This window comes from Salvelinus alpinus, chromosome 19 (assembly GCF_045679555.1).
Source record: "Salvelinus alpinus chromosome 19, SLU_Salpinus.1, whole genome shotgun sequence".
NCBI lineage: Eukaryota > Metazoa > Chordata > Actinopteri > Salmoniformes > Salmonidae > Salvelinus > Salvelinus alpinus.
Window position 1 is genome coordinate 38589588 of NC_092104.1, and position 133971 is coordinate 38723558.

A 133971-nucleotide genomic window follows, 5' to 3' on the forward strand; every position below is an offset into this window, starting at 1 on the left:
ACATTTGCAGGCATTTAAAAATACAAACAGTAAATCAAATACTCAAATGTTCATCAAACGAACAAAGTACTTGCTAAAGGCATGTGTACTCACAAAGACCCTGTTAAAAACTCACATCATTAACAAAAAACAATTAGTGAAGATACATATAGAGAATGGAACAAGAGAGCTGTGAGAATAGAGGTTAAGGGACCCCTCACCTCACCTCCCCCACTCCATCCCTCCACAGATCAGGGAGGCCTGGGGTGTCATCCTGCTTAGCACAGGGCATAATTATTAGACCCTGCCCTGGCTACATGTGAGCTGTAACACAAAGGAGCCACTGGAGCCCACGTTCAGGGGATCAGGTTAGGGGCACTTTAATGGGACACAATTTGGTCCCATTTGGGGGGGGGGGGGCTAGATAGAAAGAATGAAAGGACGGTATCTACTAATGAAAAGTTCTCATTCAGAATTTTAGGGGTAAGTTAAATGTAGAATGACAGAGTGTGTCAGATTCAACAAGTCTTTCCTTGTCACATCGGATTTTAGTGACCACCTTAAAAACACAACCAACATCAGATATGACCATAAGCCGCGGATAGGTTTGAAGTGAAACATGATATAATTGGATGTACAGTGATCACTAGCTCGAGCAGTGTGCTATTGGTGATTGTACGAGCACATGCTGTCTAATGATAAAAACAGGCTGAGTTGAGACTGTGTGGCCTTGTGGAGGGACTGAAGTCTGCTTGTCTGTAAAGGGGAAACCCTATCTGGCTGGAGGATTAGGACTCACACAACAGTGTTAATAACTGAATGCGTCTGTGCATGGGCTCCACACCAGTCTAGACAATAGAGCTTCTGATCCATCAAAACACATGGGCCGAACATGACCAAGTCTGACCTCTGAGAACCCCAGAAAGTAGCAGGAACCCCTTTCCTGTCGGGGCAACCATAACATAGTGGACATAACATAGTAAACGTACATCCAGGACACTCCAATTAGAATGATATGTTATGTTTCATATGGTTTCATATGAATTCCAATTTCTTGTGGCTAACGTTAGCTAGGTGGCTAGCGCTTACATTAGCTAGGTGGCTAACATTAGCGAGGCTAGGGGTTAGGGTGTTAGGTTAAAGGGTTAAAGGGTTAAGGTAAAGGTTAGCTAACCTACTAAGTAGCTGCAAAGTAGCTAAAAGTAGTAAGTATTTGCAGAATTGATAATTAGCTAAAATTGTCTGTGATGAAATTTGAACATGCAACGTTTGGGTTGCTGGACATTCGCGTTATACTCATACCCTTCCATCCCAACCAACCACCCAACTTTCATTTTTTTTGCCTTAAGTAACCTATTGCCTTATGTAACCATACCAAACATAGCAAACATATCATACTAATTTGAGAGGTTTGGATTTAAATTTACTATGTTATGTCTAGTCTATGAGACCAGGCTGGTCGGGGTGGATGAAACTGATTCCTTCCCCAGAAGATGAAGGAGTTAGCTTTATCCTAGATAAGGACATAATGGTATTTCATTAAAAGTCCTTGTGTATATTTCAACTAAGTTATTTGCCGTTTACCAAACCTAAATACAACCAACAACCATCCAACAGCTCCAGAACTAACTCATTGGGATGCCCCCACACCAGGACCCAACTAGCAATTTAGGACTCTTAATATTGGGATGGTATTTTTCAATGGGTTCATCTCCCTGCCTGTCCTGTACGTTTGCAACACATCAGTTCCACACACCCTTCCACACTGTGGGTTTCTCTCTATTTGTCTTTCTCTCGCAGAGGAGCCCCCCAAAGTGAGTTCCTTTGATGTTTTAAATACCCCCCCACCCCCCACCTTGCTTCTCCACAGCACTGTAATGAGCAGTTTGAGAAGAAAATAGAGAAAGGTACATTAACTTGAGGTTAAACAACACTTTACAGGAGACTATTCAACCAATGTCAACAATCTCTGACTTCACCCCAGTTCAAAGGAACCATTTATCCTTCTGCAAAGGAGACGGGACAGTGCTACAGTGCGATAAATATTCAAAGAGCTTACAAAAATGAAGCATAGTGGCAGTCTATAAGTAAGTAAATCACTGAAACTGAGAACAGTTTATCTTTTGGTAACCTCAAAGTTCAATATCCTAATATCTCTTGTGAGATTTAAGCCTCCACTTTCATAATTTTCAAATGATTTCATGCCATGTACCTTCTGGAAAATGTATTTTGGCATTTTGCAAAGCAAGCCTCCATAGCAGGGCTTGAACAATTGTTCAGCTATGTCCGATGCACTTCAGCCTGACCAGCTGCCTTGTGTTGTGTGGAAACCTCAGTTTCTGTTCCATGCATTCCGATCTCTCTCCCCTGTTCTTAACGTGTGTGAAGCACTCATTCTGCACACATGCTCACACCATGGTATTTGTGAGCCCTGCCCTGACACACAACCAGCATTCCTGTGTGTGTGGCGTACCCCCAGAAATTGCAGGTTGTGAGTGAATTAAAGAGGAGAGACGTAGATGAGCAAAACCCGACTGAGAAAAATCGTATTTCCATAAGTATTTTTCAACCCTCAGTCAAAGGGCAGGCCGGTGGGGAGCCTGTTAATCCACCTGGCTGGTTCCAATCTGTTGGGGTCAAAGGGCAGACCCCCTATACACTCTGACAGTCCATGGGTCACTCTGTCAGGACCCCCTCATAATCCTCCTGTGACCGCAGGACAAACATTAACTCATTTCACAAGGTCTGATCCATCAACAGACGTCTCAGGGCAGACCTCATCCATTCTCTGTGTGGACTCAATTCTCTCCACTCTGAAAGGTCAGAAAGGACAAAGGGACCCCCAGGCAAAGATTATCATTGTTGATCAATGCCGCAAGCTTATCTCACCACTCTTGTCGCTTATTTGAAGATTAGGTTTTTCATATGTTTCATTTATATATGTCACTATAGTTATGAAATCGGTTTGCGGAACAAAACATTAATAAGAAGCTCCATTGATAGTGATTGATAGGAATGACTATAATTGCTGTCTTTACAGTAATGAGCTTGTTTTTCTCCAAAAATACTATGGTGTCTGCAGTCTGTCTTCTCTGTAAGACACTCATGTGCTTTGATGAATGGTGACTTAAATAACATCCATAATGGACGATGGACGTTGAAAAATCGAGATAGTGTAACTTGAGGATGGGGGAGTATTGTAAAAAAAAACGTTTCTATATGGCCAGCAAATTGTCAACAATCACTCAATGATTGGGATTTAAACCTAAACAAAGATAGCAATTGAAGATCTTGTAATCTGATCTAATGGGATAATACAGGTCTTTATGCATTACAATGAAAAGGAGGACAATTGGACAGCCAATACACAACCATGATGTTACAGTCTAGAATCATTATCTTTACTCCTCCTCCTCTCTCTCTCTCTCTCTCTCTCTCTCTCTCTCTCTCTCTCTCTCTCTCTCTCTCTCTCTCTCTCTGAGTCTCTCTCTATCTCTCTCTGAGTCTCTCTCTCTCTCTCTCTCTCCCCCTCTCTCTCTCTGAGTCTCTCTCTCTCTCTCTCTTTCTCTCTCTCTCTGTGTCTCTCTCAATGTGTCTCTCTCAATGTGTCTCTCTCTCTTTCTGTGTGTGTCTCTCTCTCTCTGTCTCTCTGTAACCAACTCTGTCTTTCTCTGTCCCTGTCTCTGTGTCTCTCTCGTTCTCTCAGTCTGTTTCTCTCTCTCTCTGTGTGTGTCTCTCTCTCTTTCTTTGTCTCTCTTTCTCTCTTTTTAGCTGTACTACACTGTATTGTGTCTCAGATAATCTGCCCCAAGGCTGTATGTTGAGTAGTGACCCATTACATCATCAGCTGTCCTGTTCGACCAGAAAGTGCCCTTCCCTCACTAACCTGTTACACCAACACATTGTACAGGTGAGATAGCCCAGACGTGTACTGTTTACAGTAAGGCAGTAGTATTGGGATGGTAACAGTTTGGCCTTTTGGGCCTTCACTGGGTGGGAGATCTGAGAACTTTTTAACAGGCATCTGATTAAAGCAGATTCTCTGAATGGACCAATGAATGGACCACACCTTGTTCCACCCACTGGTACCAGTGTCAGACAGGGCTGTTTGGGCGAGGAGGATTTCAGCCAGTTGGACGAGTGCATAAAAGGATATAAAGCATGAAGACTAAGACCCTTGTATTTTGTAATACAGTAAGTAAAGCATAAAATACTAGATGTAAATCAGGAGGGGTGGCACTTCTAGCAGAATTCTGATCATTGACATTCTACAGGAAATTAAAATACTCCACATTGTGAGTCGCATACTCTACATTTTAAGTAGTATCATAACCTGAGCAATAATACTACCTATTTCGGTCAAGCATGAGAAGTACCAGACACAGCAGAGGGTACAACATGTGTATTCCTGAGAGACAGCTGTGTTGTAGCAGAGACTGATGTAAAAACAGAGGGCGTGACACTGACTGACCTCAAAATGGGTTGACTTCCTTCCTTATTGCCCTGCTAATGGTTGAGATGTAAAAATTGGACCTGATCATCCATTTGTGGTGTGTGGGTGTGATCATTAGTAATGTCCAAATTAGATATGCATTGAATAAAGCTTGACTTATTGATGATCTGTGTCCTTTATTGATAATCTGATATATTTGGCACCTTTCAGACATCATCGAGAAGGTGAAAATCATGCCGCTTTAAACATTTTTTCAGGGGGACCTTATTGATGGGACAGCAACAATTTTATGAAAAAACAACATTCAGTTAAAATGAATCTTACAAATAGCAGTGTTGGGCGATCTGAAAAGCCATAGCCAATCAATAAATAATATAAGAATACTCGTAGGAAAGGTTTAGATCACAATCTGTGGATAACAAACGATTAGAAAGATTCAAACATTTTGTAAAACATCACAGCACAATTGAAAAATATATGGCACATGGAAACCAAACAAGGGCGGTCTATGGTGATAGGTGGGATGGGCTGAGAGTGGCTGAAGGGTGGGATTAAAAAGTCTGCTTGGTAATGTATTGTTGTTATATATAAAAGTACCATGTATGTAAAATGTATAGTTAAAATGTACGTATATGTAGGAAAAAAGCTGTAAAAAAATAACTACAATATTTGTCGTCCGAAGAGGGGGGTGGTGGAGGGGTAAAAAGTAAATAAATAAATATATATATTTTATGAACAAAGGGAGCAGTAAAATAACTGTGCTCCCATGTCAACACCAAGACAACAACGATAACTTTGTCATCGGTTTTAACTGTGCAATAAACATCAATAAGCAGCTAGGCAGGTTCAAAAAGGAGGAAGTGCATATGTGTTTTGAAGGAAATGAACAACGGCAATGTGGGGTAAGATGGATAGACAGACAGACAGCCACCTGGATCCCTCATCCTGTCCGCTACTGACTATGTGTCACAGAGCGTTGGGCCAGTAACCGACAGGTCGCTGGTTTGAATACCCAAGTCGACAAGGTAAAAAATGTGCCGATGTGCCCTTGAGCAAGGCACTTAGCCCTAATTTTCTCCAGTGGCGCTATACTACTATGGCTGGCCCTGTAAAACAACACATTTCACTGCACCTATCTGGTGTATGTGACAATAAAACAACCTGGTTTTCAGAATCATTGGGCAAGGATGGATGGGCATGTGAAAATAAACCTGGCCACAAAAATAATCTGAAAATGTTTTTGAAGCCCTGATGACTTCCATTATTACTAAACTAAACTGAACTGAATGATGACTAGATTCCTTATAATATTGAGGAATTTCAAAACAACCTATCACAGGAGAAACCAAGGCATATTAGCAGTGCTTTTGGGTGGACATCGTTATGTGATGCTTCCGATGACAGTGTGCCTTGGCCAGAGCTGAATGTGCTTCGTTCGTGGCCCTCCGGATTTGGGCGCTCAAGGCTCATCCTCCCTGGGGTACAAAGCTCCTCTTCACAACATCCTCTATCCCATCCATTGTGAGAGAGTGGTGCCTCTGGGCACACTGCCCCCATGCCCATTACAGACCTAAATGCATCTCCTGTCATTGCCCATACCCAGTGCCAGTTCAGCTGGATGCATATACAGGTGCTCAGATCCTGCAAAAAATAAAAAATAATAAAAACAATGACCAAAAGGGCACGTTGTATTGAACCAATTATCACCAAACTCAAATAATATGTTCTGACATGATAAGAATTTGACTCATTCAGGTGATCTGACATGACTTAGATAGTCCCAGCTCATTGATGTGAGAAGCCTGGGCTTCCAAGGCTATGACTTAGTGATGCTCACACAGGAACATTTGCATTATAATATATATCAGTGATGTTCTTCCATATTTCTCACCATGTCTCACCCTGTAGACCTCAGCGACGCCATCAAACATGACTGTCCCTAACCCTTGCCAGGTGCCATTGACAGCTTCCTCGATTTGAGCACACATATCAATAGGGGCCATTGCTGCACATATAACAGAACAAAGCTGCCTCAGTGATTACTTGGTGTGATGCTGTGCTCTGTCTGCACCTCCTTCCTGTCACATACCCCTCCCATTCTCCGGCATCGTGAATCCTAGGGCCTGTAGAGACCCCCCCCCCCGTTCTTCCTGACAGGTGCCCCCAGTGTTAGTTGGCTTGCCTTAGCTCTGCACTGGAATCTATCAAAGCCTGGCTGGGCTACGAGGGCAAGCAGGGATCTTGGAACAGATGCTGGTGACGATCAAGAGATGCCTGGTTGTTTTAAAAGTTGCAGTTGTGTATTCTATTGTTGTAATATAGAGAAAAATGGTTAAAGTTGCAAATACAAAGAACAAATTGCAAGTACCTACTCCAATTAAATTTCCAGCACAAACATTTGCTGTTGATGAGAAACCAAAAAGCCAAACCATGGTTGACCAACAACCTGACCAAAATGGTGACCTTTAACTCCGTCATAAGAAGGTTCATAACCATTCTTGTTCATGCCCATTCTAGGATCTCTATGGTTGTGCAGAAGGGTCTCTCTCGCTCTCTCTTCTACTTCTTTATGAAGCTGCCATCTGCTGACCAAAAAGAGGTAACATTCATCACTTTGCAATTCCTCAGTTTGGTCAGCAGATGGCAGCTTCATAAAGAAGTAAACATCTGGTGGGAAGTGATGTCATTGCCTGCTGTTGTGCCATTGAGCAAGGCACTTAACAGCTCTCTAGGTGCCCAGTGTGGCAACCCCCGCACCTCTCCAAAACCTGTATGTGTCTTTCAAGAGGTTTGGTTTAAAGTGGAACAAAAATGTTGGTTGGCAATTGACCAATAAATTGATCTTAATATTTGCAAGTTAAATTGTCATGGGCATTGGGATGCAAAGTGAAAGTTTGACATCTTTGGTGTAAGATCCTGCCATGTATCATGTTGTTTATTTTCTTTGCAGTGTCTTCCACTGACTTCTGTTATAGTGATAACTATCGAAGTAAGTACTATTTGTGATATTTATTTTTCAAGTTGTTTGTATGACATTTTATGGAATCTTTGACATTTAAATACCTCCATTATCTATTGCAGGTATATACTATACTACTTGCCCTCAGAGCCAACAACATGGCCAGACACATTTCTGACTTGTTTGCCGAAGGTTGGTGGGTTCCACTCTCCTATAAACTTGGATACAAAAATGAAAAGAGATGAGAATCTGGAAAATTTCACTTTTGAGGGCTATGACATTGCTCAAGCTGATCCAAGGACCATTGCAAACACTCGAGATAGCATTTTAAATTGGGGGAGAATAAGTCATTTGTTATGGAATTTGTGTAGCTTTTTATAGCAGTAAAATCATTAGGTAGATAATGTACTGTGGTTATCCCTTTGATTATGTGTTTGATATAATGTGACTTATGCTTATAAACTTACCTATAGACTTATAAAAACATACTGTACATACAGATGGTATTGCACGTAGCTAAGTAGATTATGTCCTGTAGAAATGTCCGGTAGACAGTTTCTGTTTGCCGGGTGACACTAGTGTTTGTAGGTTGTTGTCCTCAGATCCTCAAAAGGTTCTACAGCTGCACCATCGAGAGCATCCTGACTGGTTGCATCACTGCCTGGTATGGCAACTGCTCAGCCGACCGCAAGGCACTACAGAGGGTAGTGCGAACGGCCCAGTACATCACTGGGGCCAAGCTTCCTGCCACCCAGGACCTTTATACCAGGCGGTGTCAGAGGAAGGCCCTAAAAATTGTCAAAGACTCCAGCCACCCTAGTCATAGACTGTTCTCTCTGCTACCGCACGGCAAGCGGTACCGGAGCGCCACGTCTAGGTCCAAAGGCTTCTAAACAGCTTCTACCCCCAAGCCATAAGACTCCTGAACACCTAATCAAATGGCTACCTAGACTATTTGCATAGCCCACCCCCCCCCTCTCTTTTACACCGCTGCTACTCTCTGTCACTTTAATAGCTCTACCTACATGTACATATTACCTCAACTAACCGGTGCCACCACACATTGGCTCTGTACCGGAACCCCCCTGTATATAGTCTTGCTATTGTTATTTTACTGCTGCTCTTTAATTACTTGTTACTTTTATTTCTTATTCTTATCCATATTTTTTAAAACTGTATTTTGGTTAGGGGCTCGTAAGTAAGCATTTCACTGTAAGGTCTACACCTGTTGTTCTGCTACCCGACTCGAACCCGATTGTTCTCAACATTTTACATCAATAACTAGGGTATGGGTAGGGCTCGGGTATCACTAAATTGATCATTAACATTTTGAAGCTGAGCCATTTGTTTGTGCTCTGCTGTGCAATACATATCAAGGTGTCAGAAGTGCTTCGACCTAATCAAATATAAGACCAGAACCTTGTCCAAAATGCACATTGACAAGTTGCACAGTGAAAGAAGGCCGGCCCAGCGTTATCCAATGAGGTTGCAGGGCGGGCCCAACGGCTCAGTGACACAGCTGATAGGGAGCAAGAGAGCGAGAGAGAGAGATCAATGACATACTGCACATATATGACATAGTACATCATTTCAGGGACCCATTTCTCTCTTGAGCTCTACTTTCAGAACTACTGTCTAAAAAGTATGCAATCTTCCGAAAAGTCTCTTTAACTATCCACAAGTGACTGTTTGAGATGGATTAAAGCTGCTTAACGATCTATACATTTTTTTGTGGAGTACTGCACTTTAGAACAGAGACATTCAGAAAATGGAACAATGAGCTTCAGAACAGTGGATTGAAAGGTGACTGCACTCTTTACATGCAATACGCCACACAGCTTCCAGAAAACAATCACTTTCAAACTAGGGATTTCGTGTCCAATTGAGGTAAGACAGTAATTCTGCATGTATGAACTACACATTGATACCCGGTGTCACGTTCGTTGGAATAAATGGACCAAGGAGCAGCGTGCATAGAGTTCCACATGTTTTAATAAATGAAACTCACCAAAAACAATACAGAACAAACGAAACGTGAAGTAAATGTGGTGTTCACAGGCACTACACAAAAACAAGATCCCACAAACAACAGGTGGGAAAAGGCTGCCTAAATATGATCCCCAATCAGAGACAACGATAAACAGCTGCCTCTGATTGGGAACCATACCAGGCCAACATAGAAAAGGAAAAACAAGACTACCCACCCTAGTCACACCCTGACCTAACCAAAAGAGAAATAAAAGGTCTCTAAGGTCAAGGCGTGATAGTACCCCCCCCCCCCCCCCCCCAAAGGTGCAGACTCCGGCCGCAAAACCTGACTCTATGGGGAGGGTCCGGGTGGGCATCTAGCCTCGGTGGCGGCTCTGGTGCGGGATGTAGACCCCGCTCCACACGCGGATCCGCCAGCTTTGGTGGCGCCTCTGGTGCGGGTATCGGCGCCGGAAGCGCTGGACCGTGGATCGTCGCCGGGGACTCCGGACCGTGGATTGTCGCCGGGGACTCCGGACCGTGGATCGTCGCCGGAGGAACCGGACCGTGGATCGTCGCCGGAAGCTCCGGCCCGTAGATCGTCGCCGGAGGAACCGGACCGTGGATCGTCGCCGGAGGAACCAGACCATAGATCATCGCCGGGGACTCCGGACCGTAGATCGTCGCCGGGAACTCCGGACTGGGAACCCTCGCTGAAGGCTCCGGACTGGGAACCGTCGCTGGAGGCTCTGGACCGGGAACCGTCGCTGGAGGCTCCGGACCGTGGATTGTCCCTGGAGGCTCCGGGCCGTGGATTGTCACTGGAGGCTTCGGGCCAAGGATCTTCACTGGAGGCCTCAGCCCGCAGACCGTTGCTGGAGGCTCTGGACTGCAGACCGTCGCTGGAGGCCTGGTACGTGGAGCTGGCACAGGACGTACCGGGCTGGGGAGACGCACTGGGTCCAGATTGTCTAGTCCAGCTGATTTGTATTGATCCAGATTTTGCAGGTCTTTCAGAACATCAGCTATCTGGATTTGGCTGAAGGAGAAGAAGGGGGGGCTTGGGCAAGTTGCAGCGGGGGGTGCAGAGCTGTTGGCCGGAGTAGGGTGAGCCAGGTGGAAAGCATGGCCAGCCATAGAAAAATGCTTATTGAAATTCTCGATTATCGTAGATTTATCGGTGGTGACAGTGTTTCCTAGCCTCAGTGCAGTGAGCAGCTGGGAGGAGGTGCTCTTATTCTCCATGGACTTTACAGTGTCCCAAAACTTTTTGGAATTAGTGCTACAAGATGTCAACTTCTGTTTGATAAAGCTAGCCTTAGCTTTCCTAACTGACTGTGTATATTGGTTCCAGACTTCCCTGAAAAGTTGCATATCGCGGGGGCTATTCGATGCTAATGCAGTACACCACAGAATGTTTTTGTGCTGGTTAAGGGCAGTCAGGTCTGGAGTGAACCAAGGGCTATACCTGTTCTTAGTTCTACATTTTTTGAACGGGACATGCTTATTTAAGATGGTGGGGAAAGCACTTTTAAAGAACAAGCAGGCATCCAGGAGTTTCTGCCAGAATATTGATCTTGTTTTTTTGGAAGCAGGGTTATTATCTTCACATGTTTTTTTTTCAATGCTGCTCTTATTAATTTATTAATGTAAGCCCAATAAATCGTATTTTAAATTACATGTTATGTTTGTTTGGTGTTGTCTGGGTTTCTTTTGGAAAATCGTCCACCATCAGTCCTTTACCACTGATGAACCTTCTACCTAAAAACAACCTGACTCAATTGATCAATACCTCTGAGGTGTGACGCCCCCTTGTGCTACAGTTGTTGATTGGTCTATGTTTGAAGTAGCCATTGTCATCTCTCATGATCAGGTATTTGTATAAATATATATAAACAATGATCATACACAACATAATTTACAAAACCCCTGTAATTCACAGCACCTGTTAATCACTTATAGATTGCATCAGTCATTTCATGCTGTCATATGAACCTTTATTGATTTGTGTTCGTCTTTATTACATGTTTCTTGTTGTAGTACAATATGTTCACTACGGCCCTACGACCCGATCATCTAGTGCCATCCCCTCATTTGTACGTCTTCTTTTCCCTCTGACATCTGTTGCAGCCTAAAAACTCCATCAATCAAGTATGCTCAGTTGTTACTCAAAATTCTAAATGTGACGTGTAGCTGCACTTGAACACAAGGATGCAAAGCAGTGAGTGAGCAACGGGTATCCCTGTTTATTGTTCACCTTGTGAAGTCTATTGTTCTAATGATATTGAAGTGTTACAGTCTTATTTGACTCATTTTGAGGGCAACCCAGACCCCTGAGGAGTAGAGTTTGAGTTCACATCCAGTTTTCTAGTCTCACTCAATTATACAGATATTTAATTTTGTCATTTACATTTTAGTAATTTAGCAGACACTCTTATCCAAATCAAATCACATTTTATTGGTCACATACACGTGTTTTAGCAGATTTTATTGTGGTCTAGCGAAATGCTTGTGTTTCTAGCTCCGACAGTGCAGTAATAACAAGTCATATCTAACAATTTCACAACATTACCCAATACACAGAAATCTAAGTAAAGGAATGGAATTAAGAATATATAAATATATGGATGAGCAATGTCAGAGTGGCATAGACTAAGATACAGTAGAGTAGGATAGAATACAGTATAAACACATGAGTACAGTATAAACATATGAGATGAGTAATGCAAGACATGTAAACATTATTAAAGTGGCCAGTGATTTCAAGTCTATGTATATAGGCAGCAGCCTCTAATGTGCTAGTGATGGCTATTTAACAGTCTGATGGCCTTGAGATAGAAGCTGATTTTCAGTCTCTCGGTCCCAGCTTTGATGCACCTGTACTGACCTCGCCTTCTGGATGATAGCGAGGTGGACAGGCAGTGGCTCGGATGGTTGTTGTCCTTGATGATCTTTTTGGCCTTCCTGTGACATTGGGTGCCCTGGAGGGCAGGTAGTTTGCCGACCGCAACACCCTACAGGAGCAATTAGGGTTAAGTGCCTTGCTCAAGGGCACATCGACACATTTTTCACCTAACCTTGGGATTCAAACCAGTGACCTTTCGGTTACTGGCCCAATGTTCTTAACTGCTAGGCTACCTGCCGCCCATTATTTAACATTCTGTATCACTTTTTAAAGTTACATTTCACTGTATCCTTCGCAATAATACAATTGTTTACTGCAATCTTGAGCATGGTTCTTTGGAGGCTCTAGACTAGAGAGAAGTTTTCAGTGTAATTTGTGAAGCATATTGTAAATCTCAGCTGTGATCCTAGAGCAGAGTTGTTTTATTTATGTTATCTTTCCATACAATCATATACCATGTGAACTATTTATATGATTGAAACATGGGTTTTTAAAACAAAGTAATTAGAAATTCACCCCGTTTCTATTAGCTTATTTTATTGGCCAAACCAAGGGGGATTAAGTTGTTGCAGCCCTTTCAGGAGGTACCTCTTAAAACAAGTTAAGAATTAGAAATAAAATAGACTGAAAATATTAACAGATCTAACATAGCCATATAGTTAATATGGAACATAAGTAAAAGTAGTATTTCACTTAATGTGAAAATATAATGTAAACAACAGCATCCCACCTGATTTTGAGCCTCCAACTCAGCATGTCTGTGTGGCTGGCTGCACTGACTTCAGATAAGGCATCTTATGAGAAGGTAACATGTAGCCTATGACAACTCCCCAAATTCCTTTTGGGTCAATCTATTATCTCGGTGTCAGCAATTACATTTGATCCAATTCAATGCAATTAACTGTTTGAGTTTCCTGTCTGAGCTTTGGTGCGGAGAGGCTTTTTGCAATTGAGACGTGGGGGGCAGCTAGGTGGCAGAGGTCCACAGGACTGATGGTACTTGGGGCTCCGAAAAGAGAGAACATGGAAGTGTGGATCCTTGAAGTGAGGCAGAGAACTGTTATCCCTCGAGGAGCTCAAGGTCTCTGATTTAGAGCGAGGCCCGAGGACGATAGGGGGACATGTCTTCGGGGTGAGAGTTGTCATGGTTCGGCTCAGAACTCTGGTCTTACCAGAGCCCAGTAAGGGTGCTGCTGGAGACTTCTTCTTCTTCTCAAGACTCCAGGTCTCTGACTGCTCTGCTTGATACATCCGCTGGAGTATATTGTGGGAGTATGTTTGCCTGTTCAGTACCTTGGACTCAAGACTCTTCAGAGCCTGGTCTGTGTAGGCTTGCATTTCTATCTGCAGTTGGGTGATCTGCTCTTTAAACTCCTCCCTCAGTGCCTCATTATTGGCCTCCAGCTCATGTTGAAAAACTGCTATAAGCTCCTCCCTTTTGACATCCATCTCACCGGTAAGCTTGTCTTCCAAAATCTCTGCACCTGCTTTCTCTGTGTTTTTTGGGACGTTCACCTTTGCCATCTCCAGCTCTCTGCTTTTGACCATCTGAACTAGTTCCAGAATGCCGTTCCTTGGGACGTTCATGCCCACCTGTGATTTGACTTGCTTGCGCACCTGCTGGAAAACAGACTGCATCTTTGCTTGAGTTGTCCTCTCTGCAGGGATGCGGTCCTCCGCGCTTTCGTCACTGAGACTGACAGAATTAAACAGGAGAGAGATGGGTTGAGAAATGTCCACTGCTTTGTCAAGAGACTCTTCTCCATCCTGTTCTCCTGGTGTCCCTGCATCCAGTTGCTGTGGTGGTTTATATAAAGATAACTCACTCATTGTTATCCCTCAACCTTCTGCTTGGTCCGTGCTGCTGTATTGTTTTTCCACACTGAGTAGTGATCTGTAAACTCTGTGACTATACACTGTTCTGTAAGCCCTGCAACTAGGAGGGTCTTAATTGCCTGAGGTGTTGCTTTTTTCCGCTAAGGGTGCTATTTGTCATGGGAATACACTGCAATCTGCCTCATATTCAGTTATATGAATAGTTCTTACAAACCGTTTTCACAGGCCTTTGTGTTTAAAGTGTACAATCACTTTTGTATTTTCTAATAGCTTGTGTCTAGACCATGAATAATCATACTTTCTTTTAATATACAGAATGTAAAGATCAACCGTCTACCACTCCAACATCACACTGTTGTGTAAGCAGCACCATCTTCATTTATTGTCTCTAATTGCGTCTCTTGACAGCAAAAAGTCCCCTGGTAACAGCGAGATAAACAAACCTCATCAGGGACAGTTGCTGAAGGAGGGTGTCAAATGCTCATTACTGTGACATTGCACTTTCATTAGTCTGTGGTGCTAAAAGAGAATTGATAGAACAATATCTGTTCTACAAACAGTATCTGTGTTTTACAGAATATCTGGGTATATATTGTTACACCAGAGAGCGTTCATGTGATAGTCTTGCATGGTAAAGTGTCACTTATGAATACAGGGGGTCAGTCAGTGTAAAGACCCTGTGTTTGAGGGAAATTACAGGGTTATGAAATGCATTGCGTTCGTTGATTGATTTCATCTTATTCACTCCCATTGGAACATAAGGACACACACACACATATCTAATGACCACTATGACAAGGTTCAACCTATTGTTGTGTTGATGCTGTTGAGGCTGTCAAACTTAAGCCGCTCAAAATCTAAGAAGCAAAGAATAGCTCGAGAGGTGTTTCTTTCTGCAGTACAATCTGTCAAATATCTTCTTCTTTAGGAATAATTAGCTTTTCGGCAGCCTTTCTGTTCCATTTCCACACTAGGGATACATGCTTTCCTCATTTATGCAGGAATTTAACCAATTTGTTGACATCACTTTCATAAGACACAGACTACTAGTTCAATTGAGGAAAAGAGCTCTAGTGTAGTAGTGTATCATATTCACTACTATGTAAATCAGTTGGGAGGGCTGTCAATATTGTCACATTGGGCAAAAGTACATCAGGCAACATTGTCATTCACACACAACAATAGATCAATTAAAAACCTCTGGAATAACCATGCTCATACAAATGTTGATGATGAAGGATTTGTAAAGAATGATACAGAAGGTATAAAACATTGTCATACATAAACAGATGACTAATTATGAAGAGGGGGAGGGGAGACTATTGAAGCCTACCAATAGTTTGTTTCTACAATTTCAAAATTGTGGCGAATGCTCCATACATATGTCCAAATAAACAGCCAATAGGAAACCTGCACGAGCGAACCTCCTCTCGAGACTAAATACAAACACATGGCCTGACTAGAAAAGATTGTGAGTGCATTTTCTGTCTTTGCATAGTTTCATTTTAAAAATAAATAACAATTTAGTTTTTAATATAACTTTTCCGCTATTTGAGAAGAGATGTTAAGTGCATTTTTTTCGCATATCACTTTTTGTTATATGTGATGTATGCACCTAATTTATGTGATGCACCTTAGATAAACTTATAGTATGAAATGTATTCCAAACGTAGAGTCAAGCGTACCATTACTTGTATTTTTTAAACATATATATTTGGATGAGAAATTATTGTGTAACCTCTCTTTCTCTCTCTATATCTCCGTATACTTCAGTCTACTCTCCTCCTCGAACAGCGGCGGGGCGTGGAACTTCGAACTTCATTCTGAACGTTTAAATGCTTGCCTTTATTGTACTGAGTTTATTTTCAAGCAGTTGAAAGCCTAAGATGGTAAGAGAAAATATATATTCATTCGAAAATTGTTACATTTTTATTATTTAGATACATTTGTCAGTTGTGATTTGTCAGTTGTTATTCAATTTATAATTACAATTTCACATTCCAAGATTTATTAGCCATTGGAATGATGATCTTAAACGTTATGCTGATGTGTAGTTTTGTATCTATTTAGACTACCTACACAGACAGAGGTGAACATGTAAGTCCTTCAATTAATACTCTTTGTGAATAGATATTTTAATGAACACACAATTATTTTTTATGGATGTCTTTTAACTAGTTCAAAGTATGATTTAAAAAGTGTAACTAGACTACCAATATGTTTAAATATGCATAATCGTTCTCTTACATTTAATATTTTCTAATTGCTGTCATATGGACTGATGTATGCTAGATGTATCCCCCTCACATACCAGTATTAAATTGTTCTGGTTTTGTTCGAAGCATGACCATGGCAAGTTCATCTGTTTCGACCACATCACATTCTGGGTTGGAAATGCCAAACAGGTATGAAGCTCATATGCTGATTTTCAATTGTTTTGCATGTTGTTACATTTTTCCTGAACAATCTCAAAGTTAGAGGACTATTCACTGAGGGGGATGGCTATTGGCTCTTTTAAGGGGTGGAGGGGCAATAGGCATGAAACCTCAGAGTAGACCCCATCATCCTCTAATTTGATCCAGACGCTTTTCCACTCCATCACCAGGGGGTGGCGCTCCCAGCACACCAGTCCTTTACAGTACAACAACACACTGTATAGAAATTGTATTAAGGTTTTGTGCCTAAACAGTAAATGTACAAGTGTTTGGTTGTGAGTGCCAAAGGTGTTTTTTCTTCTGTTTCAACAGGCAGCATCTTACTATTGTAACAAGCTTGGATTTGAACCGTTGGCCTACCAGGGTTTAGAGACAGGCTGCCGTGATGTGGTGTCTCATGTGGTCAAACAAGGCAAGGTGAGCAGAGCATTGCAGCATTCCAAATTAATTATGGCACATGTTAATAATAGATCGTAACTTGTTACAAGTGATGGAAGTTCCGTGGTTGTCCATCATGTAACTTTTGGGCTTTTTGTCTTTCCCAGATTATGTATGTATTCGCGTCCGCCCTCAATCCTGGAAACAAAGGTACAGTATGACAAAAACATCACTGTTCATATGGTTAAATATGATGAGATTGGTTGTCACTGACTAGTGTGCTACTTCACTCACTTTGATTTTAATATACTGCACTTTTGTCCATCTCCCTTATTCAGAAATGGGGGAGCACTTGGTGAAGCATGGGGATGGAGCCAGGGACATTGCATTCACTGTGGAGAACTGTGATTACCTTGTGCAGGTACCAAAGCATGCTTGCTATTTAAACCAAAATATCAGCTTTTTCTGGAATGAGGAGAATGCTTCTTTCCTAATGAGATGGGTTGAACATATTATTAAGGATTGCAATATTTTTCTTGGATTTATTGAAAAGACACATAGCCATAGGATAATTATTTTAATCTTCCTGGAACTTTATCATATGTGCATATGTTTATCTGTCTATTATACTCTTTAGAAAGCCAGAGAGCGTGGTGCCATCATAGTGAAAGAGCCGTATGTATTGGAGGACAATTATGGCAGGGTAAAGCTAGCTGTTCTCCAGACGGTAAGTCAGTCAACATCTGCTGAAACTGAGCAGAGGAAAGTAGATTTACAGTATGCTCTAGATTTGGGATTTTCTCTTATATCACTATAGTATGGGGACACCACACACACATTTGTGGAGAGGACAGCCTACAAAGGGCTTTTCCTCCCAGGGTTCCATCCTCCTCTCCACCGGGACCCCTTGTTGGCCAAGCTGTGAGTACGAGCAATTTTACCTGGTGTTAGAGATGAGAGTAACTTTTATAGATTATTGTAAACGAGTTTGAATGACTGTTTCAGTTAAGCAGTTGGCGTCACTGTGAAGCCTTATCTAACATTACAGACCCAGTGGATTACTGAACTTCATTGACCATGTTGTGGGGAACCAGCCGGATGATGAGATGGTGCCTGTGGTGGAATGGTAAGGCATTGTCTAGGTCTAGATTAGAGGATTTACAACATTTACATTTGAGTCATTTAGCAGATGGTGTTATCCAGAGTGACTTACAGGAGCAATTAGGGTTAAGTGCCTTGCTCCAGGACACATCAACAGATTTTTCACCTAGTCATGGATTTGTACCAGTGACCTTTCGGTTACTTGCCCAACGCTGTTAACCGCTAGGCTACCTGCTGCCCTACTATTACACATCCTGGCCTGTACATTTTGTTCCAGACAAAAACAGCCATGGATATCAGTTTCCTCTTCGATTAAAAAAAACTCTACCACACACTAATTGCAATATAAAAAAACAGCAGCCTCTAGACAACATTTTAGGGATCACTTGACATTCTCTAGAATGTTTTCCATCCAATGCAAGTAAAGCCAAATTGACTGCTCTTCACGTTCCTCCATACAGCAGTGGTTAGGTTGGTGGTTAGATGGGTGGATGGGGATGTGTCAGTATTACGTAACCCAGGCTGTTTGGCATAGGTCAGGGACTAATATTACTTAGCAGTTTTTGAGCTGGGTCCCTGGGGCTCCCCACATCTGGAGTCAATTAGAGGTCCACCATGCAGCTCTGAGATGAAAAACAGGGATGGGTTTGATCTCTAAAGGGAAGGCCCAGGGATTAGGGCCGTGGGATAGATCAAGTGTAATCTCTCACCTATCCATTCAACACACAAAGATTCCTGAGTAGTAGGTTCTGTTTCCATAGGTACCAGAAGAACCTGCTCTTCCACCGGTTCTGGTCGGTGGATGACAAGCAGCTGCAGACAGATTTCAGTGCACTGCGCTCCATCGTTGTGGCCAATTATGAAGAGACAGTGAAAATGCCCATTAATGAGCCAGCCATGGGCAAACGCAAGTCCCAGATCCAGGCAAGTCATATGCCTTGTTATTCAATATATAATATATTAAGTATATCAAGAGGTATTTACTTATGTAACAAAGACATACCAATGTCCTCCATACACATATATTTAGTACTGTACCATTAAGAAACTTAGCATTACAAAAAAGTCAAGTGTAGAGCTTGTACCTTGCTAAACTCACTGGATTTAACAGGAGTATGTGGAATACTACGGTGGCCCAGGTGTCCAGCACATTGCCATGAACACATCAGACATCATCACTGCAGTAAGTCTTTTCACAAATAAAGGCTAAGCTCAACCTGGTCACTATTATATACACATCAATGGAAGATGAAAGCTTGGTGTGGTTAGTGTATTCTCCTTGTTGTAGATCCGTAACCTGAAGGAGCGTGGCATGGAGTTCATGTGTGTGCCAGACACCTACTACCAGCTGCTGAGAAAGAATCTCCAACACTCCCAAGTCAGGATCACTGAGGACCTGGACATTCTGGAGGTCAGAGACACAACTTTCCCTGCTGTTTGAATACATTTTCCAATTATTTATTATATTTAATTTATCCAAATACCTGATAGTTAAATGCATAATGATGGCAATTACAATCAGTTCATTTGAAGTTCCATGCTCGGTTCTTAGCTATTCGGCCTGATAAGCACTTTTATGTCCTGTTGCTTTGACAGGAGCTGAAGATCTTAGTGGATTTTGATGACAATGGCTACCTGCTCCAGATCTTCACCAAGCCTGTTCAGGACCGTCCCACGGTGTTCCTGGAGGTCATTCAGAGACACAACCATCAGGTGAGAGTAGCAAATCAAATCAAATCAAATTTTATTTGTCACATACACATGGTTAGCAGATGTTAATGCGAGTGTAGCGAAATGCTTGTGCTTCTAGTTCCGACAATGCAGTAATAACCAACAAGTAATCTAACCTAACAATTCCACAACTACTACCTTATACACACAAGTGTAAAGGGATAAAGAATATGTACATAAAGATATATGAATGAGTGATGGTACAGAACGGCATAGGCAAGATGCAGTAGATGGTATAGTGTACAGTCTATACATATGAGATGAGTAATGTAGGGTATGTAAACATAAAGTGGCATAGTTTAAAGTGGCTAGTGATACCATTAGCATGAGATATCATAGAGCATTACCAATGAAACGATATAAAACCATCATGATTTTAAGAATATGAGATTTCTTAGTTTATTGAAAAATCTATTTGCAGTATGTAGTGATGATAAAGGTGGATGTGCAGGTCTACATTTAGACTGAAAACGATGTAAAAACATGTCTTTGTACTCTTCCAAGGGCTTTGGTGCAGGAAACTTCAAGGCTCTTTTCGAAGCCATCGAGGCAGACCAGAATGCTAGAGGGAACTTGACTATCCTGACCCCTAATGGTGTGTCTAACCATATTTGAGCTTGCATATAATTTGTTCAATGATTTATTGGAGAGCTGTATCTACACACTATATATAAATGGAGTTATGATTGATATGGCTTGTGGAGTCAAACATAAGGAACGATTGTTCATTGTTAGAATAATATAGTGATGCTAAAAGAACATACTAAATATATTTGGCTTGAAACCACGTTGTTATATTTGTTTTTGTGACTGATCAGAATCAGATATGTTGATGTACAATACATAGCAACAGCAACAGAGCAGACATCATTATACAATTTTAGCCAGCTCTATAATCTAGCATTCTGGCTTTATTCTTTTTTTATGTGACCTCACTCTGTAGTCTTAGCTTTATATTGTCTTATTTGCTTTACTTCTGAAAAAATAATAACAAATGAACCACAACCTAACCAGGAGGGAGGTAATAAACCACAACTGAAAATAATGCATAATAAGAACACACAAATGTCAGTTTATTGTATCCTTTCACTTCAAACTGTTACTTTTAGCATGAATATTTAAGAGCATGTAATAAAACAATAGAACTGCATTGAGACTCATTCATCATTCACAGTGTTTGTTTGTGTGTGAGAGTGAACTTATCAAAAATATGTAATAAATCAATTATAAATATACAGTTCCACTCTGTCTTAAAAAAAACTACCTGAGAAAACAATTACCATAAGAACCCAGTAAAAGGCTTGACACAAACTGAATACATCGCCATTAGCTCTCATGTACACATAACTCATCATGTACATGTTTGCACAACAAACCATCTTTCCAGGTCAAGGTATTTTCATACCCCACCCGGTAATTTTAAATGCTAAAGGAGAGGAACACAGAGCCCACCCCTGGTGCAGGAAATGTGTGTGGTTATGTCAGGAACTGTTTCAAATTATTATTATTTTAAAGTTAGCATTTTGTATCGCTTGTTATAGCGCCACCATGTGGCCAATTGGCATGCCATTCCATGAGAGGGTGTGGCCTTTGGCCCTTTACCATCATGCAAGGTTGCAAACTCCTAGGCCTTACCATCTCATGGGAATTTGCTTTTTCTTTGCTGCTTGAACCCCTAATAACAGTCCCACCCCAGTGACAGTATGTTAATAACAGCTCTTTAGTAAAGGATATGCCAGGCGGTGTCAGAGGAGGGCCCAAAATGTTGTCAAGGACTCCGGCCACCATGGTCGTAGACTGTTGTCTCTGTTACCGCACGGCAAGCGATACCAGAGGGCCACGTCTAGGTCCAAGAGGCTTCTGAGTAGCTTCTACCCCCAAGCCATAAGACTACTGAACATCTAATAAAATGGCTACCCAGACTACTTGCACCCCCCCCCCCCCCCCGCCCCTCTCTCTTTTACGCTGCTGCTACTCTCTGTTTATTATCTATGCATAGTCACTTTAACTCTACCTACATGTACATATTACCTCGACTAACCGGTGCCCCCGCACATTGACTCTGTATCGGTACCCCCTGTATATAGCCTCACTATTGTTATTCTACTGCTGCTCTTTAATTATTTGTTACTTTATTTCTTTTTTTTTGTGGTATTTTTCTTAAAACTGCATTGTTGGTTAAGGGCTTGTGAGTAAGCATTTCACTGGAAGGTCTACACCTGTTGTATTCAGCGCATGTAACAAATAACATTTGATTTGATGTGTTATGAGGGGGAACCCAGAGAGTGTCACTGAGACAGCTGAAGCCATTGTCTTGCTGCAGCAGCCTGTCATAGGTGGCATGCAGCAGCTTGGCGTCCCCCTCACCCAGGCCCTCCCTCCAGACACTGTGGAGGACAGCCAACTCCTCATGTTGAGAACGATGACAGAGGCAGGGACCGAGGAGACAGGGGAGGGCGTGGCTCTCTGCAGTGACCTCATCCCTTGTAATCGCTTCACTTTTTATTCATTTTTTAATTTCACCTTTATTTAACCAGGTAGGCTATTTGAGAACAAGTTCTCATTTACAACTGTAACCTGGCCAAGACAAATCAAAGCAGTGCGACACAAACAACACAGAGTTACACATGGAATAACAAACATACAGTCAATGTGTGCAAATGAGGTAGGATAAGGTAGGTAAGGCAAGAAATAGGCCATAGTGGCTAAATAATTACAATATAGCAATTAAACACTGGAGTGATAAATGTGCAGAAGATGAGTGTGCAAGTAGAGATACTGGGGTGCAAAGGAGCAAAATAAATAAAATAACAGTATAGGGATGAGGTAGTTGGATGGGCTATTTACAGATGGGCTACGTACAGGTGCAGTGATCTGTGAGCTGCTCTGACAGCTGGTGCTTAAAGCTAGTGAGGGAGATATGAGTCTCCAGCTTCAGTGATTTTTGCAGTTCGTTCCTGTCATTGGCAGCAGAGAACTGGAAGGAAAGGCGGCCAAAGGAGCAATTGGCTTTGGGGGTGACCAGTGAAATATACCTGCTGGAGCGCGCGCTACAGGTGGGTGCTGCTATGGTGTCCAGTGAGCTGAGATAAGGCGGAGCTTTACTTAGCAAAGACTTATAGATGACCTGGAGCCAGGGGTTTGGCGACAAATATGTAACGAGGGCCAGCCAACGAGAGCATACAGGTCGCAGTGGTGGGTAGTATATGGGGCTTTGGTGACAAAACGGATTGCACTGTGATAGACTGCATCCAATTTGCTGAGTAGAGTGTTGGAGGCTATTTTGTAAATGACATCACCAAAGTCAAGAATTGGTAGGATAGTCAGTTTTACGAGGGTATGTTTGGCAGCATGAGGGAAGGAGGCTTTGTTGCGAAATATGAAGCCGATTCTAGATTTAATTTTGGATTGGAGATGCTTCATTTGAGTCAGGAAGGAGAGTTTACAGTCAAACCAGACACCTAGGTATTTGTAGTTGTCCACATATTCTAAGTCAGAACCGTCCAGAGTAGTGATGCTGGACGGGCAGGCAGGTGTGGGCAGCGATCGGTTGAAGAACATGCATTTAGTTTTACTTGCATTTAAGAGCAGTTGGAGGCCACTGAAGGAGAGTTGTATGGCATTGAAGCTCGTCTGGAGGTTAGTTAACACAGTGTCCAAAGAAGGGCCAGAAGTATACAGAATGTTGTCGTCTGCGTAGTGGTGGATCAGAGAATTACCAGCAGCAAGAGCGACATCGTTGATGTATACAGAAAAAAGAGTCGGCCCGAGGATTGAACCCTGTGGCACCACCATAGAGACTGCCAGAGGTCTGGACAACAGGCCCTCCGATTTGACACGCTGAACTCTATCTGAGAAGTAGTTGGTGAACCAGGCGAGGCAATCATTTGACAAACCATCTTCCGCCTCATTCTCCACCTCATTCTCCATTGTACCCTCCTCAGGAGCACTTCCCCATCTCTCTCTGGTTCTCCACATCTACCAGCCCTGGCTGGTTCTCCAGGCCATACAAGGACATCTTCCTGTGGGACCCAGGATTAGGATTAAGCCAAACATCCGCATGGTTAGGAGTCTCTGCTGATGACAGACAGGCTGCTAGGAGAGGAAGCTAGAATAGAGGAGCACCATTGTCCTCTGTGAAGAGGCCACACTAAGAAAAAATGGTTCCAAAAGGGTTCTTCGGCTGTCCTCATAGGAGAACCCCTTTGTGTTTCATATAGAACCCTTCTTAGCTCCAAGTAGAACCCCTTTGGGTTTCATGTATAACCCTCTGTGGAAAAGGTTCTACATGGAACCCCAAAGAATTCTTTTTGAAATTCTTTTTGATAATTTTACCCCTTTGTCTCCCCAATTTCGTGATATCCAATTGATTGTTACAGTCTTGTCCCATTGCTGAAACTCCCATACGGACTCGGGAGAGGCGAAGGTTGAGAGCCATGAGTCCTCAGAAAATGGCCCTGCCAAGCCTCACTGCTCGCTTAACCTGTAAGCCAGCCGCACCAATGGGTCGGGTGGAAACACTGTACAACTGACGAACGAAGTCATCTTGCAGGCTCCCGGCCCGCCTCAAGGTGTAACTAGAGCGCGATGGGACAAGAAAATCCTGACCGGCCAAACCCTCCCCTAACCCGAACAATTCTCCCGGCCGGCTGTGACACAGTCTGGGATCGAACCCAGGGTTGTAGTGACGCCTCAAGCACTGCGATGCAGTGCCGCAGACCGCTGTGCCACTCGGGAGGCCTAACCCCAAAGAGTTCTACCTCAAACCGAAAGGGTTCTCCCTGGAACCCAAAAGGGTTCTTCAAAGGGTTATCCTTTCGGGAAAGCCGAAGAACTCTTTTAGGTTCTAGATAGTACCTTTTTTTCTAAAGTGCTATCTAGGGGGAATTTCCTGTGTTCTCTTAGTCGGGATTAAGTCCCTCCCGGGTATCCGTGGGGTCCAGGGAGCGGGAAGGATATCAAAACATTTCTGCAGCATTGAAGGTCCCCAAGAACACAGAGGAACTCTGGAGCTTTGTAAGAGTGAGCATCGGGTTCTTTGTCATCTCCCTGACAAAGGCCCTTCTCCCCCGATTGCTCAGTTTGGCCGTTGGACCAGCTCTATGAAGAGGCTTGGTGGTTCCAAACTTCTTCCATTTAAGAGTGATGGAGGCTAATGTGTTCTTGGGAACCTTCAATGTTTTGGTACCCTTCCCCAGATCTGTCAACTGTGGGACCTTGGATAGACAGGTGAGTGCCTTTCCAAATCATGTCCAATCAATTGAATTTACCACAGGTGGACTCCAATCAAGTTGTAGAAAAATCTCAAGGCTGATCAATGGAAACAGGATGCACCTAAGCTCAATTTCGAGTCTCATAGCAAAGTGTCTGAATACTTATGGACCTAAGGTATTTCTGTTTAATTTTTTATAAATGTGCAACAAAAAAATATATGTTTTCACTTTGTCATTATGGAGTAGTGTGTGTAGATTGATGAGGAAAACATTTTATTTAATCAATATTTTAGAATAAGAGTTACGTAACAAAATGTGGAAAAAGGGAAGGGGTCGGGAATACTTTCCGAATGCACTGTACCTTGTCAATTATGAACTCCCATCAGTCAGTCTCTGCAGAGGATTGGTGTCCTGAATGTAGAGACACCATGTGTGTATTAATTCTTATGGCTGCAATCCCGTTAACGGGATCGATATGACAACAGCCAGTGAAAGTGAAGGGCGCCAAATTCAAACAACAGAAATCTCATAATTAAAATTCCTCAAACATACAAGTATCTTATACCATTTTAAAGGTAATCTTGTTGTCAATCCCACCACAGTGTCCGATTTCAAAAAGGCTTTACAGCGAAAGCACCACAAACGATTATGTTAGGTCACCGCCAAATCACAGAAAACACAGCCATTTTTCCAGCCAAAGACAGGAGTCACAAAAAGCAGAAATAGAGATAAAATGAATCACTAACCTTTGATGATCTTCATCAGATGACACTCATATGACGTCATGTTACACAATACATGTATGTTTTGTTCGGTAAAGTTCATATTTATATAAAAAAATCTCAGTATACATTGGCGCGTTATGTTCAGTAGTTCCAAAAACATCCGGTGATTTTGCAGAGAACCACATCAATTTCCAGAAATACTCATAATTAACGTTGATCAAAGATCAAGCGTTAAACATGGAATTTTAGATCCACTTCTCCTTAATGCAACCGCTGTGTCAGATTTTAAAAAAGCTTTACGGAAAAAGCAAACCATGCAATTATCTGAGGTCGGCGCTCAGAGCCCAATCAAGACAAAAATATATCCGCCATATTGTGCAGTCAACAGAAGTCAGAAATAACATTATAAATATTAACTTACCTTTGATGATCTTCATCAGAATGCACTCCCAGGAATCCCAGTTCCACAATAAATGTTTGCTTTGTTCAGTAATGTCCATCATTTATGTCCAAATAGTTACTTTTGTTAGCGCGTTTGGTAAACAAATCCAAAGTCACGAAGCGCGTTCACTAAAAGCAGACGAAATGTCAAAAAGTTCCGTTACAGTCAGTAGAAACATGTCAAACGATGTATTGAATCAATCTTTAGGATGTTTTTAACATAAATCTTCAATAAATTTCCAACCGGAGAATTCCTTTGTCTTCAGAAATGCGATAGAACAGAGCTGGCTCTCACATGAACGCGCATGGTCAGCGCATGTTCAGGTCATGGTAGACCTTACTCAATCCACTCTCATTCGGCCCCACTTCACAGTAGAAGCATCAGACAAGGTTCTGAAGACTGTTGACATCTAGTGGAAGCCTTAGGAAGTGCAGAATGACCCATATCCCACTGTGTATTCGATAGGCGATGAGTTGAAACACTACAAACCTCAGATTTCCCACTTCCTGGTTGGATTCTTTCTCAGGTTTTTGCCTGCCATATGAGTTCTGTTATACTCACAGACATCATTCAAACAGTTTTAGAAACTTCAGAGTGTTTTCTATCCAAATATACTAATAATATGCATATATTAGCAACTGGGACTGAGAAGCAGGCAGTTTACTCTGGGCACCTCTGGGCACCTTTTCATTCAAACTACTCAATACTGCCTCGCAGCCATTTAAACAATGTTTATTGTTTCATAAACACAAGATTGAATTCTCTGTTGGAAAAATACTAATGGAACATAGTAGTAGATATGTATCACTTGCAGACTCTCAGTTTTGGAGGGTGTGCTCATCACTGCCCACTGGCAATGTCCAAGGGCTGTAAAGTCCACTAACAAGGAGCCGGAAGTACAACATTTTGTTTTCTCCTAAGCATAAGAGTCAGATGGAGCAACCTCCTAGTGAATAAACACTCCAGGGTTCTCGTAATTTAGGAGACATAAAAAGTCAATTGAAAATCATAAATCATCATCTTTTATCACATTTATTGATAGTAGTTATCAATCAATCAATCAAATGTATTTATAAAGCCCTTTTTACATCAGCAGATGTCACAAAGTGTTAGGTATCCTCAGGCACCCCGTAGTGCCGGAAGACTTGCGTAAACAAGGCCTCCACAGTCTGTAGGGCCGTAGGGAGACCGGGCAGAGGAAGGAGACGGCAGGACTTAGAGAAACGATCCACAACGACCAGGATCGTGGTGTTTCCCTGTGATGGGGGGAGATCGGTCAGGAAATTGATCGACAGGTATGACCATGGCCGTTGTGGAACGGCTAAGGGGTGTAACTTACCTCTGGGCAGGTGCCTAGGAGCCTTTCACTGCGCGCACACCGAGCAAGAGGAAACATAAACCCTCACGTCCTTAGCCAAAGTGGGCGACCAGTACTTCCCACTCAGACAGCACACCGTCCGACCGATGCCTGGATGACCAGAGGAAGGTGACGTGCGGGCCCAATAAATCAGCCGGTCACGGACAGCAGACGGAGCGTACAGACGCCCAGCGAGACACTGGAGGGGAGCGGGCTCTGCACGTAATGCCTGCTCAATGTCCGCGTCCAGCTCCCACACTACCGGTGCCACCAGGCATGAGGCCGGGAGTATGGGGGTGGGATCCATGGGCCGCTCCTCTGTGTCATACAGCCGGGATAGTGCGTCTGCCTTCACGTTCTGGGAACCTGATCTGTGCAAAAGGGTGAAAACAAAACGGGTGAAAAACATGACCCACCTTGCCTGGCGAGGGTTCAGTCTCCTCGCTGCCCGGATGTACTCCAGATTGCGGTGGTCAGTTCAGATGAGAAAAGGGTGTTTACCCCCCTCAAGCCAATGTCTCCACGCCTTCAGAGCCTTGATGACAGCCAACAGCTCACGGGCCCCTACATCATAGTTTCGCTCCGCCGGGCTGAACTTCCTCGAGAAGAAGGCACAGGGGCGGAGCTTCGGTGGCGTACCCGAGCGCTGAGAGAGCACGGCTCCTATCCCAGCCTCGGACGCGTCCACCTCCACTATGAACGCCAAAGAGGGATCCGGATGGGCCAGCACGGGAGCCGAAGTAAACAGAGCCCTCAGGTGACCAAAAGCCCTGTCCGCCTCAGCCGACCACTGCAAACGTACCGGGCCCCCCTTCAGCAGTGAGGTAATGGGAGCCGCTACCTGACCAAAACCCCGGATAAACTTCCGGTAGTAATTAGCAAACCCTAGAAACCGCTGCACCTCCTATACCGTGGTGGGAGTCGGCCAATTACGCACGGCTGAAATGCGGTCACTCTCCATCTCCACCCCCGAGGTGGAAATGCGGTACCCTAGGAAGGAGACGAACTGTTGGAAGAACAGGCATTTCTCAGCCTTGACGTACAGGTCATGCTCCAACAGTCGACCAAGCACCCTGCGCACCAGGGACACATGCTCAGCGCGTGTAGCGGAGTATATCAGAATGTCATCAATATATACCACTACACCCTGCCCGTGCAGGTCCCTGAAAATCTCATCTACAAAGGCTTGGAAGACTGATGGAGCATTCATCAACCCGTACGGCATGACGAGGTACTCATAATGCCCTGAGGTCGTACTGAACACCGTCTTCCACTCGTCTCCCTCCCGGATACGCACCAGGTTGTAAGCGCTCCTGAGATCTAGTTTGGTGAAGAAGCGCGACCCGTGCATTGACTCAATCGCGGCGATAAGAGGTAGCGGGTAACTGTACCTCACAGTGATCTGATTTAGACCTCGGTAGTCAATACACAGGCGCAGACCTCCTTCCTTCTTCTTCACAAAAAAGAAACTCGAGGAGGCGGGTGAAGTGGAGGACCGAATGTACCCCTGATGCAAGGATTCGGAGACATATGTCTCCACCCCGTCTCCGCCTGTGACAGGGGATACACGTGACTCCTGGGAAGTGCGGCGTCTACCAGGAGAATTATCACACAATTCCCCCGTCGATGGGGTGGTAATTGAGTCGCCTTCTTTTTGGTGAATGCGAGAGCCAAATCGACATATTCGGTGGGAATGTGCATGGTGGGGACCTGGTCTGGACCTTCCACCGTAGTAGCACCAACGGAAACCCCTAAACACCTCCCTGAGAACTCTCGCCACCACCCCGTGAGAGCCCTCTGTTGCAATGAAATGGTGGGGTCATGACAAGCTAACCAGGGAAGGCCTAGTACCACGGGAAACACAGGAGAGTCAATGGGGAAGAGACTGATTCTCTCCTCGTGACACCCCTGCGTCACCATGCCCAGGTGAATGGTAGCCTCACTAATCAACCCAGACCCTAATGGTCGACTGTCCAGAGCGTGAACTGTGAAAGGCCTAACCACTGGAACAATAGGGATCCCTAATCTATGGGCGAATGCTCTGTCGGAAAAATTCCCAGCTGCGCCTGAATCGACGAGCGCCTTATGCTGGGAATGCGGGGAAAACTCAGGAAAGTAAACATGCACAAACAGGTGTACAACAGAGGGCTCTGGATGAGAGTGGTGCAGGCTCACCTGGGGCGATGCGAGAGTGCCCTGCCTGCTGCCTCGACTCCTAGAGGAACCAACCCGGCACCGACCAGCAGTGTGACCTCTGCGGCCACAGATGGTACACGTGAAAGCCCCTCCTCCGGCCTCCCAGCTCCATAGGCACCGGAGCGGTGGTGCTCGGAGGGGGAATTAATAGAGCCCTCTCTGGACGTCCGCGGGTGACCAGCAGATTATCCAACCGAATGGACAGGTCCACCAGCTGGTCGAAGGTGAGGGTGGTATCCCTGCAGGCCAACTCCCGACGGACATCCTCGCGCAGGGTGCAGCGGTAGTGGTCGATAAGGGCCCTGTCGTTCCATCCCGCTCCTGCGGCTAGGGTCCGAAATTCCAGGGCGAACTCCTGGGTGCTCCTCGTCCCCTGCCTCAGGTGGAAGAGACGTTCACCCGCCGCTCTACCCTCGGGAGGGTGGTCGAAGACTGCCCGGAAGCGGCGGGTGAACAACTCGAAGTGGTCCAACGCCGCATCTCCTTCTTTCCACACGGCGTTATCCCACTCCAGAGCTCTCCCCGAGAGGCACGAGGCGAGGGCGGACACCCTCTCCCTTCCCGAGGGAGCCGGGTAAACGGTGCCCAGGTATAAGTCCAGCTGTAGCAGGAAACCCTGGCAGCGTGCCGCCGTCCCATCATACTCCCCGGGAAGAGCGAGACGCATCCCATTGGGACCGGGTACAGGAGGGACGAGTAGTGGTAACCCCTGTTGTGCTGGTGGAGGCGCTGGAGGGACTCTCTGTCTCTCCCAGCGGTCCATGGTCTGAACGACGCGGTCCATCGCAACGGCGAGATGTTGTAACATCACCGCGTGTTCTCTGACGTGCTCCTCGACTCCTATAACCGGGGTACCTGCTCCTGCTGACTCCATGGTCGGGTGTGCAATTTTGTTAGGTATGCGTAACTGGCTGTAAGGGAGTCAGGCGCAGGAGAGCAGAAGTTGGGTAGCCAAAGGAGCCTTTTATTTCGGCGAACAAAACACACGGCACTAAGAACACTAAACACAATATGTGTTGACATAACCCAGCACAAACCAGTCTAGCGTGCACATACACGAAACAACAAACAATTCCACACACAGACATGGGGGGAACAGAGGGTTATATACACATCTAATACTGAGGGAATTGAAACCAGGTGTGTAGGAAAAATGAAAGGTGGATTGGCGATGGCTAGAAAGCCGAACGCCGCCCGAACAAGGAGAGGCACCGACTTCGGCGGAAGTCGTGACACAAAGTGCCATACTGAAACCCATCTTAAAATCCCAAACAGCAAGCAATGCAGATGTAGAAACATGGTGGCTAGGAAAAACTCCTTAGAAAGGCAGGAACTTAGGAAGAAACCCAGAGAGGAACCAGGCTCTGAGGGGTGGCCAGCCCTCTTCTGATTGTGCCCGGGTGGAGATTATAAGAGTACATGGCCAGATTGTTCTTCGAGATGTTCAAACGTTCATAGATGACCAGGTCAAATAATAATCTAAGTGGTTGTAGAGGGTGCAACAGGTGGGTGCAACCTCAGGAGTAAATGTAAGTTAGCTTTTCATAGCCGAGCATTCAGAGGTCGAGACAGAAGGTGCAGTAGAGAGAGTAAGAGAGAGCGTCGAAAACAGCAGGTCCGGGACAAGGTAGCACGTCCGGTAACAAGTCAGGGTTCCCTAGCCGCAGGCAGAACAGTTGAAACTGGAGCAGCAGTACAACCAGGTGGACTGGGGACAGCCAGGAGTCCTCAGGCCAGGTAGTCCTGAAGCATGATCCTGGGGCTCAAGTACTCCGGGAGGGGAGGAAGAGAGGGAGAGAGAATTAGAGGGAGCATACTTAAATTCACACAGAACACCAGATAAGACAGGAGAATTACACCAGATATCAGCCTCCCAGGTAGCTCCGGTTCTGACACCCGGACCCGACATCACATCCAACACGAAGAAAAACAAGTTCTTGCCTGGTTTAGACCTTATCTGTCGGAAAGATATCAATTAATCTCTGTGGATGATTTGTCCTCAAGGTTCCGTTTTAGGACCACTATTGTTTTCACTATATAGTCTACGTCTTGGTTATGTCATTCGGCAACACAATGTCAACTTTCACTGCTATGCAGATGACACACAGCTGTACATTTCGATAAAACATGGTGAAGCCCCAAAATTGCCTACCCTGGAAGCATGTGTTTCAGATATAAGAAAGTGGATGGCGGCACATTTTTTAGATGCTAGAGATGCTAGTTCTAGGTCCCAAGAAACAAAGAGATCTGCTGTTGGATCTGACAATTAATCTTGATGGTTGTGCAGTCGTCTCAAATAATACTGTGAAGGACATTGGCGTTACTCTGGACCCTGATCTCTGTTTTGACGAGAATCTGAAACTTTTTGTCCAAAAATTATGTAGAAAAGCGAATCCATGCTTTTGTCACTTCTCGATTAGACTACTGCAATGTTCTACTCTCAGGCTACCTGGATAAAGCACTAAATAAACTTCAGAGAATCCCCTCTCTCCACTGGGATTCTCTGCCTCTGACCCTATTACAGGGGCAGAGTCATTGGCTTACTAGTGCTCTTCAATGCCATCCCTAGGAGGAGAGCGTCACTTGAGTGGGTTGAGTCACAGACGTGATCTTCCTGTCCAGTTTTGCGCCTCTTCGGGCTCGTGCGGTAGAGAAGATCTTTGTGAGCTATACTCAGCCTAGTCTCAGGGTAGTAAGTTGGTGGTCTGTTGATATCCCTCTAGTGGTGTGGGGGCTGTGGTTTGTAATATGGCTTTTTTTCCTGACTTGGTTCCCCGGTGATCTACACGCACCGCTACTGTTGATGTGTCACTGTTGTGTCTGTGTGAGCTGCAGCCCGAAGTACAGCTCAGGCCTGTTTGATTTTGTCATCAAAAAGCATTGTTTCTAACCTGAAGGCCAAGGTCGAATAGTCACAGTTTTCCACTGCAGGTTAACATTCACAAGGCCGCTGCGCCAGACGGATTACCAGGACAAAATACTCGGAGCATGCACTGATCAGCTGGCAACTGTTCTCACTGACATTTTCAACCTCTCCCTGACCCAGTATGTAATACCTACATGTTTCAACCAGACCACCACAGTCCCTGTACCCAAGAACACCTAGGTAACCTGTCTAAATGAATATCCCCCCGTAGCACTCTGTACACATCTGTAGCCATGAAATGCTTTGAAAGGCTGTTCATGGCTCACATCAACACCATCATCCCAGACACCCTGGACCCACTCCAATTTGCATACCACCCCAACAGATCCACAGAAGACGCAATCTCTATTGTACTCCACACTGCAAACGTCCAACTGGACAAGAGGAACACCTACGTGAGAATACTGTTCATTGACTATAGCTCAGCATTCAACACCATAGTGCCCTCCAAGCTCATCACTAAGCTCAGGACCCTGGGACTGAACACCTCCCTCTGCAACTGGATCCTGGACTTCCTGACGGGCCGGCCCCAGGTGTTGAGGGTAGGCAACAACACATCCACCACACTGACCCTCAACACGGGGGCCCCTCCGAGTTGTGTACTTAGTCCCCTCCTGTACTCCCTCTTCACCCACGACTGCATGACTCCAACACCATCATTACGTTTGCTGACGACACGACGGTGGTTGGCCTGATCCCCGAAGATGATAACATAGCCTATAGGAAGGAAGTCAGTGACCTGGCAGTGTGGTGCCAGGACTACAACCTCTCCCTCAACTCAGCAAGACAAAGGAGCTAATTGTGGACTAATGGAAATGGAGGGCGGAGCACGCCCCCATCCACATCGACAGGGCTGTAGTGGTGCGGGTCGAGAGCTCTTTTGACTCATCACATACGCTGCTGCTACTGTTTATTATCTATCCTGTTGCCTAGTCACTTTAACCCTATCTATACAGTGCCCTCAGAAAGTATTTACACCCCTTTACTTTTTCCACATTTAGTTGTGTTACACCCTGAATTTAAAATGTATTAAATTGAGATGTTTTTTGTCACTGGCCTACACACAATACCCCATAATGTCAAAGTGGAATTATGTTTTTAGAAATGTTTGCTAATTAAATAAAAAGGAAACGCTGAAATGTCTTGAGTCAATAAGTACTCAACACCTTTGTAATGGCGAGCATAAAAAAGTTTGGGGGTAAAAATGTGCTTAACAAATCATATAAGTTGCATGGACTCTGTGTGCAATAATAGTATTGAACATGATTTTTGGAGGACTACCTCATCTCTGTATCCCAAACATACAATTATCTGTAAGTTTCCTTAATCGAGCATTGAATTTCAAACACAGAGACCAGGGAGGTTTTCCAACCAATGCCTTGCAAAGAAGGGCATCTATTGGTAGATGGGTAAAAATATGATACCATTCCACCTATACCAGTCCATCTATTACCACAAGCCTGTTCTCCCCAATTAAGGTGCCACCAGCCTCCTGTGGCAATACACCCAGTCACTACAAAGATACAGGCGTCCTTCCTAACTCAGTTGCCGGAGAGGAAAGAAACCGTTGAGGGATTTCACCATGAGGCCAATGGACTTTAAAACAGTTACAGAGTTTAATGGCTACTCGTAATTACAGGAGGCCTGTACAGAATAAAACATATTCCAAATCCAGCACAACACATCCATATTTTCAAGCATAGTGGTGGTTACATCATATTATGGGTATGCTTGTAATCGTTAAGGACTGGGGAGTTTTTCAGAATAAAGCTAAGCAGAGATAAAATCCTAGAGGAAAACCTGGTTCAGTCTGCTTTCCACCAGACACGGGGAGATTAATTCACCTTTCAGCAGAACAATAATCTAAAACACAAGGCCAAATCTACACTGGAGATGCTTACCAAGAAGACAGTGAATGTTCCTGAGTTGCCGAGTTACAGTTTTGATTTAAATCTACTTGTAAATCTATGGCAAGACCTGAAAACAGTTGTCTAGAAACGATCAACAATCAATTTGATTGGCAAGCGTTGCACAATCCAGGTGTGGAAAGCTTTTAGAGACTTACCCAGAAAGACTCACAGCTGTATTCGCTGCCAAAAAAGTGTTTCTACAAAGTATTGGGAGTGTGAATATTTATGTAAATGAGATCTTTCTGTATTTCATTTTCAATACATTTTCCAACATTTCTAACAACAAATGTTCACTTTGTCATTATGGGCTATGGAGTGTACATGGGTGAGAAAAATGTCTCCCATTTTAAATTCAGGCTGTAACACAACAAAATGTGGAGTAAGTCAAGCACAGGAGGTTGGTGGCACCTTAATTGGGGAGGATGGGCTCATGGTAGTGGCTGAAGCGGAATGGTATTGTAACAAGTGCGCTAAGAGTCTGGAAGATAGTTCAGGGAGTGAGTGTTTTAATAAATTAAATACAAAACAAGAAACACAAACAACGCACAGACATGACACTGGAACAGAAACAATGACACCTGGGGAAGGAACCAAAGGGAGTGATATATATAGGGAAGGTAATCAGGGAAGTGATGGAGTCCAGGTGAGTCTGATTTTTTTTTCTTTTTTCCCCCACCTTTATTTAACCAGGTAGGCCAGTTGAGAACAAGTTCTCATTTACAACTGCGACCTGGCCAAGATAAAGCAAAGCAGTGCGACACAAACAACAACACAGAGTTACACATGGAATAAAGACATGTACAGTCAATAACACAATAGAAAAGTCTATATACAGTGTGTGCAAATGAGGTAAGATTAGGGAGGTAAGGCAATAACGTAGTGGCGAAGTAATTACAATTTAGCAATTAAGCACTGGAGTGATAGATGGTGATGATGACGCGCAGGTGCGCGTAACGATGATGACAGGTGTGGGCCATAACGAGCAGCCTGGTGACATAGAGGCCGGAGAGGGAGCACATGTGACAGGTATCAAATACATTCCATTCGCTCCGTTCCAGCATTTTATTATGAGCCGTTCTCCCCTCAGCAGCCTCCACTGAAGTCAAGGGGTAAGAATACTTTCTGAAGGCACTGTATTTACCTCAATTACCTCGTACCCCTGCACATCGACTTGGTACTGCTAACCCGTGTATAAACAAGTTATCATTACTCATTGTGTATTTATTCCTTCAGTTATTATTTTTCTCTTAGTTCTCTTTTTTTCTCTCTCTCTGTAATGTTGGGTAGGGCCAAGTAAGGATTCCCCTGTTGTCTACACCTGTTTACGAAGCATGTGACAAATAACATTTGATTTAATTTTGGATTTGGTTGTCAACACTACCAAATATCAACATTGGTGGGCTATGTAATGTATCTTCTGCTTCCATCTGTGCCACTGACTTAGTCTGGCTTTAATTCCATTTTGTCTACGAAGGAATATTTAATAACCCCTTATACTCATGGGAATTAGCCTATATGGATAGGGCTAAATTGAAATGTTTCTTACAGAAATAAATATGAAACGCATAAGCATGGTAGCAATTGAAAAATAAGTTTGAAGATTATGGTAAACTTATTAGACAAGTTCAGTACACAACAGTTCACCTGAATCCAAACATTACACTGTTGATTTTATGTGCATTTGAAATGTACTGTACTTTTTGCCACATTTGTTGATTTACAAAGTCTTTAAATATTCTGGATATATTCTGTAACATGATAAGAATATTCTTGGAAAATAGGGGATAAGAATATTCTTGGAAAATAGGGAATAAGTGCAACATGAGACACAAAATGTTTCAGTGAGGTCCTCACCTCTTCAAAGTGTGCACAGTTCCTAAATAAGTTCAATGCACTTTTATGACTCAAAGAAGCGTCTTCAACTATTAGGTGGTTTTCTGAGCTCTCCTAGATGTGCCGTTGAGGAACTAAAGAAAACACTTTTCTTTAAACACAGCTCTGCATCCCCGCCTTTACACAATTATTGTTGAAAAAACAGGGCCATTTAGAAATGGCAATCTGGATCAGGTGGGCATAGTTTGAAAGCTGGTTCTATTGCCAACATCCCAGAAAACAGGGGATGTCCTGAGGACATTCGGTGATGTTCCCATTAGGTCCCTTAAAGGTTTTGACGCGAAGTTATCCCACTGACGTTCTGAGAACATTCTAAGAACGTTGCGTAATGATCCCAAGGGAATGTTTTCTGGGGCACCTTAGTGCAGTTCCCTGTAAATTACCAGGATGTCACTGAGGACCCTGTCATGACCTTTTTAAAGGATGTTCTCGGGACTTTCATTTTACTAGTCCTTAGGACGTCGCGTGATGGTCCCAAGGGAACGTTCACTGTAAGTTACCAGGACGTCACTGAGGACCATGTCAGGATGTTCTCAAGACTTTCATTTTACTAGTAGGAAGTCATGTGATGGTCCGAAGGGAACGTTCTCTGGGAGACCTTTTTATAGTACCCACTTTGTCCCCTGAACATTCTTGTGATGTTGTGTCATGGTCCCCTGGAGGTTTTGTCTCGTTCCTGGTTTGTCCCGGGGACGACTAGAGGACGTTTTTAGGATGTTGTTTAATGGTCCCTTGGAGGTCACCTAAACGGTCTTGGGACTTTGTCATGGTCACCTCGAGGTTTTGTGTAGTTCACGGTTTGTCACAGTGACGTCCCCAAGGATGTTTTTAGGACGTTCTTGGGACGTTGTGTAATGTTCCCCTGGAGGTTGTTGTCATGTGATGGTCCTAGGTGTCCCCTACCATTATAAGTAATGAAATGGTATGGGGGGTTTAACGTAAGTGGTACGCTGTTCAGCTAAAATAGTGTAGAAACCTTTCATCAATGACAGTATGAATACATGATCACTTAGTACTGATTTTTCAATATGACCACACCTGGGATTTGAACTCACAACCTGTGGATTTGGGTTATGCTTTTCGTAGTTCTGTGCCACAAAGTCTGTAGAATTTCAGAAGTCTCCTACACATTCATTACCTATAATACCTCTCTGCACTTAGCTTTGCAGCTTGCACTCTTTTGTTACACTACATGACCAAAGGTATGTGGAAACCTGCTTGTCGAACATCTCATTCCAAAATCATTGGCATATGGAGTTGGTCCCCCCCCTTTGCTGCTATAACATATAACACCCTCCACTCTTCTGGGAAGGCTTTCCACTACATGTTGGAACATTGCTGCGGGGACTCACTTCCATTCAGCCACAAGAGCATTAGTGAGGTCTGATGTTGGGTGATTAGGCCTGGCTCGCGTTCATATTTATCCCAAACTTGTTCGATGGAGTTGAGGTCAGGGCTCTGTGCATTGCAGTCAAGTTCTTCCACACCGATCTTGACAAACCATTTCTGTATTCCTCGCTTTGTTCATTGTCATGCTGAAATAGGAAAACGGCCTTCCCCAAACTGTTGCCACAAAGTTAGAAGCACAGAATTGTTAAGAATGTAACTGTATGCTGTAGCGTTAAGATTTGTCTTCACTGGAACTAAGGGGTCTAGCCCGAACCATGAAAAACAGCCCCAGACCATTATTCCTCCTCCACCAAACTTTACAGTAGGCACTATGCATTCGAGCAGGTAGCATTCTCTTGGCATCCGCCAAACCCAAATTCGTCCGTCGGACTGCCAGATGGTGAAGCGTGATTCATCACTCCAGAGAACGGGTTTCCACTGCTCCAGAGTCCAATGGTGGTGAGCTTTATACCACTCCAGTCAAAGCTTGGCATTGTGCATGGTGATCTTAGGCTGCTCGGCCATGGAAAACCATTTCATAAAGCTCCCGATGAACAGTTATTGTGCTGATGTTGCTTCTAGAGGCAGTTTGGAACTTGGTTGTGAGTGTTGTGTAGCCTACCACTTCGTGGCTGAGCCGTTGTTGCTTCTAGAAGTTTCCACTTCACAGGGCAGAAATTTAACGAACTGTTGGAAAGGTGGCATCCTATGACGGTGCCACGTTGAAAGTCACTAAGCTCTTCAGTAAGGCCATTCTACTGCCAATGTTTGTCTATGGAGATTCATGGCGGTGTGCTCGATTTTATACACCTGTAAGCAACGATGTTGCTGAAATAGCCAAATCCACAAATATAAGGGGTGTCCACATACGTGTGTATTTTAGTTATCTGTTAATCTGACACTTATCTCATTGATTTAATTTACTTATTTCAGCAGTGGTGTAAAGTACTTCAGGACAAATACTTTAAAGTACTACTTATGCAGTTTTTTGGGGTTCTGTACTTCACTACATTCTGAAAGAAAACAGTGTACTTTTTACTCCATACATTTTCCCTGACACCCAAAAGTACTCGTTACATTTTGAATGGCTAGCAGGACAGGAAAATGGTCAAATTCATGTACTTATCAAGAGAACATCCCTGGTCATCCCTATTGCCTCTGATCTGGTGGATTCACTAAACACATGCTTTGTTTGTAAATTATGTTGGAGTGTGCCCTTGGCTATCCATAAATAGAAAATGGTGCCATCTGGTTTGCTTAATATAGAGAATTTTAAATTATTTTTACTTTTACTTGAAATACTTAAGTATATTTTAGCTATTACATTTACTTTTGATACTTAAGTATATTTAAAACCAAATACTTAGACTTTTACTCAAGTAGTATATTACTGGGTGACTTTCACTTTTACTTGAGTAATTTTCTTTTACTCAAATATGACAATTGGGTACTTTTTCCACCACTGCATTTCAGTTAGAGTTTTCAGCATAGTTGTTTAATGTTGGTGGGGCATATTATTCTCTTTTAATGTTACTCCTGAATCCCTATGTCTGATAGATATATTCGTTTTTATTCAGTGTATTTTAAGAGCTGAGATGTACTTTGAAGTGCAAAGTATAGGAAAATGCCTACAGATGAAATCAGTCAATGATACAGACATGGTGGTGTAGCAGGAAGATTGACATGCTGTGAACCAAGAGGTTGTGAGGTTGAATCCCAGGCAAGGACATGTAAACATACACAATGTGTGTGTCAAATATGTAAGCTGAAAACACTATGTTAAAAGCTGGATCAGTGGTTCACCAATCAGGGCCTTGATAGACTTGGTGACAGTAACGAGGGGTGATGTCTAATGAAACTAGGATGTGCGTGCCCTGGGCAAAACTTTTTTTTTGTTGGGGGGAGAACGTTTCTTTGCAACCATCAGGGGACGTCCCTGGGACAAACCGGGAACTAGGACAAAAACCTCCAGGGGGTTATGACACAACATCCCAAGAATGTTCTAAAAACCTCCCCAAGACAAACCGGGAACTAGACAAAAACTCCAGGGGACACAACATCCTGATGACTTTGGGTGACCATTTAGTGACGTCCCGGGGACATCTTAATGATTCATTATTGTTTGCAGGGAGGACGAGCTAAATAGGGGGGTCAATTTGATTAATTGTTCAGCAGTCTTAAGGCTTGGGGGTAGAAGCTGTTAAGAACCCTTTTGGTCCTAGAATTGGCGCTCCGTGTGGTCATTCATCAGGTGGCAAAATGAAAACAAACATCTTACAGTGAGGTGGGATCACTGGTTTTTTTTTATTCAATTTTATATAAGATAGAAATTATTGGATTCTACAAACAAGTACACTATGCATTAGACATTAGCACATAAAGGATCTACTATCTGAATAATGTACATCATCCCTTAACATTTGATCCACTAGGTGACATATGATTTCAATCTGTTTTGAAAGGGAGGAACAGTGCCAATTCTACCATATAGCCATAATGCTACTTGGCTGGTTTCCAGGACATAGATTAAGTGTTTCCATTTGTTCACTCTCCTGCTAACAGTTGATTTAGTTCTGCAGCTAATGAACAAGAGATTGTCAGGTAGATAGGTTAATCTTCCTTTTGATTAAATCTTTTCTGGCTTTTGTGTTCCTTGATGAGGCGTTGGTAATGTGTCCATTCAGGAATGGAAAGAAGGGGGGTTTCTTTCATAGGAGGGGTAGGTACTCAATCAAGAGGAGCCTCCTTAAAACCACTGGTAGAAGGTGACAATGGACCGGTAGTCCAGTGCTATTAACTCACTAGGTTAAGCTAGTTTTCTTACTCAGGTTTTTCTGCCATTTATTGTTCTCAAGTGTCTGCCTCCATTATCTCCTTCAACAAGTGGAGGCTTTTTTGCCACATTTTCATCTAGCTTCTCAGAGAAGATGTCCGGGGGGAGCAGTGGGCATACCAGGACGCGAGAGGAATTTAAGGTTGTGATAGTAGGTGATGGTGGATGTGGGAAAACCTCTCTACTCCAGGTTTGCACTAAAGGAGACTTTCCAGAGGTAAGACAACTGACAAAGCTGGCTGCTTCTCTTCTCTTATTACACTTTTCAGGGAAAAGGGTATCTATTTACATTATTTATTCAGGTACTATTATTACTCTGCATGTAGACAAATTACTGTGAGGAATGTAAGTGACAACACAATTTTATATATGCACATGAGATGACAAAAAGAGCAAAGTTAACTTCAACCTTTTTAGCTACCATCTCTGAAATAACTGGCCTTAACTCAATTTGTCTATATCTTTCAGAAATATGTTCCATCTGTGTTCGAAAAATGTGTCGCCAACGTGAGGTACAGAGGCGCTGAGTTTCGTCTGAACATCTACGATACTGCAGGTTAGGTCTTACATATCCATGCTTTTGAGAGCACCAGTGCACTAACACTTGGCTGAACAGGTATCCTGAGTTTTTAGTGGGCGTGTTGTGCTCATAAGTAGTCAGATCTACAGTATCTTAGAAATGCAATAACAGACACCCTCTGGTTGTTAAAGAATCATAATAATGTACTGTACTTTAAGTGAGGGTGACTGAGTCATAGTAGATTTTAAATAAAGATAAAGGAATAACAGATAAGGCTGGCATTGATTTAAGTAGCCAACTAGTCTTGAGTTTTTATTTTTTTTGCTATGCGATTTTCATGACATTAATAATACACATCTATTTCTGTGTATTCCAGGTCAAGAGGACTACGACCGATTACGCCCTCTGTCCTATCAGAGTGCCAACCTGATATTGATCTGCTATGATGTCACTTGCCCCTCAAGTTATGACAATTTGCTAATCAAGGTACTGCACTCACTTCTCTTCATACTTTACTACTCATCTGTCTGTTTCAGTCCACAGGAGGAAGAAACATGAACATACAGTGCCATAAATTTCATGACATCTACAACATAATTAATGTACCTGAAGATAGGTGACAATGTCAGCTGACAATCAGACATGTATTTGAAGTAGATACAGTCACCCTCACAGGGATTATTCTATGGACTGTACAAAGATCCCACTGACTATACATGTATTTGAAGTAGATGCAGTCACCCTCACAGGGATTATTCTATGGACTGTACAAAGATCCCACTGACTATACATGTATTTGAAGTAGATGCAGTCACCCTCACAGGGATTATTCTATGGACTGTACAAAGATCCCACTGACTATACATGTATTTTCACTGCATGACATAGAATGTTTTGAATATCTAACTCTGTTTAGCATATCTTTCAGTGGTTCCCCGAGGTGCATCACTTCTGCCGTGGCGTGCCCATTATCCTGGTAGGATGCAAAACAGACCTGCGGAAAGACAAGGTCTTGGAAAATAAACTGTGGTCTTCAGGCGAGAACCCCATCACATACATCCAGGTAGATCTCCTACATAGCCTTATGTATAATTTATACAGTATATTCAATGTCTATATCTGCCGTACAATTTACATATGTCATTAGTATTGGGTTTATTGAAAATGCAATACAAGTGGTTTGTTGGGAAAGGTAGACTTTGAGCAGAAGGGTTGAATCAAAAACACCTTCAAAAGATCAATAGCAGTAATGGGATGATGTTAATGACAATGCAAATCCCCACTCACCCCAAATCTGTGAGTGATAATCAAAATTCTGAATCACCCTTTCTCCTGGACTAAATATATTTATCTGACATTTTATTTTTGGCTAGTTCGTGTCAGGCAGGGAACCTTTATGTCATGCAATATTTTCCATTTGAAATCAGATGAAAAACTCAACAGGAAGAGTTAGCTCAGAATAGTCATGTAATGTTTTGTTGGCCTCTCTCAATTAAAAATATCACTTATTTTTCTTCCCTCCATCTGAGCAGGGTGAAGAGACCAAAAGGAAGATCAATGCTGACCTCTACTTGGAGTGTTCAGCCAAATACAAGGAGAATGTGGAGGACATATTCAGAGAGGCTATCAAACGAGCCATTGCAGTAACAAGGAAGACAAAATGGAAAAGATTCTGTGCCTTTCTGTGATCCAAGAGATAATGCTATCCACCACCGTGAGCTCCTGATAGACAGTGCTCTAGCCCTATACTCTCAGGGAAAACACAGATGACTCCTCCCTACGACAAGTCCTCTTACACTTTTGATGCTGCCTGTCCACTGCATTTTCCCCTCTGCTAACCCACTTCCTTTGTGTGGTTTTCCTTCCTGCTATTTCTTGACATATCTTCAAAATGTATTTCTTTAAAAGAAACGGACAATGCCCTCAAAGTTATAGACCCACAAATGAGGAAATTGGGTCAATTTGAGCATACATGAGCAGGACATTGCAAATAATTGAAGGTTCCATTGTTTTCCATATTGATGCATCCAATATTTTTCATTCAAAAGAAGGTTGACTCAAACAGTAATTCAAAGTACATCTCATAAGTATTTTTAAAAACTTTAATATGAATAAATGAAGCAACATAAGATGGATTTTCAGTAGGCATAGGGTTGTTATGCATAACGTAATCAAATATACAAAATGTATAATGATTGTCTAATAAAGAGGTCATTCCAATCCTCTGCCCTTTGGAGTCTCACCACAATGTAACAGATTTACAGTATAAGACAATGATTTGGCACCAGACAATGCAGTGTATTCATATGGTAAACATAACTGTGTGGGGTTTCATAAGCCCCAGGCACTCAAAGACCTCTTACAAATCTTGACCTCAAATGGCATTTAAGGGGGATGTTACAATCATCATACAGTATACACTGAGTACAAAATATTAAGGACACCTTCCTAATATTGAATAGCACCCCCCCGTTTGCCCTCAGAACAGCCTCAATTTGTCGGGGCATGGACTCTACAAGGTGTTGAAAGCGTTCCGGGTTGACTCCAATATTTCCCACAGTTGTGTCAAGTTGGCTGGATGTCCTTTGGTTGGTGAACCATATGAAATAGAGAACACTTATTCACAATTGACTCATAAATAATAAAAACAAGATCACGTGCCGTTATTTGATGAAAGTAAATATGTGCACTTGGATCACATTAAAAGGTCGAAGACAAAGATCTGAATATTTTGCCTCCATAAAAATGCATTTATTAATTTGACCTCTAGTTTGAAGTATTTTCTCTAGAAGCTACTTGTGATTTGTCATAAATGCAAAACAAACAGAGCTTTACAATATCTTTAAGAAAAGTACTTCACATTGAAGATGGTATTTCAACCTGACATGAGGAATTGGGAACCATATCCCAACCAGTCTAATAATTACATAATGTCGAGGAAAAGGATAAACAAATACACTACCGTTCAAAAGTTTAAGGTTACTTAGAAATGTCCTTGTTTTTGAAAGAAAAGCAAATTTTTGGTCTGTTAAAATAACATTAAAAAGATCAGAAATACAGTGTAGTGTAGGCCAGCATCCCGGAGTCGCCTCTTCACAGTTGACGCTGAGACTGGTGTTTTGCGGGTACTATTTAATGAAGCTGCCAGTTGAGGACTTGAGGCATCTGTTTCTCAAACTAGACACTCTAATGTACTTGTCCTCTTGCTCAGTTGTGCACCGGGGCCTCCTCTTCTTTCTATTCTGGTTAGAGACAGTTTGCGCTGTTCTGTGAAGGGAGTAGTAAACAGCATTGTACAAGATCTTCAGTTCCTTGGCAATTTCTCACATGGAATAGCCTTACGAGTTTCAGAAGAAAGTTCTTTGTTTCTAGCCATCTTGAGCCTGTAATCGAACCCACAAATGCTGATGCTCCAGATACTCAACTAGTCTAAAGGGCAGTTTTATTGCTTCTTTAATTAGCACAACAGTTTTCAGCTGTGCTAACATAATTGCAAAAGGGTTTTCTAATGATCAATTAGCCTTTTAAAATGATAAACTTGGATTAGCTAACACAACGTGCCATTGGAGCACAGGAGTGATGGTTGCTGATAATGGGCAGATATTCCATAAAAAATCTGACGTTTCCAAGTCATTTCTGATCAATTTGATGTTATTTTAAATGGACAAAAAATTAGCTTTTCTTTCAAAAATAAGGACATTTCTAAATGACCCCAAACTTTTGAACGGTAGTGTACATTTCAAATTCCACACTTGTATTTGTCTATCATGTAACAGTAGCGTGCTTAAAATACATTAACTCATCAAATGACCATCAGAGCAAATCTGATCAATTGTACTGACTTTAAAATATTAAAATATATATTCCAGACTGACTAAAAATCTAAATTCTGCTCTTCCCTTGCACCAGCACTATTACAGCAGTTATTACATATTATGCTCTCCTGACCAGTTTTCCTTTCATGGAAATTGGCCGGTTATCATTTTGTTAAATTAAAATCGAACTACTTCACAAAATGTTATCTTACAGTATGTTCATCCCACACTTTGTGTTCCACAGCCACCATAGACAGAACTTAGTGTAGTTGTGTATGTGACATAACTACAAATATCATCTATGTAATGAAGATGTACAAAACATTTAAAAACCAATTTCACACAGATGCTCACTCACATTCAGCTATTCAGATCTGTTTCTGAAGCAATAAGGAAGACAATAGACATGCAGCAAAATAATAAAAAAAGTGGCTTGAGTCCAAACTAGTGAACAATACAAAGCAAATTCTTCTGACCTCTCCCCAACTATTTACACAAGTAGAAAAAAGCCTAGAGCAGAGTCCAAATCCCAATACAAAACATCTGAAGAAATATGATATTACTATATAAAGTATCCTTTCATGGTGCTCATGCAAAGATACAAAAAAAACGAGTCAATAATACATTTCTTACAGCTGTGTACTGCTCCAACTCCCTACTTGTGTGTGCTCCCGTTAGGGGAAGTCGGCGGAGGAGGGCTGCAGACTGGTTGTCTCTGCCCTGTAGTCCAGCTGGTTCTGCAGCCGGGTGATATTGGACAGCTCCTCCAGCTCCTGAAACTGACGGTCAGTTTTGTGACTGACCAGAGAGCGGTAGAAGTGCACAGCGAACACAATAAAAACCAGTCCAAACGGCACCATAATGGAGGTGGAGACAATGGCTGCCTCCCTTCCATAATTGTCGGTGCTATTTTTAACGGTTGAGGGACTGAGGGGCAGGAACTTGACCCAGCACAGCAGAACCACCTCAGCCAGGAAGAGAAGGGTGCCGATGACAGTGGAGAAGGCCCAGGCCAGCTCAATGTAGCAGTGCATGCGCTCATGGGGCGACTCGTTGATCGAGTTCAAGTTGTGAACGTTGCTGACGGCCTCCAGGTTTGGCAGGATGCAGGTGCTGATCATCAGGGCGAAAAGGTGCACTGCCACAAGGACAGTGGTGCAGGCGCTGAAGGCTATCAGCAGCCCTTTGGGATACACATGATCTTCTTCCAGCTGCACCTCCACCATAGCCACCTGAAAGACACACGATTTCACACAGTTACAGCTTGACTGAAAGAGCAACGTGCAAACAGGATGAGGAATCAGAACAATCTGAACAAAGACAATGATGTAATTTAAATCTCAACAACTGCATGTGACAATTCCATGTTTTTTCTCTATATGAGGGGTTGCAGTTGTGTTACAAATCACCTAGCAACCACACCGGGCGCCATGTTGGAAGACCAGTCAGTCTGGTGGAACTTTTGCCCTGTGTCCCCCAATTGTCCACATGGCTGGCTGTGTTTCGCTACCACTGAAAAACAACTCAGGAAGATTTCCCATTATTTCGTTTTTTTTCTAAGCACCCAGAATACAGAGGCAGTGGAAGAACCTATTCAAGTTAGTAAATATATTTCGAAAATTATAAAAATGATGTACTGTATTATTAGCTAGTTAACTTATCATACTGAATAGCTAGCTAGCTAAGTGAATTAAATATCACCACTCAGCTAGCTAATTTCGTATTAGCTAGCTAGCTGTCTTGTAGCCAACCTTTGCCTTGATGACAGCTTTGCACACTCTTGGCATTCTCTCAACCAGCTCAACCAATGCTTTTTCAACAGTCTTGAAGGAGTTCCCACATATGCTGAGGACTTGTTGGCTGCTTTTCCTTCACCCCGCGGTCCAACTCATCCCAAACCCACTCAATTGGGTTGAGGTCGGGTGATTGTGGAGGCCAGGTCATCTGATGCAGCACTCAATCACTCTCCTTCTAGGTCAAATAGAACCTGGGTCATTGTCCTGTTGAAAAACAAATTATTGTCCCACTAAACGCAAACCAGATGGGATGGCATATCGCTGCAGAATGTTGTGGTAGCCATGGTGGTTAAGTGTGCCTTGAATTCTAAATAAATCACAGGCAGTGTCACCAGCAAAGCTTCAAGTGGGAACCACACGTGGAGATCATCAACTCACCTACTCTGCGTCTCACAAAGACACGGCGGTTGGAATCAAAAATCTAAAATTTGGACTCATCAGACCAAAGGACAGATTTTCACCATTCTAAATGTCCATTGCTTGTGTTCTTGGCCCAAGCAAGTCTCTTCTTATTATTGATGTCCTTTAGTAGTAGCAATTCGACCATTAAGGCCTGCTTCACGCAGTCTCCTCTGAACAGTTGATGTTGAGATGTGTCTGTTATTTAACTCTGAAGCATTTATTTGGGCTGCAGCAGAGGTAACTGGGTCTTCCTTTCCTGTCGAGGTCCTCATGAGAGCCAGTTTCATCATAGCGCTTGACTGGTTTTGCGACTGCACTTGAAGAAACTTTCAAAGTTTTTGAAATTTTCCGGATTGACTGACCTTCATGTCTTAAAGTAATGGACTGTTGTCTCTTTGCTTATTTGAGCTGTTCTTGCCATAATATGGACTTGGTCTTTTACCAAATAGGGCTATCTTCTGTATACCTCCCCTACACAACCGATTGACTGAAATGCATTAAGGAAAGAAATTCCACAAATGTGACTCACCACCTGGTTTCGGTCTTACGTAGCAAAATTTGATGTTTGGATAAAAGTAGACTCAGAGCTACAAAATGGTATATTATACACAGCATGCATTTTGGAACAATGGGAAAGTAATTTTGCTTTTAAAGTTGATACATTTGTAAACTCACTTTTGAGAAAAGGGCCCTTGAATGTTTTGGTACCTACTGGAGAGCTCTCCTTTGTCTACGCCCATTCAGCATTGTTCACACCCTCTTAAGCAAGCCCCACCCATCTCTTTAAGGATTCACATGAGGTCATGCACTAAACAGTGAGTAGTGTAGTAAAGATTAAGACTAAAAATGGTGGTAGCCTACAAGAAAAAATTCCAGGTAAACAGAAAGTGTCCAGATAAAAATAGTTTATAAATACATTTACATTTACATTTAAGTCATTTAGCAGACGCTCTTATCCAGAGCGACCCACAAATTGGTGCATTCACCTTATGATATCCAGTGGAACAACCACTTTACAATAGTGCATCTAACTCTTTTAAGGGGGGAGGGGGTTAGAAGGATTACTTTATCCTATCCTAGGTATTCCTTAAAGAGGTGGGGTTTCAGGTGTCTCCGGAAGGTGGTGATTGACTCCGCTGACCTGGCGTCGTGAGGGAGTTTGTTCCACCATTGGGGTGCCAGAGCAGCGAACAGTTTTGACTGGGCTGAGCGGGAACTGTACTTCCTCAGAGGTAGGGAGGCTTTTAAATATTAGACCCTTTTAAATATTAGATGACGCTTACCCAGACACACTTGTCTGAATTGATGGGTCATGTGAAATAATTGCTATAACCCCCAGCCACATCATGTTGTGGAAAAGTACAAAATTGTCATACTTGAGTATGGCACAATTTATTTCGTTTTTTTAAATTGAAGGATAGCCAGGGGCACACTCCAAAATTTACAAACAAAGCATGTGTTTAGTGAGTCTGCCAGATCAGATGCAGTAGGGATGTTCTCTAAGTGTGTGAGAATTGGACAATTTTCCTGTCAAAATGTAACAAGTACTTTTGGGTGTCAGAGAAAATGTATGGAGTAAAAAGTACATTTTCTTTCTGAATGTAGTGAAGTAAAATTTTCCAAAAATATAAATAATGTACAGATAACCTCAAAAAATACTTTAAAGTATGCCCAAATGCCTTCACACCAGTACATTAGCATACTTTATACTGTTGCACATATCACATAGTATTCCATACATAAGTTAAGGCCATGCAAACTGAGTTGAAACCAGAGTGAGGTGCACATGTACAGTACATAAACAGATGCATGCGCCATATGTTTGTGTGGTGGACACTTGATACCGCAACGATATCATGTGACCGTATGTCACAAAATGTTACGACCACATATCAATATTCATTTTTATATATACAGTTGAAGTCGGAAGTTTACATACACTTAAGTTGGAGTCATTAAAACTAGTTTTTCAACCGAACCACCAATTTCTTGTTAACAAACTATAGTTTTGGCAAGTCGGTTAAGACATCTACTTTGTGCATGACAAGACATTTTTCCAACAATTGTTTACAGACAGATTATGTCACGTATAATTCACTGTATCACAATTCCAGTGAGTCAGAAGTTTACATGTACTAAGTTGACTGTGCCTTTAAACCTGCTTGGAAAATTTCAGAAAATTATGTCATGGCTTTAGGAGCTTCTATTAGGCTAATTGACATCATTTGAGTCGATTGGCGGTGTACCTGTGGATGTATTTCAAGGCCTACCTTCAAACCAAGTGCCTCTTTGCTTGACATCATGGGAAAATCAAAAGAAAATCAGCCAAGACCTCAGAATTATTTTTATGTAGACCTCCACAAGTCTGCTTCATCCTTGGGAGAAATTTCCAAACTCCTGAAGGTACCACGTTCATCTGTACAAACAATAGTACGCAAGTATAAACACCATGGGACCACGCAGCCGCCATACCGCTCAGGAAGGAGACGCGTTCTGTCTCTTAGAGATGAATGTACTTTTGTGCGAAAAGTGAAAATCAATCCCAGAACAACAGCAAAGGACCCTGTGAAGATGCTGGAGGAAACAGGTACAAAAGTATCTATATCCACAGTAAAACGAGTCCTATATCAACATAACCTGAAAGGCCGCTCAGCAAGGAAGAAGCCACTGCTCCAAAACCGCCATAAAAAAAGCCAGACTACGGTTTGCAACTGCACATGGAGACAAACATCGTACTTTTTGGAGAAATGTCCTCCGGTCTGATGAAACAAAAAAAGAACTGTTTGCCCATAATGACCATCATTATGTTTGGAGGAAAAAGGGGGAGGCTTGCAAGCTGAAGAACACCATCCCGACCGTGAAGCACAGGGGTGGTAGAATCATGTTGTGGGGGTCTTTTGCTGCAGGAGGGACTGATACGCTTCACAACATAGATGGCATCATGAGGAAAGGAAAATTATGTGGATATATTGAAGCAACATCTCAAGACATCAGTCAGGAAGTTAAAGCTTGGTCACAAATGGGTCTTCCAAATGGACAATGACCCCAAGCATACTTCCAAAGTTTTTGCAAAATGGCTTAAGGACAACAAAGTCAAGGTATTGAGTGGCCATCACAAAGCTCTTACCTCAATCATATGGAAAAGTTGTGGGCAGAACTGAAAAAGTGTGTGCGAGCAAGGAGGCCTACAAAGCTGACTCAGTTACACCACCTCTGTCAGGAGGAATGGGCCAAAATTCACCCAACTTATTGTGGGAAGCTTGTGGAAGGCTACCCGAAACGTTTGACCCAAGTTAAATAATTTAAAGGCAATGCTACCAAATACTAAGTGAGTGTATGTAAACTTCTGACCCACTGGGAATGTGATGAAAGAAATAAAAGCTGAAATAAAGCATTCTCTCCAATTATTCTGAAATTTCACATTCTTAAAATAAAGTGGTGATCCTTAAGACAGGGAATTTTTACTAGGATTAAATGTCAGGAATTGTGAAAAACTGAGTTTAAACGTATTTGGCTGAGGTGTATGTAAACTTCCGACTTCAACTGTATATCAATATCAAAGTCTTGCTAAGTGGATGGGTCTCAACAGAAGGTGTAAACGGTACAGCCAAATGGTTACTTGCATAGTAGCAATATCAGAAATAGATATTGTCAAAATAAAATATACAGTATGTACAAGAACAATATCAATAACGATATCAGTGAAAGACGAGGTAGTTACACGCATACAATCAGGGGTAAAGTGGTGGAGCAGCAGGATAAAAAAAATAGCAGCAACGTATGCGTGTGTGTTAGGAGAGTGTCATGTGAGCCTGTTTCTGTTCTGCCCTTGACTTTGGTGAAGGTCATGTGATGTCCATAGCCTCTTCGTCACAAAACTCCCTGATCTTCTCAAAAAGATAAGTTTGTCTAGCTGTGTCCAGTCCAGGTGGTGCTTGTACAGGCAGACCTATGGGAGGAAGGATGTCAGCGTTGCGCAGCAGTTGAAACGTGGTCGTGACAGTCTGAATGCTCCTTGGCGACAACACCAGGCTCCAGAGCATCGAAGCTGTAAAACGGGGAATACAAAAAAAAAAATCAGAAGACATTACAACCCTTTACAACATCAATTCACCTCCCAAGAAGAACAACCTCATGCAATACAATGAAAATGACATTCACCTGAAGTGCTGGTACTGCTTGATCTGTGGCAGCGGCCTGAAGTACGGAGTCAGGTGTTGTTGCCAGACATAGCTTTCCACCAACACCGTACCGTCCTCCAGTCCAACCAGCTGTTGGATGTTGACCCCTGTCACAGTGCTGTCCTTCACAACACCAGCAATCTCAGACAAAGTGTTCACTCTAGTCTTTCTGAAGCCCTGCTTGATGAGGCCGAAGCACCAGTCGGGGGCAAACTAGGTGTGGCCCGTGATCAGGAAGTGAAGGTCCAGACTGTGATGGAGTTCGTGCATGGTCTGCTAGGCACAATACCAGAGCACAAATGTGTTCATGTTTTGGCCACTGCAGTTATCACAATTCAGGTCCACCCGTGTTTCCCCAACTCTGTAGTTGGTGAAGAAATGGTGCATGTAGTTGATGACTGCGCTGCTGCCTTTGCTTGCTTGGGCCAGCTCTCTTTTTGATGGGAGGCATTAGACCATTCTCCTTGTATGACTGGTGGAGGAGAGGCAGTCGTGTTCTACTTATGCTGAAAGAGAAATTCCAGCAAAATATATTTGAGCATTATTATACAATAGATGCGAAATGGCATTCTGAGATATCACTACACACAGTTCATACACGTAATGTTAGCTAGATAGCCAGCCATCTAACATTAGCTAACTAGCTAACAGCAAGCTTTAACTAGCAATACAAACAGATTGTCATAGCTACCTAATGTTAACCAAATAGGTTCAATGTTAGCTAGCTAACATTAGGCTATAACTAGCAATGCGAAATGGCATTCTGAGAAAACACACACAATTCATACACATAAATTAATATTAGCTAGCAAGCCAGCCAGTTAATGTTAGCTAGCTAAAAATGTAACTATAATCCCAATCCATAGAGTAACATTACTAGCAATACAAACCGATTGTCATAGCTAAAGTTACCCGAATAAACTAGGTTCAACGTTAACATCAGCCATCAAAGCCAGCTGGCTAGCTAACAGCAAGCCTTAACTTGCAATAAAAACAACTTTCTGACAAAATTAGAAATGTATAATAGCTGAAACTGTAGCTAGATTCTTACCCATATACATGGATGAAAGCTTCATGGCAGACTGCAACCCCTTTCATTAAATAAGACATCCTGTGTCGTTTCTGTTTAGTTTGCACAGCTTGTTTGGCCCGTTGTGTTCCACGGATTTCAAAACTTGGTCAACTTCTTCCGTGACAAAAACACTGTTGATCGCCGTTTCTTCCCCATCACCGTCATCAGAAGATTCTACAATGTCTTCTTCAAATAAATGTTTTTACCTAAAATCAGGGATTTCCTCGTCGTCTGATTCATTTTCAGAGTCATCATGGCACGATCGTCCTCCAGAAAGTAGTCCATCACAACTTTTTCCCACTGACCTTTGTCGATAGCGCCTGATAAATTCAGGGCAGCAATGTTATTGAGAGCAGTAGCAACATAAACCAACTAGGATCGTAATTTAACTTCTTTATTTGTATTTACAGATGGCATAAAAATTGTTAAGGCACCTGAATGTTCACATGTTCGATAAGGCATTTCTGCCAAAAAACACATTTTGATAAGAAAATATTATTTACGTTCAAACAGCTCTCCTGTGAAGTCGTGACTTGCGACATACACCTAGTTTCCTGAAATCGGGTCACAAATTAACTTAAGGCACACCTGTTGATTGAAATGCATTCCGGGTGACTACCTCATGAAGCTGGTTGAGAGAATGCCAAGAGTGTGCAAAGCTGTCATCAAGACAAAGTGTGCCTACTTTGAAGAATCACTGATATATTTTGATTTGTTTAACCCTTTTTTGGTTACTACATGATTCCATGTGTTAATTCATAGTTATGTCTTCACTATTATTCTCCAATGTAGAAAATAGTAGGTGTGTCCAAACTTTTGACTGGTACTGTAAGTATTCAGACCCTTTGCTTATGAGACTTGAAATTGAGCTCCGGTGCATCCTGTTTCAATTGATCATCCTTGAGATGTTTCTACAACTTGACTGGAGTCCACCTGCGGTAAAGTCAATTGATTGGCCATGATTTGGAAAGGAACACAAAATTAAATAAAAGCACATTTTATTTGTCACATACACAAATTTAGCAGATGTTATTGCGGGTGTAACAAAATACTTGTGTTCCTAGCTCCAACAGAGTGGCATTGACTAAAATACAGTAGAATACAGTATATTTAGTTGTGAGATGTGTAAAGCAGTATGTAAACATTATTAAAGTGACTAGTGTTCCATTATTAAAGTAGCAGTGATTCCAAGTCTATGTATATAGGGCAGCAGCCTCTAAGGTCCAGGGTTGCGTAACCGGGTGGTAGCCGGCTAGTGATGGCCATTTAACAGTCACCTTGAGATTAGAAAAAAAGCTTATGTCTCTCAGTCCCGGGTTTGATGCACCTGTACTGACCTTGCCTTCTGGAAGATAGCGGTGTAAACAGGCCGTGGCTCAGGTTGTTGATGTCGTTTTTGACCTTCCTGTGACATCGGGTGCAGTAGGTGTCATACAGGGCAGGTAGTTTGCCCTGTCTATACAAGGTCCCACAGTTGACAGTGCATGTCAGAGCAAAAACCAAGCCATGAGGTCGAAGGAATTGTCCGTAGAGCTCCGAGACAGGATTGTGTTGAGGCACAGATCTGGGGAAAGGTACCAAAACATTTCTGCAGCATTGAAGGTCCCCAAGGACACAGTGGCCTCCATTCTTAAAATGGAAGAAGTTTGGAACCACCAAGACTCTTACTAGAGTTGGCCGCCTGGCCAGACCGAGCAATCGGGGGAGAAGGGCCTTGGTCAGGGAGGTGACCAAGAACCCGATGGTCGCTGACAGAGCTCCAGAGTTCCTCTGTGGAGATGGTAGAATCTTCCAGAAGGACAACCATCCCTGCAGCACTCCACCAATCAGACCTTTATGGTAGTGGCTAGACAGAAGCCACTCCTCAGTAAAAGGCACATTACAGACCACTTGGAGTTTGCCAAAAAGCACCTAAAAAGACTCTCAGACCATGAGAAACAAGATTCTCTGGTCTGATGAAACCAAGATTGAACTCTTTGGCCTGGATGCCAAGCGTTCACATCTGGAGGACACCTGGCACCATCCCTACGGTGAAGCATGGTGGTGGCAGCATCATGCTGTGGGGATGCTGTGGGGATGATTTTCAGAGGCAGGGACTGGGAGATTAGTCAGAATTGAGGGAAAGATGAACGGACCAAAGTACAGAGAAATTCTTGATGAAAACCTGCTCCAGAACGCTCAGGACTTCAGACTGGGGTGAAGGTTCACCTTCCAACAGAACAGCGACCCTAAGCACACAGCCAAGACAACGCAGAAGTGGCTTCGGGACAAGTCTCTGAATGTCCTTCAGTGGCCCAGCCAGAGCCCGGACTTGAACATGATCAAACAGCTCTGGAGAGACCTGAAAATAGATGTGCAGCGATGCTCCCCATCCAACATGAGGGAGCTTGAGGGGATCTGCAGAGAAGAATGGGAGAAACTCCCCAAATACAGGTGTGCCAAGGTAATCGCTTCCAAAGGTGCTTCAACAAAACACTGACTAAAAAAGGGGTGGGCAATTCCAGTCCTCGGGGGGCCTGATTGGTGTCACAGTTTTGCTCCAGCCCCAGCTAACACACCTGACTCAAATAATCACCTAATCATGCTCTTCACTTTAGAATACAATTTGATTAATCAGCTGCGTTTGCTAGAGATGGAGAAAAAGTGTGACACCAATCAGGCCCTCGAGGACTGACGTTGCCCACCCCTGGACTAAAGGGTCTGAATACTTATGTAAATTAGATTTCCGTTTTTTTTTCTTCATAAATTTGCAAAAATTTCTAAAAACCAGTTTTTGCTTTGTCATTATGGGGTATTGTGTGTAGATTGTTGAGGGGGGAAAAAAACAATTGAATCAATTTTAGAATAAGGATGTATCGTAATAAAATGTGGAAAAAGTCAAGGGGTCTGAATACTTTCCGAACACACTGTATTTATCATCATCATCATCATCATCGTTGTAAATTAAAAACAAACTCGAAAGCCATTTGTAGCTAGCTAGCTAACAGCCATGGCATGGAAGAGGATGAAAGGATTAACAGCACCAGTTGTCAAAGGGATAGAATAGGCTACTCTGGATAGGGTATGTACTGTTGTAGGAGGACATTATGAAAAGATTCTCCAGCTCCAGTCCCTAGCGAGAGAAACTATGAGGAAAGAGAGATATAGAAACATAATATTCAGTACCGTCTTATTTGAGTATGATTAAGCCTGTTTCTTTGTGATGTTTTCTGTCGTCAGATAAAGTAAGCTGCGAAACCCTGTATGCAGATGAAGAGGTCCCAATGAATGTCCCAAGAGAATAAGGGTACATCCTTGTATACCATGTGTTGTGTGTAAATGTTGTAAATAAAAATAGTTTCAAAAAAGTCAAACACGAATAAACCTATTACAATTGGAGCAGCCAACCCTTCTATTCCAGCCCAGCACTAATACACCTGATTCAACTTCTCAAAACAAATTAGTTGATAATCAAGTGCGCTATTGCTGGGCTGGAATAGAAGTCTGCTCACCAAGTAGATTGGGGATCAGTGGTGTGAGGTTGGCTACCTCTGGTATTGACTTTTTTGTAAAGATGAAATTATGCTTTCATAATAATAGCCTAGGTACTTGTTACTAAAATGTCTAAACCTTTACATACGAGTTAGCTTACCTGTACACTTTTTATTTCATATAGTCAAAGTATTGATTCTTCGAAGTGAAGTGTTTAAATTTAACTTAAAACTATTATACAAGATGAACTAGTGTCAGTGTTGATTAATCACAGATCACAATCCTGCAATAAAGAGGGGAAGGGAATCTGTCTCTGATTTGTCTGTTGCTGTGTTGTATTCTCAAATGAACATGACCTTTTTGATCAGTTGTAAGTGCCCCAAATAGTTTTATTTGATTGATATCCAGAGAGAGTGACAGCCATGTGAACCCATTTTGCAGCTGATGATAATGGCTATGTCATTGCAGCCATAGGCCTACAGCAGTGTTTCCCAACTCCAGTCCTCGAGTGCAACCCAACAGCACACATACCTGATTCGGACAAACATACTTGATTCAACTCATTGAGGGCCTGACGATTAGTTGACAAGTTGAATCCGGTGTGCTTGTTCAGGACATCAATAAAAAGGTGTACTTTTGGGGTTACTTGAGGACTGGAGTTGGGAACCACTGGACCATCAGTATGATGACATTAGCCTTATGGGCATTTACGAAGGCCCCTTGGCATTGTGGAACTGAAGCAGAGATTAGCTTCTTCCAATGATGAAATGATCAGAGCAGCTCCTGTACTAACAGCTGTCTGAGTTCAGGTCTTGACGGGAAAAAGGGGTCTTTGCTTTTTGACAGTTCTTGAGTCTTATCTCCTTGGTGTTTCATGATCTGTAAAAATATTTTTTCACGTCGTCTTTCCAGCCTTGTTAGAGCAGCCAAATACTGCACAAAAATGTACCATGGTGATGAATGAAGTAGTTTTAGGCACTGTTATCATGCAGCTTGGGGTAACCACTCAGCTGTTATTGTCAGAAGAACTGATGCGGTGGTCTTCCAAACATGGCCGCCAGGAGGCGTCGTACATCACCTAGCAACCCTCTATTGGGTGCAGGACTGTACAGGAAGATGTAGCCTAGCGTTTGTGACCAGCTGACAACTGTACTGGGTCCAACTTTCTGGTGGGTGAGTGACTGTCAGATTTGCTGCAGTTTATTTGTGGTAGGTTAAGTTTTAGATATGACTCACTAATGCCATCCTTAATTTGCATCTGGCCTTGCATAGTGGTTTAACTTGCAGAGACATTTAAATGCACTCAACTATGCATATGCAAATCTATGCATCAAAATTGCAATGTAACCAGTTTCATACAGAAATACATTTAATTGTAGGCCTAATGCATATCGTTAAATATGTTTGCCAGTTATTTTCAATCAAAACAGTCTTGGTTTATCCAGCATTGTAGTCAAATACTGGTAGGATGCTGCAACCTGGACTCAGGGGTAGACATAACATAGTAAACGTAAATCGAGGACGCTCCAATTAGTATGGTATGTATTCATTTGTGGCTGTCCATCATACGATATGATACAAATTACAATTGCAAACTTATGATATGTTAAGAATTCAAATTTGTTATGCTAACGTTAGCCACCTGCCTAACGTTAGCCACAACAAATTGGAATAGGTGCTAATGTTAGTTAGGTGGCTAATGTTTGCTAAGTTAGGGGTTAGGGTTAAGTTTAGGCGTTAGGTTAAAGGGTTAGGGTTAGCTAAAAGGGTAAGGTTAGGGGACGGGTTAGTTAACTTCTCTAGGATAGGGGGCAGCATTTTCACGTTTGGATGAAAAGCATACCCAAATTCAACTGCCAGCTACTCATCCCCAGAAGATAAGATATGCATATTGTTAGTATATTTGGATAGTTTTAGAAACTTCAGAGTGTTTTCTGTTTGAATAATGTCTGTGAGTATAACAGAACTTATTTAGCAGACGAAACCCCGAGGACAAACCATTCAGATTTTTTTTTTTGGGGTCACTCTCTTTTCAATGGATTTTCATTGGGAATACAGATTTCTAATTGACCTTCTTGCAGTTCCTACCGCTTCCACTGGATGTCAACAGTCTTTAGAAATTGGTTGAGGGTTTTTCCTTTGTGTAATGAAAAAGTACAGCCATTTTGAATCAGGGTCACTTGTTGTGTCCTGTTTGTTAGAGGCGCATGACCAGAAGGCTAGCTACAGTTTGTTTTAATCCTGTAATGAACACAGATCATCCCGTCTTCAATTTTATCGATTATTTACGTTAAAAAATACCTAAAGTTGTATTACAAAAGTAGTTTGAAATGTTTTGGCAAAGTTTACAGGTAACTTTTGAGATATTTTGTAGTCAAGTTTCACAAGTTGGAACCGGTGTTTTTCTGGATCAAACGCGACAAATAAATGGACATTTTGGATATATATCGACATAATTAATCGAACAAAAGGACCATTTGTGATGTTTATGGGACATATTGGAGTGCCAACAACAGAAGCTCATCAAAGGTAAAGCATGGATTATATTTTTATTTCTGCGTTTTGTGCAGGGTTGCTATCCTCAGATAATAGCATCGTTTGCTTTCGCCGAAAAGCCTATTTGAATTCTGACATGTTGGCTGGATTCACAACCAGTGTAGCTTTAATTTGGTGTCTTTCATGTGTGATTTCATGAAGGTTTGATTTTTATAGTAGTTTATTTGAATTTGGCGCTCTGCATTTTTACTGGCTTTTGGCCAAGTGGGACGTTAGCGTCCCACATATCCCAGAGAAGTTAACATGCTAAGTAGTTGCAAAGTAGTAAGTAGTTCAAAAGTTCCTAATTGACTAAAATGCTAAAGTTGTCCGTAATAAGATTTAAACTTGCGTTATACACCCACCCATCCAACAACCCTACTTTCATTTTTGCCTTAGGTAACCAGCTGTCTTAAAACTATACCAAACGTAACATATCATACTATTTTGAATGTCTCTGATTTATTTGACTATATTACATCTAATCTGAGACCAGGCTGCAAATCATACTAATTTCAGTTTCTAGAATTTACTTTACTACGTTACGTCGTCTATGAGACCGGGATGGTAGGATAGTCTACCGGTAGGTGTAGTTTTAAGAAATAGTGCGTCATAACTACATTTTGTCAAAGTTGTCATCCGCTCCAACCCATATGACTGGGTCCTGGTACTCACCATTGCGAAACCCGACAGGAGAGCTGAAGTTCTGCTCGTAGCCTTCAGCTTTGCTCGACTCAAGTAAAGTTTTCTCCAAGACAGAGCTTGCAAAGAATGCTCGTTCAAACTCATTGCTGGCTACTGGTAATAACTTTTCAAGCAGTCAACCTGTAGTTCTTCCAAGTGGAAGAGTCGACTAAAAATACACGAGCTGCGGACTCATGCGACTTGACATACAATTGTACTTCTAAACTAATTCAGGAAATGACACGATACTACCCACAATCCAATGCTGTTTCTGTTTGCCTTCTTGCGGAAGTTGTAGTGCGCCTATGAACATTTCTTTGTGGGTTGTGTGTCTAGTCTAGATCTGTATGGGTGAATGTTTGAATAGCCCACGTCAACTTCGTCTAAATAATGCATACAATGTGTTAAATACCATGGGATGATTATATTTGTTTGTCCATCCATAGTCTATAGAATTGCACAAATGTATAACATACTTTTTCACTTCTTGCATTTCAGCCATAGAAGATTGACAAGATTCTAGTACCAGAATTCCATCTGCAACAGTTCGATGCATCTGTGACTTTGGACGTGTTGTAAACTGTCTCAATGTGCTATTGGCTTGGTCGTGTTCATTAGTGCACATTTTATTAATGTTTTATCCAATTACTGGATTTGATAGGAAACATGCTATTTGACTCCCACCTAGTGGAGGCCATATCCTATATTATGACAAATCAATGAAGCCTGAGAATGAAGGCTTAGAAATAATTCTGTAAGGACTGCTTTTTTATCAAATAGTTTAATGTGTTTAACTTATCTTTATTGGTCTCCCTTTTTAAGCTATTTGGTGTGCACATTTATACTAGTGCAATGTGTTCTTCCCTTTTATATTGCTTTGATTGTATGTGCGCTCTCACACTCATCTCTCACCTCACACAAGTGCTGCTGCTGGCTTTGAGCATATCTGCCAGTTAAAATTATTCTAATTGGTTTTGGTGACAGGTTTATGCACTGACCAAGTACTCAAGACAAGGTGGGTGAGGACACACTCATGTACTATGTCCCTGATGTCAGAGAAGACAAGGCTCAATTAGGCATGCAGAACAATCTTATTGTATCTGTTAATGCCAGTTGTTGGGGGCAGTCTGCAGCCAGTCAAACTCGGTGTTGAACTAAATGTCCTGGCAAAGCTCCTAGAAACAGAAAGTAGATGAAGTCCCTTGTGACCAGAAAAGGACAACAGCATATACTGCCTCATTTTCAAGAGTTTCATATGGACGTATTTAAAGAGTGTGACTGATGGCTATGGCACTAAATGTGTCATTTCAGTCTCCTATGACAATAAATGTTTCTGAACAAGCAGATGAGAAAATCAAAGGCTCGTGAGTCTTTCTCACCTAAACGAACTCTTCAGAGGTTTGTAGAATCGTTTTCCAGTATAATGCGCATTGCGCAGTAGTTTCTATTTTGTGGGGTACTCGGTGGGATGAGGGGGGGCGTGTGCAGCTGTCTCTTTTAATCTAACAATTGTATTGTAATATTCCATTTCATTTGTTCATATGCACAGATGCAAGAAATGAATTGAACAACAACAAAATAAGATTATGGACATTATTAGAACAGACATACAGTATAACGTTGATGATGACACACTTTTGTGAAATTGGTAATACTTTTGCAGCAATTCATTTAATTATTCCAAAGAAAGTACTCAATGTCCTACATGAGTACTTACTGGAACGCCAAGAAATCACGAGATAGTCAGAGGACCAAATGGCCTATCCGTAGACATTAAGAAAGAGCAATCAAACCCAGAGCAGCTGATGGCTTCCTGTATCTGTCACCAAGTAAAATACATCCTCAATCATTATGAAAAATATTGTCTTAGAACATGCAACCGCCCTCATCATTCCCAACGACCAGGATGTCGTACCCTTGCCCCTGTCTTCTCTAATGACCATCGGTCTGTGCTATTCCTGACCATTCCCTCCCTACCCCCTCCAGTTCCACCACCATTTCTGACTCTGGTCGCCCTTTCTAACCAACCCTTATAACCGAATGCCATCTGTCTCTCCATTGGCTTGGCCTGTTCCCCCTGACCTTCCCAACGCATATTCATGAGGCTTCCTGCCGCCTTGTGTATGCCTATGCAGCTGCCTGTTCCTGTGTGTGAAGAGAGGGAGAGGGGGGCGACAGAGAGAGAGCGGTGAACAGAGAACAGAACAGCAGCCGGGCTGGAGGATTCAGCCATGTCAGTTTTCTCTACAACGCTGGACAGACGATGAGAAGAGAGGAACCATGGCCTTGTCACTGAGTGCAGATGAAGAGGATTATGAATCAGAATCTGAACAGGTTAGACAACAGAACATTAACACATTGGGTTTCTAATCGGCATGCTGTTGTTTTTCTTCAAGAGGGGCTTTACTTTAGAGCTGTAATCGTGAGTCGAACGTATTTTCTCTCCCCCCACCGTCCTTTTTTCTCTCTCGATCTCTGCTCACTTGGCCATCATGAGCAGGAATAGGGTAGTAATTTGATTAGGGGAATGGAGGGAAAAGGGAAACATATTTTGTTTCGGTAACTAATCCACTGGGCAAGAGCTAGCTTAGCTATTTCACAGGTTTTAGACATAGGCCTTCTCCTGTCCCTGGCTATTGTATCCAGACGACTTGTGTCAGACAGACCCAAGAAAGAAAGGAATGAGCTACCCACCAAAGTAGTTCTTTGATCTCCATACTTGATTTTCTTATGTGATCCAGTATCCTAAGAGCTCAGTTTTTGTGTTTTAAATAAAACCTGAAGAGGACACAGTGAATATATACATGGTCTCTCTGACTACTAGATGTTTTTGTCACACACTGATCTGTCAGATTGTGTTCTTGGTCAAGCGACTGTGATTATGGAAAATGATGGGCCATTGTGACTGGTATTTTTGTGTGAACAGTGAGGGTGTGGGAGAGTAGTGTAGGAGGCAGCATGACTACATTTGGGGCCTTTCACTCCACTTAACCTCAGGCTTGGTTTGTTACTTAAACTAAAGTAAATTTATTACATTTCCTCAGACCATGCCTACCGACCATGCCATTATGTCACATTCAGGTTTAGCTTGCTTTACACACATACATATTTCTTCCATGTCTCAACTATTTGGATCACTAAGAAAATACTTTATATCCTGTGAATTGTTCTCACATAAGATGATTTTCTTGACCCTCATTGCTCAGGCCTCACCATGTTCTGTGCCTTTTAAAAGGGGGTTTGGGAGAGGGAACAATGAGGAGTCAGTGTTTACCCTGTATTCATTTAGCAGAGGCGCACCGCACATAAACAAAATATACATTTTCGGGACAGAAAAATGCTTTCAGTGTAAACTTGAACGACTCAAACCACACAAAGTATGTAGAAAATATCATTCTCAAAGTGTATTCACACCCCTTCACCTTTTCAGCATTTTGTTATGTTACAGCCTTATTCTAAAATGTATTAAATTGTTTTTTTCCTCAACAATCTACACACAATACCCTATAATTACATAGCAAAAACAGATTTTTAGAAATGTTAGCAAATTTATAAAATCAAAAAAATGGAAATATCACATTTACATAAGTAATCATATCCTTTACTTAGTACTTTGTTGAAGCACTTTTGGAGCGATTACAGCCTAGTCTTCTTCGGTATGACGCTACAAGCTTGGCACGCCTGTATTTGTGGAGTTTCTCCCATTCTTCTCTACAGATCCTCTCAAGCTCTTGTCAGGTTGGATGGGAGGTGTTGCTGCACAGCTAATTTCAGGTCTCTCCTGAGATGTTAGATTGGGTTCAAGTCCGGGCTCTGGCTGGGCTACTCAAGGACATTCAGAGACTTGTCCCGAAGCCACTCATGTATTGACTTGGCTGTGTGCTTAGGGTTGTTGTCCTGTTGGAAGGTTAACCTTTGCCCCAGTCTGAGGTCCTGAGCGCTCTGGAGCAGGTTTTCATCAAGGATCTCTGTACTTTGGTCCGTTCATCTTTCCCTCGATCCTGACTAGTCTCACAGTCCCTGCTGCTGAAAATCATCCCCACAGCATGATGCTGCCACCACCATGCTTCACCGTAGGGATGGTATTGGCCAGGTGATGAGGGGTGCCTGGTTTCCTCCAGACGTGACGCTTAGCATTCAGGCCAAATAGTTCAATCTTGGTTTCATCAGACCAGAGAATCTTGTTTCTCATGGTCTGAGAGTTCTTTAGGTGCCTTTTGGCAAACTCCAAGCAGGCTGTCATGTGCCTTTTTACTTTGTAGTGGCTTCCATCTGGCCACTCTACCATAAATGCCTGATTGATGGAGTACTGCAGAGATGGTTATCCTTCTGGAAGGTTCTCCCATCTCCACAGAGGAACTCTGGAGCTCTGTCAGAGTGACCATCGGGTTCTTGGTCACCTCCCAGACCAAGGCCTGCCCTTCTCCCCTGATTGCTCAGTTTGGCTGGGTGGCCAGCTCTAGGAAGAGTCTTGGTGGTTCCAAACTTCATCCATTTAAGAACGATGGAGGCCACCGTGTACTTGGGGACCTTCAATGCTGCAGAAATATTTTTGTACCTTTCCCCAGATCTGTGCCTCGACACAATCCTGTCTCGGAGCTCTACGGACAATTATTTCGACCTCATGGCTTGTTTCTTTTGCTCTGACATGCACTAACAATCGTGGGACCTTTTATATAGACCGGTGTGGGTCTTTCCAAATCATGTCCAATCAATTGAATTTACCACCGGTGGACTCCAATCAAGTTGTAGAAACATGTCAAGGATGATCAATGGCAACAGGATACACCTGAGCTCAATTTCTAGTCTCATAGCAAAGGGTCTGAATACTTGTGTAAATAAGGTGTTTGCATTTATTTATTTATACATTTGCTAAAATGTCTAAACCTGTTTTCACTTTGTTATTATGGGGTAGTGTGTGTAGATTGAGGAAAACAACATGTATTTTAGAATAAGGCTGTAACGTAACAAATTGTGGAAAAAGTGAAGGTCTGAATACTTTACAAATGCATGTACAATCTTTGAGAATTAGAAATCACGAAAATAAAAGCTTAACAGTCAGGGAGAATAGACATTTTTAAAAACAAATGTAGGAGTATTTCTGGCATGACTGGATTACTGACAGGGCAAGCAGGGTACATGCCCAGGGGCCCCGATTGGGTTCCCCATTGGTTTTGTTATGTTTGAGCATGAGAACACAGAATTAGCCATGCTCAAATATGTAGAATTGCAGGAATTAGATTTCAAACTGCAAAATTCTTTAACTCCAAGGGAAAATGTTTGGAGAAAAAAACATCATTTACTTTTCTCTCTGTCGCCAATTCCGTAACCGATTTAAGCCCCCCCCCCCCCTTTTTTTTTTACAGAAAAACGGTTAGCTCTTACAACACTACTTGACCGCTCTTGCCTGTTTGGCTACTTTTAGTTGTAGGTTACCCCGCAAGCAGAAAATACCCGCTAGACCAGTGGGATCCAGGACCTTATGGAGGAAGATGGAGGATTGTTTCATTGACTACTGATTCAAACACAACCCAGCTTCTAACTCCTTGCTCTCTCAGCTTGAATTGAAAGACAAATGCTGTTTTCCTGGGGGGATATGAGCTAGGAAGCACAATACATTAAAGGGAAATGTAAATAACATGTAACTTCATATTCATCATCTCCAGCACAACGCCAACATTAACATATGCGATGTAGTAAAAAAGATAAGAGTGACATCCAATTCCAATGACATCAACCAATTAGTAGGCCATGCCTACTTATAATTGGTTAAAATCACATGATGCCCACCGACATCATTGGAAACATTTCTCTTCCTCCATCTTTTTTAAAACACACAGAAACGCACCATTTTCACATTGGTGATTTTGGGGTGGTGCTGAAGATGATGATGAATATGAAGTAGAACAATTTTGACATTTTCCCTTTAAACACCCACTCACACAGTCATTGTTCATGAAGGAGATGATTTCAATCTTATTCTTTTGGCACAGTTGTAGAGATGTCATAGACGTTCCTCCCCTTTGTGGCGTCCTGGGGTCCACTGGAGCTAGGCAGATGGTGAACCATGGGACTTCCTACCATAGCACTGATATCCACAGTGAAACTGTGAGTCAGAGGGCCTTACTCAGATCAGGCCCCCATCTAGGCCTAGTGTTTGAGGGCCTCAAAACAAACCTACCTAACATTCCTAGCACATTAGTCAGCCAAGTTACAGTAAGTGCTGGTCAGTTGTTTTGTTTCTGTTCCTTGTCTGGAACTATTAAAGGTCAAGACTCTGTAGACAAACACATTAGTCTTCGTACTTTTGACTAGATTCTGTAATATTTCATACCAGCGAGACCACTTTGGTTAAAAAGAAAAAATACTATAAAAATGTCTTAAAGGCCAAATGCAATAAAATAATTATGTTATTTTGTTTCTTGAATTAGTGGTCAAAAGGAAACAAAAATAGCTTCTTAGCCAAGAGCAATTTCTCAAGCAAGAATTTTGCTAGGACTGTCTAGCAGTGGTCTGAGTGAGGGGCCTAATTGGATGAGCCTAACAAGAGGGATCTGTAACCTGAAAACTAGCTATTATTGGCAGAGAGGAATGAAACTCTTTAATTAAACCTTCAGTCTAAGCCGGTGGGAGGGGGGGTCAACTAAGCTTTATGGAATTGTTGTAAGAAGGTTATACCAATGATAATTTAGCTATTTGATTTATAATTTTAATTCTCCATGATGAAAAATATATAGAATTATTTGATGAATATTATTTTGGAAAGTATTCAGACTCGTTGACTTTTTCCACATTTTGTTACATTAGACTTATTCTAAAATTGATTTAACAAAAATCCCTCAATCTACACACAATACCCCATAAAGCGAGAACAGGTTTTCAGACATTTTTGCAAATGTATAAAAAATTTACAGAAATGCCTTATCTGCATAAGTATTCAGACTCTTTGCTATGAGACTCAAAATTGAGCTCAGGTGCATCCTGTTTCCATTGATTATCCTTCAGATCTTTCTACAACTTGATTGGAGTCCACCTGATTTGGAAAGGCACACACCTGTGTAGTTGGTACCACAGTTGTTAGTGCATGTCAGAGCAAAAACCAAGCCATGAGGTCGAAGGAATTGTCCGTAGAGCTCAGAGACAGGATTGTGTCGAGGCACAGATCTGAGGAAGGGTACCAAAACATTTCTGTAGCATTGAAGGTCCCCAAGAACACCGTGACCGCCATCATTCTTAAATGGAAGAAGTTTGGAACCACCAAGACTCTTACTAGAGCTGGCCACCCGGCAAAACTGAGAAATCAGGGGAGAAGGGCAACACCCACCCGTAGCACGCGCTCCAGCAGGTATAGCCACCTTTCCTTCCAGTTCTCTGCTGCCAACGACTGGAACGAATTGCAAAAATCACTGAAGCTGGAGACTTATATCTCCCGTTCTAACTTTAAGCATCAGCTGTCAGAGCAGCTTACCGATCATTGCACCTGTACACAGCCAATCTGTAAATAGCACACCCAACTACCTCATCCCCATATTATTACTTACTGGGGTGCAAAAGAGCAAGAGGGTATCTCTACTTGCACATCATCATTTGCACATCTATCACTCCAGTATTAATGCTAAATTGTAATTATTTCGCCTCTATGGCCTATTTATTGCCTACCTTCCTACTCTTCTACATTTGCACACAATGTACAATGAAAAAAAATCTATTTTTCTTTTCTATTGTGTTATTGACTGTACGTTTTGTTTACGTGTAACTCGGTGTTGTTTTTGTCGCACTGCTTTGCTTTATCTTGGCCATGTCGCAATTGTAAATGAGAACTTGTTCTCAACTGGCCTACCTGGTGAAATAAAAAAAGGGCCTTGGTCTGGGTGGTGACCAAGAACCCGATGGTCACTCTGACAGAGCTCTAGAGTTCCTCTGTGGAGATGGGAGAACCTTCCAGAAGGACAACAATCTCTGCAGCACTCCACCAATCAGGACATTATGGTAGAGTGGCCAGACGGAAGCCACTCATCATTAAAAGGCACGTGACAGCCCGCTTGGTGTTTGCCAAAAGGCACCTAAAGGACTCTCAGACCATGAGAAACAAGATTCTCTGGTCTGATGAAACCAAGATTGAACTATTTGGCCTGAATTCCAAGTGTCACGTCTAGAGGAAACCAGGCACCGCTCATCACCTGGCCAATACCATCCCTACGGTGAAGCATGGTGGTGGCAGCATCAAGCTGTGGGGATATTTTTCAGCTGCAGGGACTGGGAGACTAATCAGGACCGAGGGAAAGATGAACGGACCAAAGTACAGAGAGATCCTCGATGAAAACCTGCTCCAGAGCGCTCAGGACTTCAGACTGGGGTGAAGGTTCAGCTTGCAACAGGACAACAACCCTAAGCACACAGCCAAGACAACGCAGAAGTGGCTTCGGGACAAGTCTCTGAATGTCCTTCAGTGGCCCAGCCACAGCCCGGACTTGAACCCAATCGAACATCTCAGGAGAGACCTGAAAATAGCTCTGCAGCGACGCTCCCCATCCAACCTGACAGACCTTGAGAGGATCTGCAGAGAAGAATAGGAGAAACTCTCTAAATACAGGTGTGCCAAGCTTGTAGTGTCATACCCAAGAAGACTCAAGGCTGTAATTGCTGCCAAAGGTGCTTCAACTGAGTAAAGGGTCTGAATACTTATGTAAATGTGAGATTTCAGTTTTCAATTTTTAATACATTTGCAAACATTTCTAAAATCCTGTTTTTGCTTTGTCATTATGGGGTATTGTGTGTAGATTTTGATGATGGGGGGGACAGTTTAATCAATTTTAGAATACAATGTGTAAAAAGTCAAGGGGTCTGAATATTTGTCGAATGCACTGTATTAGCCTATATAAACACATTGAAGAACAGATTCACTACATGGAACAGATAGTCTCAAAAGGAAGTTTGTTCTGAAGTGTCTCTCCTATATCAGAGAGATATATGAAAGACCAGAAAGAATTTGTTGCAAAACAACCGACATGTTCATGAGCGTCTCATCTTTCCATAATACTTTGTGCGCCAAACCGTTCGGGCTCTACAAATCAAATCAAAGTTTATTTGTCACGTGCGCCGAATACAACAGGTGTAGATTTTACAGTGGAATGCTTACTTATAGGCTCTAACCAATAGTGCAAAAAAGGTATTAGGTGAACAATAGGTAAGTAAAGTTATAAAAACAACAGTGAAAAACAGTAGCGAGGCTATAAAAGTAGCGAGGCTACATACAGACACCGGTTAGTCCGGCTGATTGAGGTAGTATGTACAGTCGTGGCCAAAAGTTTTGAGAATGACACAAATATTCATTTTCACAAAGTCTGCTGCCTCAGTTTGTATGATGGCAATTTGCATATACTCCAGAATGTTATGAAGAGTGATCAGATGAATTGCAATTAACTGCAAAGTCCCTCTTTACCATGCAAATGAACTGAATCCCCCAAAAACATTCTCACTGCATTTCAGCCCTGCCACAAAAGGACCAGTTGACATCATGTCAGTGATTCTCTCGTTAACACAGGTGTGAGTGTTGATGAGGACAAGGCTGGAGATCACTCTGTCATGCTGATTGAGTTCGAATAACAGACTGGAAGCTTCAAAAGGAGGGTGGTGCTTGGAATCATTGTTCTTCCTCTGTCAACCATGGTTACCTGCAAGGAAACACGTGCCGTCATCATTGCTTTGCACAAAAAGGGGCTTCACAGGCAAGGATATTGCTGCCAGTAAGATTGCACCTAAATCAACCATTTATCGGATCATTAAAAACTTCAAGGAGAGCGGTCCCATTGTTGTGAAGAGGGCTTCAGGGCGCCCAAGAAAGTCCAGCAAGCGCCAGGACCCTCTCCTAAAGTTAATTCAGCTGCGGGATCGGGGCACCACCAGTACAGAGCTTGCTCAGGAATGGCAGCAGGCAGGTGTGAGTGCATCTGCACGCACAGTGAGGCAAAGACTTTTGGAGGATGGCCTGTTGTCAAGAAGGGCAGCAAAGAAGACACTTCCCTCCAGGAAAAGCATCAGGGACAGACTGATATTCTGCAAAAGGTACAGGGATTGGACTGCTGAGGACTGGGGTAAAGTCATTTTCTCTGATGAATCCCGTTTCCAATTGTTTGGGGCATCCGAAAAAAAGCTTGTCCGGAGAAGACGAGGTGAGCGCTACCATCAGTCCTGTGTCATGCCAACAGTAAAGCATCCTGAGACCATTCATGTGTGGGGTTGCTTCTCAGCCAAGGGAGTGGGCTCACTCACAATCTTGCCTACGAACACAGCCATGAATAAAGAATGGTACCAACACATCCTCCAAGAGCAACTTCTCCCAACCATCCAGGAACAGTTTGGTGACGAACAATGCCGTTTTCAGCATGATGGAGCACCTTGCCATAAGGCAAAAGTGATAACTAAGTGGCTCGGGGAACAAAACATCGATATTTTGGGTCCATGGCCAGGAAACTCCCCCGACCTTAATCCCATTGAGAACTTGTGGTCAATCCTCAAGAGGTGGATGGACAAACAAAAACCCACAAATTCTGACATACTCCAAGCATTGATTATGCAAGAATGGCCTGCCATCAGTCAGGATGTGGCCCAGATGTTAATTGACAGCATGTCAGGGTGGATTGCAGAGGTCTTGAAAAAGAAGGGTCAACACTGCAAATATTGACTCTTTGCATCAACTTCATGTAATTGTCAATAAAAGCCTTTGACACTTATGAAATGCTTCTAATTATACTTCAGTATTCCATAGTAACATCTGAAAAAAATAACTAAAGACACTGAAGCAGCAAACTTTGTGGAAATTAATATTTGTGTCATTCTCAAAACTTTTGGCCATGACTGTACATGTAGATATGGTTAAAGTGACTATGCATATATGATGAACAGAGAGTAGCAGTAGCGTAAAATAGGGGGTAGTGGGTGGCGGGACACAATGCAGATAGCCCGGTTAGCCAATGTGCGGGAGCACTGGTTGGTCGGGCCAATTGAGGTAGTATATACATATGTACATGAATGTATAGTTAAAGTGCCTATGCATATATGATAAACAGAGAGTAGCAGCAGCAGCGTAAAATACGGATTTGGGGGAGGTGGGCACACAATGCTAATAGTCCGGGTAGCCATTTGATTACCTGTTCAGGACTCTTATGGCTTGGGGGTAAAAACTGTTGAAGCCTTTTTGTCCTATACTTGGCACTCCGGTACCGCTTGCCATGCGGTAGTAGAGAGAACAGTCTATGACCGGGGTGGCTGGGGTCTTTGACAATTTTTAGGGCCTTCCTCTGACACCGCCTGGTGTAGAGGTCCTGGATGGCAGGCAGCTTAGCTCCAGTGATGTACTGGGCCGTACGCACTACCCTCTGTAGTGCCTTGCGGTCGGAGGCCGAGCAATTGCCGTACCAGGCAGTGATGCAACCAGTCAGGGTGCTCTCGATGTTGCAGCTTTATAACCTTTTGAGGATCTCCGGCCCCATGTCAAATCTTTTTAGTTTCCTGAGGGGGAATAGGCTTTGTCGTGCCCTCTTCACGACCGTCTTGGTGTGTTTGGACCATTCTAGTTTGTTGTTGATGTGGACACCAAGGAACTTGAAGCTCTCAACCTGCTCCAATACAGCCCCGTTGAAGAGAATGGGGGCTCGGTCCTCCTTTTCCTGTAGTCCACAATCATCTCCTTAGTCTTGGTTACGTTGAGGGATAGGTTGTTATTCTGGAACCACCCGGCCAGGTCCTCCCTATAGTCTGTTTTGTCATTGTCGGTGATCAGGCCTACTACTGTTGTGTCATCTGCAAACTTAATGATGGTGTTGGAGTCGTGCCTGGCCATGCAGTCGTGGGTGAACAGGGAGTACAGGACCCCGGGGACTGAGCACGCACCCCTGGGTGGCTCCAGTGTTGAGGATCAGCGTGGCAGATGTGTTGCTACCTACCCTCATCACCTGGGGGCAGCCCGTCAGGAAGTCCAGGATCCAGTTGCAGAGGGAGGTGTTTAGTCCCAGGATCCTTAGTGATGGATCCTTAGCTTAGTGATGAGCTTTGAGGGTACTATGGTGTTGAACGCTGAGCTGTAGTCAATGAATAGCATTCTCACGTAGTTGTTCCTTTGTCCTGGTTTGGAAAGGGTGTGGAGTGGAGTGCAATAGAGATTGTATCATCTGTGGATCTCTTTGGGCGGTATGCAAATTGGAGTGGGTCTAGGGTTTCTGGGATAATGGTGTTGATGTGAGCCATTACCAGCTTTTCAAAGCACTTCATGGCTACGGATGTGAATGCTACAGGTCTGTAGTCATTTAGCCAGGTTGCCTGTGTGTTCTTGGGCACAGGGACTATGGTGGTCTGCTTGAAACATGTTGGTATTACAGACTCAATCAGGGACATGTTGAACATTTCAGTGAAGACACCTGCCAGTTGGTCAGCACATGCCCGGAGCACAAGTCCTGGTAATCCGTCTAGCCCTGCAGCCTTGTGTATGTTAACCTGTTTAAAGGTCTTACTCACGTCGGCTACGGAGAGTGTGATCACACAGTCGTCCGGAACAGCCGATGCTCTCCTGCATGTCTCCGTGTTGCTTGCCTCGAAGCGAGCATAGATCACTGAACAAAAATATAAACACAACATGTAAAGTGTTGGTCCCATGTTTTCATGAGCTGACATAAAAGTTCCCAGAACTTTTCCAGATGCACAAAAAGCTTGTTTGTCTCAAATGTTGTGCACAAATTTGTTTACATCCCTGTTAGTGAGCATTTCTCCTTTGCCAAAATAATCCATCCATCTAACAGGTGTGGCATCTCAAGAAGCTAATTAAACAACATTATCATTACACAGGTGCACCTTATGCAGGGGACAATTATAGGCCACTCTAAAATGTGCGTTGTCTGAAGTTTGAGGGAGTGTGCGACCGTCCTTGCATCCACAGACCACACGTATGGCGTTGTGTGGGCGAGCAGTTTGCTGATGTCAACGTTGTCAACAGTGCCCCATGGTGGGGTTATGGTATGTGCAGGCATAAGCTACGGACAATGAACACAATTGCATCTTATCAATGGCAATTTGAATGCACAGAGATACTGTGATGAGGTCCTGAGGCCCATCTGTGACCAACTGATGCATATCTGTATTCCCAGTCATGTGAAATGCATAAATTAGGGCCTAATGAATTTATTTCAATTATTTGTTTTCTTTATATGAACTGTAACTCAGTAAAATCGTTGAAATTGTTGCATGTTGCGTTTTTATTTGGTGTGTGTGTGTGTACAGTTGAAGTCGGAAGTTTACATACACCTTAGCCAAATACATTTAAACTCTGTTTTTCACAATTCCTGACATTTAATCCTAGTAAAAATTCCCTCTCTCAGGTCAGTTAGGATCACCACTTTATTTTAAGAATGTGAAATGTCAGAATAATAGTAGAGAGAATGATTTATTTCAGCTTTTATTTCTTTCATCACATTCCCAGTGGTTCAGAAGTTTACATGCACTCAATTAGTATTTGGTAGCTTTGCCTTTAAATTGTTTATCTTGGGTCAAACGTTTCGGTTAGCCTTCCACAAGCTTCCCACAATAAGTTGGGTGAATTTTGGCCCATTCCTCATGACAGAGCTGGTGTAACTGAGTCAGGTTTGTAGGCCTCCTTGCTCGCACATGCTTTTTCAGTTCTGCCAACACGTTTTCTATAGGATTGAGGTCAGGGCTTTGAGATGGCCACTCCAATAAGGACTTTGTTGTCCTTAAGCCATTTTGCCACAACTTTGGAAGTATGCTTGGGGTCAGTGTCCATTTGGAAGACCCTTTGCGACCAAGATTTAACTTCCTGACTGATGTCTTGATGTTGCTTCAATATATCCACATCATTTTGCTTTCCTCATGATGTCATCTATTGTGAAGTGCACCAGTCCCTCCGAATCTGGGTTTAGCGGATGCCAGGAGAACGCTACCGGCCCGACTGCATAATGTCAACTGTAAAGTTTGGTGGAGGAATAATGGTCTGGGGCTGTTTTTTCATGGTTCCTGCTAGACCCCTTATTTCCAGTGAAGGGAAATCTTAACGCTACAGCATACAATGACATTCTAAACAATTTTGTGCTTCCAACATCTAGTGGAAAGCCTTCCCAGAAGAGTGGAGGCTGTTCTAGCAGCAATGGGTGGCCCAACTTCATATTAACGCCCATGATTTTGGAATGAGATGTTCGACAAGCAGGTGTCCACATACCTTTGGCAATTGTGTGTGTGTCATAAACACAGCAAAATCACGTTGGATTGCATTATGTCGTTAAAGATTAAAGATTACACTTGTGTTTCTTGGAAGAGGGTCAAATGAGAAGGAGAATAACTTGGCTCAGTGAATACCAGTTCCCCTGACTCATGGATGTGTCATCCAGAGAGGATCACTCGTCATCTAGCCACACTGTGTGCTGCTTTCTCTTGTAATTTAGATGTTTTACATAACATGGCTTATATAGACTATACTCACCCACTTGTTAGGTAAGTACTCATTTTATTTGTTTTAACCAACACAAACTCATGCCCCCTTGGTCGAACAGAATTGTGAAGAACGTTGTTTATTTACATCAAACACAGAAGACTTTGTCAAGCATTTTGTCATGCTGACGCTGTTGCACACATTGCTTGAATATTTGGAGTAAGAGAGTATCAGATACTTTACTCAAGGACTCTGTCAGGGTGAAGATGAGGGTGTCCCGGGGGAAAAGAGGTCATGCAGCACACATGGGATTCTAGTGGGCCTACACGTTGATCCTGTGGGTCTATTAGTGCCGTTTGATGTTAAGGATCTGTTGTGTTGGATACCATTTTGTAGAGTTCTGCTCAAAGGTCTCAAATGATCTGTTCTAGGAAGTTCAACAGTTCAAGACAATGCCAGGAAAATGTTGCAATCACACTTGAATGTTGTGCAATTCTGATAGTCACAGCGTTTTTCTCATATCTTCACATACACTTATTGGTCAATCCTATTTATTCTGAAAAGCATTGTAGTCTGTGTTTCCCAATCCCTGTTAGATGTTGTGTCGTCAACAACGGTATACGTTTGAGAATCTGTTTGGATCTGGAAATATGCTTGAGGATGGCCAAAGATGAAATGTCATCAAAACAACTCTCTCTCCAAACCTGAAGAAAAGCTTCCTGATAAAGAATGTTCTTGTGGTATGTCTCCCGTCCCCGGTGAAATGTTATTTTGGTATTCATGAAGGAACACTTTGTTCTCAATGACCCCGTTGTAGTGTTTTTGTTTTTTATTTCTCTCTCTCTTTAAGCCCTCAGCAAGAATTCCATCTGCTTTTATAAAACGGAGGTTTTTGTCCTTATTAGCCAGGATAGTCCAGGAGGATGATTATGTAAGGGCTGTGACGTGTTTAGTTCGGGGGTGGAAGGTTTTCACTGTTGTGGATTCATCCTTAATTGAGGAGCATTGCTAGGTGGTAAGATGTTTTCGGTGAACCTGTGTGTGTTGCTGTCTTGTGATTCATGTTTATTTTCATTGATGGACTTACTGACTAATACAGTGGCAGATATTCTTGGGCCATAAATACACATGCATGCAGTGTTGACATGCGTGCTTAAGCCTAACAGGAGTGTGATAGCCTTCTGATTTTGCAGTGCTTGATAATAGATTGTGGTTGTTTTGGATTTCTGCAGTCAACTGTCCTCCCACCCCTCCCTGTGCCTTGAAGTTCTTGTTACTGAGCTTGTGCTATTTCATTATTTGTGTTCTCTAATTGAAAAGCATTGATTATGTCATCAAGAGTCATGTTCTGTATGTTCAACAGAATATATTTCCTCCAAACCTCTAGATAAAAACTGATTTGGTGTCTATTGATTTTAAAGCTGTCGTATTTGACACCATGCAATTGGTAGGTTGTTTTAAACGTTGTATAGGCCTTATAGATGAGCTGTGCTGGTCACTGATGTCCTTTGCAGGAGATGGTAGGCAGGACACCATGCTCGACTGGGACTGCGGGCTCTTTGTGACAACCAGCAGATTCTACTTGAGGTGTATTTTTATTCGGTTTAGTTTCCCTTCAGGGATCACTATAGGTCCATATCCACCACTCCCGATGCTATAGCCTGCCAGGGAAGGAGAATGCTCCTTTCTTAGGATCTACCTGCTCTTTCACTCATCGATCCCACAACAAAGTGTTTTTAGTGCCAGTAAGAACAGCCACCAGGGGAATGAATAACCCAATCTACAACACATTCATCTCTAACTTTTTCCCCAGCATATCTCCCACGGCCTCCAGATGTGTACTTTACTGCTGCAAGAGGAGTCATGAAAATGATCGATTTCAAAATAATCCTAACCCCCCCCCCCCCCTCCCGTTAAAGTACAGTATGTCTCTGCTAGTTTCCACCTTCTCTCATTATTCTATTCAAATGGTTAGGAAAAGCAGGGGGACTGTGTTTCCAAGGAAACACTAGCCTCTGCAGCACAAAAATTATTCTCAGTAATTGCATAGGGAATCTCTCATTTGGATGGTTTTATTGTTCTGGTGGCTCTAGGCTTGGGTGAAGAGCATTGGGAGAATCTTTTTTGTTGGGGGGGACAAACGCTGATTCACAGATTTGGCATTGTCATTTAGAAATGTTTGTGGCTCACAGCCGGTGGCCTCTGCACTACTGTCTCACTAGCTTTATGAATGTCAGAATTAGACCATACAGTACTTAATGTTTTGTGTTCAGTAATGAAGTCGAAGGTAGTTTACTGTCTTAGGCAACAGTGTCCATTAAATTTCCCACCTCAACTTGAATTGTATAATTTCTCTCTCTGCAGCAGCATGCAGCCAACCGGCCAAAGCCCAAGATGGGGACGTCAGCAGCGGTCAAGCTGCCGTCCAATCGCAGTGCGTCTGGCGCCAGACGCAGGAGAACACGCTGCCGAAAGTGTGAGGCGTGCCTCCGAACCGAGTGTGGAGACTGTCACTTCTGTAAAGACATGAAGAAGTTTGGAGGACCAGGGCGCATGAAGCAGTCCTGTATCATGAGGCAGTGCATTGCAGTGAGTAAAGCCAAAGAAACCACACAGGCTTTTCATTATCCATACTATTTAGCAGAGAGTTCAGTTAGCCAATATTGTCTTATTCAATGATGCAGTGCTGTGCCACATGCAAGACTGTGCATTTGACATACAAACCATAATGATAGGTTCAGGGTTTAAAACAAGGGTCAGCGTAAGAGAACCAACCAGAAGTACAATGATACAGAGCGAGACAACAGGAAGTGAGTGCTAACATTTTTATTTGGCACAGTATGACTCATTCATGTGTCTATGGTCTCTAGATTCTGTTGAGTCCAATCAGTGGATATTTGTCTACAGCTTGGCGTCGTCGCCAATGTCTGTTAATGATTCTCCTAAAACAGGAAACATAGAATGACCAGTTGCAACTTATGGACACCATTTCTGAATTCTATTGCACACTGGCATAGTAGACCCAATGTGTCTGACTCAATGAGTTTCACTGAATGTGTGTTTGTCCCTTGCAGCCTGTCCTGCCCCACACGGCTGTGTGTGTTGTGTGTGGAGAAGCAGGTAAGGAGGACTCCCTGGAGGAAGAGGAGGACAAGTTCAACATCATGCTCATGGAGTGCTCCATCTGCAGTGAGATTGTTCACCCCAACTGCTTAAAGGTGAGCTAGGATGAGCATGTCAAGTCATGACTGAACACGAGGCCAAGCCTCCACTTTATGAGTTTGATGACTCATCATTTGTGTGAGTGAGATTCACCTGAATGTTTTATATGCTTTGTGACTGAAATGAGGGCAATACTATATCCTGGAATGTTTGCTGCTGTACCAGTGGTAGGTGATTCACTGTGTTTGACTTTCAGACAGTTTTACAAGGCAGCTTGAGGCGTTGGTGTGGTGGGGACTTCCTGTTGTTGTTTGACACTGACTGAACCAGCTCATCAATTTCCTTCCTCCAGATTGACTTACATAAGGCTAATATAGTCTCTGGGAAGGAGAAGTGTCCAGCTGAAATCACATGGCATAAGAATACAACTTTGCAGTGTTGTTGACATTGCCAGGTCGAGCCGGATGCAAATAAAATGCAAAGTGACTCATGCACTCTTAGGAACCATTCTGCCAAACCATAGCATGATCTTGCTCAAACCTGTTCTAATGAAGGGAAGTTGTGACTGCCTTTGGTATTCCATGCACATAATACTCTAAAGTGATAGGTAAAGTATTCCTGAAGAATATACATTTTTCATTTTGATAATAGGAATTTCTGTGAAGGTCTTTATATCAGATGTTGGAGGTTGTCGGTTGTCCAGAGATTCTCACTTTAATTGTCTGAGGAAAAAATGACTTGTTTTTCACCGCCTCACGTTAAGTGGACACGGTCATGCTTTCAGTTCCCGCTTTCTCTCTGTGGTGAAAACATTGTACTTTAGTCTTGACTCCCTGTCTGCCCTTCTTGTCAACTAACTCTTTTACTTCATGGTTTTCAGGTTAAAGATGCGTCTGGCGTGGTGAATGATGAACTTCCCAACTGTTGGGAATGTCCCAAATGCAACTCAGCTGGGAAAACAGGAAAAGTGAGTACCTATATGAATTCATAATTTATCCTCAAGTATATGCAGAAATATAAAATGTACATGTTACTGCGTATATTACTAATTTCAGTTGCCACAACATATTTTGTAGTCTGGTGTTGGATTTGCATTGACTTAATAAACAGGGCTGTGAACTTTGGAAAACATTCCCCAAAGAGTTAAATTCTTTCAAGTCTGAGGCATTTCATAATGCATTTACTTTGTGGTTTTTACTTCCTGTTCATTTACTTACTGTGCTACTTACCAATTCCCTTTCTGTTACAGGGGAAACCAACACCTAATTCTCTAGAAGTGGTAGTCACAGTCTATCTAGTTTAACTCTTGTGAAACAGTAGCTCAGTTTGTTGACAACGTTGTGATAAGCAAAAGGTATAAAGTTCTCTCCTGTTTTTTCCTCCTTTTGGTCTGCAAGCAAAAAAGGGGACCAGGGTTCAAGTACGCGTCCAACCTCCCTGGCTCTCTGCTGAGGGAGCAGAAGGCGGTCAAGGAGGAGGGCGAGTCCACCTCTACGTCTACAGTCAAGAGGAAGCCTGAGAGGGATGAGACTCCCAGACACAGACCTGAGGAATGGGAGCCCCTTCACAGACAACCCCCTGTCCTGTCCCCCAGCACCCTGCCTCGGCCCAGACCTGAGGACAAACTGAGGAAGAAGAGAAAGCTCTTCGACGATGACTACGAAGAGGACTTTGATGTGAGGAAGAAGGTAGAGATACTCCGATTTCATCATGTGGTTTGTGTTTGTTAGTACACTGCTCAAAAAAATAAAGGGAACACTTAAACAACACAATGTAACTCCAAGTGGCCTGCTGGAGGTCATTTTGCAGGGCTCTGGCAGTGCTCCTCCTTGCACAAAGGCGGAGGTAGCGGTCCTGCTGCTGGGTTGTTGGCCTCCTCCACGTCTCCTGATGTACTGGCCTGTCTCCTGCTAGCGCCTCCATGCTCTGGACACTACGCTGACAGACACAGCAAACCTTCTTGCCACAGCTCGCATTGATGTGCCATCCTGGATGAGCTGCACTACCTGAGCCACTTGTGTGGGTTGTAGACTCCGTCTCATGCTACCACTAGAGTGAAAGCACCGCCAGCATTCAAAAGTGACCAAAACATCAGCCAGGAAGCATAGGAACTGAGAAGTGGTCTGTGGTCACCACCTGCAGAACCACTCCTTTATTGGGGGTGTCTTGCTAATTGCCTATAATTTCCACCTTTTGTCTATTCCATTTGCACAACAGCATGTGAAATGTATTGTCAATCAGTGTTGCTTCCTAAGTGGACAGTTTGATTTCACAGAAGTGTGATTGACTTGGAGTTACATTGTGTTGTTTAAGTGTTCCCTTTATTTTTTTGAGCAGTGTATAACGTTACACTCTCACTATGGGTGGCAATTTTCATGCTATGCCAAGCAACTCCTTTTGTTAAATGTCTGGATGCTATGTGCTCTGGTATACATAGTTGAACATACTCTCTAACTAAACCTTCCTATCTCCCACAGGGAAAGTCAGATGGACATCTGTTCATTAATCAGATCAAGACTGAAGAGGAGGAGGAGGTAGATGAAGAGGAGAAGGCCTCTCTGTACCGGCGAGGCCTGGAGAGGAGAGGGCGTTTAAGAGATACCGAGGAGGAGGCAGAGGACGGGGATGACGAGGACACAAAGACAAGCCTGCCCAGGCCTCCTCTCAAAACTTCTGTTCTAGACAGTGACCAGTCTCACTGCAGCTCTCCATGGGCTGGCCCCAGTAGCGAGGGGGGCAGTGAACCCCAGGAGAAGGGCCCACGTCCCAAAGCGTGCCGCAAACGCCGATTACCAAACAAAGAGCTGAGCAAAGAGCTGAGCAAAGCACTGAACCAGGAGATCCAGAAGACCGAGGACTGCCTTGCCAATGAGAACCGCCAGCCCCTGAAGGTGGAGCCAGAGAGTGAGAATGAAGAGCCAAAGAGGAGCTTCCGCAATGGCAGTGACCTAGGAGGGGAGCGGCCACACCTCTGGACCAAGGAAATTAACGGCACTCCCTGGGAGCTGCGCCACTTCTACCCCAGCCAAATCACCCCTCTGGGCTTCAACAGGAGCTCCCCTGGCACCCGGCCCCTGCCCCCACGCTCCCCACCCAAGTGTGTCCAAATGGAGCGCCACGTCATCCGGCCGCCCCCCATCAGCCCCCCACCGGATAGACTGCCCCTGGTGGACGGGAAAACCCACGCGGTGCAGCGAGAGGTCTGGGTGAAGATCTTCGGACACGTCACACACAAGGAGCTGTGTGTCTGCATGCGTGTCTGCAAGACATGGAACCGATGGTAAGAGCTCCATTCTACTCAAACTGTGTTACTTCACATCGCAGGCCTTTTAAAAACATAAACACTTGGTATATTTGAATCTAGGTATCTAAAACCTTCATCTGTCCATTACAAATAGTGAGTGTGTGTCTCCATTGTCTCTATCTCTGACAGGTGCTGTGATAAAAGACTGTGGACCATAATTGATCTGAACCGCTGTAAATCTATTACTCCCCTTATGCTGAGTGGCATCATCCGCAGACAGCCCCTCTCACTGGACCTCAGCTGGACCAACATCTCCAAGAAGCAACTAAGCTGGCTTATAAACCGCTTACCGGGTATGTACCATGGCCATGTCACACTGATCTATGGGAGCGAAATATGGTTTGGGTCGAGATTAGAGACTGTCCACCCCTCTCTGTCTCGGCGTTGAAACTCTTCTGACGTTACTCCACTCTGTCCTGCAGGTCTGCGGGTGTTGCTGCTCTCAGGTTGCTCATGGGTGGCTGTGTCTGCCCTCTGCACCTCTAGCTGCCCTCTGCTGCGCACCCTTGATGTGCAGTGGGTGGAGGGGCTCAAAGATGCCCAGATGAGGGACCTGCTCTCGCCTCCGACCGACAACAGACCAGGTAACCACCGGCAACAGGAGGGGGAGTTATATGAAATTGACGCGGCTACCTTATAACCACCCCCTGGTGGTTATCCTGGGTGTGACAGGACTGTGTGGCTCCTCTTTTTAAAACCCATTAGGAAGAAAATGTGAGGGGATCTTTAGATAGTTCACATGTGTTTATTAAAAGGACCAAAATGAAGGCCATTACTTGCCATGTTTGACTGCGAGACAGGAAATCACTCCTATTTTATTCCTCCTCTCCACCCTCAGGCCAGTTGGACAACCGTTTTAAGCTGAGGAACGTTGTGGACTTGCGTCTGGCCGGACTGGACATCACAGACGCCTCTCTGCGTCTGATTATCAGACATATGCCGGTACTTTCACAACTGGACCTGAGCTACTGCAACCACGTCAACGACCAGTCGGTCAACCTGCTGACGGCCGCAGGGACCACAACCAGAGACTCCCTCACAGAGATCAACCTGTCAGGTAGGAACCCTCAGCCAGTCACTATGAGCAATGGGGGCGAAGACAACAGCACAGAGGATGTTTTTAGTTACTCTGCTATTTCCCTTTTTATAATGTCTGTTAATATTAGAGGGTATAGAAAAGGTATTTATTCTTAAACTGTTATCTCGATTTTATATTAAGAGTTTAACTGTAGTCTTTGTTGCATTTTAGCGTACATAATATTCAATCCGGCTCTGTACACGTTTCCTCATGCCTGGCTCTGTTTTTGTCTCCGCCTCCAGTTTGTAATAGGGTGACAGACCATTCCCTTACCTTCTTCAAGCGCTGTGGGAGCATCTGTCACATTGACCTACGCTACTGCAAACAGGTGACCAAGACGGCCTGTGAACAGTTCATAGCAGAGATGTCCGTGAGTGTACAGTTTGGCCTCAAAGAGGACAAATTACTGCAGAAACTCGGCTAGTTCATTGAGGGACACTTACACGGGCCAAAATGTAAACAACATAAGAACTACCTTTTGCACTAAATGGAGCAAGACAAGGTTTCCCCATCAAGCCTGGACTGGTTGGTTTTGTATGTTTATTTCCTCTTCATGGAGAATATACCGTGTTAGATTTCTGAACGAACAATGTCACATGAGTTGATGAGAGAAGCAGAGGTGTGTAAATGGACTGGGCAGATTTTTGCATCGATCTTTCTGGATGTTGTAGAATCCTTGTACTGAAAGGGGAAGATGTAAAGCTACTGGACAGAAGGAGATGGTGAAGGAAAACATCCTGCGTGAGTGTTTCTTTTTGTGTTTGTAAAAAATATATATTTTAAAGGTTTGTTATATTGAATTTGTTGGGGAATTTTTCTATTATTTAGGTTTGTTTTATACAACAATTCATGCATTGGGCAAAACATTTTTAAGTTAGTGAAAGTTTATGTATGCAGTACCAGATACACTCCAGATTTCAACCTAATGAACAGACCCCAGATGACATGTCATAGAACTGAATATTGACCTACAGATCCTTTATATCAGTTTGCCTTGACACCGATGGTAATATATATTTTTGGATGCTGTGTTTTACCTGATATGTGCCAATTTCTGAAGTTGACATTACAGTTTAACGGTAGTTACTGACTTGGACTGGATTTACTTTACATAAAACATGCAAATAAGACCATGATAAAATACATGTTATAAAAGTCTAAAGCTGCAAAATGTAACTTTTGGGGTGACCTGACCAATTTCACATAGAAATGTGAGTTATAGACCTGTCATTGAAAGCAAGTCTAAGAAGCGGTAGAGTTCAGTTCTTTCTATGCTTCCCGTTCTTAAGTTTTGTTTTTGTCTTTTGCTTTCGGTTTCGGTTTTGTGCACCAGCCTTAAACAGCTGAAAATACAATATTTTTGGTTATGGAAAATATATTTCACAGTGGTTTAGATGGTATTCTAGACTATACTTGCTTATTTTGTCACAAACTAAAATTTGTGTGAACTATTAGAATTTTTGCAACCAGGAAATGGCGGGGCGATTTCTGCATCTTTAAATAAATGTTGCACAAGTGATTAAATTAATACAGCTTGAAATTAATCAGTCAATCAATATTGACATAAGGAAAGTTAGTCAAATGTATTTTTAAATCTCTGTGATACATTTTGAAATTTGTTTGAAACAGGAAAATGCAATCTCGTGTTTAACATGTTTTAGCAAGAGCCCATAATGTGAGTGTGTAAAGTAATTGAATCATTTTTCACCCATGCATACAATAAGTGGCCTCCAGACTTGGTGTGCAGTAAGTTTCTTTTGAAAGAGCATTTGCTCATCCAATCATTAATTCCAAGATTGACAGATCTACTCATTGTTTTAAATTTTCTTTATTTATATTTGAGTAATCATCCATAATCATATCTGTGGTTTTGTGCAAATAATATAATTGTCATTATTTATGTGTTGTGATTGTGGCATACAATGTCAAGTGAATGCTATTGGCCACACAGATGCACATGATGTAGTTTTATATTTGTAATGATTGTCATTAAAAGTATATTTCTCTGTATAAAATCTGACTTTTCATACTATGACATTTTTGACCCTCAGTTGTGACCTTTTTGATAGGGCACAGCAGAGTATTTACTAAATGCCAGGGTCACTGGTGACCTCGGGTGGCTTCGCTTTCAATGAGCAGGAAATAACATTGGCATGTGAACATATTTTTGGAACCCCCTCACCCAACTCTGAGATCATGTATCAACCATGCTTGTATTTTTCCATTCAGCATTTGTCACATGGAAGCTGCTCTCTGCAGCTGTCTTCTCCTAGGCAACGGAATAATCTAGCACTCAACACTAGTTCATCCTACAGGATTGCATTAATTTTCCCATTTATCAAATTGTTAATTGCATTTTTCAAAGGCCTGCCAAGAACAAGTTGGTCTGGGCATCACAACATACCAGACAAGTAGATGAAGTCAAACTAATATAATTCATCTTTAATTACCAAAATAAAAGGTTAAACATTCCCAAATACAAAGACCAGACCTTGCACAATTTATTTAGCATACCTTTCCAAAGGGTAGTTGACTGTGTGATACAGGAAACCTCTCCACCCAATCTCAGTGTCTATGTCCAAAATGGAACCCTATATAGTGCACTACTGTTCAAAGACCCATAGGGCATGGGGTGCCATTTTGGACGCACCCATAGACCGTCATCATGCTCTGCTTCTCATTTGAGGACAGACCACTCAAGCAAACCAATGTAGTAACACATTTCAATCCACCTGACAGTGAAACCTTACTCTTTAATAAACTAATCTGAGGGAAATCTTCAATTCAATTACACATTCAAATCAAATGGGAAAAAATAGATATGTACATCTCATACTGATATGAAACATTATATGCAACTGTACAGCAAGTCACTTTTCCTCAATATACTTTATATTCCACAAGTGGCAGTTAACTTGCAGCTATATATTTGATTAGTTGTGTTAACTACAACAATGTATTAATTAAAAAGACAATATTCCCTCCACTTCCAAGAAAAGATAACAGAAAATATTCTAAGCATATTTTTGCTGTCTGATGGAATTACATGCTCATAATGCATAAAAAAATAAAGTGTTATGTTTTTCATCTATTGAAAGCAGTAACTCCCCTCAATGTTGTACTCTGAACATTTGACTCTAGGAACAAGAAAATGTATTCGAAATAGCTTCTGAAGTTTCATAATTGTATGTTCGTTAATGGGAAAATAAGGTAATTTCCTGAAGTTTGTTTTGGAGGTAAGGTTTTCAGACAGTGACGACATCCACAATTTAAGTTGGTATACTAACAAACGGAAAACATTTGAACGTATTTAGCACCCGTTTTCTTATCTTAACATTCAGTGCTAAGACGTTATGACAGAATTAAAACAAATGTGAGACTTCCTTCCAAATCAAAACAGACCTCTATATGGGCAGACTTTACATGATACGGTTTGTTCATTGGGACAGGGAGTTAGTTACCAGTCACAATTAGTGGTTCACTCTGTAGGTACCTGGGAACGATGGTACGCACACACAGCTCACATTCTTGTTTAAAAGTCAACATAAGTAAGCAAACGCATAACATAAAATACGGTAGATGAGAAAACGTCAAGGATGTGTTTAGAAATGGAATGGGTTAATATAAAGGGTAGACTGCTGCCCTTCTTTTCATTGGTCAAACAGTGATTAGTCCCAAGAAAAAAATGAAGTGGGAAAAAATGAACACACTGCATTTCTCAAATTCATTATCAAGTTTACAAATAATGTAAGCGTTTCAGGGGATGACAACAGAACACCCACAACTAGGACAGAACAACACAGATCTGTTTCTCTGGAGGTGAATGTTTTGAAGATGGGACATGGTGGAAGTGGTGGGTTGAGACATTAAGACTTGAAGACGTGCACGGCTCTCACGACGTACTGCCTGCAGATGGGACACTCGCTCATCCGCTTGCCGCACTTGGTGCAGGTGACCATGTGACCACACTCCAGGAGGACGCAGTCGATCACGGAGTCCATGCAGATCCTGCACAGGTTGTCATCCACGTTGGTCAGCTGGGCCTTCTCCCCATCTGGAGGAAGACAGAGGGGAGGAATCAGAGAAGAAAGCAAAAGAACAGGACATTCCATACAGATCAGAGTGGAGGAGAGCAATGATGATGTCAAGCCCTGAAGAGGTAGAAGAGACTGGCACTGTCAGTGAGAGAGCTCACTAAAATATCTCCTCGCTCTTGTATCCAGAGTGCCTTATCTTAGGAAGGTCATGGCTGGTATAAACCAGAGGGCAAGCATCATACAGGGTCCTGGAAATGTTCGCTATGAGGGGTTTCCATGACAATGAGACCCCCTTCATCACCTGACGGTGTATCAGTGAATTCAGACCCCAGACTTCTTGCAGCTGTATAGATTTAGCTTTATTAGAAATGTGTGTGTGAAGTTATTAACAGACATCTTGGCTTTCTAGGTAATAAACTTAAAGATGGCACTTGGGTGACTGGTTCTTACTTGGCAATGAATAGGGGCAATGAGAACCTCCAACAACTAGACATGCTCAGATGGCATGAAGGTACCTTTGGTATGGATGAGACACAAAGACAGCACGATGGATGTGCAGTAGTAGTAGTGGGACCACATGTAGTAAGTAAGGTGATACTTCCTGCATGCATGGCTGAGGGCTGAGGGCTGTGTATGAGGTTGGATGCCGGTGTTACATGCAGGCTGAGGGGCCATGAGATGGTAGGAGTGACGAGGTCAACAGTAAGAGAGACCAGGGGAAAATGTGCCCTTTTCAGATACCTTACCTCCAATCCCTCCATTGCACATGGGAGGAGGGGGCAAGGCCACCACTTGTGTGGAAGGAGTAAAGCAACAGTCAGTAAATACTGATGTTATTTTTGTACTAAAGAAATCAACTCAGCATCTACCCCTGGTACAAAGCATTGATGGGATACAGGAACTCTGATGGTACAATTTTACAATACAGTAATGAAGATACTGTACATCCTGAGCTAGAATATCATTGACGAGGACTGAAGGGTTTACATGTCAAGTAGCTGTACTTTCCATTCCTGTTCCACAGACTATACATATCATCACAAAAGACAGACAGAGGAGTGACATTTTACCTGCAGTTATAGCTGTGTTCACGTTTTCCACTAAAGGAAAGAAAGAAACATTTAGATAAAATAACTACTGCACACCATTTTGATGGGCAAACATGGTGTGGTAGTGACCATAGCAGTTGGCAAGCCAGCTCAAACGGATCTGGGACCAGGCTCACTGCTACTCACATGACTTCATGTTCTCCTCAGTCTCTCTGTACAGGCGGCTGACGCGCTCTACCAGCTCCCACTTCTCACAGCAGCCTGAATAGTTGACAAAGTTCCTGGCCAGGATCTCCTTCAGCTGTCTCACGGACAGGCCCTCGATGTCCCTCAGGCTGGAGATGTCTGAGAGAGAGGCCCGCGCTCGCGGCCGCGTCTGAGGGCTCACCTGCAGGAGAGAGAGGAGAGTCATAAGCCATTACATACATGACACATACTGCACTGGAGAGAAGGGGCAAATAGGACAGGAGAATGTCGCACCCCTCTGAATAAGCTCCAGATGCTGTGAGGACATTTTTCTACAGTTAGCAGCCTACTAGGAGTGAGGTTTATCATTTACCTCTGGTGTGTGCTCACTGGGTGCCAGGTTCAGGAGGGAGAGAGACGTGGCGTCGCCTATATCCTGTACAGACAAAACAAGCACATGACTCAGATGGAGGCCTGTAGCGGTCCTTACATTTTGTCAGACAGTTATCGTCATGCAATAGACTACCAGTCTCACGGTAATTGACCGTCAATTAGCCTAAACATGTTTAGCATCTCCAGGCATACAAGTCACTGATGCGTGCCTTTGGAACATCTACATTTTAAAAATTCAAATAAATCTATTTAATATACACCATCACAATAAATCCAGTATTTTAGGCAGGCCTAAAAAAACATGATATGAAGAAAATGTTTTTTAGAAGAACAGAATACGAGTTGGCCTACTGTATGTTATCTGGCTATGCGCCATGCCATAGGCTTGATCATTTATCAGACAAGATATGCTTATAAGTTCTGTGCCATTATTTTATATGACTTTATAGTAGTAAGAATATAATTGAACTTAGCTGAATAAAATAGGAAGGATATTTTTCCCATTCTGGAGAGAGTGTGCATTTGAAGTGGCTATGTTGAGCGTAAAAGTTATCATTTGAAACAGGTCCTATATATGCTAGATTTAGAGTTATTTGGTAACTCTAGTTGAGAATGATACAAATGTATTAGAAATCAAAACATATATGGGCTGCATGATGCGACTATAGTCTATTGATGATTTGAGAAAGTCGCAAAAAAAGCTTGCGCTCTGTTCCTTGCCTCAGGCTGCACACAGCTGTTCTCTCATCAAGTGATCATATTTTCACCCATCAGACTATTCTCAATTTAATTTTGTCTTCAATATTATGTTAAATTTGTTTAAATTTACAATGGCCCATTATCAAATGGGCAGGAACACGAGCAGGTGAACAAATAGATGTAACCTGTATGCACTCAAATTCATTTTCCACTCATGCTGGGTAACATACTCCGGTTATTTCATCAACCACTGTTTGAGGAGCATGCAGCCTCTCGCTGCATGACAGGTGATATTCCGCCCAAACTCTATGCCATGGGCTCTCTAACCCTGTTCGTGCAGTTACCCAGTGCTTAAATTTGGGAAACCAAGTGAAATCTGTTCGGGAACATCAATAGTAACAAAACATATTTCATTAAACTGTTGAGACCCTGACTCTCTGCTCGCTCGAGAAAGGAATGAAGGAGAGAGGGGAGGGGATGGTATAAAGGAGAGAAGGTCATGGCTTGTATAAACCGGAGAGCAAGCTCCATACAGGCTCCTGGAAATGTCCCAGTCTGATAAAAGGCTTCGCTGTGAGGGGTTTCCATGACAATGAGACCCCCTTCATCACCTGATGGTATATCAGTGGAGGTTTGAGATATTCTGTAGCTAAAGGTAATAGGTCAGCCTATTGATTATAAAAATCCATAATACTAAGCTATTCAAAATCAAATCCAAATCCTCTACACTTGTAGGCTAACTCTGTAAGCCACCCTGCACAATCAATGAACCAACGGCATCGCCTAGGCCTATATGTTCTCTCCCAGACTCATAGATAGAAAGATTGGAGTATAGCATGAGGTAACCAGTCTATCCAGTATGCATGATAATACAGTCCATACTCAAAGGTGATTACTAATTCTGGAGTATAGGCTGGACCAATTACATCTTAAAATATTTTTTTTCTGCCATGCGTAATATGCGGTACGCTATTAGGCTATGTATTATATAATGGCACAATCATTTTTTAAATTCAGCGTTTTTTTCAGGCTTGATCTCATACAGTATATAGGCCTATGAGTATGCATCAGCTCTAATATGCGTATGGGTGTTTTGAATTAATCGTCACCTTAGAAAGCACTGTCCATTTCGTTGGCTTTGAAACAACATCCACAACAACCATGTTTTCCACTCAGTTTCAACAGGTTGTTGAACTTCTTTCTTCAAATTGATCAATCATAGTGAGGTGAGTTTTAAAATCGCAATACTGTTTTGATGATAAGAGTATTTGCATTGATGTCAGTGTGGTTAGAGGAACAATAGAGCCCTGAGTACCAGACCATTAGGACCTGATGGAGGGACAATAGAGCCCTGAGTACCAGACCATTAGGACCTGATGGAGGGACAATAGAGCCCTGAGTACCAGACCATTAGTGACCTGATGAAGGGACAATAGAGCCCTGAGTACCAGGCCATTAGGACCTGATGGAGGGACAATAGATCCCTGAGTACCAGGCCATTAGGACCTGATCCCAGGAGGTTGGTGGCTCCTTAATATAGGGAGAATGGGCTCGTTGTAATGGCTGGAGAAGAATCAGTGGAATGTTACGTCAGCAGCCTCCAGTGGACCTCATGGTCGTTAGTGAGTTGGGTACTACCAATGCATGTCCTGAGTGCATAAGAGGAGATTACCATGACTCAACGGTCACGTGGAATATTACTGCGGTCATGTCTGCTGGTAATATGGTCACCGCAACAGGCCTACTCAGACAGAAACCTCCACAGAGCACTAGAAATCCTTCCAGTCCAGGCAGGGATTAGGATGAATCACCTGCTGTTTAGTCCACTGATCCCTTGGGGACTACTATGTTCCCAGTCATAGTAAAGCTTCTACTGCTCTCTGCACCAGCTGAGCAGGCAAAGTACAGGTATTTGTAGCAGTCATCTCTTAATTTAGACCTCAGTCACTTTCAGAGCAGACGTAACACCTTTTACACTCACTCTCTACCTGCATCACATGTACCTGGTTGGTTGTCCCTGAGCTGTCGCTCCTGCTGAGAGCTTCCCCCTGAGAGGCGGAGACTGAGAGAGCAGACAGCTCAGAGGTGGAACGTGCGGCGGAGGGGGGCGGGGTATAGAGGGGGTTGTCTGGGTCCTCCTCCCCCTCTGTCCTCTGGTGACACAGCACCAGGTCCACCAGGTCCTCCTTCTCCCTGCAGGTGTCTGTGGGGACGTTGCGTAGCAGCAGGTACTGCCGCAGGTCTTTGACCCTCAGCCGCATCAGCTGTGGTCTCTGGAAGGCTGTCCCCTTCAGCAGGTGACATGTGGCACATATACGCAGGTTCTCCTGAAGCACAGAGCACAGAGTGCAGAAACTCTTCTTACAGTCGCAGCAGATATGCTGGGGGAGAGAGAGATAAGAGTGTGCGCATTAAGCAGGTGGAGAGACAGGCTAAGTGACATGGACACAGAGTAATGTAGGCACCAGGGCACACTGTGCCTTAATAGGATCCACAAAGCCTGCCCAGTACTCCAGGCTAACAATATCCTGCATATAGAACTTGTCTCCACTAAAACATTCATGCACATGGAAGATTAAATCATGTCTCATTCAATTATTAAAAGGTGCAAACATCTCCCTCTATACACCTTGAACGGGCGTTTGTTCTGAACAAAGCAGCACAGATTCTGAAATCATCAATTGAACCTTCACAGGCTATGTTGGACAGATGAGGAATGTGGGGTATTGGAGCCCAAAATAAGCCATGAGGAAGCAGAAGGTCGATGTCTTTTTTCCGTTACTGCATTTTTTCAATCATGTGCATCTGTTTCCCTCCATCTCCAGACAGTCGGACGGGAGGCAGGCAGTTCTTTATTTCATGTCACAAACATCAAACAGTAATAACAGGCAAGCGGCATGATTAAGCGCTGTGTTGGCATGGTGACGCAGAGCAGCAGAGGGACAGACAGAGTAAAGGAATTCAACCCAGCAATATGGAGATGTCGTCTCCCTCTGTCATCACAACAGACCCCCTTCCCCCTGCCATTTGATGAATTCTGGCTAGACCTTTGATGAGGCACAGTGCTTACCTAGAAATTAATCTAACAAACTTTAGACCATAGCATTAGCATGCATCAGCCACAAAACCTCACTGATCTAAATCTACACTAAAGAAGTAGCCTAAGTCCTTGTCTATTTTTTTTTTTTTACCACAGACTACACTAGAACAAAAACATGTGGTTTTCTCAACATAGCTTAACAGCTTCTACCCCAAAGCCATAAGACTGCTGAACAGTTAATCAAATGGCTACCCAGATTATTTACATTGACCCCCTCCCTTTTTTCACACTGCTGCTACTTGCTGTTTATTATCTACAGTGGGGAGAACAAGTATTTGATACACTGCCGATTTTGCAGGTTTTCCTACTTACAAAGCATGTAGAGGTCTGTCATTTTTATCATAGGTACACTTCAACTGTGAGAGACGGAATCTAAAACAAAAATCCAGAAAATCACATTGTATGATTTTTAAGTAATTAATTTGCATTTTATTGCATGACATAAGTATTTGATCACCTACCAACCAGTAAGAATTCCGGCTCTCACAGACCTGTTAGTTTTTCTTTAAGAAGCCCTCCTGTTCTCCACTCATTACCTGTATTAACTGCACCTGTTTGAACTCGTTACCTGTATAAAAGACACCTGTCCACACACTCAATCAAACAGACTCCAACCTCTCCACAATGGCCAAGACCAGAGAGCTGTGTAAGGACATCAGGGATAAATTGTAGACCTGTACAAGGCTGGGATGGGCTACAGGACAATAGCCAAGCAGCTTGGTGAGAAGGCAACAACTGTTGGCACAATTATTAGAAAATGGAAGAAGTTCAAGATGACGGTCAATCACCCTCGGTCTGGGGCTCCATGCAAGATCTCACCTCGTGGGGCATCAATGATCATGAGGAATGTGAGGGATCAGCCCAGAACTACACGGCAGGACCTGGTCAATGACCTGAAGAGAGCTGGGACCACAGTCTCAAAGAAAACCATTAGTAACACACTACGCCGTCATGGATTAAAATCCTGCAGCGCACGCAAGGTCCCCCTGCTCAAGCCAGCGCATGTCCAGGCCCGTCTGAAGTTTGCCAATGACCATCTGGATGATCCAGAGGAGGAATGGGAGAAGGTCATGTGGTCTGATGAGACAAAAATAGAGCTTTTTGCTCTAAACTCCACTCGCCGTGTTTGGAGGAATAGAAGGATGAGTACAACCCCAAGAACACCATCCCAACCGTGAAGCATGGAGGTGGAAACGTCATTCTTTGGGGATGCTTTTCTGCAAAGGGGACAGGACGACTGCACCGTATTGAGGGGAGGATGGATGGGGCCATGTATCGCGAGATCTTGACCAACAACCTCCTTCCCTCAGTAAGAGCATTGAAGATGGGTTGTGGCTGGGTCTTCCAGCATGACAACGACCCGAAACACACAGCCAGGGCAACTAAGGAGTGGCTCCGTAAGAAGCATCTCAAGGTCCTGGAGTGGCCTAGCCAGTCTCCAGACCTGAACCCAATAGAAAATCTTTGGAGGGAGCCGAAAGTCCGTATTGCCCAGCGACAGCCCCGAAACCTGAAGGATCTGGAGAAGGTCTGTATGGAGGAGTGGGCCAAAATCCCTGCTGCAGTGTGTGCAAACCTGGTCAAGAACTACAGGAAACGTATGATCTCTGTAATTGCAAACTAAGGTTTCTGTACCAAATATTCAGTTCTGCTTTTCTGATGTATCAAATACTTATGTCATGCAATAAAATGCAAATTAATTACTTAAAAATCATACAATGTGATTTTCTGGATTTTTGTTTTAGATTCCTTCTCTCACAGTTGAAGTGTACCTATGATAAAAATTACAGACCTCTACATGCTTTGTAAGTAGGAAAACCTGCAAAATTGTCAGTGTATCAAATACTTGTTCTCCCCACTGTATGCATAGTCACTTTACCCCTACGTACATGTACATATTACCTCAATTACCTCGACTAACTTGTACCCCTGCACATTGACTTGGTACCGATACCCCCTGTATATAGCCTCGTTATTTTATTGTGTCACTTTTTTTTCCCTCTTCAGTTTATTTAGTAAATATTTTATTATTTTTCTTAAAACTGCATTGTTGGTTAAGGGCTTGTAGTAAGCATTTCACGGTAAGGTCTACACCGGTTTTATTCGGCTCATGTGACAAATTCAATTTGATTTGGAGTGTAGCAATTACCACTGCTGTGCCATGGGCTTGTAAGTGCAGTCTCATGACGTAACTGGCTGTATTCAGCATCTCTTATCTTGGCTCTCTCGGAGGACACATCAGATTACGTCTAAGGACGGATCTAAACAACACTGGCCCTTACTTAACATGTAGGCCTACTGTAGTAGGGTGTGTATGTTTGAATAAACATATGAGGGCTACTCTGATCAGATCTAATAAAATATCTAAGAATATCAGTGCATTAAATGTTATAGTGTCTCCTCAGTCAATACCAATTATAAACTATTCTATGGCTCAAACACCCAAACAGGTTCCTTCTTGATTACCCCAAAGCCTATCAAACACACACTAGCCATCACCCCAAAGCTTATAAAACACCCTCTAACCATCTGGGACTGGCCTACAATCACATAGGCCATTCACACAATAAGTCTACTAGCTACCCCAATGGTCCCCAAACCCAACACCTACCTTCCTCCTGAAGACAGAGAAGGCCTGGCCACAAGCCTTACATACGAGGCTGGGGCTCCCTGAGGTTGTGGGCGGATATGTGGAATATCCTGCGCTGGGGGCAAACCGGAAGGGTCCAGCACCGGCTCCGAACCCAGGCTGCTGGCCTCTCACTGCCCCTGTGCCCATGACTTCATTCAGCAGACCACAGCATGAAGCCCACATGGACGAGGCCCCCGCCTGGAGAACATAGACAGCAGTGTTAAGAGACTGCAGAGCTCCACAGACATGAGAAGAAGTTATCCCTGTCAAACATCACCAGCCCTGTAGTGTCGACAAGCCTCCTCTCCTTGAGCTAGGACCCATCTGTGCGACACCAGACACCCTATAGTCATTATCACAGTGATACCTACAAACAGATTGGCTTGATGCCGCAATGTATTGCACACAGGTTATTGCAAGTGTGAAAACATCTAAAAATAGAGTGGTCAAGGAAACACAAGCTATTGTACTCTTAATATTGCAGCCACAGGAGAGGCTGGAGGCATCACTTTGTTATGGCTGAGGAAATGAAAAGCATAGCCCGTAGCTCTGTGGTGACTGACGACGGCACAATAGACTAGACATGCCCAGGGACTGCATGATGACCAGCCCTAATAGACCTACATCCAACACATCCTATCAAAGTTTCCCTAAATAGGATACTTTTGTCTGCAGGGGAGAATGTGTGAGAAAGTGAAGGTGTGTAGCGGAGAAATGATTCATGCATCGGATAAACTAACTAACTGACTAATTACCTCGATGAGTGGCTGCAAATGATAACTCGATATCTGTTCCCTGGCAATTTAATACTAGAGAATGCATTCCCCTGTATTAACATGGGAAGATAATTCCACAAAATCAATTTCAGTTCAACTCCCATCTCTATCAATGAGGTAATCCGTTTCCAAACGTAGGCCCTATCATTTGCCCATTACTTTTTATACTAGTCTCTGTTACATGAACAATAGTACTGTACAGTAGTCAAATATAGGAAAAATATGTTTACTCAGGCAACAGGTCAATTTGTGCATAAATTGGTGTACTACTATTGTTACTACTGTTGTAATACTGTTGTAATTCTGTTGTCACGACTTCCGCCGAAGTTGGTCCCTCTCCTTGTTCGGGCGGTGTTCGGCGGTCGACGTCACCGACCTTCTAGCCATCACTGATCCATTTTTCATTTTCCATTGGTTTTGTCTTGTCTTCCATCACACCTGGTTTCAATCGCATCAATTACATGTTGTGTATTTAACCCTCTGTTTCCCCTCATGTCCTTGTCGGTGATTGTTTGTTGTATGTATGTGTTCTAGTTATGTTCTGGGGCCTGTTGCACAAAAGTAGAATTAAGACATCCGGGATAAATGACTCAGCTGAGCTCAATGAAGCCAAAACATGTGCGTCCAGGCTTAATTGGTTGCACAAAGACCAAGCAAGGATGAGCAGACACGGATTCATTAAGCCAGGTGAAACCAATCCTGGATAGGTGCGCGCTCACGGCTCACTCAAATAGACCCCGCCACAGATCACAGATTAACTGATTTACCATGGCAACTAGAGCCGCGTACTTTTCCCCGTCGGAAGCACAAATCCTCATGGAGGCATACGAGGAGGTAAAAGATATAATTAAGAAGAAAGGCAACACCGCCACAGTGATAAAGCAAAGAGAAAAAGCGTGGCAAAGTATTGCAGACCGCCTGAATGCGTAAGTAGTGCACAATTACACACTCACCGCTCCGCTGAAACATCACAATTACAATTCAAATATTTAATTCACATCTCCAAAAATGCAGTTGTACTGTAATTATGAAACGGTTAAATTTTTAATTGAAATGCACTGCAGATATGAGTGAAATTGTGTAAAGTAACTCCATCACACTGTATAAAGCTATGATAAATTTTTTGATATTTTTACTGAAAACAAGACAAAAATACCAAGTAATTTTTTGCAGTGTGACTCCATTAAATGTGTGTGTGTGTGTGTGTGTGTGTGTGTGTGTGTGTGTGTAGATTAAACATGAACGGGCCAAAACGGACATGGCAGCAGGTCAAAATCAAATACAAGAACATTCTGCAGAATGGTATGGTCCCTGACTAATATTTAACAAAGCACAAGCATATATTGTACCCAGAAGGTGCCTGCTCACACATTGTCTGTACTGTTTTAGCAGTGAAAAAGAATACCCACAGACAAGGCACGGGTGGTGGGTCACCAAAGGCTGACCTTACCCCAGCAGAGGACATGGCCTTGGAGCTAAATAAAGGCAGGCCCGTCTTAGAGGGGATCCCTGGGGGGAAAGAGACGAGCATAGGTTCCTCCCAAGATGCCACCCGCTTCATTCAAGGTATGTCCTTCCATCTCTACATGGGATACAACCACATTCATATTGAATCAATTTGGACTGTCTGACTTTGGTTTACCTATTGCCTTGCAGTGTCTGGCAGCACTGTGTTCCTGTTAGAGCCACCAGCACAAGCACCAGACGATGCTGATCCAGTGAGTACTCCATCAAAGGCATACTGTAGGCCTGGCATGTCTTGTCTACTAGCTTCAATATGAATCCGATTAAATGTGATAGGGTGAAGGCCCCAGTGCAGCAGCAACAGCACATGATGGAGACGATGATGAGGAGGAGACCATCTCTCTGGATTCCAGAAGGCATGAGGTATCATGTTAAGACTGTGAAAGTACTATTTACTCTACAATGGTGAGGAGTCCTCATCAAAATCAAAAAATCTAATTTCTTTTACAGGACCCAGATGCTATACAGTGGGAAAACCAGCCTGGCAACATAGTGCGTATTAATAAAAGGACACCACATCCTGCCAAATTCCAGCTGCGCTAATTGTATTGTGTTCACAGAGCTCACAAGCTATCAGAAAGTTGTATGGCAACCACCTCCGGCGCCAAATAGAACTGGCAGACATAGACATTCAGTACAAGAAGAAAAAGATGGAAAATCTTGCACTGGAGTCCGAAATAAAAAAGAGGACAATTAGGAAACTGGACCTTGAAATAAAAAAACTTGAGAGGGAGGTGAGATATGCCTTCAATGTACACTGTATGCTAACTGTAACACAAATGTATTAATCATTATTTTTCTTTCCTCCCCCAGCTCCAAGAAGATGACACAGCTCAAAATAAAAATTAGGTATATTCTCGTAAAGTCAAGTGAGCCATGACATATGAGCTCTTATTGTGAGCACACAGGACGGTGGCATCTTTCTAAGGTTTTTTTTATTTTCCCAGCAATCAGTACAACCAAGTCATCGTTATAAGGCATCGCCCTCTTTTGCCCACCCCCCCAGCACCAGGTGTGGCCACTAGCCTATATGAAGGCCCAAAATTGTGTGTTCCTTTCTGCTCTGACAATGGCATGCCCATTCGTGCGAGATGTGGTGGATGAAGAAGCACTTGTGCTGAGGAGAGCCTTCAGGCGAGAAAGGGTCTTCAGGGACCGGTTGGACCCACTGGCCTTCCCTGATGACCATCTATATGAAAGATACAGGTTTTCTGCAGATGGCATCAGGTATCTATGCAGACTACTGGGTCCCAGGATTAAGCACCGCACTGCACGGAGCCATGCACTGAGTGTGGAGCAAATGGTTTGTGTGGCCTTGCGCTTTTTTGCTAGTGGAGCCTTCCTGTACTCAGTGGGGGATGCAGAACAGCTGAACAAGGCCACAATTTGCCGCACAATAAGGAGTGTGTGTCTGGCTATCAAAGCATTAGCAGATGTCTTCATCTCCTTCCCTGGCCACAGAAGACTCTGTGACATCAAAGAGGAGTTCTATAGGATTGCAGGTAAGAGGATCTACAAATTACAGGACAACTGTTAACACATAGTAGGATACTCATTACTTTGTGTGACAGGTTTCCCCAATGTCATTGGTGCAGTGGACTGCACACACATAAGGATAAAAGCCCCCTCAGGTGCCCATGAGGCCGATTTTGTGAATAGGAAATCCTTTCACAGCATTAATGTTCAGGTGAACATAACTTTTTGATATTGTCCATTGACGAACACTCTGCATTGCCAGTGATGTGCATTGATTGGTGTAATATTCCTCATCTTATGATTTCAGATGGTCTGCAATGCTGACTGTGTGATCAGCAATGTTGTGGCAAAATGGCCTGGCTCAGTCCATGACTCCAGAATCTTTCGGGCCTCTGAAATCTATCAGTGCCTATCACAAGGTAAGCCACACAACCCCTATTTATAACCATCATGGCTGTGTCAAGAATATCACTGTGTTTATGAGGTAGTAATGATGAGATTTTGTGTTGACAGGTGAATTCTCTGGTGTGTTGCTGGGAGACAGGGGGTATGGCTGCCAGCCTTTTCTCCTGACACCTTTCACAGACCCCCAGGAAGCACAGCAGGCCTACAACCATGCCCATGCCAGGACCAGGGCCAGAGTTGAAATGACCTTTGGCCTCCTGAAGGCACGCTTTCACTGCCTTCACAAATTAAGGGTCAGCCCTGTTAGGGCATGTGATATTACTGTGGCTTGTGCTGTCCTCCACAATGTGGCCTGCCTGAGGAAGGAGAGGGCCCCCAGAGTGCCACCAGCCATGGACTGGGACAATCCGGCAATCTTCCCTGATGACGACAGTGGTCGGCTGCTGAGGGACCAATATGTGTTGAATTATTTTAGTTAGTATGTGTGCTTTCAATTTTGGTTAAATATGTCCTGCGGTGGCAGAGGAATTTGGGTTTTTTTGGGTTCGTTTTTTGACGAATTTGGCCTCTTATGATGTTTGTGCGGTATACTGTGTGTAATACAAGGCTGCAGGGAGGCTACTGCATCCATTCATTTGTCTGTTCAGTTGATGTGTATGGATTTGTCCTGCATTTATTTTAGTGTGCAGACATGCAGGGTGTGTTATATACAGACCTTTGAATGTGTATGTATCATTTTGTATAATATGCTTGGATTCTGTGCTTTCCATCTTGTAGAGTCACTGTGACTTCAGTTTCGAAAGGAGCTGATGGTTTACCTGCTTTGTTTTGTCCTTATTCAATAAAGGAACATAATGTTACACATTGTGTTTTTATATTCATATGGAATGTGTATTTGTTTATATGACAGAGTACTAGGGCCACACTGAAGAAAAAGGATAAAGTCATAAATTTATGAGGCTGGTTCTTTCTGCAGAAAAGCTACATATTGTTTTTACAGTTTTGATACTTATGACAATGTGATACTTAATATTCTGGCACATCAGCATGTCTTTGTTTATGAAACCATACTGAAGTACAATTTCACGAAATGCCCCACATCTGTCATTTTAACAACTGTCCTCCTTTAAAACAACTGGTTACAATATTATGACTTGTGTTTTTTTCCCCTCTGTGGCCCTAATATTCTATCATTTTATATATAGCCTTATAGTCTATGGGAAACTGTAAATTATCTAATGATAGCAACATCATCTAAAAATCATTTTTTATCCAAAATCATTGAAATTAATGATCACAAACGTTTAAATAATAACAGTGGGTCTAGTTATATGTGATAACAATGTATAGTGAGCAGTGAAATAACTATTGGTTTCCATTTGTGGTGACTGCTGACTGACATTAGGGATGAGATTAAATAGATCCTGGAATTTAGCCTGGTCTGGAGCAGGCTAGCTCCACAGAATAAATCTCCATGGTAATTTATACCATAACATATCCTCCTGCCCCCTATCCATCTTTAGTGCAACCGGATTACGGATCAATTGAGCCAGGATCACCAAGATATCCTGGCTTAATCCCTTATCCTAGTTTTGTGCAACAGGCCCCTGGTGTGTGACGGGTTTTGCACCCTCTTATTTTATTTTGTATATTTTGATTTTCGTAGGTTTTGAATACTTATTAAACAGCTCCGTTTATACCAAGTTCATTCTCCTGCGCCTGACTTCCCTGCCACCAGCACGCACCCCATTACAACTGTTGTAATACTGTTCCATTTTCTGCTGCTGTTAGTCTAAATATATTCATATTTACATTTTTTGGATGCGTTGTGGGGGTGTTTCTCTTGAAGGTGCAGTTTCTCCTGGTAAATCAGCTTGTGTACATTGACTTGTACCTGCATTGAGTCCTCTACTGATCTGAATTACACAAGGTTCTACCAATCATCATCCATTAATATCTGCAAAATACCACAGCTGTCTACGTTTGAGATTGTATGATGATTAAATTAAATAAAGTATGTGTTTGTATCCTTACTAATGCATATTCATTGAAGAGAGATGGTAGAACGTTAAAAAAATGCATTAAGTGGGTAACAATCTGATAATAGTATATGAACATTGGGATTTCTACAGATGCGGAACCAAACAGCCTACAGACAACTAACATACATTCCAAAAATCAATAATTGACCAGAAAATTTCTTCCTAGGAGGGAGGATTTGAACTATCCATACAAATCACAAATATCAGTCACAAACAAGGCAAGACAAACAGTCAATCTACTGACCGTGCTAGCTAGTAGCCTAGCGTTAGTCACAGATGCAAAACATCAAGCTATTACTGTACTACTCTCCCTTGGTGACAATCATCAATACTACTGACATTGAACATGAATACTGGTTATCGAGAATTTGCCTGAATAAACTATTTAATCTAGCTAGCTAACTCATATACAGTTAGATAAGAAAATCTAGCCAAGTAGCTAGCTAGCTAGCCTATTTCGGCAACATGTAGCTGTACCTAGCTTCATACTGACAGTAGCTAATAGCTAGCTACATTAGTTACTAAGCATCAATGCTACATATAGAGATGATTGAACTCAGCTCACTCAACATAGCTAACGTTAGCTGGATATATAAAGATAGTTATCTATTTATTTATTGTTCGCTACCTAGCTTGTGAACAAAAAACGAACAAAAATAAACTGTTAGCTAGCACATTTGCTGACAGTCAACTACAGCTAGCTAGCTTGACAGCAATAACCTACTGAGAATTGAGGAAAGTAGAATTAACCTTCATAGCAATTGTACCTTCATAGCAACTCCGGGTTGTGGAATTTGTCGCAATAAACTGATAATCTGACCATTGCAACAACCCAAAGATCCTCACTTCATTACGTGTTCCTTCTTTCCACCAGCATCTCGAGCTTAAGCGAGACCGCGGGGGCGTTCGAGCTGATCTATTTTGTCAAGTACAGTCGTGGCCAAAAGTTTTGAGAACGACACAAATATTAATTTCCACAAAGTTTGCTGCTTCAGTGTCTTTAGATATTTTTGTCAGATGTTACTATGGAATGCTGAAGTATAATTACAAGCATTTCATAAGTGTCAAAGGTTTTATTGACAATTACATGAAGTTGATGCAAAGAGTCAATATTTGCAGTGTTGACCCTTCTTTTTCAAGACCTCTGCAAACCGCCCCGGCATGCTGTCAATTAACATCTGGGCCACATCCTGACTGATGGCAGCCCATTATTGCATAATCAATGCTTGGAGTTTGTCAGAATTTGTGGGTTTTTGTTTTTGTTTGCCCACCCGCCTCTTGAGGGTTGACCACAAGTTCTCAATGGGATTAAGGTCTGGGGAGTTTCCTGGCCATGGACCCAAAATATCGATGTTTGGTTCCCCGAGCCACTTAGTTATCACTTTTGCCTTATGGCAAGGTGTTCCATCATGCTGGAAAAGGCATTGTTTGTCACCAAACTGTTCCTGGATGGTTGGGAGAAGTTGCTCTTGGAGGATGTGTTGGTACCATTCTTTAATCATGGCTGTGTTCATAGGCAAAATTGTGAGTGAGCCCACTCCCTTGGCTGAGAAGCAACCCCACACATGAATGGTCTCAGGATGCTTTACTGTTGGCATGACACAGGACTGATGGTAGCGCTCACCTTGTCTTCTCCGGACAAGCTTTTTTTCCGGATGCCCCAAACAATCGGAAAGGGGATTCATCAGAGAAAATGACTTTACCCCAGTCCTCAACAGTCCAATCCCTATACCTTTTGCAGAATATCAGTCTGTCCCTGATGTTTTTCCTGGAGAGAAGTGGTTTCTTTGCTGCCCTTCTTGACACCAGGCCATCCTCCAAAAGTCTTCGTCTCACTGTGTGTGCAGATGCACTCACACCTGCCTCCTGCCATTCCTGAGCAAGCTCTGTACTGGTGGTGCCCCGATCCCGCAGCTGAATCAACTTTAGGAGACGGTCCTGGCGCTTGCTGGACTTTCTTGGGCGCCCTGAGGCCTTCTTCACAACAATTGAACCGCTCTCCTTGAAGTTCTTGATGATCCGATAAATGGTTGATTTAGGTGCAATCTTACTGGCAGCAATATCCTTGCCTGTGTGCCTACATGACTGACTGCATGAACTTTACAAAAACCATGTGATTAAAGGTCATGAAGTTTTGACTGCAGTCAACTTCATGTAGTTGCTCTTTACCAACTTCTGCTGCATTCATGTGCTAGTCAGGAACTAGGAAACTCTGAAATTGATTGAACACAGAACGTGTATAGAGTAGTACAGTATGAGTCATAATACATTGGCTATATTTCTTTAAATTGACAATTCTGTGAACTGTCTTGTGTACATTTTAAACTGACACAATACCTGTTAGCAAAGGTGTCAGCTAGAGATGACGTGCAGTAGCTTGCAGGGACTTGTGGTTTTGCATGATGTCTACTTTTATGCACCACCCTATGGGACTCCCAATCACATCTGGTTGTCATACAGCCTGTAATCAAACCAGGGACTGTAGTGACACCTCTGGCACTGAGAAGCAGTGCCTTAGACCACTGCGCCACTCTGGAGCCCAAGTGCTTTGTGCTTGGTTATTAGAGAGAGCCCAGTCATTATTTTAAGCTTGATTTGTATAGGTATTTCTTAAAGTAAATATCTTCTATGATATCCACTCTTGCTAGTAGTAATCTGAAATAGTCCAATTAAATTCATATCTGCTAACATTAGTGTATGTGGTCTATAGTGCTTCCACTACCACTCTATAGACAGAGCCGCACCTAGCACTGTTGTTCCCCCATAGAAAAATAATCACATACATACCCCAACATAAATAATTTGGATTCAATTGATTTTAATTGAATGTTTTTCTTAGAGGCCCTGAATGTTGATTTGTAGGAATCAATCATTTCCACCTGGGAAATAATATGGGAAATAGTGGACGAAAGCAGATCATTCTTGTAGTATGTTCTTGAACAGAATGACAATCAGGGATGTCATTGCAGCTGTTTCTAAAAAGACACTAATGTAATGCATTACCAATGGATTTGGGGACCCTCTGCTGACTACAGTTCACCTAAAACGACATAATGTTTATATCGAGAGTAGGCTACATACAAAGAGGGAAGTTGTCCATTTTCATTTTTATTGGTTACTCAATTTATGGCTCTTCATATCAAGAATGGGAATTTTCAATGTATTTCAGCACTTGGCATGGAATTAGAATTATGTCAACTGGCTGATGATACCACCATATTTTTGAGAAACAGGAATGAGGTCTCCAAAGCAGTTTCCTGTATTGAACAGTTTTCCTTGGTATCATTTTTGGAAAGGAATATAAGTCAGTCTTATTTCCACTCAAGGACTGTGTTTTACAGGAAGTATATGGTATCCCAATTAAAGATAAGGTTACTTATCTTGGTATTGTTATATGCAAGGATGAAAAACAAAGGAGTAATTTGAAGTTTAACCCCATTATTGAGAAAACAAAAATAAATGTAACCTCTAGTTACTAGAAGATATTTAATTGTATGGTAGGTCGGTTTATGACTCATATTCACTTGAATTGCCCCCTAAAATTGTGAAGGACTTAGAAGCCTCACTATCTACGGAAAGATATTCTCAATAATTCCCAAGAACAGAGTTTTAGATTTCAATACTCTAAATAAAACTTTTTAAATAAATTGGATTCTGAAGTACAGTGCCTTCAGAAAGTATTCAGACCCCTCGACTTTTTCCACATTTTGTTACGTTACAGCCTTATTCAAAATGGATAAATACAAAACATCCTCAGCAATCTACACACAATATGCCCCATAATGACAAAGCAAATGTATAAAAATAAAAAAATAAAAAAAATAGCTTATTTACACAAGTATTCAGAGCCTTTGCTATGAGACTCAAAATTGAGCTCAGGTGCATCCTGTTTCCATTGGTCATTCTTGACATGTTTCTATAACTTGATTGGAGTCCAGCTGTGGTAAATTCAATTGATTGGACATGATTTGGAAAGGCCCACACCTGTCTATGTAAGGTCCCACGGTTGTTAGTGCATGTCAGAGCAAAAACCAAGCCATGAGGTCGAAGGAATTGTCCGTAGAGGTTCGAGACAGGATTGTGTTGAGGCACAGATCTGGGGAAAGATACGAAAACATTTCTGCAGCATTGCAGGTCCCCAAGGACACAGTGGCCTCCATCATTCTTAAATGGAAGAAGTTTGGAACCATCAAGACTCTTCCTAGAGCTGGCCACACGGCCAAACTGAGCAATCGGGGGAGAAGGGCCTTGGTCAGGGAGGTGACCAAGAACCCGATGGTCACTCTGACAGAGCTCTAGAGTTTCTCTGTGGAGATGGGAGAACCTTCCAGAAGAACAACCATTTCTGCAACACTCCACCAATCAGGTTGGCCAGACTCCTCAGTAAAAGGCACGTGACAGCCCGCTTGGAGTTTTCTAAAAGGCACGCAAAGACTCTCATACCATGAGAAACAAGATTCTCTGGTCTAATGAAAACAAGATTGAACTCTTTGTCCTGAATACCAACCATCACGTCTGGAGGAAACCTGGCACCATTCCTACGGTGAAGCATGGTGGTGGTAGCATCATGCTGTGGGGATGTTTTTCAGCGGCAGGGACTGGGAGACTAGTCAGGATTGAGGCAATGATGAACGGAGCAAAGTACAGAGAGATCCTTGATGAAAACCTGCTCCAGAGCGCTCAGGACCTCAGACTGGGGCGAAGGTTCACCTTCCAACAGGACAACAACCATAAGCACACAGCCAAGACAATGCAGAAGTGGCTTCGGGACAAGTCTCTGAATGTCCTTGAGTGACCCAGCCAGAGCCCGGACTTCAACCTGATCGAACATCTCTGGAGAGACCTGAAAATAGTTGGGCAGCAAAGCTCCCCATCCAACCTGACAGAGCTTGAGAGGATCTGCAGAGAGAAATGTGAGAAACTCACCAAATACAGGTGTGCCAAGCTTGTAGCGTCACACCCAAGAAGACTCAATGCTGTAATTGCGGGCAAAGGTGCTTCAACAAAGTATTGAGTGAAGGGTCTGAATATTTATGTAAATGTGATATTTCCATTATTATTTTTGCAAAAATGTCTAAACATGTTTTTGCTTTGACTTTATGGGGTATTGTATGTAGATTGATGAGGGGAAAAAACGATTTAATACATTTTAGAATAAGGCTGTAGCGTAACAAAATGTGGAAAAAGTCAAGGTGTCTGAACACTTTCTGAAGCCACTGTACTTTAAGAATGTCTTCCATAACTATTTAGGTTACTGGTTGACTCAGTTGGTGGTTTAGAATTTCTATGTTGGTGTATCCTTGGCCAATTTCCATGAGCAGGCACTTTTAGCTTGGATTTTAGCATATAAACATACTTTTTCCCCTCACAGATACTACAACTGTTATGCTGGTGAATGAGGACCCAAAAGCGACGTAATAGAAACAGAGTCTTTATTCCAGTCTTAAACAAACAATGATTCTCCTGGATACTATCAAAGGTAAATCCAAAACAGGAAACTGAAATCCTCTCGTCAGTAGAGAGGAACGACTGGAGACGCGACCACAGACTGCAGGTCGCTTCAGGAAGGCACAGGCCGTAGCTGACATAGACACCTGCTCACACGCAGCATCTGAAGAAGGCAAAAACACGACAGGGCGGAACAAGGACACAGAACAGCAAACATCAAACAAGAATCCGACAAGGACAGAAGCGGAAAACAGAGGGAGAAATAGGGACTCTAATCAGAGGGCAAAATAGGGGACAGGTGTGAAAGAGTAAATGAGGTCGTTAGGAGAATGAGAAACAGCTGGGAGCAGGAACGGAACGATAGAGAGAGAGAGAGCGGGAGAGGGAGAGAGGGAGGAGGAGAGAGAGGGATAGAAAGAGGGAAAGAACCTAATAAGACCAGCAGAGGGAAGCACAGGGACAAGACATGATGATCAAAGACAAAACATGACAACAACAAAGAAAATAAGTCCTTTTCCTCTTTAAGTATTTTTTATGGGTATCTTTAATTTACTTTACTATTTATATTCTTGACAACTTTTACTTTAACTACAAGGGTTGAAAATGTACCAAATTGTCATATTTGAGTAAAAGTAAAGATACCTTAATAGACATTGACTCAAGTAAAAGTAAAAGTCATCCAGTAAAATACTACTTGAGTAAAAGTCTAAAAGTATTTGGTTTTAAATATACTTAAGTATTTTTTTTAATGGATAGCCAGGGGCACACTCCAACACTCAGACATCATTTATAAATAATGCATGTGTGTTTTGTTAGTCCGCCAGATCAGAGGCAGCAGGGATGACCGGGGATGTTCTCTTGATAAGTGTGTGAATTGGATCGTTTTCCTGTTCTGCTAAGCATTCAAAATGTAACACGTACTTTTGGGTGTCAGGGGAAATGTATTGAATGTAGTGTAGTAAAAGTTTTCAAAAATATCAATAGTAAATTACAGATACCCATAAAAACTACTTATACTTGTACTTAAGTACTTTACACTACTGACTACATTCCTAAAGGTGTCTTTACTTTTACTAAAGTATGACAATTGGGTACTTTTTCCACCACTGAAATGTAGTAATAAACAGAATAGGAATATTGTTTGTGATCCTGCATTTCCCTCAGTAAGATGTTTTTGGTTGAATATCTATGGTGATATACTGTAAGAGGAAATGCATGGACGATTCCTAAAAATATTGTATCAGTAACAAGGTAAAAGACGTTTCATTTAAAATGAATATATTAAAAAGAATTTATCCCGTGAAATGTTTTGGAAAGATTGAAACGGAATATTGATTATATTTCTGAATTCTATAGAATGGAGGATACCATTTTTCACTTGTTTTTTCCCCCTGTGTTTATAGTAGGACATGTTGTACAATTGAATGGTTTTGATATAATGATTTATTTCAGAAAATATTATGTTGATAAGGATGTAGTATATTTAATTCAACAGCTAATAATAACAAGTAAATGTCAGATCATAAAATGCAAATGGTCTGATTTAAAACCTAACTTTTTTTACTTTATAAATTAATTTTAACAATATGCAGTGGTGGAAAAAGTACCCAATTCATACTTGAGTAAAAGTAAAGATACCTTCATAAAAAATTACTCAAGTAAAAGTGAAAGTCAGCCAGTAAAATACTACTTGAGTAAAAGTGTAAAAGTATTTGGTTTTAAAGCTACTTAATAAGTATCAAAAGTAAATGTAATTGCTAAAATATACTTAATTATCAAAAGTAAAAGTATAAATAATTTCAAATTCCTTATATTACACAAACCAGACTGCACGATTTTCATGTTTTGAAATTGATGGATAGCCAGTGCCACACTCAAACACTCACACATCATTTACAAACTAAGCATTTGTGTTTAGTGAGTCCGCCAGATCAGAGGCAGTAGGGATGACCAGGCATGTTCTCTTGATAAGTGCGTGAATTTGAATTTTTTTCTGTCTTGCTAAGCATTCAAAATGTAACAAGTACTTTTGGGTGTCAGGGAAAATGTAAGGAGTAAAAAGTACATAATTTTGTTTAGGAATGTAGTGAAGTAAAAGTTGTCCAAAATATAAATAGTAAAGTATAGATACCCCCAAAAACGACTTAAGTAGTACTTTAAAGTATTTTTACTTAAGTATTTTACACCACTTACAATATGGCACTACTTTATTTAAAAAACTAAAAGGCAATTAAAACCTCTAGTATTATTAATGAACATGATTTGTTTGTTTAGGATTCCTGGCAATGTAAAATGTTTGTATGTATGCTTTTTTGTGTGTGACTATTCCTCTTTTGGTTGTTGATGTTTGTTGTTTGTTAATAAAAATACAAAATATATGTCAAGAGGTGAGTTCTGTGTATCTCAGTTGGTAGACCATGGTGCTTGCAATGTCAGGGTTGTGGGTTCGAGTCTCATGGGATACCAGTACTACGAAGTATGAAAATGTATGCTCTCACTACTGTCAGTCGCTCTGGTTAAGAGCGTCTGCTAAGTAAAATGTAAGTCTAAATTGTGTGAGGTATGTTTAAAATGAGATATGTACAATTAGGATATAAAAATGGTGTCCTGGAATAAGTAGGTCTGACCTACATGAAGGGAACTGATGGTACTATGGAAAACCTAACATTTTATGGAGAAGACGATATCCATCATATTAAAATAATGTATTCGAAAATACATTTGTGTGAGTTTTTTATTGTGCTGATGGGACCAATCGATGACTCTGCAATCCACTCTATGTTGTGACATTTAGGGGCGTGGCCATGAAGGAACGTCATTAAATAGGGACAGAGGAGGGCAGTTTGAAGCAAAAGCGACGGGGTGGTAAACCATGTTCTAAATTTCATGCAGTTTGTTGCCAAAATACTACTGGCAATATTGACGTATGTGGCAGACTTGAAATAACATTAGTCAGCCTGGCTACAAAATTGCTCACAAAAATATAAGATAGTTAGCTACTCAAGGAGTTAGATAGCAAGCTAGCGTGTTTAGCTAGCAAGGAATATCAGCTTAGCTAACGTTAGCTAGCTCGGTAACATGGTTTGCGAATTGTTGCATGTTTTTCTTGATTATTTGACTTCACACAACGCTGTTGAAATGTAGCTTTATAATATTTAGAAAGCTAGCTAGCGAGTTAACTTTCCAATTCAAACAATGGCGAGCGTACATGAAAGTTTGTATTTCAACCCAATGATGACCAATGGGGTGGTCCATGCCAATGTGTTTGGCATCAAAGATTGGGTGACTCCGTATAAAATCTCTGTGCTGGCCTTGCTGTACGAGATGACCACGTCAAAACCAATTGCTCTTCAGGAAAGAAGGCGCTTGAACAAACTCATCCTGCCTCTACAACAGGTTGGAATAGCTATTGATCACCTTACAACTTCTACTTTCCACTGTCAATTGCTTGCTTTTCTTTATCAAAGGTGTGTCTGTCTATCAGGGTCCAGACTTGACTCTTGACCAATTCCTGAAGACTGTGGAAGAATGTTGCCCTCAAACAGCATATGCTGTGAAACTCCGGTATGGATGCGTCCTTGACCCAATTGCTGTGGCCTAGGCCTATGTCTAGTGTAGAAGGTCAGTGATGCATGTTTGCTCTTTCATCACACACATTTTCTCTTACCAGGTTACATGAAATGGCTGATGGAGAGCTGAAGGACATGGAATATTTCTTTGCCACCCTCCCCACTCCTTTCAGCGCTATTGATTCTGAGGCGTATAAGACCAGTGTTGTTGGTGAGTAATAGTAAGCATTATTTGATTCAGAAGTCAAAAGGTTGGATCAACGGAGCATCGTGTTTAGTTAGTGGTGCTATATGAATTTATTGCACAGATTTTAGGTTTTATCATCATGACCTTGTCTTTGTTTTCTCAGGCCTGTTCATGAGACACATGCTCCTGGCCTACAACAAGCTGTCCTTCAGCCAGGTGTACAAACTGTACAAATCCCTGCAGCAGTACTACCACAGTCACTACGCCCAGCCAGGTGATGTCCAGGTGGGGCTGCCTGCCCTGGCTGCAGACGACTCTGACATGGACCTCACCAGCACAGAGGACAACGTAGGGGAGAGGATGGAGAAGGAGGAGCTGGATACTACACCGCTGCATGAGTCTGAGCTAAGGTTTGTATAATTCACTTGTATAAGTAAAATAAGGTGGTAGTAGAGGGAATAGTGTGTAAGTATTGGAAGATGGGCAGGCACTCTGCTTTTCTAGCTTCAGGGGGAAGCTGGTTCCTCCATTGGGGTGCCAGGAAGAGAAGCGCTTTGACTGGGCTGAGTGGGAGCTGACCCCCATATAGGTTGAACAGCCAAGAGACCTGAGGTTGTAGAGCGGAGTACTCGGGTTGGGGTGTAGGGTTTGAGTATAGCCTGAAGGTAGGAAGGGGCAGTTCCCCTTGCTGCTCTGTAGGCAAGCACCATGGTCTTGTAGTGGATGCAAGCTTCGACTGGAAGCCAGTGGAGTGTGCGGAGGAGCAGGGTGACATGGGAGATCTTGGGAAGGTTGAACACCAGGCATGACATGTAGTAATCATTCTCATCAGTGTGATGGTCATCAGTTTATCCTTTGCATATTGTTATTTTTCCTTATTTGCTACTTTTCTTTCAATAGAAATGAGGATGCCCCAAGCAGAGGCCCACTCTCGCAGAAGCAAGCAGAGTACTTTCTTGCTAGACAAGCGTACCTTCTAAAGAATGACGAGAACAAAGCCCTGAAGCCATCTGCCCTGCAGGACGAGCTGAACAACATGCTCAAGTTCAACCCTGACTTTGCTGAGGCGGTGAGGTTCTACTATCAGTTAATATTATGGACTCAAACAAACCTGACAGGAAATTTGTGTGGAGCATAAAGAAAGTGAGCGTTTGAGTGATTTTTGGTCAACCTGATTGTGTTTGAGGCAGCTGTTTTGTGTCTGCAGCATTACCTGAGCTACCTGAACAGCATGCGAGTCCAGGACATCTTCATCTCCACCCACAGTCTGTTACATTACTTTGACCGCCTCATCCTGTCGGGGAGCGAGGGAAAGAGCAACGGGGACGAAGGCTATGGGAGAAGTCTCCGCTACGCTGCCCTCAACCTGGCAGCACTGCATTGTCGCTTTGGACACTAGTGAGTAGTAGTGGGCATAGATATGGAAAGTCTGTGTGTCAATATCAGTTGCAATTTATCTATGCAATATTGATTCTTGTCAAATGAAATCAACTCCAACTCTTAAATCAGTCAACAGGCTGACCTGGCTCTACAGGAAGCTATCCGCATTGCCCAGGAGTCCAACGATCACGTGTGCCTGCAGCATTGCCTGGTAGGAGCTTTTACTTTCGTGTTCTATGCTCAACATAGTATTTACACAATATGGGTAGTCAAGGTTGGTCCGTGTCTATACCTTGTACCACTTTCTCAGCACCAATACGTTATCTGTGTAATCATCTATTAATGTATTTGTATCTCTTTCAGAGTTGGCTTTATACCCTTGAACAGATGAAAGGATCTGACAGTTCTGTGCTAACTGAGGACTCAGTGAAAATGGCTGCCCACTTCTGTCTACCGGTAAGAATAGCATGAGCGTGCAGACTGGCGCACTCCAGGTTCTCGTACGGTTTTATGCAATAGATTCAGATAATAGGCAGAATCTACCGCATACCCAAAGCTGATTTGTGAAGGTGCTGGAGGCGAAACGTAAATGTCTATGCACACTTCCAGCCAGAAGCTAATTTATTTTAATTATAGCATAGCTTTTGGTCAGTCGACCTTCATCAGAGCATATCTCCACAGACAATAGTGGGACAGATAAGGCCACACAGCGAGCCAGAAGTAATTGCAGACACCTGTGGGTACCCAAAACACCTAAAGTACCCACAACGGCCACAAGTTGTCATAATATCAGATAGAAATACAGGATAGAACAGACAATGTTAGATGTATTTCTATTAGAACAAAAACATACACAGGGAATGTGGTGTTAGCATAAGGAACCCATACTCTCAGAGAGCAATAAAGCTGAAAACGGAAAGGAAAATGTATAACACTATATACTATAAGTATTCAGACCCCTTGACTTTTTCCACATTTTGTTATGTTACAGCCTTATTCTAAAATGGATCAATCTACACACATTACCCCATAACGACAAGGCAAAACGTGTTTTTTTTAAACTAATTTATATATATTTTTATATGGAAATATCACATTTACATAACTATTCAGACCCTTTATTACTCAGTGCTTTGGCAGCGATTACAGCCTTGTGTCTTCTTGGCTATGACACTACAAGCTTGGCACACCTGTATTTGGGAGTTTCTCCCATTCTTCTCAGCAGATCCTCTCAAGCTCTATCATGGTGAGCGTTGCTGCACAGCTAAGGCCGGGCTCTGGCTGGGTCACTCAAGGACATTCAGAGACTTGTCCCGAAGCCACTCCTGCGTTGTCTTGGCTGTGTGCTTAGGGTCGTTTTCCTGTTGGAAGGTGAACCTTCACCCCAGTCTGAGGTCTTGAGCTCTACGGAGCAGGCTTTCATCAAGGATCTCTCTGTACTTTGCTCCGTTTCTCTTTCCCTCAATCGTGACTAGTCTCCCAGTCCCTGCCATTGAGAAATATCCCCACAGCATGATGCTGCCATCCATGCTTCACCGTAGGAATGGTGCCAGGTTTCCTCCAGATGTGACGCTTGGCATTCAGGCCAAAGAGTTCAATCTTGGTTTCATCAGACCAGAGAATCTTGTTTCTCATGGTCAGAGTCCTTTAGTTGCCTTTTGGCAAACTCCAAGTGGGCTGTCATGTGTCTTTTACTGAGTGGCGGCTTCCGTCTGGCCACTCTACCATAAAGGCCTGATTGGTGGAGTGCTACAGAGATGGTTGTCTTTCTGGAAGTTTCTCCCATCTCCACAGAGGAACTCTGGAGCTCTGTCAGTAACCATCGGGTTCTTGCTCACCTCCCTGACCAAGGCCCTTCTCCCCCGATTGGTCAGTTTGGCCGGGCGGCCAGTTCTAGGAAGAGTCTTGTTGGTTCCAAACTTCAGTGCTGCAGAAATGTTTTTGTACTTTCCTCCAGATCTGTGCCTCGACACAATCCTGTCCTTCGACCTCATGTCTTGGTTTTTGCTCTGACATGCACTAACAACTTTGGGACCTTATATAGACAGGTGTGTGCCTTTCCAAATCATGTCCAATCCAATTGAAATTACCACGTGGCCTCCAAATCAAGTTGTAGAAACATCTCAAGGATGATCAATGGAAACAGGAGCTCAATTTTGAGTCTCATAGCAAAGTGTCTGAATACTTATGTAAATAAGGTATTTAAATATTATTTTTATAAATTAGCAAACATTTCTAACAACCTGTTTTCGCTTTGTCGTTGTGGGGTATTGTGTGTAGATTTTAATTTAGTACATTTTTGATTGTGTCTGATTACTTAACGAATGCACTATACATATGTAGAACCAGAAGAAATTTAGAAAACAAGTAGATACAATTTAAGGTAACCTGTTGGGTAAGTATTGGGCCACTAGAGCCATCTTGAATACAGCACACCCTAATACCAGTGAACGGGGTGTGTGAAGCTAAGATGACGATAATAATTACAACATGACACTCCTATCAAAATCCTCATTGTGTCATAACGGCTACAGGGTGCCTAAAGTATGAATCCAGAGGAGTTCTCTCTAGCATAGTTAACGGTCATTATCTCCTCCTCTTGGTGACACACCTCTACAATTCCAGGGCATTGAGAAGACCCACAGAGCACTGGATAAAGTGAAAAGCAACAGGGTCATTTTCATCCTTGCGTCTTATAGAATTATTTTTGTTCACTTATTCTATGTTTCAAGCTTCTGGATGTCTTGCCCATGTACATGGTATCACAAACAGTGTAGGATATAAATCACATGTTTTGTGTTGCGTGTGATCGCCCCTTTAACACTACATATTTTTCCAGACCTAGGGTGTCGACTGTTCTTCTTTTGGTGTTGCACTGAGCACCATTTCCACAGAGGTCATTTCCATCTCAGGGGAGTAAGGAGGGTTTGTTTAGAACCTGTGTAGAGGCTGGCTTGGACTAGTCTACTGTGAAGATTGGGGCCTCGTTTGTAGATGAAAAAGATGTGGGTGGGTTTTTGATCATAAAGGCTTTGGGTGGGAATTTACACTGAACAAAAAAATAAACAACTTGTGAAGTGTTGGTCCCATGTTTCATGAGCTGAAATATAAAACGGATAGGAAAACACTGCTCATGCTCCCAGGTGATTTAAAAAATATATATATATATATTTATAACGTTTCGACCCTTAGGTCTTCATCAGACAGTGTTAGACATAATCACCTAGGAGCATGAGCAGCAGTGTTTTTCCTTTTTATTTTCCAAGAGTTTGTCTACAACTCCAGCACCTGCCGAAAGTACCTGGATGTGTGTTCAGCTTTTGTACTGAAATAGAAAATCCCAGAAATGTTCCATACGCACAAATGGATTTCTCAGATTCTGTGCACAAATTTGTGTACTTCCCTGTTAGTGAGCATCCCTTAGCCTATATAATTCATCCACCTGACAGGTGTGGCATATCAATAAGCTGATTAAATAGCATGGCCATTACACAGGTGCACCTTGTGCTGGGGATAATAAAGGCCACTTTAAAATGTGCACTTTTGTCACACAACACAATGCCAAAGATGTGTCAAGTTTTGCAGGAGCGTGCCATTTGCATGCTGACTGCAGGAATGTCCACTTGAGCTGTTGCCAGATAATTGAATGTTCACTTCTCTACCATAAGCTGCATCCAACGTAGTTTGAGAATTTGGCAGTATGTCCAACCGGCCTCACAACCGCAGACCACATGTAACCACGTCAGCACAGGACCTCCACATCCGCCCTCATCTGTGGGATCATCTGGGGGGGGGATTTCTGTCTCTAATAAAGTCCTTTTGTGGGGAAAATTTTTATTCTGATTGGCTGTGCTTGGCTCCCCAATGAGTGGGCCTGGCTGCCAAGTGGGTTGGCCTCTGCACTCCATGGACCACTCATGGCTGCACCCCTGCCCAGTCATGTGAAATCCATAGATTAGGGCCTAATGAATTTATTTCAATTGACTGATTTCCTTACATGACCTCTAACTCAGTAAAATCTTTGAAATTGTTGCATTTACATTTTTGTTCAGTATAGTTGTGCTTGAGAACTAGAGAAGCTGTGCACAGATTAATTCATTAGGTGGTGACATTTCTCCTTCACGGTCCTGTAATATCCCAGTGCATCTGGGGTTTTTTCATGAGAGATATTCGTGTAGACCCTCTCTAGATCAAATGTAGCCAATATGATGATGTCAGGGAGATTAGACTGTTCTGATATTTTATTAATCACATCTGTAGAATCTTTGACATGCTGGGAGTTTTTCCACAATAGGTTTAATGAAAGAATCAACAAAGTTGGAGAGTGGCTCTAGAAGAGTCAATACTGGCAACGATGGGTCTGCCCTTAGGTTTGAAACTGAGAGGTCAGGCTATGAGAGTTCAGAAGAGCCAGGTGTTTACTAAGCCTCACATTACCTTCACACTCTCTCTCCCCTTCTCAGTACCTGGTGTCTCTTGGCATTCAGTCCCTGGTCCAGCAAGGGGCGGTCCAGGGCAAGACAGCCCATGAGCTGATGGACGCTCTGAAGGACACAGACATCCTGCACTGGAAGCACAGCCTGTCAGAGCTCATAGACATCAGCCTGGCTCAGACAACGTCCATATGGAGGATGTATGGCAAGAGGTGGGTCTCCTTCATGCATCCTGATCCTCCCTGACAATCAGAATCCACACTGAACATAAACAATCCTAACCAGTAAGTTTATCTTTTAGTATGAAACCTGTTTTTTACTCGATTGGTAAGAAAAAAAGAGTGACTGTCAATTATTGATATCCAGTCTTGACTAATTTAATTAATCCAACACACATTCACTGACTGCACGTCTCCAACATTCATGTCCTGTTGAACGTATGTGTTCTTCCAGCACCATGGCTCAGCAGCAGGCCCAGCTCCTCCTGAACATGAATAGCCTGGAGCAGGTTAACTTTGGGGTCCAGCAGAACAACACAGAGGCCTTTGCTGTGGCCCTCTGCCACCTGGCTGAGCTTCATGCTGAACAGGTACTGTAGTTGGTACACCTCATCCCACCTCTGTCTCTCCGGCTTCAGTCCCTCTGTCACGTCTCCCTCAGTGCTCATTTAGTCACTCAGGGCCGTTTCATAACCGTTGATGTGATCCAGATTAAAGCTCGGGAGATGTGCACTTGTGTAGGCTGTGAGTGAGGCCTGCACCAGTTACATGTTCCTGTCTCCCTTCCTCCAGGGCCTGTATGGGGCTGTGTCTGAGGTCCTGAAGCATCTGAAGGAGCAGTTTCCACCTCACACCCAACATGCCAAGGTGAGCCATTCTGAACTTCTGCTCTTCTCTATCCATCAACTATAGACTTGGCCTCAATCCCCATGTTTATCACTTTCCTATTGCTGCGGAACACAGAAATGCCATTGTCTTCTTTTCAAAGGCGATGACACTGACATGGCTGGTATGAAGTGGGCTGTTCATTCTAATGTTTGTGTTCTGTCACCCAGCTGTGGATGCTCTGTGACCTCAAGATCCAGTTTGACAGAGCTATGAATGATGGGAAATACCACTTGGCGGAGCCCCATGTCACAGCCATTGCTGCCTTGAACAAAACTGAGGGTCTTTATAGGTAAGGAAGGGTCATGACTCAGAACATAGAACACCTTTACACAGTCTTCCAGTGCTGTAGCTGTCTGTATGTGGGGCGTTCCACTAATTCAGTAGCTTTTGAGAAGTGTAACTTAGTCCCCAAAAACGTTTTGATTTCACCTAATTTGAACATTGTCATAAAGAGCACATGTTCAACTAGATGAAAAACACGTTTTCCCATCTCGAGATACAAATAAATAAGACTATACTAAGTGGCAGATAAAGGAACAGGGTTGACTGTAACAGGGTTGATGATTTCATATTAAATCAGCCATAAATCCTCTTGTGACAGGCAGAATGAAAGCTTGTTGTGTACCTCAGGGAGGGGCAACTGAATGCAAGCTTCACAAAAAAAATGTACATTGCTAAAACGTTTCAAGCCTGTCTATCTATGGGTAACAGGGTTGACATGTTATTCTCGACACGCTCAGTTTTCCACCACAGAACACCAGAAAATTGCCAAAAAGAGTAGAACCAGATCACCTGCTTTTTTACACTGATTTAACTATTAATGTTACATTTTACTTTTGAAACCAAATCTTTTAAAATGGAGTAGTTTCACCAGATTAAAATTTGAGTTCAATTAATGTAACAGGGTTGACCTTAAAAGGAATGCCAGACGTAAATGAATCACTAATCACATTAAATAATCATCTTCAGAAATAACTTCGTCAAAGTAACAAAATAACCAGGGTTTTACAATGATGGGGAAACTAGGATACATTTTGGGTGTATGTGGGTTTAAATCTTCCTAGAAGTGACACGGTGTTGACGAAGGGACAGATTTATTGAAGGTGGTCTATATTAAAGGGCACTTCATTTCATAGAACAGGCTTTTAAAATGCAATATTGGTGCACAATTTCTACTTAAAATATTAAAGGGACGCAAACCGCACTCTTTTCGTGGAACGACCCATGTGTATATCTGTCGTGTTAACAGGAAAGCTCAAGTACTGAAGGCCTTGAACCGGACCACTGAAGCATACAGTATCCTGCAGAGGCTGCAGCTGTACTGCGAGAAGACCAAGTACACAGAGATGATCATCAGGTAGGCTCTAAATGAAACAACAGATTCCATATTTTTGGGGTAAGTGTTGTTTATCAGATATGTGTTTTAGACATATTTGTATGCCTTGTGCAGGGTGATGCTGGTCACAGCTGAGTTGCATTGGGAGTCGTCAGGTTTTGCCACAGCCCTTCCTCTCCTGCTGCAGGCCCTGGCCCTGGCCAGACAGCACCACCTACAGGCCCTGGCCTCCGAGACCATCCTTCACCTGGCTTTCACTCAGGTCAGCACAACATGCAATATGTAACCCTGTTATGGCAAACACCACCGTATACTCTCGCAAACCCCTACACATGCTAACACACACATCTTCAAACCCCTTAACTTAGACAGAACTGCATATTGTATGCAAAGTAAACTCCCACATTTAGGCACAACAAGAAATTCATACTGGGTTATATGTAAAAAGTCCAATAGTTTGTGTTCTTCTCCTTCCCCCTGTCCAGTTGATGCTGGGAGTGCCGGAGCAGGCTCTGGGTGTCCTTCATGAGGCGATGGAGCCCATCCTGGCCCACGGAGCGGTCATGGATAAGGGCAGAGCTCTGCTGCTGGCAGCCCGCTGTCAGATGGCCATAGCTGGGACCCGGTCCAATGGCCAGAGGCATGCAGGTAGCACACATCCGCAACACAAACTTAATATCACTCACTACCTCAAATGTACATGTTTGTGGATACAATCACTTTGTCATGTAAGTACACAGACAGGAGTCGTTCAGAGTCTTCCTCCCTGTTGTCTCCCTCCAGCTTTAGGCCTGGCTGTGCAATCGCTGGGAGAGGCTGCAGCCTACTTCTCCATGCTGGACTGTAAGGAGCGTCTCCGTGACGTCCACTACCTGCAGGCCCGGCTGCACCACACCCTGGGACAAACCCCCCAGCGCAACAAATGTGCCATGCTGTTCCGCCTCCTGGACCAGGAGCTGCAGGCGCCGGGGGCAGCTGTTGCCATGCGACTCTGAACAGTCATCACCACCCTGCCTTCTCCGACACAGACCAGAACATATACTGGTGTACTCTGTCATTGTCATGGACTTCGCATTCTATCCTATCTTTTGGTTCAAATTGCAACATTGCTTGTGTGTTAAAGAGTAGAGAAACAACTGGTTTAGGGCACTCCAAATTTACATTGCAAACTGGTATCGTCTATCTACAATATAAAGATCAGACTTCAAGTCTCTAATCTTTTCTCATGTTTGTTGTGCTTTTTTTTTGCAAAATGGAGAACAAGAAAATCACAAATTTGTTCCACCTGAAAATGTTTGTCTGACTACCACTAGATGTCAAGCACAGCTGTTGGCGAAAGAGTGCAGCCTGGTTGGGCCTCCCCACAATTTTAACGTTTATTTGCAGTATAAACAGTACCAACAAATGTAGGTGTTTCCCTCAGGACGTGATGGATAACTGCAGGATCCAGAGGCCTCGATATGGAAACCTAGATGCTGCCACACCGCCTGAGTAGCACCCACATAGTATTTGAATTTCAGCATACATACTGTTATACAACAGTTTATCCTTTATTCAGGACCAGAGAGATCTGATTCTTTAGAGGTAGTCATAGCCTCTGTTGTAGGATGTCGATAGAATTGATCTGGACTATAGAGGACTTGTCTTTGCATCTGCAATTATAGCGTCTGTGACGGTATGGGCAGCTCCATTGAGGATCTCTTCATTTTTAAGTAGTACATTTTCTTCACGATCAGCCAATGAATTTGGAAGTCTCACCCAGTTGACACATTAAAATGGTGGAAGTCCTCAATGACACTGCCTATGCTAATTTTGCCCTTTGGCCACTATCATTCTCTATGATATGTACTTGTATTTTGTCATTTATCATCATGTTCTTCAAAGTCCCAGTGGTGGGATCCCATCATAGGTCAAAGATAAATATACAGAGATATCTAGCATAGAGGATCCGCGTTCTCATCTATGCTTAGAGAATGAGGAATGGTTTAGTGTTTCTCAGCTGTCGGAGTTACCACGATATGATGAGTGAGAGTAATATCAAATCAGAGCCGGGCAGAAGATGAGTATTTTTTAGAGAGAGCATTGAGATTTTTCTTCAACTGGAAGCATGCCAATGGAAAAAAGTGAACATTTTAGCAAAGGAAAAGATTTCCCAGAGATATGCGCACATCAATGTAATAGTCCTGAGATGATTTGAAATATCTTTGTGTGTGTGCCATAACATGACAATCTGTGAGAACTGAGCTGAACAATGACACTGCACATTGTTTTTGTTAGTCTGGTGTAGATTTATGCGACCTGTGAGAGTGATCATTTTTTTATTGGGTTAAGTTATTCAGCATACTCAGTCAGTGCCAGTCATGAGCGCCATTACATTTACATTATCTCTTCATAATGGCATTGATCCAAGATCACGTCTTGTGAAATATTTGGATATTTTCAATATCCTGAATTGCCCTTTGGTTTGTATACAGAAGAAGCTTAGCCTAATAGCATTTAAAACATTACCTAACATTGGTATGAAAACACTGAAGTTTTATTACTGAAACAAAGCATTGACACGGTGATATAGCCCTGAGCCTTCAAATATTACATTCTGGGTCTCTACGCATTTGAGGTACAAAGCAGAACCAATTTAGTTGAAAGCCAATGTAATATTTAACATTTGAGTGGGCTGGTTTTTGAGAATGTTCTGCATGTCCCTTTCACATGAAAAAAGCATTGTCATATTACTTGAGCCTTTTTTGGTTGACATCAACGGCTTACATTAGACAAAAAGAAAGTATGTTCCATTGCCCTATCAGTCTTAACTTTACCATGTTGGTTTGTTCCAGATGTTTATTGGTATGTTTGCACAAGAAGTACTCTAAGACTGTGTGCGGGGTCTGAAATACGCTACATGTCACTTCGCTCTATAAACCAATACAGTAGATAATGGGCCTCCATGGAACAGGAGACGGCACGGAGACTGTCTGTGTAAATACACACAGACTCACACTGCATATTTCACTCTGCTCTTGTGTGCGTGTGTTTATATATCTAGAGCGAGATGGAGAGGGTGAGCTGCAGCCGTGGGATGTCTTTTCATCAGACAACACTAGATGGGGCATGTGCCTAGTGACGCTAAATGTCCTCTGAACCAGTGGCCTGCCCTGTATGTGAGCACTGTGCATCAACACTGACACTATACTCTGTTCAGGCCTGTGCTGTCAAGAGGATCACATTAGTCGGGGGCATGGGATATGTTCTATTAGCACAGTTAGATGAGCTGCATCAAAGGATTGAAATACCCTTGCTTTGCTATTTTTGTATGTAATATACAGCTTCATTAGCCATCATTTCCCATCTGCCCACAGGCTGAATTCTGTCTGAATGAATATGGATCTTCTTGCTCATACAGGGAAGTAGAGAGTAGAGAGTACGCAGATAGTGTCTCAGGCCACATTCAATAGAACCAACCAGGTTGTAGCCTAGACAACAGGATACTACCATAGATGGACTTTAGTTGGCAGTCACATCTCTGTGCACAGTAGAGTTGACTTACTCAGCAGCTACAGGTAACTGCCAAAATAAAGGAAACATCAACATAAAGTGTCTTAATAAAGGAGAAGAGCACACTGATAGAGAGGAAGTATTTAGCCTGAGTTGGCTATGTAGCCTCCTATGCATCACTGGTCCATGGAAGCAATTGCTTCAGTGAATAATCCATTTGGAGGCTTTTGTAAAAGCCCCAGCTGGCGCCAAATGCCACATCTTGCTAAGATTCGTCAGAAGGAAGCTGCTGTGTATTTTGTTCTTCTGTCACGCCCTGGCCTTAGTATTATTTGTTTTCTTTATTATTTTAGTTGGGTCAGGGTGTGACATGGGGTATGTGTGTGTTTTGGGTGATTATATGGTATAGTTGGTTGTAGTGTATGGGTTTGTGTTGAGTGTATGTGTCTAGGTATGTCTATGGTTGAGTGTAGGTGTTTAGGAAAGTCTATGGTTGCCTGATTTGGTTCTCAATCAGAGACAGCTGGTTATTGTTGTCTCTGATTGGGAGCCATATTTAAGGTAGCCATAGGCTTTAGGTGTTTGTGGGTAATTGTCTATGTTGAACGTTTGTAGCCTGTGTGTGTGCACTACGTTTATAGCTTCACAGTCGTTTGTTGTTTTGTATAGTTTGTATAAGTGTTTCGTTTCATGTTTCATCTTCGTCGTTCTAATAAAAGAAGATGTATTCTTATCCCGCTGCGCCTTGGTCCGTCTCTCCTCCACACGATCGTGACAGAATTACCCACCAAACAAGGATCAAGCAGCGTGATCAGTGGCAACAGGAGCAAGGAACAAAGGATTCATGGACATGGGAGGAGATTTTGGATGGAAAGGGACCTTGGGCACAACCGGGAGAATATCGCCTCCCTCGTGAAGAGCTGGAGGCAGCGAAAGCCGAGAGGAGGCGATATGAGGAGGCAGCACGGAGGCAAGGCTGGAAGCCCGCAAGTACAACCCAAAAATTTCTTGGGGGGGGCTTAGAGGTAGTGGGCCGAGGGCAGGTAGGAGACCTGCGCCCACTTCCCAGGCTAACCGTGGAGAGCGGGAGTACGGGCGGACACCGTGTTACGCAGTAGAGCGCACGGTGTCTCCTGTACGTGTTCATAGCCCGGTGCGGGTTATTCCACCTCCCCACACTGGTAGGGCTAGATTGGGCATTGAGCCAGGTGCCATGAAGCCGGCTCAACGCGTCTGGTCTCCAGTGCGTCTCCTCGGGCCGGCTTACATGGCACCAGCCTTACGCATGGTGTCCCCGGTTCGCCTACATAGCCCGGTGCGGGTTATTCCACCTCCCCGCACTGGGCGGGCGAGGGGGACCATTCAACCAGGTAAGGTTGGGCAGGCTCGATGCTCAAGGGAGTCAGTACGCCTGCACGGTCCGGTATTTCCGGCGCCACCTCCCCGCCCCAGTCCAGTTCCACCAGTGCCTACACCACGCACCAGGCTTCCAGTGTGTCTCCAGAGCCCTGTTCCTCCTCCACGCACTCGTCCAATGGTGCGTGTCTCCCGCCCATTACCACCTGTGCCTACACCACGCACCAAGTCTCCTGTGCGTCTCCAGAGTCCTGTGCATCCTGTTGCTGCTCCCCGCACTAGCCTTGAAGTGCGTGTCCCCAGCCCGGTACCACCAGTGCCGGCACCACGCACTAGGCCTAATGTGCGTATCCAGGGTCCAGTATGCCCTGTTCCTTCTCCCCGCACTAGCCTTGAGATGCGTGTCTCCAGCCCGGTACCACCAGTTCCGGCACCACGCACCAGGCCTACAGTGCGCCTCATCCGGCCAGAGCCATCCGTCTCCCCAGCGCCATCTGAGCCATCTGTCTCCCCAGCGCCATCTGAGCCACCCGTCTCCCCAGCGCCATCTGAGCCATCCGTCTCCCCAGCGCCATCTGAGCCATCCGTCTCCCCAGCGCCATCTGAGCCATCCGTCTCCCCAGCGCCATCTGAGCCATCTGTCTGCCCAGTGCCGTCTGACCCATCTGTCTGCCCAGTGCCGTCTGAGCCATCTGTCTGCCCAGTGCCGTCTGAGCCATCTGTCTGCCCAGTGCCGTCTGAGCCATCTGTCTGCCCAGTGCCGTCTGAGCCATCTGTCTGCCCAGTGCCGTCTGAGCCATCTGTCTGCCCAGTGCCGTCTGAGCCATCCGTCTGCCCAGTGCCGTCTGAGCCATCCGTCTGTCCCGAGCCATTAGAGCCGCCCGTCTGTCCCGAGCCGTCAGAGCCGTTCGTCAGTCAGGAGCTGCTAGAGCCATTCGTCAGACAGGATCTGCCAGAGCCGCCAACCAGACAGGATCTGCCAGAGCCGCCAACCAGACAGGATCTGCCAGAGCCGCCAACCAGACAGGATCTGCCAGAGCCGCCAACCAGACAGGATCTGCCAGAGCCGCCAACCAGACAGGATCTGCCAGAGCCGCCAACCAGACAGGATCTGCCAGAGCCGCCAACCAGACAGGATCTGCCAGAGCCGCCAGCGAGCCATGAGCGTCCAGAGCCGTCAGCCTGCCATGAGCGTCCAGAGCCGTCAGCCAGCCATGAGCGTCCAGAGCCGTCAGCCAGCCATGAGCGTCCAGAGCCGTCAGCCAGCCATGAGCGTCCAGAGCCGTCAGCCAGCCATGGGCAGCCAGAGTCGCCCGCCAGCCATGGGCAGCCAGAGTCGCCCGCCAGCCATGGGCAGCCAGAGTCGCCCGCCAGCCATGGGCAGCCAGAGTCGCCCGCCAGCCATGGGCAGCCAGAGTCGCCAGTCAGCCGGGATCGGCTGAATCCGCCAGTCAGCCAGGATCTACCAGAGACACCGAAGCGGATATTGACAATGCTGGAGTGGGGGCCACGTCCCGCACCCGAGCCGCCGCCATATTAGGGCCCACCCCGGACCCTCCCTTTATATGTCAGGTTTTGCGGCCGGAGTCCGCACCTTTTGGGGGGGGGGTACTGTCACGCCCTGGCCTTAGTATTATTTGTTTTCTTTATTATTTTAGTTAGGTCAGGGTGTGACATGGGGTATGTGTGTGTTTTGGGTGATTATATGGTATAGGGGGTGTTGGTTGTAGTGTATGGGTTTGTGTTGAGTGTATGTGTCTAGGTATGTCTGGTTGAGTGTAGGTGTTTAGGAAAGTCTATGGTTGCCTGATTTGGTTCTCAATCAGAGACAGCTGGTTATTGTTGTCTCTGATTGGGAGCCATATTTAAGGTAGCCATAGGCTTTAGGTGTTTGTGGGTAATTGTCTATGTTGAACGTTTGTAGCCTGTGTGTGCACTACGTTTATAGCTTCACGGTCGTTTGTTGTTTTGTATAGTTTGTATAAGTGTTTCGTTTCGTGTTTCATCTTCGTCGTTCAAATAAAAGAAGATGTATTCTTATCCCGCTGCGCCTTGGTCCGTCTCTCCTCCACACGATCGTGACATCTTCAGACTATTGAAGGAAGTCGAGACCAATTTTTAGGTTGTAGGTGTAAAATTGTACTTCAGTCAGTTGTTTAGACATGTAGCTGTTATTAATCTATTGTGTACATTTGTCATCAGTTCTTTGGTTACAGGTATCGATGCAGAGAAATAAGCCTCTAAGAATATTGGCAACAGGCTGACTAATGTAAAATATATCTTATTTAAAAAAAAAAAATTATAACAAGCATGGCATGAGAACAATGCATGTTTAAAAATATATATATGCAAATGTAAATACACTATACATTCACTGTACTGCTATGGTCTTACTACATATAATAAGCCGCTATAATAAGCCGCATGAACAATTTATGTGTTTTTCTCAACATTCTGCATCACAACAAATGTAAAAATACCATTTGAGTAGTTAAATGGCAGCCATATTTGAGCCCTTGTTAACAATAGGCCCCCATGGGCAACGGTCAGAGTTGAGATGAAATCAGAAAAACAGAAATCACAGTTTTCAGTTAACAGATCAGAATATGCTTCCTCATGAAAGGAAAAATGTAGCTACCTGTGACCAACATCTTCATAAGGCAGATAGTAGACCTGTAGCCTGGTTGCCAGATCTGTTCGTGATTTAGCCAACCCATAAAGCACCAACAGATATAGCAACCTGACCAGTTAAGACCTGAGGTTAAGGCCTGAGGTTAAAACATACAGACCATTTTTTTTTGATGGAGAGATAAAACAGTCATTTCTCTACATTTGATTTGTTCAATGGACAGACAAACTACTTTGACAACCTTCCATATTGGTGTTCATATTCTCCCCTAAAACATTGCTTTCCTTAAATCTCAGATAAATGGCTCTTTTTCTGTCAAACAGAATGATCGCTCATCATCACAGAGTAATTTGACTAATATGTTGGCTAATATTTCCTAGGCAAACTATTTCATAATGTATATCAGAAGATTCATGGCGTCCATAAAGTTCTGGCCCATTGGTATTTACATCCAGCAGGAATCGAAAGTTGCAGTCCAGCTTTCTGCTACCCCACTGCATTAATAAACTTCTATCTTCAGGATAATCGATAATGATGATCTCTTGATACAGCTACGATTTAAAAAATGCCACTTTCAGAGTTGCAACCTCACTTCTTTTTCAAAACACAAAAATAAATAATGAATAATGCTGAAATAAAAGCAGAAATGCCGCCGATTATTTGGTGTGAAGGGAGGAGGTATTGATGTGGAGTAAAGTCCTTTTCCACATCTTGAAATGAATTTCAGCTGAAGAAAGAGAGTGGCTGTGTCACCTTGAGGAGGCATTGTTTTCGTGTCTTTCCAGATACTTAGCTCTATCCCTGCCTCTTTATGGAGGTCCACTCCAGGTTTGGGAAGGAAGAGGTGAGGTAAGACTCAGTAGCCCGCTGGATAGCCCCCTTTCCTGGGGTCGGACTCGGCACAGAGCCGCTCCCCCTGTCTCACCACCGCCTGCACCACTGAATCAGGAGTCATCAGCAGCTCTGTTACATGGTTCTTCTTTACCAGGCCATCTAATACACTCTTTTACACAAACACACACATACATAAACACAGAAATAAACACACACACACAGATTAAAGTCCAGAGTTACGAAACCAATTTTTTTAATTCAACAATATACGATGCGATATTGTTCAGAATTACCCACCTTTTCAAAGCCGTCCTCCACTACAGTCATACTTGGGTTGAGTTGATTGTGAATTCGAGGTAGTGTCACAGCTTTTTTCAGGTCGTAGTCAAAGAACAAGGTATTCAGAATCACCTATGTAAATGAGAAAAGGAAGCTTCTTGCACTCTGATTCATCACAATATCACTATGTAAGGATAGATGGATATCATGTGTTAGTATAGGCTATATCAGTTTTAGAGAGGACATTTATGTGTATGGATCAAAACTTACTAGGGCAGTTGCTGTGGTGATCTTTGTTCCACCAGAGGCTCCCACCACCATTTTCACTCTATTGTCTTTGTCAGAGATAATAGTTGGGCACATAGAAGAGAGAGGCCTTTTACCTAAAAAATGAGAGAGATCAATCTTCAGACCAAAAGGTATTCTCAGAAAACAAACCAGCCAAGGTTCAAACTGGAGCCATGTGTAAATTGAGAACTTTCAGTAGCCTACCAGCAATAAGGATATTGATTTCAGTTCCTATTCTCACCAGGCTGGATGAAGTTGTTAGGAGATGGAGGGATTCCAAAGCCGTTGGTGATGTATGGAGAGCTAAAGTCATCCATCTCATCGTTAAAAATGATGCCAGTTGATCGGGACATGACTTTTGAGCCAAAACTGAAGATAGGAATGATAGTTAAGTAGTTAGAGTTAAGTAATTATAGGAGTTAAGTAACCTATACATGTTATTTTTGGGTTAAATGCAAATAGAAGATTCTTAGTAAGAACATCGGCAACAAAGTTTGTTTAGAGTGCACATGTATACTATATTAAGGATCTGTCTCTGGATATCTATAATCTACCCTGTAGCATTATGTATTCATCAGTCCTATTGTCTCAGAGGAGGTCTTGCCTTGTAGGACTCTTACTATAGATTGATTGTGCTGGTGGCAGCCACAGCACTTCCATCCTCAGCTATGACGGACAGGTGTGTTGTCCCATGATTGTCTGGGACAAAATAATCTTGCTCATAGTAGCTGTCGGGATGAGTGGTGTCATCTGTGATCTTGCTCCTGATCCCGTCAGCAAAGTAGTCTGAGGTCATGTTGTGGATGAGCTGGAGAGAAGATAAAATCATCAAATAGGAATTCAATTAGTTTCTCCTGGCAATGTTGAACAGCAGTCAACAGCATGTGATTATAGAGCATGTTCAGTAAACAACTACAAACCATTTTTATTTTAAAGTCAAATACAGTGCATTCGGAAAGTATTCAGACCCCTTCCCTTTTTCCACATTTTGTTACATGTACATAAAGTAAGTATTCAGACCCTTTGCTATGAGACTCAAAATTGAGATCAGGTGCATCCTGTTTCTGTTGATCATCCTTGAGATGTTTCTACAACTTGATTGGAGTCCACCTGTGGTAAATTCAATTGATTGGACATGATTTGGAAAGGCATACACCTGCCTATATAAGGTCCCACAGTTGACAGTCACAGGAAAAACCAAGCCATGAGGACAAAGGAATTGTACGTGGAGCTCCGAGACAGGATTGTGTCAAGGCACAGATCTGGGGAAGGATACCAAAACATTTCTGCAGCATTGAAGGTCCCCAAGAACACAGTGGCCTCCATCATTCTTAAATGGAAGAAGTTTGGAACCACCAAGACTCTTCCTAGAGCTGCCCGCCCGGCAAAACTGACCAATCGGCGGAGAAGACCCTTGATCATAGAAGTGCCCAAGAACCCGATGGTCACTCTAACAGAGCTCCAGAGTTCCTCTGTGGAGATGGGAGAACCTTCCAGATGGACAACCATCTCTACAGCACTCCACCAATCAGGCCTTTATTGTAGAGTGGCCAGATGGAAGCCACTCCTCAGTAAAAGGCACATGACAGCCCGCTTGGAGTTTTCCAAAAGGCACCTAAAGGACTCTGAGACCATGAGAAACAAGATTCTCTGGTCTGGTGAAACCAAGATTGAACTCTTTGGCCTAAATGCCAAGTGTCACGTCTGGAGAAAACGTGGCACCATCCCTACGTTGAATCATGGTGGTGGCAGCATCATGCTGTGGGGATGCAGCAACAGGGACTGGGAGACTAGTCAGGACTGAGGGAAAGATGAATGGAGAAAAGTACAGAGAGATCCTTAATAAAAACCTGCTCCAGAGCACTCAGGACCTCAGACTGGGGTGAAGGTTCACCTTCCAGCAGGACAACGACCCTAAGCACAAAGCCAAGACAATGCAAGAGTGGCTTCAGGACAAGTTTCTGAATGTCCTTGAGTGGCCCAGCCAGAGATCGGACTTGAACCCAATCAAACATCTCTGGAGAGACCTGAAAATAGCTGTACAGCGATGCTCCTCATCCAACCTGACAGAGCTTGAGAGGATCTGCAGAGAAGAATGTGAGAAACTCCCCAATACAGGTGTGCCAAGCTTGTAGCGTCATACCCAAGACTCAAGGCTGTAATCACTGCCAAAGGTGCTTCAACAAAGTACTGCGTTAAGGGTCTGAATACTTTTGTAAATGTGATATTCCAGGTTTTTATTTGTAATACATTTTATTTGTAATACATTTACAAACAAATCTAATAACCTGTTTTTGCTTTGTCATTCTGGTGTAATGTGTGTAGATTGAGGGGTGGGGACAATTTAATTAATTTTAGAATTAGGCTGTTCGGTAACAAAATGTGGAAAAAGTCAAGAGGTCTGAATACTTTCCGAATGCACTGTGTATATATATTTGTGAGTGAAACTTTTTATTTGAAAGCTGTGTATCAGGGTTCTCACATCAGTGATATTGAGATAACGTGGATCCCCTAGTTTGCTCCTCTTGGCATAAGCAAACCGGAAAGCCTCCACGATGCGGTGATACGTCAGAGTCTTTTTCTCGGCCGTTGAAACACTTGTGCCAGTGAAGTTATACCCTGTAGAAAAAGCACATAAACAATGTTGATCTAATACATGGGTGAGTTAACTTTTTGACTCTAAGGCCACATCGGGGATTTCAAAATTCAACGGATGGCCGCACTGATTTTTTGGCGACCGATTTGTTCGTCAAAATGAATTTGTGGGCAGAAAAAGGGGAGTTATTTGAAAATGTATCGATTCATTATCATTATCCCCCCAAAAAGCTTACAAAATCCCTCACGGGCCACATTTAATCGATCTAATATGTCAGCCCAAAAAAAGAACTGTGTTCATTTTTCAAAGATACAGTTTTAATGTAATTCGATGTTTCCATCACAGGGTCATTTCCGTCTGATTCCGTCCTTGTTTTTGCACAAACACGAGCAGCTATGGTTGATGTCAAGATGTAGAGGACTAGAGCAGTTTAGTTCATTTCCAGTGAGATAATGTCCAGAGAGCTCTCTTAAGATGAGATGACAAACTGGGAGGCCTGAGCTGTTTGTTTACAGTCAATTAGTGGTGGATGATGATGCCCCTCTGTGTCTAAAGCACGACTAATCATCTTCTCCATGACCACACTCTCTGCATCTGGTCAATTAGCTGTGGCTGGATTCATGTAGAGGGGCGGTGGTGGTTATGGAGGGGGCGGAAACACTGTCCAAGGTGGTACAGTGGAAGGAAACCTGACATCCTCTGGTCCGCATGGCTGAGTTCAGACTCAGAGTTATCTAGGCTGCTGCTCACCGTCCACTATGTTGAGTATGAGTGCCAGGACTGGGCCGCTGGAGGGGGCATCTGGGACGTGCATGGTGTACTCGCCCACGGTCAGCTTCAGTGGGTTCTCATTCAACACAGGCCTGTAGTACAACATGTCCTCCAGGGTGATAATCCCACCTGAGAAGTGAAAATAATAACTGCTGAAGAAGCACATCGACAAACTGCCTATCAGATCTGTCTTGCCTTATCATCATCATAGTGTGTACAGCAAGAATGATGAGCTTTAATAGAATATTATAATGCACAAGAAATAGAGAAAGACCTGCTGCCTGGATGTCATCAACAATTGTCTGTGCCATTGTCCCATTGTAAAAAACATCAGGTCCTTCCTCCGCTATCCTCTTATAGGTGTCTGCTAGTTTGGGAAATTTAATGATATCATTTTCCTTCAGGATGTTTTTCTGGGAGTCACAGAACACTTCACTGGAATACAAAAACAGGAGCAGAAAACTTATCAGGAGTTATTCAAACAAATCTGTAGAGTAAAAGGACCAGCATTCCCATGGCATTGTCATCATAGGTTTTACAGCGGCCAATCAAATCATCAATGGTTATAATAAATCACAGAGGAAGCCATGAATTTTGGACATCAATGTAATCACATTTTATTGGTTGCAATATATCAATGTGGTACTCTGTGATAAAATCCAACTAATAATCCAATTACAGTACTTTATTGAGCAGGGATGGCCTCAGTCGGGGTCTGAACTTAATGTTGAGAGTTAGAATAGTAGATCACACAAGGTGACATTTCAAAATGTTGTTGTACATCAGTAGTTTTTATCTTGTTATGTCAGTCACTCAACTAGCCTATGTCAGCTAAACATTTTTTGATTGGTAAATTAGTCTAGCCAGCTATCTAAACGTGTAGTAATCATGGTCAAATTACCGACCAGGGGACCCCATTGATTTTGTGATTAGATATCATATTCAAAAGTGAAAAAACAATTCTCCACCCTATGGCAAAATTTGTAGAATTTCAGGAAATTAGCTGTAAAACTGCACATTTTTCTCTCAGTCCCATGGCAAAATTAATAGAATTGCATGAAATGAGTTATGCAATTGCTAAATCTTCTCTCCGCCCCATGGCAAAATGTGTAGAATTGCAGCAAACTTGCTTTTAAACGGCAGCACCCCCTCTATGCCACATGAAAAAATGTGTAGAATTTGCAGGAAATTAACTCTAAAACTTCAATTTTTCTCTCCGCTGTCAAGGGGGGGCTGCTAAAATGTTCTGCTCGCAAGGTGGGGGCCCCCCAACAAAATGTCACTTAGGGCCCCCAAAAGGTTGGGGCCGACACTGACTGCATGTGTGGGTATGGATGTTGGTACACAGACCCGAGAGCCACTGCGACCCCTTATAATGAGTTCAGATTTTTTGTGGCCCCCACCCCCATCAAAGTTGCCCATCCCTGTTATAGAACATTTCATTTACACTCTCATTAAAGGGTAGCTTTTATCAACCATCCATATCACTTAAGTCTATCTTTGTCAATATTATTAGATTTGTAGAAGTGGTTGTAGTAGTAATATAGCAATTACAGAATATTTCTTTCCATATTTGTTTTCTTTGATCTCCTGTCCTATCCTCACCACATATTGGCATCTCCTTGAATAGCGTCCTTGTTGCTGGCGATGGCCTTGGCCAGGGCTTTGCCTATATGGAAACCTATGCGTGCCAACTCAATGCTTGGCTCAAACAGCTCCTTCCATGGCAGCCTGCCGTGTCTCCTGTGTGCCATCTCGTAACCACGGATCTCCCCTGGAATGGCTATAGACAATCCACCTGTTATGCAAAGAAGTCTTTACCACATTTTGCACAAAGTTGGAACCCTGCCCAGAAAGGATTTAAAATGCGTATCATTCCATTTCCCCGTTTTGACAGGTCAAACTGTTGCCCCCTTAGCAATGCATATGATGCAGAAGGTTAGAGCTAATTTTCCTTAGAATGATGGAAGATCAGGGAAGAGGCTGCCAGAAGGTTCAAACACAGTGTTATCTTCTCTCTATCCCTACCCCACTGTGATACATGACAGCTACGATATTACTATTCAACTGTTATCTCAGGATGGTTTGAACTACAGAACCTGCCTAGCCTACCCTGTGCCTGACGTACATTCCAGAACAGTAAAAATGGTACCTTTCCGAGAAAGCTGGGTGTTTTCGCCAAACATGTCTTCCGTCGCGTTCATGGGTGCTGTCTCCCTCGCGTCAATGGTTTCTACCTTCCCTGTCGAACAGTGATACAAAATACAGACAAATGGATGTGTTTGTTAGCCTTTATAATTTGTGGTGTCTTGAGGACACACTGACTCACCTGTGGAAGCGTTGTAGATGTTGAAGAAGAGACCCCCTCCAATGCCCATGCTGTGAGCGTTCAGGAGGCCAACACACAGCAGGGCGGCGATAGATGCATCCACCGCTGAGCCGTTCCTCTTCAGGATGTCCCTAGGTACGCACACACACACACTTAATGCTCCTTGTAGAGCTTAATCGTGTCCTGTCATTTGTCTAAGCGTCTTCCATGAATCATTGTATCAAAGGGAATTAGTTGGCTAGTGTTACATTACTTACCTCCCCACCTCAGAGCATATCCCAGCATCTGTAGCCACGGCAGCTTTTGAGTAGAAATGGTCTGAGGGTGAGATGGGGTTCTTGTTTCCCACCCCCATGAACACCCCCAAGAACACTCCTACTGCAGCCACCAGCAAAACCACCAGGCCAGCCACCAGGGACTTCCTGACCATTTTCCTGCCCAGGGGAACCAACACACCAACACATCTAACAGTTAGACAGGAGCCTTACAGATACTGTATCTTCCTGATTGAATGTATTATATAGTTAGAAGTAGTAGGCTTTTTTAGCATGTCTAATGATGATACACTTAATTTCAAGTGAATATATACTTTCACCCTTGAAAAATTATAGTATTCCTCTCCCCTCAATGTTTTGTGATCCTGGCCTGAATTTACCATGTGTATGACCTCTCCTATAGAGGACACACATTTGTATCTTGAAATTATCACACAGCCGTGACAAACACTGTGACAAACACTGTGACAACCAACCCCGTTCTCCCTTACATAGGAAGCATAAAATTAAGAGTAAGATACAAGAAATTGAACATATACACAGAGTGTACAAACCATTAAGGACACCTTCCTAATATTGAGTTAAACCCCCTCATGCCCCAGACTCAATTCACCAGGACATGGATTCTACAAGGTTTCGAAAGCATTCCACATGGATGCTGGCCCATGTTGTGTCTAGTTGGCTGGATGTCCTTTGGGTGGTGGACCGTTCTTGATACACACAGGAAACTGTTGAGTGTGAAAATCCTAGCAGCATTGCAGTTCTTGACACAAACTGGTGTGCCTGGCACCTACTACTATACCCCATTCAAAGGCACTTTAATATTTTGTCTTGCCCATTCACCCTCTGAATGGCACACATACACAATCCATGTCTCAATTGTCTCAAGGCTGAAAATCCTTCTTTAACCTGTCTCCTCCCCTTCATCTACACTTATTGAAGTGGATTTAGCAAGTGGCATCAACAAGGGATCATAGCTTTCACCTGGATTCACCTGGTCAGTCTATGTTATGGTATGTAACTCAACGTATACCAAACAAAATCCATTGATTTCAAAGTTTAACATCTCAAATGACGGTTTCTGCTATTGGTTAAACTTTGAAATATATTTAATAGTGAAATATCTGAGTCTCATAGTAATTCCATTTCTGAGGAATTGCCCTCGAGCTACACAGAAAACATGGCAACCACATCAATGTACTCTTCACCATAAAGTACATTGTGTTATAAAATAACAATTTATTATATTAAGAGTTTGTCTTATCAACCATTTGGCAACACTTCCATAATAGATGTAACCCTGATATCTGATATTGGCCTATACTTTAGAACTAAGCTGTTCAGAAGGGAACAAAAATACACTGTAATGAGTTACTGAACACTGTAATGAGTTACTGAACACTGTATTGAGTTACTGAACACTGTAATGAGTTACTGAACACTGTAATGAGTTACTGAACACTGTAATGAGTTACTGAACACTGTAATGAGTTACTGAACACTGTAATGAGTTACTCAGTAACATTTAGCCTAGTCCTGTGGTGTCCAGCAGCACAATTGATTTACAGCATAAAAAACTCCTTACTTTCAGCCTTAACCACATGTTCTGTCTCTGTAATTGACCGGTAATCAATATAGCCTAATCAGCATGTGTAATCATTTTTATAACCACACTAAATTGCCATAACTAGCTTTGGCACACACAACAGCATGTTGCCTCAATCAAATGACGTGTTCAGTGTTCAGTAATGTTGATTTGGCCAGACATACCATATTTTGCCAGACAAACACTGGAGACATACAAGGTAGTTGGATAGGACTTGATGGGAATTGGGGTAGCCATGTCATTCTAGACAGAACAGATGGTTAAAACCCCCGTAACGAGTTAACAAGCAGTTAACAAATAGTTAACAAACCAAGGTTTTTGAGAGAAAAATATTTTTCACATTGCATTTTAAACTTGTAAAGTTCCTTTTAATCCTTTATTAGATGTATAATATGCTCTTTGAAGGAGTCCAGAAGTGATTATAATTGAATCACACAATAGCCTATTTCACAATGAATTACACAGTATTTCATCCTTGCCAACCATGTCAGAACACTTGACAGAATTCCAATTCCCCCAAAAATGGATCCCAATATCAAACAATGATATCCTAATCAATTTGATAGTATAAATCACACAGCTTATAGTTGATTATGAACTTACTTCCATAGATTGCTCAATGCACAGCATGTGCTCCCTTGTGGATTTAACAGCACTCACCCATAGATATAGGGTTCCAGATAGTAGGATTCTATTTCTATGCACTTACCATTGTCTATTATTGCTGCATACTGTTCTGAACCCCTGATGGCCCCTGTGACTACATTTGACCCTATCTAGGGAATGAATGTAAGACAATAAAGCACTGTGGCCCCAACCCAAACTGGTCTCACTGATCATTTTTATAACAAACAACCCCCATGCCATCCATATG

General features: G+C 42.9%; 8 protein-coding genes and 1 long non-coding RNA gene across 23 annotated transcripts; 5 read left to right on the forward strand and 4 right to left on the reverse strand.

Moving 5' to 3' along the window:
- Positions 1-15495: 15495 nt before the first annotated feature.
- On the forward strand, positions 15496-20895 carry LOC139545510 (4-hydroxyphenylpyruvate dioxygenase-like). The gene is made up of 15 exons (XM_071353371.1): positions 15496-15571; positions 15874-15989; positions 16171-16197; positions 16443-16505; positions 16848-16952; positions 17081-17123; positions 17252-17334; positions 17551-17640; positions 17731-17834; positions 17962-18039; positions 18776-18938; positions 19126-19197; positions 19303-19425; positions 19611-19727; positions 20250-20895. The coding sequence occupies exons 2-15, from the start codon at positions 15987-15989 to the stop codon at positions 20358-20360; spliced, it is 1182 nt and encodes a 393-aa protein (XP_071209472.1). The 5' UTR covers positions 15496-15571; positions 15874-15986; the 3' UTR covers positions 20361-20895.
- A 14413-nt stretch (positions 20896-35308) lies between these two features.
- On the forward strand, positions 35309-43369 carry LOC139545518 (rho-related GTP-binding protein RhoF-like). Of its 2 annotated transcripts, none has more exons than XM_071353393.1 (6): positions 35309-35623; positions 40711-40846; positions 41098-41185; positions 41526-41635; positions 42078-42212; positions 42679-43369. In XM_071353393.1, the coding sequence occupies exons 2-6, from the start codon at positions 40724-40726 to the stop codon at positions 42835-42837; spliced, it is 615 nt and encodes a 204-aa protein (XP_071209494.1). In that variant the 5' UTR covers positions 35309-35623; positions 40711-40723; the 3' UTR covers positions 42838-43369. The 2 variants fall into 2 exon arrangements, with proteins under 2 accessions (XP_071209494.1, XP_071209495.1); XM_071353394.1 differs by having other exon boundaries at positions 35321-35623; positions 42682-43369.
- Positions 43238-59449, reverse strand: LOC139545516 (calcium release-activated calcium channel protein 1-like). The gene is made up of 2 exons (XM_071353392.1): positions 59097-59449; positions 43238-46196 (listed from the first exon to the last, which is right to left on the reverse strand). The coding sequence occupies exons 1-2, from the start codon at positions 59208-59210 to the stop codon at positions 45639-45641; spliced, it is 672 nt and encodes a 223-aa protein (XP_071209493.1). The 5' UTR covers positions 59211-59449; the 3' UTR covers positions 43238-45638.
- LOC139545519 (uncharacterized) lies at positions 48053-59090 on the reverse strand. 2 transcript variants are annotated; one of them, XR_011669081.1, is made up of 3 exons: positions 52395-59090; positions 51324-51849; positions 48053-51210 (listed from the first exon to the last, which is right to left on the reverse strand). It is a non-coding gene; the product is annotated as an uncharacterized lncRNA (long non-coding RNA). The 2 variants fall into 2 exon arrangements; XR_011669080.1 differs by having other exon boundaries at positions 51324-59090.
- Positions 59450-61045: 1596 nt separating the features above from the next.
- On the forward strand, positions 61046-83098 carry LOC139545513 (lysine-specific demethylase 2B-like). 5 transcript variants are annotated; one of them, XM_071353379.1, is made up of 10 exons: positions 61046-61439; positions 75904-76128; positions 76614-76757; positions 77582-77668; positions 78090-78377; positions 79179-79981; positions 80135-80298; positions 80428-80589; positions 80844-81062; positions 81326-83098. In XM_071353379.1, the coding sequence occupies exons 1-10, from the start codon at positions 61386-61388 to the stop codon at positions 81505-81507; spliced, it is 2328 nt and encodes a 775-aa protein (XP_071209480.1). In that variant the 5' UTR covers positions 61046-61385; the 3' UTR covers positions 81508-83098. The 5 variants fall into 5 exon arrangements, with proteins under 5 accessions (XP_071209480.1, XP_071209478.1, XP_071209479.1 ...); XM_071353377.1 differs by having other exon boundaries at positions 61051-61439; positions 75907-76128; positions 78090-78389; XM_071353378.1 differs by having other exon boundaries at positions 61053-61439; positions 78099-78389.
- A 406-nt stretch (positions 83099-83504) lies between these two features.
- LOC139545514 (E3 ubiquitin-protein ligase RNF34-like) lies at positions 83505-100308 on the reverse strand. Of its 6 annotated transcripts, XM_071353384.1 has the most exons (9): positions 100170-100305; positions 99173-99276; positions 93159-93377; positions 89451-89828; positions 86729-86791; positions 86356-86557; positions 86191-86220; positions 85867-85911; positions 83505-85137 (listed from the first exon to the last, which is right to left on the reverse strand). In XM_071353384.1, the coding sequence occupies exons 3-9, from the start codon at positions 93360-93362 to the stop codon at positions 84950-84952; spliced, it is 1110 nt and encodes a 369-aa protein (XP_071209485.1). In that variant the 5' UTR covers positions 93363-93377; positions 99173-99276; positions 100170-100305; the 3' UTR covers positions 83505-84949. The 6 variants fall into 6 exon arrangements, with proteins under 6 accessions (XP_071209485.1, XP_071209482.1, XP_071209484.1 ...); XM_071353381.1 differs by lacking the exon at positions 99173-99276 and having other exon boundaries at positions 100170-100308; XM_071353383.1 differs by lacking the exon at positions 99173-99276 and having other exon boundaries at positions 100153-100306.
- LOC139545515 (putative nuclease HARBI1) lies at positions 94507-98241 on the forward strand. 4 transcript variants are annotated; one of them, XM_071353389.1, is made up of 10 exons: positions 94507-95257; positions 95345-95521; positions 95612-95673; positions 95756-95842; positions 95930-96213; positions 96293-96328; positions 96427-96981; positions 97051-97166; positions 97263-97374; positions 97469-98241. In XM_071353389.1, the coding sequence occupies exons 7-10, from the start codon at positions 96510-96512 to the stop codon at positions 97837-97839; spliced, it is 1071 nt and encodes a 356-aa protein (XP_071209490.1). In that variant the 5' UTR covers positions 94507-95257; positions 95345-95521; positions 95612-95673; positions 95756-95842; positions 95930-96213; positions 96293-96328; positions 96427-96509; the 3' UTR covers positions 97840-98241. The 4 variants fall into 4 exon arrangements, with proteins under 4 accessions (XP_071209490.1, XP_071209492.1, XP_071209491.1 ...); XM_071353391.1 differs by having other exon boundaries at positions 95930-95971; positions 96040-96213; positions 96293-96981; XM_071353390.1 differs by having other exon boundaries at positions 95930-96328.
- Positions 100309-107691: 7383 nt separating the features above from the next.
- Positions 107692-117863, forward strand: anapc5 (anaphase promoting complex subunit 5). The gene is made up of 16 exons (XM_071353372.1): positions 107692-108246; positions 108335-108414; positions 108521-108630; positions 108770-109016; positions 109507-109675; positions 109814-110004; positions 110116-110197; positions 110350-110442; positions 114450-114631; positions 114873-115008; positions 115211-115285; positions 115474-115595; positions 116556-116663; positions 116757-116904; positions 117128-117290; positions 117426-117863. The coding sequence occupies exons 1-16, from the start codon at positions 108046-108048 to the stop codon at positions 117635-117637; spliced, it is 2319 nt and encodes a 772-aa protein (XP_071209473.1). The 5' UTR covers positions 107692-108045; the 3' UTR covers positions 117638-117863.
- A 5409-nt stretch (positions 117864-123272) lies between these two features.
- On the reverse strand, positions 123273-131658 carry LOC139545520 (glutathione hydrolase 1 proenzyme-like). Its single transcript, XM_071353396.1, has 12 exons — positions 131474-131658; positions 131217-131347; positions 131040-131129; positions 130493-130685; positions 129162-129322; positions 128867-129016; positions 128003-128139; positions 126141-126328; positions 125762-125889; positions 125503-125615; positions 125251-125364; positions 123273-125122 (listed from the first exon to the last, which is right to left on the reverse strand). The coding sequence occupies exons 1-12, from the start codon at positions 131644-131646 to the stop codon at positions 124976-124978; spliced, it is 1725 nt and encodes a 574-aa protein (XP_071209497.1). The 5' UTR covers positions 131647-131658; the 3' UTR covers positions 123273-124975.
- Between the last annotated feature and the right edge of the window lie 2313 nt (positions 131659-133971).

Bases quoted from the DNA above. Each gene is read 5' to 3' on its own strand.
- LOC139545515 (XM_071353390.1), top strand. From the start codon at position 96,510: ATGAAGGCCCAAAATTGTGTGTTCCTTTCTGCTCTGACAATGGCATGC. The intron at 97,167-97,262 runs GTGAACATAACT...TTATGATTTCAG, and splicing joins TTCACAGCATTAATGTTCAG to ATGGTCTGCAATGCTGACTG. The intron at 97,375-97,468 runs GTAAGCCACACA...TTGTGTTGACAG, and splicing joins CTATCAGTGCCTATCACAAG to GTGAATTCTCTGGTGTGTTG.
- LOC139545518 (XM_071353393.1), top strand. From the start codon at position 40,724: ATGTCCGGGGGGAGCAGTGGGCATACCAGGACGCGAGAGGAATTTAAG. The intron at 40,847-41,097 runs GTAAGACAACTG...TATATCTTTCAG, and splicing joins CTAAAGGAGACTTTCCAGAG to AAATATGTTCCATCTGTGTT. The intron at 41,636-42,077 runs GTACTGCACTCA...CATATCTTTCAG, and splicing joins ATGACAATTTGCTAATCAAG to TGGTTCCCCGAGGTGCATCA.
- LOC139545510 (XM_071353371.1), top strand. The intron at 17,335-17,550 runs GTACCAAAGCAT...TATACTCTTTAG, and splicing joins ACTGTGATTACCTTGTGCAG to AAAGCCAGAGAGCGTGGTGC. The intron at 17,835-17,961 runs GTGAGTACGAGC...CTAACATTACAG, and splicing joins GACCCCTTGTTGGCCAAGCT to ACCCAGTGGATTACTGAACT.
- LOC139545516 (XM_071353392.1), bottom strand. From the start codon at position 59,210: ATGAGTTTGAACGAGCATTCTTTGCAAGCTCTGTCTTGGAGAAAACTT. The intron at 46,197-59,096 runs GTGAGTACCAGG...TGTGTCTTTCAG, and splicing joins TCCTGTCGGGTTTCGCAATG to GTGGCTATGGTGGAGGTGCA.
- LOC139545520 (XM_071353396.1), bottom strand. From the start codon at position 131,646: ATGGTCAGGAAGTCCCTGGTGGCTGGCCTGGTGGTTTTGCTGGTGGCT. The intron at 131,130-131,216 runs GTGAGTCAGTGT...ACTGTTCGACAG, and splicing joins CATCTACAACGCTTCCACAG to GGAAGGTAGAAACCATTGAC. The intron at 125,890-126,140 runs GTAAGAGTCCTA...TCCTATCTTCAG, and splicing joins ACCAGCACAATCAATCTATA to TTTTGGCTCAAAAGTCATGT.
- LOC139545514 (XM_071353381.1), bottom strand. The intron at 89,829-93,158 runs GTAGGTGTTGGG...TCTCTCCCCCAG, and splicing joins TCTCTGTCTTCAGGAGGAAG to CATATCTGCTGCGACTGTAA. The intron at 86,792-89,450 runs GTACATGTGATG...TTGTCTGTACAG, and splicing joins GCTCAGGGACAACCAACCAG to GATATAGGCGACGCCACGTC.
- LOC139545513 (XM_071353376.1), top strand. From the start codon at position 61,386: ATGGCCTTGTCACTGAGTGCAGATGAAGAGGATTATGAATCAGAATCT. The intron at 78,390-79,178 runs GTAGAGATACTC...TATCTCCCACAG, and splicing joins ACTTTGATGTGAGGAAGAAG to GGAAAGTCAGATGGACATCT. The intron at 80,590-80,843 runs GTAACCACCGGC...CTCCACCCTCAG, and splicing joins TCCGACCGACAACAGACCAG to GCCAGTTGGACAACCGTTTT.
- anapc5 (XM_071353372.1), top strand. From the start codon at position 108,046: ATGGCGAGCGTACATGAAAGTTTGTATTTCAACCCAATGATGACCAAT. The intron at 110,005-110,115 runs GTGAGTAGTAGT...CTCTTAAATCAG, and splicing joins CATTGTCGCTTTGGACACTA to TCAACAGGCTGACCTGGCTC. The intron at 114,632-114,872 runs GTGGGTCTCCTT...GTGTTCTTCCAG, and splicing joins TGGAGGATGTATGGCAAGAG to CACCATGGCTCAGCAGCAGG.